Source organism: Megalops cyprinoides, chromosome 2 (genome assembly GCF_013368585.1).
Source record: "Megalops cyprinoides isolate fMegCyp1 chromosome 2, fMegCyp1.pri, whole genome shotgun sequence".
Taxonomy (NCBI): domain Eukaryota; kingdom Metazoa; phylum Chordata; class Actinopteri; order Elopiformes; family Megalopidae; genus Megalops; species Megalops cyprinoides.
Genome location: NC_050584.1, coordinates 1,236,358 through 1,380,536, shown reverse-complemented (window position 1 = coordinate 1,380,536; position 144,179 = coordinate 1,236,358). Strand labels below are relative to the sequence as shown.

The 144,179-nt window shown below is 39.4% G+C and overlaps 4 protein-coding genes and 1 long non-coding RNA gene across 6 annotated transcripts; 3 read left to right on the top strand and 2 right to left on the bottom strand.

Moving 5' to 3' along the window:
* Window positions 1-27,245: 27,245 nt before the first annotated feature.
* On the top strand, window positions 27,246-28,245 carry LOC118768682. The gene is made up of 3 exons (XR_005004454.1): window positions 27,246-27,293; window positions 27,521-27,702; window positions 28,085-28,245. It is a non-coding gene; the product is annotated as an uncharacterized LOC118768682 (long non-coding RNA).
* A 5,612-nt stretch (window positions 28,246-33,857) lies between these two features.
* tnni3k (TNNI3 interacting kinase) lies at window positions 33,858-83,563 on the top strand. Its single transcript, XM_036521324.1, has 24 exons — window positions 33,858-33,949; window positions 52,075-52,183; window positions 53,473-53,558; window positions 57,271-57,368; window positions 62,681-62,890; window positions 62,974-63,112; window positions 63,480-63,624; window positions 64,540-64,644; window positions 64,785-64,879; window positions 64,978-65,127; window positions 65,944-66,030; window positions 66,983-67,039; window positions 67,127-67,219; window positions 67,315-67,372; window positions 73,063-73,257; window positions 74,093-74,197; window positions 74,699-74,751; window positions 75,031-75,083; window positions 75,898-76,030; window positions 76,577-76,686; window positions 80,355-80,414; window positions 81,278-81,447; window positions 83,054-83,133; window positions 83,412-83,563. Exons 1-24 carry the CDS (start codon window positions 33,910-33,912, stop codon window positions 83,486-83,488), a joined length of 2,508 nt encoding a protein of 835 aa, XP_036377217.1. The 5' UTR covers window positions 33,858-33,909; the 3' UTR covers window positions 83,489-83,563.
* A 5,377-nt stretch (window positions 83,564-88,940) lies between these two features.
* On the bottom strand, window positions 88,941-106,987 carry erich3 (glutamate-rich 3). The gene is made up of 15 exons (XM_036522722.1): window positions 106,885-106,987; window positions 105,612-105,705; window positions 105,141-105,266; window positions 104,964-105,035; window positions 102,457-102,585; window positions 100,898-101,059; window positions 100,355-100,555; window positions 100,072-100,252; window positions 99,540-99,726; window positions 99,085-99,338; window positions 98,785-98,997; window positions 94,427-94,837; window positions 93,737-93,750; window positions 92,959-93,151; window positions 88,941-92,652 (listed from the first exon to the last, which is right to left on the bottom strand). Exons 1-15 carry the CDS (start codon window positions 106,902-106,904, stop codon window positions 89,561-89,563), a joined length of 5,349 nt encoding a protein of 1,782 aa, XP_036378615.1. The 5' UTR covers window positions 106,905-106,987; the 3' UTR covers window positions 88,941-89,560.
* LOC118772988 lies at window positions 93,625-98,937 on the bottom strand. Of its 2 annotated transcripts, none has more exons than XM_036521703.1 (2): window positions 98,785-98,937; window positions 93,625-94,882 (listed from the first exon to the last, which is right to left on the bottom strand). In XM_036521703.1, the coding sequence occupies exons 1-2, from the start codon at window positions 98,921-98,923 to the stop codon at window positions 94,197-94,199; spliced, it is 825 nt and encodes a 274-aa protein (XP_036377596.1). In that variant the 5' UTR covers window positions 98,924-98,937; the 3' UTR covers window positions 93,625-94,196. The 2 variants fall into 2 exon arrangements, with proteins under 2 accessions (XP_036377596.1, XP_036377597.1); XM_036521704.1 differs by having other exon boundaries at window positions 93,625-94,837.
* A 7,298-nt stretch (window positions 106,988-114,285) lies between the features above and the next one.
* On the top strand, window positions 114,286-118,300 carry rabggtb (Rab geranylgeranyltransferase subunit beta). Its single transcript, XM_036521778.1, has 9 exons — window positions 114,286-114,335; window positions 115,257-115,364; window positions 115,463-115,660; window positions 116,411-116,516; window positions 116,625-116,677; window positions 116,907-117,017; window positions 117,149-117,274; window positions 117,603-117,752; window positions 118,146-118,300. The coding sequence occupies exons 1-9, from the start codon at window positions 114,333-114,335 to the stop codon at window positions 118,284-118,286; spliced, it is 996 nt and encodes a 331-aa protein (XP_036377671.1). The 5' UTR covers window positions 114,286-114,332; the 3' UTR covers window positions 118,287-118,300.
* The last annotated feature ends 25,879 nt before the right edge of the window (window positions 118,301-144,179 follow it).

The window sequence follows — 144,179 nt, the reverse complement described above, 5'->3', positions numbered from 1 at the left end:
GCACAAAGGAAACCAAAACCTGTTGCAAACAGCAAGACACAATTGATAATTCACACTTACAAACAGTAAGTGCTATGGCATTGTAGACAAAAGTGTGAAACATCAAGGAGACACTCAGAAATCATTAACACGAGTCAAAGTATTTTGTGCTTAAAATATTTGAGTTAAGGTCATTGATTGTGATATGACATTGTAGCTGAAACAGTTAGTAGTTTGCACAGAGGCAGCCATAATTAGTGAGAGTTGTATTTTTACTTAAATAAAGGGTATTCATTTAGATTGTGTACCTTTGAATGTATTTGTTCTTGTTTGAAGAATTTAACAAAGGACATCACTCACTTGCACATGAAAAAAACATAAAATGGTTAATTGTTATTAATTTGTCATTCCACTTTTAGCAAACACCCGTATAAGAGTAAAACTGTCCTGGACTGAAGTGAATCTTACAAATGGAGTGCACTGTGTAAAACAAGTGATTATGACAAATTATGAAAGAAAAAAAAAAAAACAAATCTAGCAGGCCCTTGTACAAGTATATTCATCAGACCAATCAAAGCAATCCTGTTGGCTATTCCGGCACAGACACCGGGGAATGCAGGAACAGTAAGTGTACAGCACAGGGGTGCAGGGCCACCACTCTGGCTCACAGGGGGGGCAGTCTGCATCTGTTCAGAAAAATGAGAGAGTGTGTTACACATTATACTGCATTTGTGTTTGCTGAGGGATTTTTTTCATCAAGGATGGTTTTATACTGCTCTGTTACCTGAATTTTTCCTGAGGCTTCCTTAACAGTCTAGTGCACACTACATTATATTACTAGGCAAGGACATGCAACCACCCAGGCACTCCCAACATTAGCATACAGACACTTAAATTCAGCACTCTAGTACACTGGTGGTTGAACTTTTTTGGGTGGAGGATGACTACCTCCGTTCCTGACCACCACCAACTTGGGTGAATGATTATATAATTAATAAATAAATAAGCAAGCTTGTCCATTTCACAGTACTTGGATGCTTCAATCAAATTAATAATGATATCAAAGGATTTGCTGTGATGAACAGTGCAGAACATAAAGATTGAGTGAGAGGATGTCCTGCTCAAAACTGGAGAGCATTCGCCTCATATTGGATTGCGTGTTGAGCCAGTGTCACTGCCTAATCTGCTTGGCCTGCCTGAGTTATTTTGCATTGCTTGTAAACATGGTATCACCTTCCCTTTTTCCAAATGAGAATGTAGCTACCTTACTACTTAACAACATTAGCTGGGCAACGTTATCTAGCTAGCAGCAAACTTACTTTCTAATATGTGGCTGGCAAGTTATTTTTTTGTTTGCTGGCAAGATGTTGCTTTGGACACATTTTGTGAGATTTTACATGTTTTATTGTAATTATTGCTGCCTCATTGCTGCCTGGTGCTTATCACTCACAGATAAACTAGGCTATTAGTGTTCCAGAGCTCTTCACAAGTATGTGGATGTTCTTAATTGGTTGTTCTTCTCAGGGTATAGTCACAGAACCAATCATTCCCAATTATTTTAGGCAGAATGTAATTAATTCACGTGGAAGACATTAGCCACACCACCAGCTGGGTGTTTGTGCAACACCAGAATACCAATGAATATGTGAATATGTATTAACTAATAAAGAGTTGGGCTGCCCTTTTCCTTCAGAACAGCTTCAACTTCTCTTGGAATGCTGTTATACAAGTTTTGAACTGTTTGTAGTGGGATACGGAACCATTCTTCAGGATGGAAAGTCTCTACTTCTCTGAAAGATGGAGGAGAAGGAAATCTATTCTACCATGCAGGTGACCAAACCATAAAAGATCCACTACCATGTTTAATAGCAATGAAGTAATGTGAGTTGAAGGCTTTCTCTGGCTTTCTTCCAACATAAACCCACCCAGATTTAGGAAAAAGAATATCAGATGACTCATCAAACCATATCACTTTCTTCCACCCCTTAGGAAGTCCAGATTTTGTGCTGATTACACCGTGTTATGCCTTGTTGTTCACTGGCCTTGGTTGCGTGTGGTCTCCAAATGGCAGCCCTACCATAACTATCAGCTGTGTTACACTCATCATGTACAGATTTTGTTTTCATTGATTTTTAGCAACTATCCCGTTTAGTGTCAGTCTATCCCTGTTGGTGAGATTTGACTTGTGACCACTGTTCTCATGCAGTTTTCCCATGCAGTTTTCTCCTTAGCGCATTGAGTAATTTAGCTGTTTTTGTGACTGACGAACCTGCAGTTAGGGCACCAACTATTTGACCTGTTAAAATTTGTTAGATCTCTCATGATTTAGAAACTCGCATATTACAGTTTTGATTTTAAAATGTCCTTTATAGCAGACAGTGTATTTGTAGTTAGTATTGACATTAATATGAAACGCATGTGTAGACTCCTTGCGATGTAGTTACTTCAAAATATTATGTAACTATGTAATTTACCTTACCTCCCTAACCACTGTGACTTAAGTGGAAGTCAGATCCAATCTTCTCCTGTTTGCCCTTTTGTAAAGCACAAAACTTTGCACCTTGTGAATCAAGCAATGGCTATTGGTGTTAAAGGAGGGTCAGTAGTTTATTGGATGTTTATAGGAATTGAGTGCATTTTTTGCTTAATTGCAAGGTCTTTTAACCTTTGTTGCAATGAAACTTTGTATGGTTAGCTGATCTGGTATTTTTGCAGGGAACATGCCCCACTATCTTATATGTCCTTGCTGCTCGGTACTGTACTACTACAAGGTAAAGAAAAACACTGTGCTAAAATACTTTCCATAAACTGAAATAATGGATGCAATTTATATGAATTCTAATGCACTAATGAATGTCTCAGAATAGAACTGAATTTATGCACTTTGTATTTACAAACAGAAGTACACGTACAGGTACCAATTTCATCTGAGCAGTCCCCGCAGTCATTTATGTAGTTGCATTTCTTGTCAATGAAAATCCAGAACTGAGGGTTTCCACATCGGAAAATCAGGTTAATTGGAAGGTTGTTTGGTAGGTCACCTGAGGGAATAAATGGCCACATATTACTTACGAAACAGTAGTGGCTTGTGAGCTACAATTAAGGGATGTATACAGCTCACACTTATTTGATAACACTTTTTTCCCCTTTTTCACTCTGAAGTTGGAATCACTAATTAACCATGCCACAATGGATTCACCACTGCATCCTCCTGACGAAAACTAGTAACCTGTAGGCACCTATAGGAACTAGTAACCTATAGGCTGAAAAGTCCCTGTGGGAGGCATTAATACAGCAGTGACCCAAGGATCCCTGGCTAACTTGTGCCTACTCTGCTGTGGTGAGCACCTGTCATAGTAATATCTCTCAGAGTCAAATGTCTAGGTTATAGGGCTGAGTGTGCACTTGGACTGAACACCCAATGTACTCTGGCCTGCCATGTGTGATCCTCATTTGAACTGGCATACGTTAATTGGGTCAGATAATAAGCATAAAAATTTAATCAAGCAGATGGAAATTTCACTTCATTGCTGTGGTAGCTCTGCCTTGTTTAGGTCAGTTTGAATTATTTTCGATTATTTGTTTAAAGGTGAGCTATCTGCCGCCTCAGCTTCAGATGTCAATATGAGCACCAAGGATGATACTTTGATGCATGTTTGTCACTGTTTAATGTACTTTCTTGTATGGTGTGAGAATCCTTAATTTTTGTGAGAAATTAACGGGAGAAAAATTTGTTCTTCTCTTATGTGAGAAAGTATGACTTGCTCCACACAACTGCACATGTGAGGGTCCTCATCAGCTCCACCGGGACAGTTTTTTATCCCATTACAGAGGGCAGATGGCAAGACACAAGTCACTCTGTCATCACACAGGAATCCCGACTGATTATGGCTGGTTGTGCAGAAGCGGTTAACTGTGGAAAGAAAAATGTAATGTATCATCACAAATATATCTATTCACAATTAAATACAGCAAATTCTGCTAAAGATACACTGTTAGCATTGAAGACCTACGAGAAAATATTTTCCAAACCAACAATTACATTTTAAATCAAAGGTAAAAGCTGGAAAAAGCTCAACAAATAAATACATGAATGAAACAGGGAAAGAACTTCAGCTTATAACTTGACCTGTACACTGACTAGGCTTTCTACCACACAATGTTTTAATATTTGCCACAGTGCTTTGAACCAGACCTATGTTGCTGTACCATACATCAAACTGTCAATTATGCTAAACTATTCCATGCATTAATAACTCTCCTAGTGAAAAAATGCTAGTGTTATTGTGAATTGTAACTGTAACATGTCTTCTTGTTCTGTGTTCTGGTTCATTAATCAGTTTTTCCAACTTCACCACTGTTCGTGGTGTCCGGAACACCAAAACGTGTTTTGTTACAACAAAGAAGCAGATTCGATGTTCGCAGCAAAAGACAGGTAGGTTTATTAGCACAGCCGGCCGTGGGAACATCAGCATTGAGCAGAAGTTCGTCTAGGATAACATTTTGTTCTTTTTTATACAGTTAATACCAGGCACATTTACATATGAGTTATGATGACCAGCGGGGGTGCTGTTTCTGATTGGTTTTGTGGAGCTGTGCATAGCTAAACAGCTCCCTCTCTAATTGGGTATTTCCTGAGCCCTGTAACCTAATCGGCTCAATAGGGTTCACAAGAGGCGCCATTTGGCTCTGGTCAGATGTAGCGACATCGCTTTGTATTCGAATACACATCGTGTGTCTCCGGATCAAACGCCATGCCGTTCCACAAAACTGTCTCCTAACACCCTCATCCCACTTTAATCGGTTCAGTCTTTGCAAAAGGAGACTAAGTGCCTTAAATTTCCTTTCAGATTTTACTTTGAAACAGACCTTTTCTACTTTTGCTTCTCTGACTTTCTTATAGAGGGATGCCCAGAACTGAACTCTAAATGTGGTCTGATGAAGCATTGTATAATATTAAAATAATCTCCTTTTATTTGTACACAACACTTTTTTGCTAATATTTTTCCTCTTTGCCTCTTTTGCTGCATCAGCACAAAGTCAAAATCCAGATAAACTTGGGTTAACTGCAAACAAGTCTTTTCATACCATTTGGTACTGCCCGTGAAATAACCCTGTCTTAAACTGTTAATGCCCACATTTGACATAGTTAAAATATTACATTCTGTTTAAACCACACTGAGTTACTTTAGGAGCTTTGAAACCAATTGCTTCTGGAGGGGGTCATTGACAGATTTAACTGTTTTGCTTCTAATGATCTAAGCAAGGTTATTTATGCACATGAGGAACTGCAGAAGTCCTCAAATTGAATACTGGGTGACTCTTCCATCACAATTTACTTAGATGAGATCCCTCTTCTTGTTACTCTGTGTATACTATGCTGATGATAATTTGTACACATCTGTACACATGTATATATAAGAAAAAAAAGAGGACAGAGCAAAGGAAATTAGAACCTGAGGATATCCCAAGGTTGATGTCCTAGTCTGTTGTGCAGACTTTTGCTGTGCCTGGTGCCTTTTGGAGGTTAGAAATGCCCTTACAGTCTCCCATTGTCTGCCTATACCATTGTCAAAGCAATATATGTACTGCATATTCCATATCAATCAAATCGGTATAGTCTACCAGCCACCAATCAATTGAAAATCAGCGTGGTTGCATTTTAATGATTATGAACTTTTTTTTTTTTTTGTGAAAAGGCAATTTACTTTTTTCTCTGTTTTCTTGACCAAGACCAAGTAGTGGGACATACAGGGAAACCAAAAATGCAAATATCTGACATTATTGAAATTGTTTCTGGCCACAATTGTCTCACCATTGGACAAATTAAGTAAGGAAGCTTTATTACCTCAGTTATGACAGCATAGATCTGAGCACTTTTCATCTGTGTTTGATAGTCTTACTGGGGTGTTATAGGCACTGCAAGGGATTTTTTATTGGATCAATTGTTTTATAACACATTTTGATGATTCTGTGCAAGCTTTCCATATTGTATCCTATTAGGATGTAGGAAGGGAAACATTGAGATCTTGTTTGCTTGCAAGTTGAACAGAGGAATAATCAGGAATAATCATTTTGAGTTGCCAAAGACTACAGTCTATACATACTGGAGACAGTACCTTTACTGTTTACAGCATTCCTGAAATTTTTATCCAGCTCTGAATCAGCTGCAGCATTGGCACCGTCTTCATTTCTTGTTTATGACTGTTGCTAACTGAGCATATGTTAAAATAATATTCCTACTTTTACTTATTTTTGTAATGTTAATAATTAATTATAGTACCAGTTAAAGGTTTGGACACATTTCATTAAGATAATGGAGAACATGCATTCAAAGGCATTTTGATCTAAAGATGTATGCTTAAATGCTTGAAATTTGTTTCTTAGACAAATATAAACCCTGAAGCTGATGGAACCTCTTTCCAAAAATGTATTATTATTATTATTATTATTATTATTATTATTATTTGTCTATTTTGAAGAATCTAAAATATGAGTTTTGATTTGTTTATGACACTGTTTGGTCACTGCATAATGTCATTTGTGTTATTTCATAGTTTTGACGTCTTTACGATTAGTCTAAAATGTTGAAAATAGTAAAAATTAAAAAAGTGTCCAAACTTTTGACTGTTACTGTATATGATCTCTGAATATATGACCAATTGTATTAACACTGTTTTGCTGCCACTGTTTATACCTGAGAGTACTTCTTCCAGCAGACAGAAGGGGATTTTACCAGATAGGGCAAGATTGGAGGAAAAGTCCCTCTATGCCAAATCTCTTCTGTATTCTTTTAATAATTGTAAATGAACACCCAATAATGACTTTATGCAAAGCTGTCAGTGGTTTGGGATAGTACCACAGTGATGTTTGAGATATTTCCCAGTATTTTGTAAGTATAGACTGTCCTGGGTTTCTGCTTCTTCCATAGAAATTGTACAAACAGGGGTTGAATCTCTTTAACTAAGACAGAGGAAACATAAGGGGGATGGCTGCCATAACATAGGTGTATGAAAATTTGTTTTTCCGTATGTTTTTCCTGATAATATCAGACTAAAAAGTACATGAGTGTAGAGGCATCGCCACACTCTTTTCCCAATTAATTTAATACCCAAATGGGTCAATTAAGTTAAGTACTCCTGGTAGTGGAGTAATAGGTCTGCAAAGAGTGCATAATATGTTGTCAGCATACATATTCATAACTTATCCCACACTGTGAATATCTTGTTTTGCCCATAATGCATAAGCCAATAGTTCTAGAGCTGTCACAAACAATGAATGGCTCACAGGGTAGCCCTGCCTGACCCCACATTGGAGAAGAATATTACATTGGTTCCAATATTACACTATTGGTTCTCACTGATGGAACAATTCTGTTGGAGGCTTTTGCAGCATTTAGTGACACTGCTATTGCTGGATCACTGAGAGAGCTGGCTGCTGACATAACATGAAATAGCCTCCTTATGTTGTTAGAAGAGAGGCTTCCAGGTATAAACCCAACCTGATCTAAATGTACAATAGATGGTACTAACCTCATCCACAATCATAGGGCAAGCACCTTAGCAAATATCTTCACAATTAAGGAGGCTTAAAGGGCATGCACTTCCCATCTATAATGGGTCCTTTCCTGGTATCAGTACTAGTTAAATGGTGGCACTGTCAGGGCTCAGGCAGGGACTCAGGTGCAGACAGGGAGGCAGGATGCACAAGGTAGTTTAATCAAGCCAAAAACACAGTCCAGGAATCAGGGTCAAAAACAGGCGAAGTCACAATCCAGAAGAGCACAGCAAACAAAACCAAAAACAGATCCAAAGTCAAGTCAAGAAAACAAGCAGAAATTCAGCAAAACAGGCAGGACAGGACAGGACAGGACAGGACAGGACAGGACAGGACAGGACAGGACAGGACAGACGGCTTGTAGCGCAACAGAAGAACTGAAACGAACTAGCAACGAGGCATGAAACAAACGGGGAATATATAGGGCAAGGCAGATGACAAGATGGGGTTCAGGTGTGCAGATAGGCGGGTGGAGCCAGTCAGGTAACCAGGTGGGCGGAGAGCAGGGCAGGGCTGGAACACAGGGAAAAACAAAAGCACATGGACATGGAAAACAAAAACAAAAACAAACCCGGTTAAGGAGCCGCAGTCCTGACAGGCTCTGCGCATGGGAGGTACAATGGATTCACACTCCAGAATTTCATTAAGCAAATATAATAATAAATGAGATAATTGTTTTCTTAAACCTTTATAAAATTCAGATCCTAGTCCATCATGCACAGGAGTTTTTCCACTTGAGCCATTTTCATTTTTGCATTTCATTACTAACTATCATCATACTGTGACTCTTGATATCACATACATTTATGTGTGTCAGGATTCATTAAATGCTGTACGTCTGTAGCTGTGAGTTTTGTTTGGAGTTCTCCCAATGTTGCGGTGGCTTGTTTATCTGAGCAAAGGGGAAGCACTAGATCTAGCCAATATTGGGTTCCTAACCAAGTTAAATTATGAACAAATACTGATTTTAATTATTTGCTATAGACATTGTTTCAACATCAATGGAGCCATTTGATTGATTTTGCATTGGTCCATGGATGACGACATTACCTGTGATGTTGAATCTACAATGGACCTCAGTGTGTCAATGCCACAACTGACATTGATTCCACGCAGATTTAACATGTCCCTGCTATCTGGGTAATAATGTCCCTGAACCAAAAAGTTTCTTTTAGTTGGGTAGTTAGTTATTTACAGCTGGTGTTTACAGCTTATTATTATTTTTCTTCTAGCCTTAATGCAACCTAAAGTGTCCGCGTTACAGACACCAAACCAACGCCAAATTGACCTGCTCATTCGTCATTGGTATACTTGTACTTTTATAACATCATTGTTTAACAATGTTTAAAAAAACGCACTAATTTTATCCCCATTCAAAAGTATAGGCGTGAACAGTGGGAGGACTTCTGCGTTTGAAAAGAAAATGTTTTTTTTAAACAGTTGTATCGCCAAGAATTCTGGCTCTACAGGCATAAATTATACATCAAAACGGAGGAAAACTTCTGCCACAATGCCTTTGATTCAGTGCTGAGATTAACGGTTTTTGAATTATGAACCTTTGTTTGGTCTTTGGTATCCCCTCACTCTGACCAGTTTAACAGTTCACATTTAAATTGTTGCAACAGAGCCAATCAGGGAGAGCTGGTCTCAAGTTACTGCTCTGGAGCGGGGAGGGAGACAGCAAGCCCAATGCACACAAATCCGCACGTACGATCATAATGGAAACAGGCAAGCACACATTGCATTTTCTTCAGGAAATGCACTCAAATATAGTTACTGTTATTTATTCTTCTTCTATCTCTAACTCCTCCTACACAGTTCGAGCTACAGACACCAAACCAACACCAAATCGACCAGCTCATTCACCATTGGTGTGCTTGTACTTTTACACTTTTATAGTGGCGCCGGCAGCCGTAATCCTGTACGCACCGTGCGTACATTTTTTATGATTTTGTTCATTTTTTAACATTCTATCTTGAAAATAGAATTGTGACAACAACAGACCATGTCTTTGGATTCTTTTTTATTGAATAATGTGCTTGAGAATGAGATGCATTTTGGCTGCGTCCACCTCGTCCACTCACAACGTTATGACGTTGTGATACAAATACATTTGAAGGCCTATGATAAAGCAGTATCACGCGAGAGGGAGTGCTGTTATACTGAATATCAGCACGGCTGTGATTCGGAGATCCGAAGATAATCAGTGTAACAGCACGGCATCGAGTGTGGTATTGCTTTTATACAACAGTTCTACAAACAATGCTGTTTATCAAGTAATGATAATTTGAGACAACAACTTATGTTTTTGTCGTTTATTCGTCTCCGTCAACAAAAAAAGTTCCTTCAGGATTACATTTACGTGTGTTGCAAAGCAACACATAAACAGTTACTTGACTGCAGGTTAGTTAGCTAGCTAGCTAGCTACCTGCTTTTTATGATACACGAAAAGGCTAGCTAGCTACTTTTTTCTTTCATACCTGACTGCAGGCTCGCCAGCTACTGTTTATCATACAGGTAGAGGCTAGCTATACGGTAGGCAAGCAAGCCACTTTTAATCATAGCCCACTACAGGCTAGCAAGCTACGTTTTAGTATACATGGATGGGCTAGATATACGGTAGGCTTGCTAGCTAGCTATTGTTTATCATACTTAACTGCAGGCTAGCTAGGTTCTTTTTTATTATACACGGAAACGTATCCACATTTGCGCTGTCGGTAAAAAGCGGAGCGATACATGTGTTGGTAAAAGTCCTCATGGAACGCCTCTTGTCCAATCAAATTACTTGGACGGAGTCGGTAGGAACCAGAGCCATGTGTTCAGAACTAACTGTTGTAGAATTACTGTTAACGTCACTGGCTATAGGTCATTGCGTGATCTACATTCTGGCGCTTAATACCGATGTTGGCAGTGTTGGATTTAGCCGTATTTAGCTTGTGTTAGCAATCGAGTAAGTAGTGAAAAAACGAGCAAAAGAAAACAATTAAACATTTTCCAGGCATTTGAAAATATAAAACGATCGGTAACGTGCAAAAACCTGAATCATCTCTCTCTCTCTTGCTCGCTGAGTAGTCGTATGTGCGTGCGTTGGAACCTAGAGATAAAGGTATTTTACAACCGGGCGGGCGGTTGTTGTGCGTACTATGAAATATAATCCTGCCGGCGCCCCTGGTTTTAATGACATTTTTAAGAAATCACTCAAAATTTATAAAATATTTCTTTCCATTATAAAATATAGGAGTTTAGAGTGCGGCCAAATGCCTGCACTCGTCTGTTGCAAACTTTTCAAACTGCCATTTCTTCCTCATTTCTACAGTCATAAAGTATAGGTCTACACCAGACGGCAGGAAAAGTTGTGCAGATTCTCACTATGTTTTCATCTAATAGCTGTGATCTATGGTTTTTCAGATATGAGCCTTTGTTCGGTCTTTGGTATCCCCTGACGAAGACATAATTCATTCCGTGAATCAGCAGTTTACCGAATGAAGACACATAATTCGTTCCGTAAACTGCTGACTCACGGAATGTATTGGACCAAAGCCATTTCGTGCTAACCTTCAGTAATATAGCCTATGATGAACATAATTAATTTTGTACTTTAGCAAAACACTTACGTCTACGAAAGTTCAAGCAGCATTTGCTTTCGTGGACGGAATGCCTTCTGTAACTGCGGAGTCACTGAATATATTGTGCTAAATCCTTTTCGTGCACATCATACTTTCAGTAATGTAGCAAAACAGTTAAGTGGACAAAATGAACATTCGATGGCACATTTCGTGCCACAACAGCTAAATGCTGGCCTGGGACATCTATCACGTGGTCAGAATTACTTTTGTCTACAAAATGAGTTTCTTTTGTCCGACTCTACATATTACGAGCCTTTTGTCCACAAAATGAAAAGCACAACGGTCAATTCAGTGCACGACAGGAATCATCCGTTTTGTTTTCTGTGCGCGAAAGTATGTGCTCTCTTCAATAATGCGTGGACACAATGCAAACGCGTTACAGTGTTACATGGTTTCGTAATGAATTTATGGCATTCTGTCTACGAAAACAAGGTCTGTTACGCTTGGCGCCCCATAAAAAAACCGGTGGGTTTAGAATGAATGTTGCTTTGTTGCCCTCACATATAAGTAGCCAATCTAATCTAGTGTTCTAATGACACCAGTCTGACCGTACGCGCGAAAGTATAGCAAATGCGGCGGTGAAAACTATGTGGTTGTAACATAACAGTCTACTGTACATAGCATCTTGGCTCTTGGATTAAGAAACTGTCAATGCACGCATATGCATATTACACGTGAATAGACACTGCTGGAATGTGGCATAGATACTCTGCAGGACACACTAGCTTCTGTGTCACATATTCAGGGGTTTCAGATTTATTCAGATTTATAAGCCTGCAAAACTTCTTCGATTTGATTGACCGTCGGGCAGAGAAACAAATATGCAGGCAATAATGCAAACATGCAACCACACATTGCATTTTCTTCAGCAAACACACACAAATCTAGTTATTATCATTTCTTGTAAAACCAGTTTCATACAGCTAATTAACTTGATTTTTTGCCCAAACTAAAAATATTTTTCTATGCAGTATCCACTCTCAGTTTGTATATCACAGAAAAAACAAGGTCAGAAATTAATCAAATGTGACGTTGTGGTGAATTAATAAAAGAAAAGAAAAAATCTGAATGAGATACATTTAATAAGAAGCCAAGTTCAGGTCTGTAAAATGGCCAAATGAGAAGCTGCGTTATTCTAAAGACATGAGTGTTGCACTGGTGACTAGCTGGTGGTGTAAATTACAGAAGCTACATTGTTTTCTTAATTTATATAAACTAGAGACTGTTTATGTGCATACAATACAGCACTGTGGCTAATGATTAAGATGCAAATTGTTATTTATGTGACCAGAATTTGAAGGGGAGCTGTGGGGCATTATAGGACACCTTTCATGGCCATTTCATTAAAACTAGTTTAAAAGGAATTTCCAGTTGGAATATATTTATGCAATCCACTGATCGTGGTACATTAAAAATGAGGATGCGCTCAGACCATGTCACCAGTCTGGCCTCACTATCCTAGCTGTGGAAAACTTATTTTTGCTCTGTTGAAAGTTAGTCCATGTCACAGTAGTTAGGACTTGAAGTTAGTTGCCTAGCCCTAGCAGACTGCTGGCAAAGAGTGCTAATTTGGTAATTAGAAAGCTAGCTTTGTCACTGAATAGCAAGCTAACTAAAGCCCGGAATACACTTTATGACAAGTAAAATGTTAACATCGCAAACTCCCACACGCTGTGTGATAACACACTCCGGACAAAAGAAGAACACAGGGAAGCATCAATGGAATGCTCTTTATTATAACACTGTCAAACAAATTAATGCTAGACACAGCGCACATGCCTGTTGCCCACAAGTAATTTTCCTCTGTTGAGTAAATTATTTGAACATGTGTCCAAGTTGGAAATAATACGTAGTCAAATTAAAAACTTTTTTTTTTGGCATTATTCTTATAACTCTCTTGGCTCAGTTATCAAATCGCATGGCTTCTCCTATCACTGCTATGCTAACGACATCCAACTCTTTTTCTCTTTCCCTCCCTCTACCCCCCAGGTCAACGAAAGAATCTCTGCATGCCTGGCTGACATCTCCAAATGGATGACATCCCACCACCTGAAGCTGAACCTCAGTAAAACCGAACTCCTCTTCATCCCAGCCGGCCCTTCCCCCCTGCATGACCTTTCCATCACCGTCGATGGCACCACAATACCATCCTCTCAGACAGCAAAGAGCTTGGGCATCACCCTCGACAGCAACCTGGACTTCAAGGAGTACATTGCTCGCACGTCACGGGCCTGCCGATTCCTCCTCCACAACATCAGGAGGATTCATCCGTTCCTAACCACATATGCGACACAGCTCCTTATCCAGGCCACAGTTCTCCCTCGACTGGACTACTGCAACGCTCTCCTTGCAGGCCTCCCAGCATGCACCACCCAGCCTCTCCAGCTCATCCAGAATGCAGCTGCCCGACTAATCTTCAACCTCCCCAAATTCTCCCATGTTGCTCCCCTGCTGAAATCCCTCCACTGGCTTCCTGTCGCTGCCAGGATCAGATTCAAGACCCTGACCCTCGCCTTCTCTGCAGTCAACAGGACAGCCCCTGCCTACCTCCAAGAACTCATCCAGCCCTACACACCAGCCCGACCCCTGCGCTCAGCAGCAACTGGACGCCTTGCTCCCTGCATGGTCAAGGCAGGAGGTGCTCGTTCTGCCAGACATCGGCGTTTCACCTACATCGCTCCCCAGTGGTGGAACGAACTCCCGGTCTCGCTGCGGACAGCTTCTTCACCCCATTCCTTCAGACGGGGCCTGAAGACGCACCTCTTCAGACTCTACCTGGACTGACCCAGCACACAATTGCTGCCCCCCCCCCCACCCATCAGTGCTGTCGTAAATCGCTGTGCTTTTTAAATTGTGCTTTTAAATTTTGTCTCTTGTTGCCGCCTTTACCCTGACGCTCATTGTGCCGTTTGAAGTTGTTGAAGTTTGCCGTTTGAAAGTGTATCGTATTAGTTGCCCTATAGGCTGTAATTGTACAAATCTGATAGTACTGTGTCCTCAAACAGACCTTGCTCTCAGCTGAGAACTGTCTCATTGTGGAACTGTACACATCCTGTCCCCGTACTGTCGCTGTACTTACTGTATGCACTTTTGTAAGTCGCTTTGGATAAAAGCGTCTGCTAAATAAATAAATGTAAATGTAAATGTAAAATAACTGTGATTCATTTTCTTAGAGGGTTTTTTATATAGAGGATGCTCTATATAGTCCAAAAGTGATCTTCTAAAACTGAATTTATAAAAGTGTTTACTGAATGGAACATTTTGTCTTTTGTCTCATGTTTTAAACTTAATGGCAAAGGTAAGTAAATAATTGTTTTATATTCATTCAGGAAAAGCCGGCTGTTTTTAATACATTCCCTTCTCTTTGTCCAGATCTTTGAGCATCTGATGTAGTACCATGCAAATAAGTGTAGGTAAAGGTTGGAAAATGACCAAAAGAAACTGATGTCAAGTGTTTAATGTCAAGAAAAACTATTGGCCAAGACTAGTAATGGGACACCCAGGGTGTCACACCCTGTATAAACAGACAGGTCTCACCTGGAGGATGATGAGGAATGCCAAAAATCAATGCAAGGGAGACTCCTGATGCAATGATGGCCAGGCCTAATAAAATAATGCCTGAGATGCAGACACATCTCTTGGTACAGCTGGCACAATCTCTGCAACAGTCTGTGGGGAAAAAATAGTACTTTCAGGTTACTTCCTCAAGATTTTTTCTGCTCTAAATCTGGATTGTTTATAATTGTACTGGATTTTAGAACTCAAATCTTTTTATGCTTGTATTCACTGTCATGTGGTCATTTATCAACCAGCTCATATACCTATGGGAATAATTTTTCCTTTTGTCTTCATTGTATATTAATTAATTGTATATTAATCTAAAATGTAAAGGTAGGCGTACATGGTACACATGACTCTTCAAAAACCCTTAACCCCTTTTGCGCGTACGGTCACAACGGTGTGATTAGCCGTTTAGCATGTATGCTAAAACCAGTGTGATTAGAACCAACTAGATTGGAAAAATTCTAGCTAATTTTAGCTTTGATGAAACAGTGATTTAACATTAAAAATATAGCAAATGCTGACTGAAAACTATGAGAAGCTTAATAATGCTAATGAAAACATAACGAACCATGTAACGTGGCCTAACACGCGCACTACACAGCATAAAAAATAAGTTCCGTGCGAAAGGGTTAATCTCCACACATCAAACATGTTTTTATACATAGGGCCAGCACATATGTTGTTTGGTATATTTACTTTATTTTTTGGGTTTGGCATACATAGAAACAAATGCTTTCCTTTGAGGTGATTCGTAATATAGCTCTTTCTTTGCATTTATTCTCAAAATCAGAGTCTGGTTTATGGTTTGAATGGATTTCAATGGCATTTGCATGGTAAATGCTAAAGTTCACGTTCCACGTTTTCCCAATAAAAGAGGTTGTGACTCAGTCTACTTCTATTTTAAATAAATTGCGCCTTTTTCATGAGAACTTCATTCTGAAGTTAAGGGTTATGGGTGTGATCAGAGTGCGTAGGGGAGAATACGTGTAACAGAAATGTGTGTAACGCTCATTGACGCTCATTGCGCCGTTTGAAGTTGTTGAAGTTTGCCGTTTGAAAGTGTATTAGTTGCCCTACAGGCTGTAATTGTACAAATCTAATAGTACTGTGTCCTCAAACAGACCTTGCTCTCAGCTGAGAACTGTCTCATTGTGGAACTGTACACATCCTGTCCCCGTACTGTCACTATACTTGCTGTATGCACTTTTGTAAGTCGCTTTGGATAAAAGCGTCTGCTAAATAAATAAATGTAAATGTAAATGTAACTGGAGGCTTGCAAAAAAGGACTCACGTGCAAATGGGAGAATACCCCCCTACTGCCTACAATCACACCTTTTTTTCTTTTTTGTAATAAAATTGTAAGTCATAAATCTAAACCGTGACACACCCCTGTCAATCAGTATGACAAGGACACAAAGGACACAAATATAGATGGCAGCTGTCCATCAACTGACCTGTCAATCAAACCAACCTGTCAATCAAGCTGACAGGGCGGGGGGGGGGGGGGGGGCGGTCATAAATCATAGGGGTCATAAATCATTTTGACAGAAAATGTAGGATATACTACTCCTTTAGCAGCTATTGTGTGTGTTTTTCTCACTTAAATTGGAGACTGGCTTTCACCTGTCATGTTCCATAGTATTCCAGCCATGAACTATGATATCACCACAGTTGTCATGAGAAGACCTTTCAGCGCCATGAACATCAGCTTAGAGAATTCAATGAGAGGCGAGCAAAGTCCTTCATGCAGTGTAAATGGTGCCATGTCTTTGCTTTCTTCCTCCAGAACTACCTACAAACATGCATTGGCCAGGTCAATGGTCAAGAAAACTGTCAATCCGTAACAACCTGGAAAACAATGTAGGGCAAAAGAAGACTCCATTACAGTCACCTGATTAGGCTCATGCAAGTCCAAACTTATACGAATTGCTCCATTTTTATTTTGTGTCATAGGATTCTCCGTAGGAAAAACCCTAGGTGGTGCATCGATTCTCTCTATCATTCATAACTCCAGCAGTCTTTTCCGGGGAGAAAGCTTGTCTGACAGACAGTGGGAGTCTTTGCAGCTTTTCCTGGATAGGCATAACTTCACTTTTAAGCTTATTTCAATGCACAAAACCTTTTGTGCAACCTCACTAATGTGGCTACAGGGGCAGTGTGTGGCAGCACAGTATTGTTAAGTTTCAAAATGGTAAAAAAATCCATGCCTAATGAATGTGTACCTTTACAACATACAACATCACCACAGACAACATAGCTGGTACTGTGATATTGTCACATTGCACTGTAGTAGATAGACATCCTACTACTGGCAAATTGTGCTTGGAGTATGTCATAAATCTGACTAAAGGCCTAGTAAGAACTATGTTTACATTAGTGGCATTTAGCAGATGCTCTTATCCAGAGCGACTTACATCAGTTACAGTTTTTTTTACAATGTCTCCATTTATACAGCTGGATATTTACTGAGGCAGTTGTGGGTTAAGTACCTTGCCCAAGGGTAGAGCAGCAGTGCCCCAGCGGGGAATCGACCTGGAGTCCTACTCCTTAACCACTACGCTTCATTGCTGCCTGTGGCTGAAATATTCAGAGTAAACATATTTGAAGGTGTTTGACATTGACACTTCAATCCTTTCGGTCCCTACCAATAAGACAGTAATGTGGGGAGTGGAAGAGGTGCTCATTGTCACTTTGAAGGACATTCTGTCTCTTCTGTATGCTTATGAGAAAGACCTTGGTGGTCATTTCAGGAACATCCACGTCTCCAGTCTCTGCACATCTGCTTATTTGCAGGACAGTCCTGCATGACGTGAATAGAGGAGCCACATCTGTCGCAACAGCATTATTTCTATTGTGTAGCACTGGACTCAGCAGGTAGGTTGCTCTTGTAAAGGACCTATTGCTTTAATGTTTAGCTTTACCTCTCACAACCGCTGCAGCTCATCCAAAATGCAGCTGCTAGGCTGATCTACAATCTCCCAAAGTTCTCCCGCGTCTCCCCTTTACTGAGATCCCTCCACTGGCTCCCGTTCACAGCCAGGATCCGCTTCAAAACCTTGACTCTCACCTTCTCTGCTGCAAAAAAGACTGCCCCAACCTACCTCCAGGACCTCATCCTACCCTACGCACCACTCGACAGCTTCGCTCTGCCACATCCGGACGCCTTGCTCCTCCCACCATCAGAATGAAACCCACGCTCCTCACAACATCGCTTTTCCGTCATTGCCCCCCAATGGTGGAATGAACTCCCCACCCCCCTTCAATCCAACCCTTCAGACGTGGGCTGAAGACACACCTCTTCAGACTCTACCTGGACTGACACCCTTGCCATTTAATCTTGTAAATCTATGATTCTTGGCTGTACTTGTAGCACTATCTCTGACCTTGTATTTGTAGCATGTTTTTGCCTAGGTAGTATAGGGGCACTTCATTGTATTTGATATATGTAACCTTAGATCAGATTAGTTCTGTCTCGCTACACTAACTTTGTGCTCAGCTTCAGCACTATCTGCATTGTATGACCTGTACACACCCTGCCCTTGTGCCCGTTTGCCTACTATATGCACTTTTGTATGTTGCTTTGGATAAAAGGCCTGAGGTTCTGCAACCAATGTCTGTGCATGCCCATTAGCCGACTCCACTTGGCGAGCTAATGTTATAACTTTAGTATTGTTATATATTATGATTTACTGGTAATTATTGATTTACAAGAGCACATGTTGCTTTATTCTGCTTATACCACGGGTACTTGTAACTGAAATAATTCAGCACTGTTGGTGTTAACTTGTATCTTTTGCCATTATTTTCAGTTAAAAACAGAATGCTCAATTGAAATTCAACGTTGAACAGGCCTGTCTATTAAAAAGGAAGGAGCCTTGATCGCCACTTTAACTGGAACCAAGGGTGGTATAATCCTGTAATTTAATATATCACAGTAGACTGCTGTATTTGTATTTCTAATGTGTTAACTTTAACTTGCATGACATTCAATGAATCGTGCCAACTCCGGCGCGATTCATTGATTCCGGCAGATTCCGGGGCCGCGTGAGTGGCAGCCTGTTACAGCAGCTTCTACCTCTCATCTCAAATATGTCATCACTGACACACCCCCCGGACAGGTTTGTCTGATGAAGGCTGTCCAGCCCAGCAACGTTACAGACAGGTTTAGGCAGGTATAAGTGCCAATGGAAATGCTCATAATTATCAGACATTCCAGAGTCAGTCTGTAACCTCAGCAGGGGAGACAAAGCATACGTCAGCTTTTTCAAGCCAACTTAATTATAAAAACAGTCAATTTTAAAGGCAAGTTATTTTGATATTTTGTTTCTTTATGCACCCTGTGATGTTTTTCGTATGAGAAATACTTGACAGTGACAGTTTTAACATCATTTTATTCAGACGTATTGTAATGGTATTGAATTCTAGAGCTGCTTTATTTTCTCTGAAGAATCTGCTCAGCTTTCATAATAAAAGTGAATGTGTTGCGACTATGCAATGAGGAGTAGTAAAAAGATCTATCAGCCACTAGGCTCCAGGTAGGGAGGTATGGTTTTCCAATTAGCAATTATTCACCAGGCGTAATTTTGAACAGCTTGTTTTAAAATATCGGCAGATGCATAAATTAAATCTTAATTCTAAATACTGATGCACGACTGTGGGCATGACTCACAACGTGGACTGACCTTAGAGCAGGAGGCCGAACCTCTTATCCTGATGTCAGATGTCATTACAACTTATATTAAAATTAAAATTAGTCAACTAACTAGCTTATGTAATACAATTCCAACTCCTTGTTTCTAATCAAAATAACCACAGACTGTTACTGATTCACAGGAATCATGATAACACTACTCCATCTGTCCCACTTTGAACTTTAAAGTGAATGTCTTGGGAGTGAGACTTCAAAGGTAGAACAGATAGACACTCACACATGTCTTTATGGTTAGCAAATTCAGTCAATACTTTAGGGGGAAAAAAACCTAAATATTTAAATCAATTGGAAAGGTTTTTTCGGGATCAAGGCAGGATTTACAATTACCACCTCCTACCTAGGTATGTGTTGTAGAATTCCTTTCATTCCAAAGTTCAAATGCTGCTGACAGTTTTTATGTGCTACTTGTTAATGGAAAGCCATTTTTCAGGCAATGACAAGAATGCTTTTTAAACGAGCATACACTATTAAAACCCCCATCAGGTTAGAGATCAAGCTAGTTTGTATGTTAGCAACCTAGGCAACGACTTCGCAAACTAATGTAAAACTAAAAATAACTAATGGAAATCTGAAAATAAAATTAGGTAGCTAATGAATTAGCTGTAAAGCGAACTGGCAGAAGATAGAATCAGCTAGTTTACTAACTAGCCAGCTGGCTGTCTTGGGACCTTGGTAGATTGCAGCTGTTTGTGAATAGCAAATCTAGATCGGGGATGGGCATACCTTTATACCTGTCAAGAGTTTAGATACAAGGCAATGTTGCTTTTAAATCAGAAATAATTTTGCAGCCTGTGAGGTTGAGGTTATATTGCTATATTAGCATTATTACTAAATATTTTATAATTGTAAAATTTGAGTCTACACAAATGACTTCAATTTTCAAGACAGTTCCTTCCCTCATCATCAAAGTTAAATAATTTACTACTTTTCAGCTTCATATGTCTTAGATTCTTTAAAAATCAGACTGTACCTGCTATTGGAAATAATTACAAGAATGCATACAAAATGCTTGAAACAATGTCACTGGTAATACACATTACAATGCAGATGAATGCAAAGAAATGTGTTGACGTCAAGTTTTTAATTTTAGATTATTTCACAGAAGTTTCACAGAAGTTTAGGTACAACTCTGATGATATATAAAAAATAATGTCCCCACTTCTTCATTTTTCATTTGTTTTCAAGTTTTTTCAAGTGTGGCAAATACATACAGAAAAGTCAGGTATCAGAGCAATTCATAACCCATGTCAGCCTACATTTGGATTAAGTGGTATTGGTGTTAAATCTATTCCCAAATGTGTAGTCATGAAAGTAGTATTTAAGTGAAACTGATAAACTGATTGAAGGGTCTTTTTTTGAGAAGTAGGAATGCTTGTAAATCTTACCTTCTTTGTCCAGAGTTAATTCTGCTGTAGCTAACTGGGTACCAAAAGGTCCCTGGAAAGATATAGCAGTACATCTTTAAATCATGCTGTTCATAAAATACAACATTCACAGTAGTTAATAGAGGACATGCAGAATGAGCAAACATGCTCTATACTATTTCAAAATGTTACCTTGGGATGGGTCTTATTGGATTTCATTTTTTCATTGCTGGGTTGGCAAAGCTGTTCTGGTATTACAATTCCCCCTTTCTATCTACTTGCTTTACACTTTTCCATGTACAGCTAATTAGAATATGCCAGTGGTGTTTGGAAGCTTTGTGTCACTTAGTTACCACATGATAACACTAAAAACAACAGTTTCCTTGTCTTTGCACAGACATGCCTACTAAGAGAAAAATAAACAATGTTTTTTCTAATGTAAGCATAAGACATACATGGATCAAGTCCAAGTCCAGCATACTGTTGCAACACTATGTCAGTTTTCAAAATATAAAATGGGATGAATTCAAAGGGAACAAGCTTGCAAAACAATCAGGTTTGAGGCTAAAGAGGATTGGAATTTCTCTATACTTTTGTCTATTGTTGCAGTGGTGGGGAATGGGATTTGCACATTGAGGTGTAATAGCATTACTTTATTAATTAAAATTTTGTAATGTATACGTTTTTTCACTGTTGAAAACAAATGAGGTTTTAAATTTTGATTTTTAGTAACACCTAAAACTCTTTTACTGAAAATCAACAGACGTTTTTCTTGTACAAAAAAGTATCCAACCCACAACTTGAGTATTATATAAAACTAAGCATTTTAGTGCATAGTGTAGTATGTAATAAAACGTTTTTAATACAATGGACACAGACCATTATGGTCGCTCTGTTGGTAAAAAGGTAAGGCCATGTTTATTGTGGGTGGGTAACTCTGTTATCTTATGGCCTTATGTAAAAATGACATAGTGCTGTTGTTTTATCACCTTGCTATGATCATGAAAGTCCATGTGTAATGGGTGGTATCTTGCTGTGTTGTGTATTCGATGTTACGTGGGGCGGCGAGCGAGCGAGTTTCAAACCGAGGTTCTCACTGCTCACTGCCAACCTCTTACGGCCAGTGTTGTTGCCAGTTGAGCTAAAGGCAAATTGCCGTTAGCCTGTCGGCAACAAGGCTACTTAACCAGGTCTCGGGAGAGTGACGTAGCCGCTGCAACCGCTCGGCCACCTTCTACCCGCTACCTAAGGCTTTACGCAGAACTCACATGAGCTAATCACTTCAGCTCTGCTACACACGTACACCCACAATGATCTGTTTTTTTTCAGTGACATCTAAGCTGTTCACCAGCTCTGTTGGGTCATGAACAGGGGTAATTACATCGGGTTCCATTCCCTGCATAAGAATGGTCTTCAGTCCATCACTGACAGTGGAATCTTGCAACATTGCAACACTGGGGCAACAGTAGGTTCCATGTGAATATGATGCATACCTGGAATAATGTCCCAGACTATTGATGATAGAGGGGCATCTTTCCACTAGCACCTCTACAGCCTGCACTTTAAGAGTCTCAGTTATGTTCACCAGTTCAGGTTCTTCAGGTGATTCTCTGATCTGTTTATTTAAAAAAAAAAGTTGCATTGATTTTTGTGTGCTTGTGATTTATTTTAATTAGGTGGGAAATTAACTGTAACAATTTGAGTATGCTTGAAAATATTAAAGACAACATTGTTTTGTTGAATGTTGAACTAACATTGCCATGAGGAAATCATGTTTACTCCAGAGCTGGAGTCAATTCCATTTAAAATTCAAGTCATTAATTGAAAATCTTCATAGAAAATGACTGGTTTATTTTTTTAGGAATTGAAGTGAAGTTCATTCACTGAATTGAATGAACTGAAATGAAATTCACCCTGACTCTGGTTTACATCAAACCATGTAATGTGCTGGAGTTCCAAGTAGGATCTATACATCTCAGAGGTGGCTGGAAAGAAGGAACAGTTTAGCAACAGTCAACACTAGCATCAACACTTCAGCAGGATGTTACTAACATAAAACCCACATATTCTATGTGCACCATATTAAACAATATTCATCAGCATACTGTATCTATCTACATTTAAAGGAAAATTATATTATGAAAATGTGAGTTACAGTCAGACATGAAACAAGTAAACATCAAAATTAATATTTCCAATACTTTACATGACAGATTTGTTAAAACAACGCTGTTAGGAGAAAATTTATATACCTTGTATACAGCATCACCACCCCTTCAATGGTAGTCGAGAGCTTGAATGTATTGGAAAATGCGAGTTAAGGTTAGTTATGACCTGTAAAAATCTAATTTATTTCAACAATCTACATCACAGTTTTGATGAAACACTGTTTTGGCATAATTTGTGTACCTGTACAGGACCACCATCTCATAAACCCCATGCAAAGGCTTGAAAATGGACATTTTCTTTCATGTCACATAGGGCAGGGATTTAAATTGTTTGTAGCCCTCAAAATTCAAATTTAATTTCACACTACATTATTATTTTAACAAACCAACACTGTTCATAGATGAAAACAGATTGGGAATTTCCAAGAAAAAAATCATGTCCATGAAGTTCATTGCTTTAACACAACATACTCTGAGCTTTGGTTCAAACCAGTTTTTTTGTCTTATTTGTTGAATGTTTGTTCGAATGTTTGTTGAATGATTTGTTGAAAATTGTGGAAAGTGTTATTAACATATCAAATAATCTCAGGGTTATGAGTGAAATTATTTAAAATTTGCATTTATTGGTACACAATAAAAACTGATTTAAATAAAACAACCATTGAAGCACAGTGCCAGGTAGTATCATGAACTGTCAGGACTCAGGCACGGACTCAGATGCGGACCACGAGTGCTCCAATTACAGGCGTTTATAGCAGAATCCTCAAACAAGCAGGCAGTCCAAAAACAGGCAGGGTCAAAATACCAGGTAAGCAGTCCAAGGGCAAAACAGGGATCAAAAACAGAAACAGGCAGGGTCAAACCTTGAAGGCAGGCAGATCAAGCAATCAGGACAGGAGGGCAGGCAAAAACGTAGTCAAGGAACAGGCAAGGCAAAAACCAGCAAAATCCAAACAGGAAAACAGGCGGGAAACAAGACAGGCAGAAAACACTGAAACGATCTGGCAAACAACACAGAGACAAGCAGGGTATATATAGGGCTGGGCTGATTAGGTGATGGGAAGCAGGTGTGCAGGCAGGCGGGTGGAGACAATCAGGTGGGTGGAGACAGGGCGGAGAGCAGGGCAGGGCTAGAACACAAGGAAAACAAAGGCACATGGACAAGGAAAAACAAAAACACAACAGCTAGGGGGCGGGAGCCCTGACAATGAACCATCTTGTTTTTCCCCCAAACAATACTGTACATGCTTGTTACTGATTAGTAAGTAAACTACCTTTACCATCTTCAATGATTCCAAAATTAGCATATGGCATTAGAAGAATTTTTATAAGCAAAAAGCACTCATGCAGTTACTGTTTTCAATGGAACCCTCTCATGTAACTCCAGATAGTGGTGTACGCATTTGACAAAGCTGACAACCTATAGTCTGGAGCCTGGCTATGGAAATAAACAGAACATAAGTTACATTTACACTGCATTTAGGTCATTTGGCAGATGCTTTTATCCAAAGCGACTTACAAGTGAGGAACAGCAAGCAAGCCACGGTAGTGTAGGAGACCTTGGAGTAAGCTTTAAGTGCAACCTAAACAACTAAACTCCGCTAAATAAGTCAAGAAAAGTAGAAAACAGATAAAAAAGGTGAAAACACAAGGATAGACAGGCAGAGGAGATAAACAAGTAGTGACAGGAGAAAGAAGTGCGAGGCAGAACGTGTGCAGAGATGGAATTGTGTTAGAGTTGTTAGAAGTGTTAGGAGAGAGGTGCTCTTGGAAGAGCTGGGTCTTCAGGAGGTTCTTGAAGATAAAGAGGGACACCCCTGCTCTGATAGCGTAAGGTAGCTTGTTCCACCAGCGGGAAACTACATATGAGAATAATCTGGACTGAGATTGCCTTGTGTGTAGAGATGGCAATGCTAGACGACGTTCCTGGAAGGAACGTAACGGCTGAGGAGGAGAGTAAGCCTGTATGATTGAGCTCAGGTATGTTGGAGCAGACCCAGAGGTCACTGTGTAGGCAAGCATGAGAGACTTGAATTTGATACGGGCAGCCACGGGTAGCCAATGGAGCTCAATGAGCAATGGGGTGACATGGGCCCTCTTGGGCTGATTGAAAACCAAATGCGACTTCGCGTTCTGAACTATTTGTAGTGTTTTCACCACACATGCTGGAAGGCCAGCTAGGAGGGCATTGCAATAGTCGAGGCAGGAGATAACCGTGGCCTGTACCAGAAGCTGGGTAGTATATTGAGTCTGGTAGGGCCAGATTTTGTGGATATTGCATAGTGCAAAGCGGCACGATCGAGAGACTGAGGCAACATGGTCCGAGAAGAACAACTGGTCATCAATCATGACATTCAGGTTTCTTGCAACCTTAGAAGGTTTGAGAGTATTTGAGGCAAGATTTAAATTGATGCTGTGATGCATGGATGGCTTGGCTGGGATGACCAAGAGTTCCGTCTTAGAGAAGTTTAGCTGAAGGTGGTGTGCCTTCATCCATAGGGATATGTCTGCAAGATATTCCGTGATCCGCGTCGAGACTGTGGGGTCATCAGGCGGGAACGACAGATATAGCTGGGCATCGTCTACGTAGCAGTGATACAAGAAGCCATGCGAGCAGATAACCGGGCCCAGAGAGGTGGTATAGATTGAAAAGAGGAGGGGCCCCAGCACAGAGCCTTGGGGTACCCCTGTAGAGAGGCTATGGGATGAGGACGTCTGTCCTTGCCATGACACGCTAAACGAGCGCCCAGTGAGGTAGGATTCAAACCAAGACAATGCTTTGTCCGAGATGCCCATTTCTGACAATACTGATAGCAGAATGTTGTGGTTAACCATATCAAAGGCAGCTGATAAGTCAAGTAGGATGAGGACCGAGGACTGAGCCGCAGCTCTAGCTGCTCTTAGAGCTTCTGTCACAGACAACAGAGCTGTTTCAGTGGAATGTCCACTTTTGAAACCGGACTGGTTTGAGTCAAGGAGGTCATTCCTAGAGAGGAATTCTGAGACCTGTTTAAATACCGCCCTTTCAATAACCTTGGATAAGAATGGAAGTAACGAGACCGGCCGATAATTCTCAACATGAGGAGGGTTGAGAGAAGGCTTTCTGAGTAGAGGTGTTACTCTAGCCTGTTTGAAAAGAGTAGGGAACACACTGGATGCAAATGAAGTTGCAATAGAACTCTAGTCTTTCAACCCCCTTTTGGCTCAAAAGTTATGAAACTATCACTATATGCATTCGTAAATGTAGATTAAAGTTCACAAAGACGTACAAAGAAGAGAGGCCAGAGATCAAGACAAATTCATGTGTCAGAAAGTTCATTTAAAAAAAGTTTTTTTAAATTAATAAAACACATTAAAACTAGAAGATAGTGGACAACCATGTATCTAGGGACTACGTTGTATTGTGTGTGGAGGGTTTCTTGGAAGATTTAGGACAGTTGTTGAAAACAATGTGGTTGGGGTAAAATATGCTAACCAGAGAGGGTGCAAAAAAAAAAAAGCAAGCCTTGCACAATAAAATGTTTCAATGACTCAGCTGGACATGACTGAATCATTGAAACATGTTCTGTCAGAGATTTTTTTTTTATCTACAGCCCAACAAATTGCCTATTATCAGACTTAAAATAAGATCTAAACACACACTTTCAACAACAAAATGAATACAACAACAATAGCAGAATAACAATCAATGCTGGCTAAAATCCCTCATTCACTTACACTAGTGAACTGATCACTAACTTGGTGGAAAAACTACATGCATTAGTGAACATTAGCCTCAGTAGTACTGTAACTAGCACATCTAACTAAAGTCAGCTTAGCTAGCTCGCTAACTTGTCCTGATAATGCTGTATGACTGTTAATTACCTGTTATAGTTTACAAAAATGAATATCATTTTGAGTTATGTGGGTGGATCTCAACATTAATGTAGAAGTAGCATAGACATCCTTCATGACTGGTAAAACCATATGTGTGAGCGAGTCAGCCAGCAAACCAAAGAGTTTTTAGCTGGCTTGCTCAGACATAATGACGGATCTGGCCTGGAAGCAAGATATGAATTATTTAATCACAAACATCAAATTCCCTGGTCATCTCAATCTAACCATGACATTCTCTCCCTCTGTCTCTGCCTTCCCCTCTGTTTCTATTCCTTTCTCTGTCTGTCCTCCCATCTGAGCATCAAGTCCTTCAACACCACTGCTACTAGCTATGTTAACTGGCCACGATGAATATGATGCTTGGACCATTGCTGCACCATCCACTCTCAGATGGAGGATCCCCATGCATAACCTGCCAAAGGCCAATATTTGATCTCCTAGTACTGTGGTATATGTGCAGCGCTGAATTGTAAAAATACGCTAAACCAAATGAAATTTGTTCACACAGTGGGATCTTCTCTCAATAGTTCAGTTTTTTTTACTTTATGATGATGATTTAAAATGCTAAATATAGTTTTACCTTAATTAAATTAAGACATGATCAACTGAAAAAAGGCCCTTTCAATACGCCCAAGTCTAGAGAGAACTGAATCCCTGTTTGACTTTCAATTGAAGGTTTCCATCATTTACAAAGACATAGGCCTGGCAAGGCCAAAAGGTCAAGTATGACAAGAAGAGTGTGTTTTAGCATAGCAACCTAGAGTGCACAGACTACAAATGGGAGTGGCACTAGACAAGACTATAACCAACACCAGGGCTACTGCCAAAGTAAGCTCACACAGCACATACATGCACAGGTAAGAGTATGAACAAAACCTTTTCTTGGGTCTTTTGGGCATTTACAGATAAAATGTCTATATAATTTAAGAGGAAAATCTCATGTATTTTGTAGTTGAACACAATCAAATCAAATATATAGCTTTTCATAAAACTACAATGAAATGTTTATCACTGCACATTGTTAACATAGGTTATATTTCATGCTCAGTTGGAGGAGAAGCAATTTTAGATGTCTAATATGCACCAATTGGGCTATACTGTATAATGGGATGTACAGCACCATTATGCTTTGTTTAAAGGTTGTTTAACTGTTGTGAAGTGTTTTCATTATTTTCTGTTTCTTAGAGTATTTTCATCATTACTTTTTCAATCTTTCCATCATAATTTTTACCATTTTAGAGAATCAATTTGTTAGTTTTCAAGAAAAACCTGTGGAGGGAAACCCTGGGTATGAATTTGCTCTTTTCATTCAAGAATGGATAAAGGAAAAGAAAGATACTCCAGGGGAAGTAAGGTTATAATGAACTCTCCTGTAAAAGACACCCAGAAGAAGAGCAGCACTGCAGCAAAGGAGGTACAGCCTGACTTCCATTAAAATGAACTGTACCCAGGTGAAATGCATATAAAAATACTTCTGCAAATGAGATGACTTCTGCTAACACAGCACAAAGTAAATGTTCACATTTGATCTAGAATGCAGATTGCCCTGCCCTGCCCTTTAAATGTTCTGTCATTTTGCACTCAATAAACAGTGTCACTGGGAAAACACCAGGAAGTTGGACCCTGCAATGTTTGATGAGTCAGAAAATATGTTTTGGAGACATTTCATGTAGAGATAAATATATAAGAATATAAGTTATAAGAATAGTAACCATATATTTGATGATTAGTAAGATCCATGTTTATATCCAGGTGCCAGTGGCAGTCCCCCAGTTGGGTTACAAGCTATCCAAGCCTCTCCAGGACCAGACCCGGGAGGGTGGGGCCATCAGTCTGAGGGGGCTGCTAGCCGCTCAAAGGTTTTCCAAAGGCCTTAGGGTAAGACTGGCCAAGGACAGTGTTTCTCACCATTTCACAAAGTTCTAAACATCAACTTCAGTGTAGATCAGTATCAGTATGTGTTATTTTAAAGACCATGAACAAGTGCCATAATGTACTAATCAAGTACCCATCCATTTTTATTCAATTGCATCATAAAAACCTAATCTGACAGAGCTAACATGAAAGGCATATTACATAAAAACTGTTGATTATCATCATTATCATCTAAACCTTCATTGAATACTGACAAACCTCTAGATAACACATCTACTGAATGTGGTGAATTGCATAAACATTTTTAATAAACATGTCAATCAGATGGTTCTTTGTTGATCTTTTAAAGATCCTTTAAATTTTGAATTTTCAATTGTATTTAACCTTTATTGGCTCCTTTTGTTGTGAACTTCCTTCCTTTACTTTGTTAGGAACGTGCAACACTGAGACTTGCTGTAAAGAAAGGTGCAGGGGCAAAGGCATTGAAATCCATCATGATCGTTAATGAAAAGGTAATACAAAAAAACTTCTGCTTCCTCAGATGCACATTCTGCACAACATTCAGGCTAGGCTATAGAGTTGACAGTTAATAGTTAATCTCAGTCCTGAACTGTTCTCAGCCAACTCATCAAATAAAAAGTGGTTAAATATTTACAGTTGAGATTACAGGTCCTACCTATGTGCTTGTCACCACTAATGAAGAAGAAACCTGCTAAAAAAGATGTGCTCAATGTTGTCTCAGAACAAATGTAGAATGGCAAACACATATGTTGTTAACATTTATCATGCCTGTGGTGGATTCATCTTAAAAATATTTTAAATAGTGCATTTATATCAACATACTTTAAAATATTTCAGTGGAAAAAAAGTAATCAAGTTATCTCCTTTTTTCTGGTTAGACGTGTTATGTCATCTTCTTTTTAATTTGTCACACAAGGTATTGTATAATCTTAGGTTATTCATAATTGGTTTCAAGATCTGAATTTCAAATGACAATAAAATGACTCACTAAGGCTGGATTGCAAGTACAGTTTCATTGTATCACTTTTCAACCCAAGCTGTATTTGTGCCACCCCCCAGGTTGCCGCTGGCTCTGCCCAGCCTTTGAAGCATTTTCCCTGTGTCCAGGTGATGCAGCTATTGCAGGGCTTCATGGCATCCCGCTTAGAAGGGGTGAGCTATGAGACCATCCATTCCAGTCAGCTAGTCCAAGACCTAAGTGAGGATCTAAAGGGGCTAGTGAGGGTTGTATGCCCTTGTCGCTACAAACTGGTATGCATACTTACTCTGGGCCAGACAGAATGGGAGAGTATGGTTCTGGCAAGCCGCTGCCTGTGGGACCCCAACTCTGATACAGTTGTCTCCCACACCTACAAGAGCCCCCATGTATTTTGCACAGCAACAGTGTTTGCAATGTACTGTGAGTGAAATAATCTTTCTAAAAAAAAAAATCTATGGAAATATACGCAATGCAAATAAACACAGTGACACCTAAACATCCCACAACTGCAGGCCCAAATACCAGGTTTAAAGATCTCTGTCTAACACTTTTCAAAAGTAAGACCTGAAATTAATCAAGTGGACACCTATAGCTGCAAACCAATTTAAGCTTTTTTTTTGAAAATGATTAAAAGGATTTTATAAAAAGTTATTCTCTTTATAAAAAGTTTTCTAGCAAGTTATTTTTCTCTTTCTCTGAGTTGATGAATTAACCAAGTAAATCACTGCAGCCTTTCAAACAAATTAATTTAACAAGATATTCAAGGGCTTAGATTAAAAAAAAATCCTACAGCTCTCATTCCTCAGACCAGAGTTGAAGGCTGTAACAGTCACTGGATTGCTTACGTGTTTACTTAAGGCATCAGGGATGGGTTGTGCAAATATGCAGACATATTTTTTATTTAACCTATCTGAGACAATTTTTCTAACCAGTAGCAGCTGGTGGGCTATCATTCCAAAGAGGCCAGCCCCTCCCACTTTCAAGGCTTACTGTGAAGGAAAGCCTTCACCACGTCTTCCTTGGAATAATGCTAATTGTAAATTGTCAATTGTGTGTCAATCATTTGTAATTATGTGCACATGCTGGAAATTTTTTGGGGAGCCACCCTATTGAGTAACAAGTCACACCTGACTAGTTGAAAGGTGATTAAATAGAGGTGTGGCTGGGGGAGCAGGGAAAACTCACTTTGTCCCTGCTGTGGGCTTGCATAGGCTGGTTTCTTTGTCTGTTTGGTTTTAAAATAAATTATTGGTTTTTAACCTTTTGTTTTTGGCTCATTTATGAGTGAAGTGGTGGCCAGCTTCTCTATATTTACATTTACATTTATTCATTTAGCAGACACTTTTGTCCAAAGCAACGTACAAAAGTGCATATAGTGGGCAAACAGGCACAAGGGCAAGATGTGTACAGGTCATACAATGCAGATAGTGCTGAAGCTGAGCACAAGGTTGCTGTAGCGAGCCAGAATTAATCTGACCTAAGGTTACATACAGTATATCGAATACAAATTACAGGTACAATAAAGTACTGCTATACTACCTAGGCAAAAACTAGCCCAGTGGACATTTGTTTTTCAAAACTGCGGCAAAATGTACCCGAGAGTACATATTTGTGACTCTGCAAAAACGTGTTCAGAGGTACATATATCCCATGAGACCAGGTAGCACATATCAACAGATTCCCAGTAATAGTAATAGCGAAGAGTTGTGCTGTCAGGTGTAATATTAATAAGAAACAAAATCCCAATGTGCAAGTTTTATGTTTTATCTAAGGCTAGAGACAGTCAATATTTAATTTACCTCGAAACTAGCCAAGACGGTCGGTGACTGTTAAAGTGCTGGCTGACACATGCATTTGGTCAGCTATCTTTATGGGGGAAAACCCGTGTTAAAATAAATCTCTAAAGCTACTCATGTAATCATGTTGGTGGGAATATATTTTGTTGTATGTGCCTGCTACAATGCAAAAAAATTGCAACCCCATTGCACACAAATTTGCGTGTCAACAATGCAAACAGGCAACCACACATTGCATTGTCTTCAGGAAATGCACACAAATCATTGTTATTGTGATTAGTATTGCTACAATTGTATTCTAGATTTTATTTTTTCACGCTTTGGAATGTTTGGCAACTTTTTATTCAACATGTATAGTATAGTTTGTATAGTATATAGTAAGTGTATGGTGTACAGTTTAGTAAAGTATATTAAGGTTTATATAGTACATGTATAGTAAGTACAGTATGGTTTATTCAGCATGTATAATTATTGCTTGATGATGTTTGCTTACTTTGTTGTTCTTTAAGCATTCAATTAAAAAAAGTTTCTCAGGTTTGCTGTTGCTGATTTAACACATCCTAGCACATCCTCAAACAAAATGGGATAGAAGACTGTGTTGTTTGGCTGAACGACTGTGAGAAAAATCAGAGGCACACATATCTCAGCTCTGATCAAAGAGACACTGTCTCTGCGATGAGTGTTGGGACCCATGCCCTTTACCCTACCCACATTATTGACTTTCTTACTATCAATGCTATTGTCATTTTTCTTCTCCCAGTACAGCTAAATATGTTTTATCTGGGTTAAGACATTCAGGATGCACCACCTCCCTTTACAGCTCTAAACGCCCCTTAGCTAACAACTTTTGCTTCAATGCCCCCCTGGAGTTCTCGCCCTGGTCCTTATCACTATGCCACACTGTTGCTCATATGCAATAATACAGATACTACTATACTATGCTATTTTTCAGTCAAGAAGTGATCAGAAATGGAAGGAAGATGGTGGAACATTTTAATTCCCTAAATCTGAATGTCAGTTTGAATAGTCATAAGACCTGAGTTTAAATAAAAACTGCAGTTGCCTATTGTTCTTCCAGTACTGCAGCTGTTCTTCCAATGGGGACACCCACCCCATGGTTAGTGTTACACTAGGTTTTACATCAACTTTTAAATAACAACAGACAAGAATTTAAAAAAATCAAACAGACAATGAACTTGAAAGAGACAGTATGAATGCAGCTTTTGCTGTATTTTATCAATGTGATTGTGTTATGGCCTGTTGCCTGGAATCATTTATCCACATATCAGAACTGTTTGTAAAAAAAGTTCCAGACAGATTGTGGGTTTTGCTATGGTAACAAGTAGCTGTCAGTAAGTAAACTTCGACAGAGTTTATTGTTCCATTGGATGTATTTTGTTTTTAGATCTGGGTATTATCGCTTTGCCTATACTGCAGACCAGAGGAGAGGGACGGAGGAGGGTGGAAGGAGAGGGATATGTAAAAATAAAACTCAACTGGACAGGTCTCTCTCTCTCTCTCTCATTCTGTGTGTGTGTGTGTGTAAGAGAGAGATTATGTTCATGTTACAAGGCACAATATATTCCTTAAGCTTTAAAGTAAGGCTTTCATTGTGGTTTTTCATGTCACAGTGCAGTGTAATGTTTTGAAGTGATCTCATACATTTCATGTCTGTTTATACCTTGATTTAAATGAAATAATGTTTTTATTTAACCAGTGCCTGATATGCTATCTCATTACTCAGTAAGAGATATTGACACACTGCATTCCCTAGAAGTAACCTTGATGAGGGTGCACCAATGCACAGAATACTTGGCCTACTGTGTAGAGACTTGTGTAGAGACACTTGACTCAGACTGGTGACCAAATGCTTGAGACCTGATTTTGAATCTAGCTCTGGTAAATTGGTGGGCATGGGTAGGGAAAGATATTGCAGCCATGGAGCACACACACACACACACACACACATCACCACATAAACAGAACAAACAGAAAGGGCCTTGAAGCTAAGGCCCATTGAGAATTTTACTTTTTCATTTCCTTGTCTGGAATGAAAATAACTATCAGACCATCAGCCATCATATTTCTTTGCTGACAAATGAGGACAAGATATCACCTAATGTGTAAAGAAGTGAATATATTCTTTTCAGTTAACATATCAGGCCCAGTGCCGAAAGAGCAGCAACAGAACAGCTCTCTGTTGTTGTAGCTCACAACCCAGCAAGATCAGCTGTCATGGCTGTCACACATTCCATCTGGAGAGAAGTTATTTTTAGCCCATGACGATAATGCCCAGTTTATTAGCTGCAGGGCTTTTGTGTCAGAGAAAAGTGTAGTGTGTTGTCTATTCTCCTCCACCAAAGCACTGAAAATTAAACTGAAGGACTGCCTCAATGGGTAATTATAAATCAAGGCCAACTCAAACATGTACAGGTAATTACTTGTTTTTATTGTGCTTGAGTCACTTAATTGGAATGTTAGGTAGAAAACATATTTGAAATCATTTTAATATTTTAAATATTTGAAATGAAATTATATTAAAATAATAATCTTTCATATCAAACAGGCTGTTATCTGTGATTATAGCTACTAATGGAAACTTCTGATTTAGACATGCGGAGGTTAGTTAATTAATTGGACAACAAAAGCTTTAGTTTACATTCAGTTTTTTTGTTTGAAATTGTTTGTACATAATCCTTAGATGTATGAATTTTTAAAAACAATGTGGCACTGATCGTCATTTTTTTTGGTTTTGTATGTGCTTCAGAAAAGTTTCTATTCTGAATTTGAAGAATGTTCACCCCTTTGCAATTGTCTATGTCTATGTCTATTTGATTCTCAAAACACAAATGACTTTCCATAACTTTTTCTGTCAATGAGTGTAACTAGCTATATAAATTGACTATGCTCAGGCTTCTGTTGTTTCCCTGTGCTAAATTTCTCAGCCAAGGCAATATTAATAATAATGATACTCATACTCTGATAAAACTAAGACAAAAACCAATTATTGCAAAGGCTAAATATTTTCTGGGAAAATTGACTTTCACCCCAAGTTTCATCCAGGCTAGACATTGCATAACCTGTGGTATAACAGCAGGCTGTCATAAAACATCATGGGTAATAGACACATTTCCAGTTGCTATACAACTGCATAACAGTACAGGTATTTTACCAAGTTAGGTAACAGCTTATAGTAGCCACTGTCAATTGTTACCTAACCATCAGGTTCAATTGGTGTGCTATCTTGTTAATCCAATAGAATTAACTAGCTAATGTTACCTATGATTGCACAGATAAGCTAAGTAGCTAGGTTAATAGGTTGTGAATTTTATTGCCTAATGAATGTAAAAAAAATCCTGCAATGTAATCCAAAGTACTACTGTAGCAGCTAGCTAGATGGCAATACAGCAAGCTAGGCAGACAGAGACACACAAACAAATCCTACCTGTATGCACCCCATTCAACAATGCTTGAAATGTCACCTTATCATAACTGTAATTGTCAACAGTGCACACGCTAAAGACATTAGCCTGTGTATGCCAAATTGCTGGTTCGTTTAAATACACTGCTTAGAGAAGATTGTTAGTTCGGTTAAGTACTTAATTGGACAGGGGAAAGCCCTTAGAGGTTATGAGAATGAAGATATTCACTTATGTCAGCTTCTTAAATGCAAAATGGAAGATGACCCCATCCTTGACAGACAGATGCAGAGGAGCACCAAAGAATACCTCAGCACTGACATATATAATGAAATATTGTTCCTGATGAGCAACAGCAATATTTGTAGACTAGCTCATGCCAATACAGCTCTTCCAACAGTGTAATTTGCAATAGTTATTGACAGAACTCAAGACACCTCAGGATAGCAGCAAGAAACTGCATGTTAGTGCTATTGTGGACCATGATTTGGTGCCACATGAGGTATTTGTAGGCTTATATAATGCATCAGATACAACTGCAAAGGTACCTGTCTACCTATCTACCTCTGTCTGCCTTACTCCTACTAAACCATTATTGAAGAGAAGCAGCCACTTGCCATATATGGTACATCCTGCATTAATCAGATCACACATAAAGCTTATTGCTTCTATTTTAATTAAGGATGCTGGACTGGGTGTGGATGTGGGTGTGGGTGTGGTTGTGATTGCGTTGAAAGTGACCGATCATAAGAGGGCCAGTGCCTCCCCCAAATTGTCAAAAGTCAGGTCGATTCGGTGAGCAGAACTCAACTTCGAGTGAACAAAGTTAACCTGTGAGAGCTTGTATAACCTCCAGTGCTCCCTAAGCAGAAACTCTCTCGCACGTGGTGGATGCTTTGTGCGCTTTGTTGTTGAATTTGTGCATGAGGACTTATATCGTGCGAGTGACAGTTAATGTCTGCGCGTGTGAAACAATATAATTTGCTCATAAGCATGTTTTATCATTTTCACAACATATGACATAAATCTGACGCCAGAGAGAACACCCTTTCTAGACTTGCAGAGCTTTTGGCTTTGCTGAATATCTTGCAGGCTAGCCACACGTGGAAGAGATGTGGAGTTGCTTCTCCAAAATGCAAACACATCCTCATCTGAGTTTCTTCTTATGGATGTAAGATAGCCTTCCACTTCACCTTTAGTGTCTTGAGTGGGCTGCTGTTCTGTGAAATAGGACCCAAACATGCATGTTCTCTTGGCTGTATTATTTCCTGAATGCAGGATTTGGTGCAACAGTGGCTGGTGCATTGATTTCCTTGGGCTCTTGGACAAGAAGTTTGTGGCTATTGCCATGCTTGCTGCACACTAGTTCATCACTGACTACCCACTCGGTCTTAAACTGGTGTTTGTTATCATAGTACCGTCTGTAGTAAATCCATGTATTCTCATTTGTATTCACTGAGAAAGCAGAAATACCTATGGAGAATGAAACATTAGTCTGTTTCTGTTTTCAGTGCTTTTATTTCTCTTACAGCCAGTAGAATCATCCCTAGCTTCTTTTGCATATTATCAGTTAGGTCAGCTATCATTGCATTATTTTTTTTGGTGTTATCAGCATTTAGCAGATGCTCTTATCCAGAGCAACTTACATAAGCTGCAATTTTTGCATGTTATCCATTTATACATCTGGATATTTACTGAGGCAGCTCTAGGTTATGTACCTTGCCTAAGTGTACAGCAGTGGGGAATCGAACCAGCAACCTTTTGGTTCCAAGCCCTGCTCCTTACCACTATGCTACACTGCCGCCCTCCCTACATTGTTCATACCTCGATGAGACACTTCAGCGGACGCACTTCATTCAGGGTGAGCTTGGCATCATTTAAGATAATCTTTAGTTTGTTTTGCCATAACATGCTTTTTTCAATCATCTTCAACACAGACTCAATCATGCATAGTTGGCTGTTTCACCTTGTCATGCAGGCAGTTGTGGGACACACTCCCCATTTTGCACTTTTTTGAGATGTAGAGTTTGAGTTTTGACTTTGCTTCTAAACAACAATGCACATGCAATTATGAGCATAAACATGACACAAGATGTGTCTTGTTCCATTTTGGAAGAAGAGACAATTGGTCGTCTTCAAAAACAAGTAAGTGTAATATGTCGAGTTTTGTTTATATTTGTTAATTGTCATACTGGTGTAACATGTTTTGGAGACTTTTCTTCACTTCTCGTTATCATTAGCTCTTCAGAGTATCTGTTTGACTAATTTTTGTGTCTGCTAGTAAGACAACCACCTAGTTTAATGATAAAGTTAATTAAACTTAGGCTTGATTGCATCAATGTGGATTAAATTAAGTTTGAGTAGTAAGTATTGAGTTAAGAGCTGATCTAAGATTTGTTGATCTAATTTTATTTTTATCTGAACTGAACTTAATTTTAAACTCATATCAGCAAATCTAACATTAGGACTTTAATCTATGATTAATTATTTATTTGGCTAACATGAAATTTACGCAGTTATACGACATGTAAACGAACATACGAGGAAAACTGGTTACAAAGAACGTCTTTCATTTTTCCACTACCCTTACACGTTATAAAAGACATGTAACATAAATCACATACAAAATACGAGTAGCCTACATTGTGACTCACGCAAAGTTTGAATTATTAAAAAGTCCATTAGTATGTTGTGAACCAACGTACACACCACTTATATGCTGACAGAGCAAAAACCATGTCTATTAGGAAATGGCCTTAGGTGTTCTCCAGCGGGGTTTGATATTTGGATATGGGGCCAGTCCATTGCCCCAAGCACACCATAAGTCATGAGGAATGTAGTAGTCATCTCCTCTGTAGGTTGAAATATGATGCATTGGTCCTTCTGAAACTCTACAGATGATTCTGCTCACAGTCTGCTTCTGCCCCCCAAAAGGTCACCTTTCCCCATCTGGAAGCACCCTGCAGCTTAAAATCTCAGCCTACAAGTAGCTATAGCATTGGTGGAGCAGCAGAGTTCCTCTCACTTGTGTGTTTGATCTTAGCTTTAATTTTTCCCATTTATAATAGTGACTGATTTTTTAGTAAAGTGGTAGCATTGGAAAACCTCATTTTTCATATTACTGAAGTGGGTTGAGTTTATCCCTGATTTTCCTGTGAGGAATTCACCTCTACTGCTCTACCTACTGCAGGTGTACTACCATTGTAACAACTTAAATCACCTCAAGTGACAATCATGATTTAAAACTGTTTTCAAATCTGTGTTCTGGGGCATCCTGATTAAATTTAATCTCAGTTATAAGCAAATTAAATATAGATTAAATCAGGGTTTAAATTAAATTTAAGTTAGATTTAATCAAGGTCTTGTGCAATATGATCCTTGTTGCAGCCTAGTACTAGGTAGGTAAAGGTTACAGAATGAATATGAAATTGTTAAATTGGTGTAATAAACATTTTATATTATTACTATAGAAACAGTTATCCATGCACAATTATTCTAACTAAACAATGTGCAAGTTCACTAATCAGTGTTGCCTAGTTAGCTTGCATGTTGCAGACTTAGGTATGACCTGTGTGCATTAATGTGCAAGTTAGATAATTGAATGATATAACTAGGCAGTCAGAGAGACAGAATTTTTTCATTGTTTTTTATTCCTTGCTTTTATTAGCTAACATGGTAACTAAAGAAGTAATATATAGTGAACAAATGGTCTGAATAGAGAGATTTAAACCAAATAGCATGCTAAATTTGGCTAAGGCTAGCGAAGGTTTAAGAATTGCGAACATGTTGTATCACCTAGCTAGCAACTTGTCAGCTAGTGATCATGTTGATATTACTGTATCACATAGGTAACTAGTTACGTGTAACGCTGTGCAATGAAAAAAATTATACAAGTTTATTTGTCCCCTTAGTGCAATTATAACTCAGAAGAACTCATTGAGATATTACTGTATAGTCTTTGACTGATCCCTTCTAAAAATGACCTTGTAAAAAATGTGTGAAATACCTTCATGGATCATACTTTCAACCAGCTGCTGTTCAACATTTCTAGATGCAATAATCAAAAAAATCCAGTCCAAATATTCCAAACAGATCAAAAAGTAACTGGAACAACATACCGTATGTTCCCTTTTTGCTGTAGGTATCCTGCTTCAGTAAAGATCCTGAGGTCTTTGGTAATTTTGGATACCTATGGATACATTACATTACATTACATGCATTTAGCAGATGCTCTTATCCAGAGCAACTTTCATCACAATAGAACATACAGTAAGTGTATCCATTCATTTTAAACAAGCAACAGTGTCAGACCAGGCTCATAATACTCCCAGACCAATGGGGGGGGTAGAAGTGGAACCGAGATGCAGTCTGAAGAGGTGGGTCTTAAGCCTGCGTCAGAAGAAGCCCAGGGATTCCACTGTCCTAATCCCCGTGGGGAGTTGATTTCACCTCTGAGGGACCAGTACAGACAGGGATTGTGTCTGAGGAGAGCAACCCATTGGGTCAGGACAGTGAGTTGCCCTGTAGATGTACAGTGCAGTGATCTTGAGGGTTTGAAGAGGGGTCATAGGTATGAGGGGGCTGTCCCATTCACTGTCCCGTATGCCAGCACCAAGGATTTGAACTTGATGCAAGCAATAACAGGAAGCCAGTGAAGTGAGGTGAGTAACTTGACTATGTTTAGGGAGATTGTAGACAAGTTCTGCAGCTGCATTCTGGATTAGTTGTAGAGGTTTCATTGCACAGGCAGGAAGGCTAGCAAAGAGGGAGTTGCAGTATTCCAGGCATGAGAGGACCAGGGCCTGAACTAGGAGCTGTGTTCTGAATATGTCGTGAGATAGGGCCATATCCTTCGGATGTTGTAGAAGAAGAATCTACAAGCCCAACTCACCACTGTCATCTGAAAGGAGAAGGACAGTTGGCTATCAAACATTACACCAAGACTATTGACAGTGCTATTGGTTGTAAGGCTTGTAGAGGCTGAGGGAGAGTTTTTGAAACGGGGAGGACTTGGATGGGATGAAAAGCATCTTAGTTTTTGCCAGGTTCAGCTTCAGGTGGTGGTCCACCATCCACTGTGAAATGTCTTTCAGGCAAGGTGAGATGCTTGCAGAAACCTGTGGGTCAGACGGCGGAAATGACTGGAAGACTTGCATGTCATTGGCATAGAAGAAATGAAATGAAAAACCGTGGGAGGATATGACGAAGCTGAAAGATTGCATGTAAAAAGAGAAGAGGAAGGGGCCGAGTACAGAGCTTTGAGGGACACCTGTAGACAGGCTGTGGATTCTGGACAACCCACCATTCCAGGACACCCTAAATGAGTGACCAGAGAGGTAGGATTTAACCCAGAGGAGAGTGGTGTCAGTAATCCCCAACATAGCCAGGGTAGATAGAAGTAGAGCATAGTCCACTGTGACAAAGGCTGCAGAAAGGTCTAGAAGAATCAAGACCGAGGGGTGGAAGGAACCACTTGCTGTTTGAAGAGCCAATGGAGAATAGGGCAATCTCTGTGGAATGACCAGCCCTGAAACCAGACTGAAAACAATGAAGAAATAAAGGAAGATAGCTGGTTAGCTACAGCTTGTTCAAGCATTTTAGACAGAAAGGGAAGGAGAGAGACTGGGCGATAGTTCTGGACAGCAGACGGGTCCAGAGTCGTTTTCTTTAGCAGAGGTGTGACTCATGCCTCCCTGAAGCCTGCTGGCACACTGCCTGTGGAGAGTGACTGATTCATCAGACTTGTGATGAATGTAAGAAGACTGGGAGTGACACTCTGCAGGAGATGTGAAGGAATGGGATCCAGAGCGCAGGTACATTTACATTACATTTGCATTTATTCATTTAGCAGACGCTTTTATCCAAAGTGACATACAAAAGTGCATATAGTGGGCAAACAGGTAGTTGGTCGATGTGATGTAACAAGTTTTTTAAGTGTTAGATGGGCAGAAGTAAAGACAGCATCAATGAAAGATGAAATAACAACTCCCCAAGGAGTTCTATTGAGCTAGAGAAATTAGTGATTAGTTAACAATGGGTTAATATCTGCTAGACTAGCTAGCTATCAGCCCTGGTAGAACATCAGTAACTTCATCAGTAAGTAATTCCATGAATATTTGCTAGCTGGTGAGCATAAATTGTGAGGCATGTCTTAATCCTGTGGCTTGGCTTCTTTATACCATGAGCAATGCAACTAGCTAACTACATACTGCAAGCCATTTTCAATCTGACAGTAAGCAAGCTACTTATTAATGGGACATGTACACTTGCTGTGTTTGCTAGCTCACTAGCCAGAGAGTCATTTAATATCAACTTGTCACCTAGCTGTCTTCTCTAAAGTCTAGATGTCCTGTGAATATTTACTGTAAATTAGCATCATAAATTGGGAAACATCTTGATATAGTCTATGCAGCCACACTAATTTCCTCCACTAATGTGCAACACTGTTACAGGTAGCTAAAATTACCTATACCTAAAACTAGTCAGAATCCCATTCAACATAGTATCTAACTAGTGTCTAATTAGTATGCTTGCTAGCTAACTTCCATTAGGTCTGAGTTCAATTAATGTCAGCCTGTTAGCTTTTTACTGAGTGCTCTGTTCCCATGCACTAAATTGATGTCTAGCTGCATTGATCACTGAGACTAATCCATTCTTTATCATTCAATCCATTGTTTAATTTTTAGCCATAGCAGCATTAACCATTGCTAATGTTCCAAACAGAAAGTTACTATAGCTAGAAAAAACTGATCAGTTTAAGTTATCAGTTATTATCAATTATTATTAAACTTATAAGTATAATTTGTCTGTACATATAGTATAGAGTATAATCTATTTAATTCTAGCCATGGCAGCATTAACCATCACTAATGCTCCAGCCAAAAAGCTGAAAAATTGAGTAATCCTGTGAGTAAAATAATCATCACAAAGAAGAAATAAAGAAGTTGTTTTTAAAGCTAGCTTGAGAACTAGCGCAAACTCATCCTTAAATGAAATATCAAAAGGGATAGAAGGCTATGCTGATTGGTGCTTTTTTGGGAGTGTTTGGACTCGTGTCTGTCACCTTACTACATTACTGATTTTCTTAAAATGACAGAGTCATTGATCTTTTCTTCTTCTGGTACAGCTAAACATGTTTTGTCTGCATTAGATTTTCAGAAAGTGACACCCCCTTTCTAGCTCAAATGTTCCTCTCCAAACAGTTTTTGCCTTAGTGTCCGCCTGAAGAGGCGCAGAAATTGTGTGCTGGGTCAGTCCAGGTAGAGTCTGAAGAGGTGCGTCTTCAGGCCCCGTCTGAAGGAATGGGGTGAAGGAGCTGTCCGTAGCGTGATCATTGGCTAAATTAGTGTTAATTAGTTAATTAATTAGTTATGTTATAATTTTTATTCATACTTTCAAATGTTAATTCAAACTGTCAAACTGTTAATAATCTGTTAATCAAAACTGTCATGAAAGAGTGTTTTTGTTGAATAAAATGTTTCTTGGTTTGTTGTAAACTTTTTTGTTAATCATTGCACGCAAAAATCTTTTGTTTCAATTTACTGCTCTGTCTTAGCAGTTTGGTTAAAATATAATATAATATAATTTTTTTTTCTTTCTTTAAAGTTCTATGAACTGATATGACAAATTTATGTCAAATATTGAAATGTCGGATTAAATTTGTTGTACAACAAATATGTTTAGAGTGTTTTGTTCATCTGTAAACATGCATTTATTTTCAGGTTTGAACTATGCAGATCTTTTCAAATATTTTTAACCGCTTTCAACATGGAAGCTAAGCTATTTTCACATTCACAGAGCCTTATATATCTGGATTTCCATGTGAAATAGAAGTCAGTCTCCATGATATGAGTGTATATGAGTAAACTAACAGAATATTCCTTATGAATTATATTTGAGCTAATCGTAAATACTGTAATTTCACAGATTTTTCATGTCATTTAATTGACAGAAATATATTGCAAATTTTATGGTATTTCACCAGTCTTTAACATTTTAACACAGTTTTTACGGTGTATATTTTTAAGAAACAAGGTCTTGCTAAACAAGACAACCTTTGTGAAGTTTTTTTTCCTTCCATAAGATATTTGACATCAGTAATTTGCTAACATAAGAGTGCTCTCTGATCACTTTGTAACTATCCTTTTCCAGATGGGAAGAAAACATTTATTTAAAAAGTGAGATGCAAAACTATAGTTACGTTATCATAAACTTTCTCATACTAAATGCCATATACAATGGGTTCTCTGTTCTTTGCAATAATTTTTTTAAAATATATTTTTGATGTCTTCCATATAAAGCATATGAAAATAGTAGAAAATAGTACTACTGTCCTTTTAAATCCTCAGCTGTGTCTGCCTGTCAGGCCACAATAATGCAGCACCTGTAGTCCCCTGTAGTCCCCCCTCCCCACCCCATTAACTTATGTGGCTTGTTTGGTAAGATAAAGTTCGCTGTAGTTCGCTAAACTCGCTCTACAGTGTTCGCATTTCTCACTTACATGACAGAATATAGCCACTGTTGCTGTTGCTGAGCTGGGTAACGTTTATGCTTATCCACAGAGTTATTTTTAGGTATAGATGAGAGATAGAACAGAGCGATCACACTAGTCAAACGAACTGGACTTTGGGGGTCAAACGTGCTCGGGCACAGTAGGGATCGTCTAGTGTGAGTACACCCTGAGTTGCTCTGGATAACAGCGCTAAATGCCTATAATGTAATGTAATGACTATAATAACAAAAGTGTCTTTGCATGTGCGATCAATGCTTAAGGAACACAACAGAGAAGTAGAGGCAGATGGGGATTAACAGCTGGTCTGTAGCTTACTCATCCATCTTGATTTCTAACACCGTGACAATCTTGGCAACCAGGTTACGGGTTACCCTGTAACCGATGGAGACGCTTCAGTGGCAACATTGCCAGTTGCCAAAGATGCACAAGATCTATCTCATCCAGCCTGGAAAGCTGAAGCACTGTCCCCCAGCTCCACATCCTCCCTGACGTACAGAGAGAGGGTGTCACTGAGAGCTGCATTATCCTCCTCATCCTCAATACCACAGAGTGCGTTCACCTCATGGTACAAACTTTTCAACTGATGCTGAAGACACAGCAGTTCATCTACTTTGCTGCATTTGGGAGGAGCAACTGCAGAGGGGGGATTCTCAGAATCAGAATCCGAATCAGAATTTCTTTATTGTCATTGTAACATGTACAATGAAATTTGAGTGCAATCCTCAACAGTGCAAAGATCAATAAAAAAAAGCTAGTAAAATAATTAAATTATTATTTATTTATTACTAATTAAAAATAATTTAAAAGTAAGACTATAAAAAAAGTAAAAATGGTAGAACACAAGTAAAAACACCCAGAGATATCTGCATTGAAAAATTGCACAGAATTCTTGCATGTGAACAAGTCAAGAGCCGAGAGATTTTATTGTCAGCCCATCCATATACAAGTATACAGTAGGGATGAAATAACATTTCCCTGGGACCCATGGTGCTACATTCAGTCAATTGAATAAATACACAAAACAATAAATAGACAAAATAACATTCAAAAGACAAAACACATTCAACTGTAAAAGTGGTAGACAGAAGAGTGCAAGTCAATTTGTAAACAGGATTTCACCTTTTAAAGTGGCTATGTGCATTTTTAAATTTTAAAAAATTTTTAAAATTTTGGGGTGCTTAGTCCAGGGGTGTGGGCAGGGGTATGCTGTGCTCCGGGGGTGTGGGTCAGTTCTTGTACAGACGCAAGAGGGGAGGAGGGGGCAGCAAGGAGATGGGAAGCCTGACTGCCTGAGGGAAAAAGCTGTTGCAGTGTCTGGCAGTGACCGTACGGATGCTCCGGTACCTTCTGCCAGGCAGCAGGGGGGTGAACACTCCATGGGAGGGGTGGGAGGGGTCTGTGGCGATGCAGGTTGCACAGTGGATGCAGTGGTTCTGGAGGAGCTCTTCCATGGTTGGAAGAGGGACCCCGATGATCCACTCAGCTGTCCTCACTATCCGCTGTAGGGACTTGCAGTCAGCGATGTTGCAATTCCCAAACCAGACGGTGATGCAGCTGCAGAGGATGCTCTCTACGGTCCCTTGGTAGAAGGTGGTGAGGATGGGAGGAGGGAGGCTGCCAGTCACTGCGGAATGATTGTGTTGAATGCTGAACTAAAGTCTATGAACAGCATTCTGGCATAATTCTCCTTTCTGTCTAGGTGGGAGAGGGTGAGGTGGAGGGCAGTAGTGATAGCATCTTTAGTTGTCCGGTTGGAGCCTTAGGCAAACTGCAATGGGTCCAGATGGTCTGAGAGATGGGCCTTCATGTGCCTTCAGTACCAGCCTCTCAAAGCACTGCTTGACGATGGGTGTGAGTGCTACAGGCCAGTAGTCATTGAGGCAGGACACGGTTGACTTCTTGGGCACTGGTATGATCCTGGTTGTTTTGAGGCAAGTAGGTACTGTCACTGTGCTCAGGGAGATGTTGAAGACGTCCATGAGAATGCCTGCCAGCTGCCCAGTGCATTCTCTGAGCACCTGACCAGGTATATTGTCTGGTCCAGCAGCTTTACGTGGGTTGACTCTGCGTAGAGTATTCCTTACGTCAGCTGTGGATCGGCAGAGGACCTGGTCGTTGGGGGAAGGGGCGATCTCCCTTGCAAGTTCCTTGTTTTGTGCCTCAAAATGTGCGTAGAAGTCATTCAGTGTATCTGGCAAGGAGGCTTCACTGCTATAAGCCTGAGGTGTTGGTTTGTAGTCAGTGACGGTTTGTATTCCATGCCACATGCGCCGTGTCCTTGGAAGTTGCTGTGGATTTTCTTTGCATAGGCACGCTTTGCCTCCCTGATGGCCCGGGACAGTTTGGCTCTGGCTGTGATGAGATCCTTCCTGTCTCCAGACTTAAAGGCTGCATCCCTGGCTTTCACCAGAGCGCACATCTCTGCAGAGAACCAGGGTTTTTGATTTGCTGGGTGGTGACAGTTTTGGAGACCGTAACATCCTCAATGCACTTGCTAATGTAGCCAGTCACTGAGGCTGTGTACTCCTCCAAGTCCACAGAGCTGCTATAGGTGGCAGCTTCTCTGATGATTTCCCAGTCTGTGTTCTCAAAACAGTCCTGGAGTGCTGATGTGCAGTCAGACCAATGTCGACATGCATTGTGCTTTGTGGTACTAGTTAGGGAAGTTACACAAAAGTTACTGTTTTGTTTCATTCCATTAAATTCAAATACCTCTAATATCTGTGTTAGTGAACACAAATCACTTCAGACTTGGGGGTGATTAAAAGTGTGAAGAATGATGGTGATTATTTAGTGATCATGTACCTTAGTTAGTAAACAGTATAACGGTGATGTGATACACATTCCAATGTGATGCTGCTATTGATAACGAATCACGCGCACATGTAGGCTGTGATCGTGTGCATGTGCTGCAGGCCTACCAACTGAGAGGCCCCTGATTCCCACGTAGTTGTTCTTAGTACAATATGTCTGACCACTGACGGGGCCTGCTCTGTTATATTAGTTCTGTACCTCATATCCCAGGCTTGGGCCCACTCTTTGTGTGTGACTATGGTCCTCTACCTCATAGTTGAGGCTTTTAGCAGATTCTTTGTGCATAACTATGGTCTGCCGTGGGTGATATGGAGGCATACTGCTTAGTGGTACCACTCAGTTGTACCCCTTGACCTACTCTCCCACTCTGCCTCCCCTGGCGGGGTTTGTGACAGAGAGGAGCTGGGTCAGTGTGTGCTTACTATCAATCCAAGGATACCTTCAGAAGCAATGTTTTTCCAAGTAGGTGCCAGTGCCCAGGCTATGGCAAGGTCGAGTAAACCTAAACATCCTACCAGGCTTGTGTAAGCACTTCTACCTATTTAAGGTTGCTGTAGAGTTACCCCCAGGAGCAGAGGGAAATGGGACCACGAGAGGGTTGAGGAGTGAGTAAGGTGTGAGACTGTAAGTGCAAGACTTTGTGAGTGTAACATCTGAAACTCTGTTGAGCTGGCCATCTCCTTGCTATGAAGATCATCAATAAACAGTCTTTTCTCTCTCCTTCAACTGGGGTCCAGACTGAAGTTCTTTGTGTTAACAGTTTTATTAGTTATCTTGCAAGTATATTAATTTTTGAAGCAATTTCACTGAATTCCAACAAGTGTCTGCTAAGCAACAAAATGTAAATGGAAAATGCTGTCTGTGTAGGCTGAGAGGAGTCTCCGGAGCAGAGAAAAAGTGCAGTCTCCTCATGCAATATTTACTGTAGATATGTTTTTTAATTAATATGTTTTTTATTTATTGTAGATATGTTTTTTAATTAATATGTTTTTAATTTATAGAAATATGAGGGGATAGAAAATAGTGGTTGCGGGAAGGCATACCACTACAGGGCAGAGGGAAATACCAGCAAGTTACAGTTTTCTAACTAGATAGGTCAGTTTAATCAAGTTTGCTTTGAAGAAATGGCATAAACCTTTTCACAGAGCACTGATTTAGCATCATATTCAGTAAGACTTGGGAGCCAGCCAACTTGATTATCTAAGTAGCTAATCAAATTATGTAGCAAAGGCTGTTTCATTTTGGGAATGGAACAGAATTCAGTTTGGTTAATTAAATAGTTAATGTCCCATCTGACAATTTCACTTGTGTTATAATTCAACTGTCAGATTTGTTAATATTTTACAGGCAGCCAATGTGTAACTGAAACGATATTTCTGTTGACCTGTTAAGCTAGCTTGTATAAATAATATGCTTGTCAGGAACTTCAGCCAACATCAGGGTGGGAACAGTAGAAACTTATTAATTTGCAGCTGCGTGAGCTTGTCAGTGCTCCCGCCCCCTAGCTGTTGTGTTTTTGTTTTCCTTGTGTTCTAGCCCTGCCCCGCTCTCCGCCCTGTCTCCGCCCACCCGATCATCTCCACCTGCCTGCCTGCACACCTGCTTCCCATCATCTCATCAGCCCAGCCCTATATCTACCCTGCTTGTCTCTGTCTTGTTGCAGTGTTTATTGCCTGTTTTGTTCCTGCTGTGTTTTCGCCTGTAAGTCTTGCTGTTGTTGATCCTACCTGCACCTTGACCTTGATTCTGCTCGCTGTCTTGCTCTGTTTGCCTGTTTTTCTGCTTGCCTGGTTACCGACCCTGCCTGTACCTGTTTTGACTTTGCTTTACCCACGGACTGCCTGCCTGTTATGAACACTGCCTATTCCGGTTTTGCTACTTCACCTGACGTGTTTATTAAAGCTCTTGGAACCTGAAGCTCTTGTGTCCGTGCTTGAGTCCTTGCCTGAGCCCTGACAGAGCTTGACTCATACACTGCTTTAAATCCCCCCCTCTTGTTCAGTGAGGCTGAATAACTGATATGATAACTGATAACTGCTGATTATGAATGAATGAAAATGACCAAATAAGTGGTCTAGTGACACTTAGGCCAGGTTCACACTAAATGACTTTCAAAATTGTTCACACTACGCAATTTGCTGTCTTGTTATCGGGAATCGGGAAATTGTAATATAAGATTCACAGTCTTAAGTTGTGAATTCATATTCACAGTACTGCAGAAATTTATCATTTTTTGGAAACATCAAAAAGGCATTGGTGCTCCTGTCAAAGTTCAACCAAAATTTCCTCCATTTCTTGGGTCCAGGCAGACCGCAGAATGTTTGTTGAAGCCATGCTTGTTGATGTTGTGCAACTCCTCCCCCGGGTTTCCCCTCACCCCATATCTTGTGCTCTCATTGGCTGTAGCTTGTCACCGCACTCACTGCCAGTGACAACACCTTTCACACTACAGGATGTGGACTCCCCGACAGGTCCAGATATTTAGCATGCTAGATATTTTTCGGCTGTCTGCAAGGCATCGGCAAGTCTCTCGGATGGCGTCTTTGAACAATTCACCCCGAGCAAACACCTCTGATCTTTGCCTCTGATCTGGGGCTTTTCTCGGCGATCTCCAAAAACTGTCGGCGAGTGGAAAATCAGGGCTAAAATCGTGTGGTGTGAACCTGGCCTTAGTGTCATATGTTTGGGGTAAATTTAGTCTCTGCTTAAACTCTGCAGCAAGGATAAAAACTTTACAGATAAAGTTAGATTCTGTTTTCCATGCACCCATTTTCTGAGAGAAAACTTGGAATCTTGTATCCTTCTATGAAAACTCCCTGGACGCCTTCAAGAAAAAACTTAAAACTCATCTGTTCAAGCTGTATCTGTAGCCTACCTTCCTCCCTATCTACGTCTATCTATCCTATCGATTGGTATTTTCATTATAAAAAAGACACTGTACACTAGCCTAGCACTTAACTTTGTATCTTACTGACCTCTTGTAATATTTTGCGATAACTTAGCATTGTGACGCACTTATTTGTAAGTTGCTCCGGGTAAGAGCGTCTGCTAAATGAAGTAATATAATGTAAAAAAATAAATACTCCAGCGCTTCCAATAACCCACATCTGTAACAAAGTACGTGCAGTTGATTATTTTGTAGTGACATCAAGTCCAGATGAGGTCAATAAAACCTAATCAAGTAACTGTGTCATTAACTTTATTGCTCAATGCAAAGTATTCTATGGCAAAGAAAAATATATAACTTGCTGTCATGCCAGGTGAAGTCAGCCTCACTAGAGAACCTTTGCTGAATAATAATGTCCTTGAAGTTCCATTTCATATGTGTATTTAATATGCGCATTTGACTGACAGGACCAAATGTTACTACTTTTATGCAAAGCTATTTTCATTAGCCTGTAGTGTAAATAGTTTGCAGGATCATTTATGTTGAGAGCTTCCTTTTATAAAGGCTCATAGCAAGCTGCTTGAAAATGAACAGGAACTACCACTGTCTTTACACATATGTGTAGCAGAACTAAAAATAGTAGCCTGTGAGTCCTGCCTAAAGCCAGTAGGATAGCAGGTAGCAGAGCAATTTCAGTGGTGACATCACTCCTTGAGAATTGGTTAACTAGCATTGTTGCATAATGGGGAAAATTGCCTTTAGCTCAGCTGGCAATGATGCTGGTGATTAGAGTGAGTTGTGGAAAGAGAACAGATGTTCGGGTCTCACTCAGAGAGTGCAGACTTCTTTAGCTTTTAATTACATTGGCAAACAACGTTCACACCCCTGTGCTCATGTTTCTCCTTGAAAGTCATAAGGAAAGTGTTGAAGGCCAAAGGGGTTGTAATGCACATTGTAAAAGATGTCTGCTTTGAAAAAACACATATGGGTGGTAATCTGTCAGAGCTGCAGTATGAAACAAATGTAGCTGTAATGTATACTGATCTTTGATAGAGACAAATAGCATCATGTTGGGATGGCAGTTGTGCCATCCACCAAGTTAAGGGGGTGTATCAAATACCCACTACCTACATAGCTATGAGAATTAGGCCTTCTTGGTGTTTCCTACAGACGTAACCACACTGACGTTGAAAGCTGGGTCATTAAAACATTACCTTCTGTGCCATCTAAATTAATAAAAAAAAAATGCATACACACTCTCATAGGGACTTGCAATAAAAGCCATAAAAACCCAAACTTGGACTTTTTTCACTTTCTTCATTATCATGGGCTAATTCAGACTTAAAGGTGCCAAGCATTTTTGAGCACCTTATTTGCATATTTTTCAGTTTTTGGGATTCAGACTTAACCCATGTATCTCTTAAAATGGGTGATACAAAGTTGCGTGATGAGCGTAAATGTAAATATCTCAGAAAACCACATCTACCTGCTTGGAGCCTGGTATAGATTTTCTCACTGAATTATTAATCCACATTGTACAATACATGCACAAGACACTTGCTTTAATTATGAAAGCTGATAAATACTTCAGAGAAAATAAAGAAGCTGAGGACCTGAAATGAGCCTTTTCAGCACATCTGCATTAAATGGTACAAGTAAAAAAGTCAGGTGTCTATCAGATATTTTTATTTTTTTAAAAGAAAAAAAAACACCACCATAGACTTAGTCCAAAGTTTTTTCTCACACGGTTCATCAGGTAGATAACACAGCAGCAGCAATAGATAATATGGAAGCTTGTATACCAGCCATTTTTGAATTGCAATATTTGAACTGTCAGTTTTAAAGTTGGGTGTAGGGAAATTTGATCTTGGTATAGACCTAGAAAATGTTCAATGTAACCAACCTAGCTAGCCAACTATCTGCTGTTTCAATTATAATGATGTGACTGAACTGCCATGTTACTGGCCCCTTTCAAATACAACTGTATTAAAGTGAAATGTATTAAAATCAAATGAATGCCTTTTGTATTAACTACCTAGTGAGTTGCTGCAGTTTTAGATGAATATCCTTTGTTCACAGGTATGGCCTTATAGAACCACATCGTACAGATGGAAAAAATGTTTAAAGGTTTAGGTAATTCCTGAACATGGTGTAGGTCATATCTACAGCATGTAACAAGAAATGTAAATTACATTGAAGAATTCAAATACATAGGAAAATGTGGCTGAACCACTGGATAATGTGCCAGCTACATAAAATGTTGATACTGTTTTTGGAGAATAGGACTCACAGTTGTGAGATTCCACATCCCTCAGCTGTAGCTGGAACAACCGTGTGGTAGAGCCACTGGTTATTTCCGTCATAACTGGGATTGCAGTGCAGATTTATGCAGCTTCCAACATCAGAAATCGCCATTTTGTCCAGCACCTGGGGATTTGATCATACCACACCCTCACCCTCTACAAACTGTGTCAGGTCTCTGATATCTTTGACACTGCCACAGAGTGTCAGTCATACCATTTCACACTCTGGACCTCTAAGTAGCTCCTTACCTAACTCGCATAGTGGCCAGAGACACTGTCCAACAAATTCTGTGTCAGCTACTTCAGACTACTGTGCACTGTCTGCAGCTAGATACAGTTTAAAGACATTGGAAACGCAGTTGTAAAATAGACATTTGAATTGTCATGCTGATCTCCAAATCAAATAAAATATATGAACAAATACAAACAAATCAGATCAATCTATTGAGGAAATGAGTAATAGTAAAATTTTTGGATCAACTGATATCCCTAATTTTACCACTGGTGATGTATTCATCCATATACACAATTGTACACATTGTTTTAACAGACAACAGAAGAGTTTAGTGAATTTCTTAAACAGTTGCATCAAATAACCCTTACTTCACATTTTGTATTTAAAGATGAATGGAAGAAGAAAGTCAGTGAGTCATACTCTGTGATAATAGAGAGGTTGATGGATGATCTACGAATCAAAGACAGCGAATTCACCGAACTAAAACACGTTTTCAGGTAAGTGGCAACTAATCTAATCAATTTAATTTAAATTTTTTATTTATAGTGCATTCCATATTTATTCATTTCTCCAATTAAATAGAAGAAAGGTATAACACAAGAAAAAAGTAAGTATTGTATGTCATTCTTCTTCAAGCTTGAACAAATCATATGTTCTAATGATAATAACATTAATAACACAATGCAAATTCAGAATTCTAATGAATAATGACTTTTACTCTAGAAAAACAAATGTCACGTTTATTTACACCCTTAAGAAATTATTTAAATAAAAATCAAGCCAAATCTACAGTGGAAACATATTAAACCAGATATAGGCTTCTGACAGCTTCTTGTTTCCCTGGGGTGTAAAAGGAGATTAGTTGTGCAGATCAACATGGTTAAGGTTAGAGAGCTCTACACAGACTGCAGGCAAATCTATTGATCTCCACAAGATGATTGTAAAAGAACAGAAGGCAGAATTTTCCATTTTCCACTGCTGTGTCCATTAGCTACAGGTATAATGGCAACCCTGCCGAGTGTATCTCGCCAGCACAAGTTGTGAAGCAAGTGGTTTGTGAACCATCCATAAATTCAAAGGCAACTGTTGCAAATTGGCTGAACAAAATGGCATCTTTAGGAAACAAAGTCTAAAATTTAACATTCATGTCTCGATTGCAACACACCTCTTCTGAAGGCAAAAGACAGAACTTCATCTTGATAAAAAAAATCAAATAATGGTGAGAATAATTAAAAATAATTGAATGCCCACTGTAAAACATGGCAGTGAATTTATCATGGTTTGGGTTCCCCCGAAGACAAGATTCAGAAATTCCAACCTGTGCTATACCAGCACAATTTGGCCAAAAACTTGATTCCCTCTGTCAAGAAGCTCAAACATCAAGGAATTCTGCCTGGAGGAAAGGTCAAAAATCCCCCTCAGAAGTTGTAGAGCATCATGAAACACTACAGGAGGGGTCTTCGTTAATGCCAGGGGGACAAAATAATAAACGTGAATAAACATGACTCTTGCGTTAAAATCCATTCTTTATGGACAAATGACGTAATGATCTAAATAGCATAGCCCAGGCAAATATAGAACATTAAAAAATAGTAGAAAAAAAATGAAATATTAATATTTTCTCTGTTATATAATGTTTTTGTCCTTATATAATCAAGGGTACAAATAAATATGAAGGGCACTGCATATACAGTGTGTAAATTAAAGGAATATTCATTCTTTTAAAAATATTTTTCTAGACTGTGTCCTCTTTTGTATTGAGATCACAATGTTTTTAATTGTGTAGCTCGGATGAAGCATTTGATAAAGTCAACCTGAATTATCGCACTGAAAGTGGGCTGTCTCTGCTGCATCTCTGCTGCATATGTGGAGGTATGTGTGTGCTGAGTTATATTATATTTTCTAATTTTGAGATTTTTTTAGGAATATCAGTGAGAATTTTATGTGCATTGAATGAAGTGCTTGTATTACAATTTAAATTTTCTACAGATTCTCATTAGGTATTCTTTAAAACATGTATTTCTTGGCATGTATGAAATAAAGTGCCTTACAAAAGTATTCAGACCCTTGAGCAATTCTCACATTTTACTCAATTACAAATGACACATTGAAATTTTGTTCTGTGTGATATTTTATTTATAAAACACTTAAAATGAATTATTTAAGATGGCATTGGTTTTATGTTACAAAACAGTTTCATGAAAAATTAAAAACTGAAATATGCTGTTTGCATAACTGTTCAAGCCTGTGCTCTGTGCTCTGGAAGCTCAAAATTTACACAGATGAAAAAAATTCCCTAATGAGGACAGTTGTCTTAGAATTGGCCTCTGCCTGTGAACATTAAAGAAGCTCATGTTTTTTTGGATAAAAACACCACTCTGTTTAAAGATCATTAGTCAGGCTGTGAATCTGAAGGAAAGGTATGAAAATGAAGACTAAAGAGCATTCTATGGAAGTTACAGATGAAATAATACAAATGCATGAATTAAGAAAAGGGTGCAAAATCATATCCAAGTGTTTGGATATCCTAATGACCACTGTTGGAACAGTAATCAGGAAGTGAGAGCTGCATCACACCACCCAGGCACTGCCTAGAAAAGGCTGTCCATCAAACTCAGCGTCCAAGCAAGACTGAGACTTGTGAGAGATGTCTTGGAGGCCATCAATCACTTTGAAGGAGCTAGAGAGTTCAGTCACTGAGTGTGGAGTAAAGATGCGCTAGTCAACAGTATCAAACTTTGCATAAAACTATACTGTATGGGAGGGTGGCAAGAAAGAAGCCATTATTCAAAAAGAACTCAAAAGAAGAACCCAAAATCTCAAAGCATGTCTGGAGTTTGCCAAGAAGCATTGCAGTGACCTAGCTAAGATGAGGGAAATGTTATGCTGTCAGATGAGAAAAAGACAGAGCTTTTTTGACCAAAACTTCAAAGCACTATGTATAAAACCTAATACTGCCTATGCATCAGGAAATTCCATCCCTACAGTGAACAGTGAAGTATGCTGTGGACATGCTTTTTATCAGCAGGGACTGGGCATTATGTGTGTGTGTGTGTGTATATATATATATATATATATATATATATATATATATATATATATATATACACACACACACACATGTATATATATATATATATATATATATATATATATATATATATATATATATATATATATTCATATTCAGCCCCCAATACTGTTTTCACAATTGAGTAGTGTCTCAGATTCCAAATTTAAAATATATTAAAGTAAGATTTTTTCCAGCTGGGCTACAAAGTACGTCACAACAAATCAAAAGAAACATCCAAACCCTTTCAAAAATTTAGAAAAAAAAAACAATACTTTGAGATTTAAAAAGTATTCACACCCTTCATAATTATAAGGCTAACCTTGCTCAGGCGCAAACTATTGTCTTATAAACTCATCTCCACCTGTGTAGGAAATTAGTGGATCACCTGTTTTGAATTACTTCATGAGCGTAAATACCTTCCCTTTCTATAAGGTCAAATAATGTGGTTGGATTTTCCATTGAACAAACCAAAATGAAGAGAAAAGAGCATTCAAAACAAATGAGGGATGTAACTGTGGAGAAGCACAAATCTGGGGAAGGATACAAGAACATTTCAAAGGCACTGAACATACCTTGGAGCTCAGTGCAGTCCATCATACAGAAGTGGAAGAAATATGGAACTACAGATGCACTGCCTGGGGTAGGCCGCCACCCATAAACTGAGTTGCTGAACAAGAATGGCTCTTGTCAGAGAGGCTAATGTGATACCAACTGTCACTCTAACTGAGCTATAGAAGTCAGTGGCTGCAAATGAAAATTATGTCCATGGGTCAACAATCTCCAAGCTATTGTACAAAAAGGGCCTTTATGGAAGAGCAGCAAGGAAGAAGTTCTTGGTGAAAAAAGCACATGCTTGCCCGTAAAGACTTTGCAAAGTGTCACTTGGAAGATACCATTACATTATTGGCATTTAGCAGACACTTTTATTCAGAGCGACTTACATAGGTTACAGTTTTTCAGAATTATCCTTTTATACATCTGGATATTTACTGAGGTAACTGTGGGTTAAGTACCTTGCCCAAGGCTACAGCAACAAAATATCACTTGGAAGATTATACAGAGATATGGCAGAAGGTCTTGTGGTCTGATGAGACTAAAGTGGAACGTTTTGGCTAAAACACTAAGCAGTATGTGTGGCATATAGCTAACACTTCACATCAGCCAGGAAAGTGCTTTTTCCAGTGGGAGTGCCTTTCAGCAGCAGGGACTGGCAATCTGGTGAAGATTGATGGGAAGATGAATGCTGCACAATACATGGAGATTCTGGATAAAAACCTACTCCCCTCTGCCAGGGGGAGGGAGGAAATGAAGAAAATTGACGTCCTTGAGTGGCCCAGTCAGAGTCCTGACCTTAACCCCATCGAACATCTGTGCGAAGGCCTCAAAACTGCTGTCCACCGCTGCTCCCCTACTAACTTGGTACATCTTCAGCAATTTTGCAAGGAGGAATGTGCTAATATTGTGCCATCGCGTTGTGCAAAATTAATAGATATTTATCCAAAAAGACTGATGGTTGTAAGGTGGTTCAACCAAGTACTAAAGAAGGAGAATGAGTACTTATCAATTGTTGACATTTCAGTTCTTGTTTTTTTGTTTATTCTTTTATGCTTTATAATTTTATTATAATTTTTGGGCTGCTCTGTTGCAGAGTTGAGTGGTTGACAAAAAAAAAAAATCTCAGTCTAATTAGTCAAAATCTCAGGTTGTGGAAATCATTTGTGTGAAAAAAAGGGTTAGGGGCTGAATACTTTTTCAAGGCATTGTATATATATATATATCTATATCGAAACAGTGCAGATTGTCTGAAGTTTGTGTGCTTGCGAAAGCTACAACATGAGATTGTTTAATTAACAAGGATGGCATTTATCAATTTAAATTACATTAAATGCTCATGACACATAACAGCTTTTGTGAGGTCTGTGTTCTAAGCATTATTGTTCATTGCACTCAACCTAACCTAAAAGTTTATTTTCAGTAATTTAATTCGATATAACTAAATTTAGCTCTGTTTTGTAATTTGAATTTTGTAACACAAGAAAGCTATAATCTGAAACATTTAAGAGACATTTTTGGGATCACTTGCCACTTAATTGTTCAAATTGCCATCCTTTTTAATTAAACAATCTCATGCTGTAGCTTTCGCAATAGTGCACAAACTGCAGACAATCTGTGCTGTTTCGCGAGCGTAATCATTTACTCTATTTTCGCATTGGTGTCAATTATTCTGTGAATTATTATTCAATAATTATTATTTAATTATTTAACTATTTATGTTTTATTGTGACTCAAGGAGGATAAAGGGGAACAGGTTGAAAGTAATGATAGATTTAAGGGTAATGTTAAAGCCTCCCCTGTCTCCAGCTCACCAGCCGCCACTGATATATATATATATATATATATAATATTTATTTAGTGCATGTGGCATTATAGAATTCGATGCTATGCAATGCAAGTATATTATGAGTGCTGTGTGCAAGGAGGGCATCTGAAAATCTTACTGCACTCAAATAGGGAACAAAGGTCACATCAGGAGCCTGATGCTGAAAGGCTTGCGTCCCTCTAGGCTAACACGGAATGGATTTACTGCTCTACACCTGGCTGCATATAAGGTAGGTGAACTCTCAATTACAGGGAACAGGTACTACGGCCCATCTTACTTTCAAAATACACTTCAGACCATGTAATTAATTCCTTGGGCCCTGTTTAGAGGGCCCAAAATTGCAGCATAATTAACTTGCACAAGACACTATGCACAGTTTTGGTATTTTGGGAAATCCCAAACAGGAAAAATGACATTTTACACCTTGTTGTTCCCAGTACTTGTCTTGAGAGAATATAACAGAAGTGTGTCCATTAGTTTTGGGGTGTGGATCGGCCCAATACCAAGTATCATTTTAACGGTCCAAAACCTTCCATATAAAGTTATTTTAAAGCAAAATGAAAATATTGTTGTTGTCATGTCAGATATTTATTTGTGTCATCAATTTCAGATATAATTGTAGTTGGATTGGAAAAACTGGAAGTACACAAAAATGCATTGATTTCTTTCTGCATTTGTCACATTTTTTTTTATGTTGTTTTTCATTTGGCTCCTGAGAATTGACCTGTTATGTGATGGTTTACTTAACTGTAAATTGCTGACAAGAGATCATTTGCCTGAATTTGTTCTGGCTAGACAGTAAAGTGAAACTAACATTTTTTTGTCCCTTTTAAAAATATGAGTGTATCTTTGGGTTATTGACTCTAGACGTTGTAAAATAATATCCACTTGTCTGGAGACTGGAGACTGTTTTATGAGAAACCAGAAGCAACTGTAGATTTCCCACCTGAAGATGAAATCTCTTCTTTACAATACAAATCAAAGTCACCAAGGTTGACATCAACAGGCAGTTGACATCAACGCCAACTGCCTGTAAATGCAATATAATCAGAAAATATAATATAATAATAAAGAAAATATAATCAGAAATAAAACCAGGTTAGGTAGATAAATGGAATAAACTCACTTGCTGCCTCTGTTGTGGAGACAACAAGCTGGATACACTTGCTACCAATGCCACCAATGCAAAGCATCCTGCATGTTATTTCTTTATGAAAAGACTGACTGTGCTGACTGACTGTGCTCGGAGGTTGCCATTTTTTAAATCTCGCACCGCTGTAAGGCGTATCGTAGCAACACTGACAGCGCTTCTCATTGGTCGTGACTCACGCTGTGTTGTTTCAACACTCTCAGGAAATCCAAGTCAGCTTTCTCTGCCTTCCACAGCTTTGTATTTGTCCTGTTCACCTGATAATTCAGTATGTTCATGATTGAACGCTTGATGTTCAGTATGGATTTCCTCCATTGAGGAAAAATGTCTCATTTGGTTGTTCACCATGTCGGCACCATAACCATGCTGTAAGGGGCAGATCGGGCACGACTTATTCTATGGAGTGTGCAATATGTGCATTATTTAGCGCAAGGGATTACTGCTCTTGATTTGACCCATTATTATCAAGTGCTCTACATGTCTCTTTACTTGCTTGGGCAATTCAACGAATGTGATCTAGTCTAGTTTATTTACGTAGCTATGTATTAATCATAGTACTGTAATTTGTGAACCTTATTTACAGGGATGTGTATATGAATCAAGAATATATACTCTGCTGGCTAGCTAGATAGCTTGCATTCCTATCGGAGATACATTTGATTATTAGAACAGCTGTACAGTAAGCAAACTACATAATGTTTTTAATACGTCTCCTGTAGCTAGCTAGATGGCATATGTTGTGAGCTATATATGTAATGTGAGCTACCTAGTGAGCAACTGGTATGGCACAATCAAGAACCAAGTAAACCTATTGCTGGCTAGTCAGCTGCCAAAGAACTTTCTAATGGAACACCAATAACCAGTCATCTTAAGTAAAATTCCATGTCATGAACTTTTCCTACACCCTGTCTTCTTACAATCCACCCCCTGGCTGGCTAGCTAGCAAATGAGGTATTATGTAACCTGTCTGTCCTTAATATCATTATGCCTGCATTAAGAAAGGTGTGTGTGTGTGTGTGTGTGTGTGTGTGTGTACTTGTTAACTGATAAATGGAAAATGCTCCTTATCATTTATTGCAATAGATTGACAGCAACATTAATATTATACATTAATTTGTAATAACAATGATCATCACAATCATCATAAAATGCACTAAAACAGATGGAGTTTATAACCGTCTCTACTATACAGTGTTTTAAAAACTCACCATCTGAAAATGGGTTGCTGTGTTTTGCAATTTTGTGTAACGGCATGTAGCTAATTTTTGTTGCCGATTCTTGGACTGTAGACTGCTTTGTAAAAATATTCTGCCTAGCAATTAAGTTGGAAGACAGTTTCTGGGCTTTTTTTTTCTCTTTCCCGCGAAGACAAGTTTGTGGCAGGCTTAGTACTGATATGTCTATTAATGTTGTATTGTTTGAATAATGCAACATTTTCGCGATACAAAACGGCGAGAAGGAGACAATTGGCTCTCGTTTAGGGTCAGTTAAAAACATGGTAATTACGTGAGGCTTTGGTACATTTTTCTGTGGCGAGTAGATAACGTACATTGTTAGCGATCTAGCTGGCTATTCATTGTTGCAGAGCTAACGTTAGCTAGCAGGCTAGTTTTGCTAATGACAAGCAGTAAACACAAATACCAGAAACTCCTAGGATCCGTCCAATTTGACTGCAAACGGCCTCTTTATGATGAATGTTATGATACAGTTTAACTGTAATGTTGTACAGTTCACTGTGCTCAGAAACTAGCACAATTAACTTCACCACTACTTTCTCGATTTTTGGTGGTTGTTATGGGAAACAACAGGTCTCACCACTCCGCTTGTGATTGGTCAGCTGTCAAAAAGCGCTTGACATAGGGCATTTTTTTCTGAGAAGTTGAACCTTTTTTCAATTAATAAAAAAAAATAAACGCCAGCGACACCGTTAAAAAAAAAAAAAAAAAAAACGCTCAGGACGTTTTTGAAAACACGGTCTAGTCCATAGGATTATTATGTAAAACAGACGCTGACAGCTTCAAAAAAGACGCTACGTGTGAGCACAGCCTAACGCAGAATTTTTTCCGTAGTTTTTCCCTCAAAGGGGTTGCGGGCCGGATTAAAATAGTATGCGGGCCGTATGTTGCCCATGTGTGGTCTAGGGCAGCGTTTCCCAACCCTGCTCCTGAAGGCACACCGTCCTGCATATCTTCTATCTATCCCTGCTCTACCTACCTGACTGAACTCATCAGTGGCACTTTTGATTAGCTGAGCACACCTGATTTAGTCAAGCAGGAAGGATACATAGAAGATATGCAGGACAGTGTGCCTCCAGGAGCAGGGTTGGGAAACACGGGTCTAGGGGATCCAATCTACTAGGGCTGTCCGTAACTTACCCTGTGGTGTGCAAAGAACGTGAACTTGACTTGAGCGGGACAAGTCATCTGCCACCCCCAGAACTCTTCCTCTTTTATCTCTCTCCTCGTCCAGGTAACTTCCCATCAATTTAAAAAACCCTGGCCACGCCTCTCAATCAGCTGGCCCCCTGCCGCCTTCAATGTCAGTGTGTAATAGGCTGTCCATAACCAGCTACCTAACAGATACCTTTTTAGTGTAATGTTGTGAAGTATTTTGGATTCTGTGTTCTACGGACTGTTGTATCGTAGTATACCTGGCTTCTGTCAGAAAGTTAACTTTAGGTTGGGATCGTATAGTGTTATACACTCGCTGGTCTGGGAGTGTTGTTAGCCTGGTCTGACACTGTTGCTCGTTTAAATTGAACGGTCACTCAACGGTTATGTTCTATTGCGCTGGAAGTTGCTCTGGATAAGAGCGTCTATTCAATGCATATGATATAATGTAACATTTTTTGCTATCACACAAATAGTAAAATTAAACATAATTTTTGCAAGAATGTAGATGTAAAGTTATCTTGGCCTGCTACATTATTGCATTATTGTTACATTATGATCCTCAGTTTCCATGATTTTAATTTTAGCTGGGTTTGCAAATTGGTCAGCTAAGAAAGTGCTAATTGCTGAAGTGTTGACACACTAATTGGCACATCATTATGTGTAATTGTTCACTACAGTGTGTTTTCTGGCTATCTTTTTAGAAGTAAACTGAATTCACATGTGATTCATAAATATTTACTGCCACCATTTGCAAAATTGTGACCAAATGAGAAGTTTTACACAAAGTAAAACCTAAACTTTCATTGCACATACCGTTCAGTGAAAGGAACTGCTGTATGCTCTGATAAACATGGTTTACCATTAGCATTTCTGTGCAATAGGTGAACATATGATTTCCTCAATAGGTGACATGTTATAGTTTTTATGTAGATATTTGAATTTTATAAAGGTATTATTACAAATGTAAACAATACTTCATTTGGCACTGGAATTTGGCTGTTTTGCAAAATTTTTTCGACAGCAGTTTTAACTGATTTGAGAACATGGACCTTAGTGTGGATGAATGTATCAAATAAAATGAGAAAAATCATCAGTCAGCAAAGTTAATAGCGAGAAAGGGGAATGTCATGTAGAAACAGGAGTACATTTTAGACTTCAAATTGTTACTGAAACCACTTGGGATTGACAAGTCAGCCCAGGGGATCAAATTACTTGATTCTAATGGATATTGAAATCCTTTGGATAAATGTCTGTCAAATTCACATAGAACAGTATGCAGTTGTGCTCTCTAGCACTGTAGATTTTTGGTGCCATGGCACAGGTGCATGTCTAAGCAGAACACTTCACTTGCACTTGTCCAGTTTAACCCAGCTGTGTAAATGAGTCACAGAATGTACACTGCAAAAAATCCAAATATCACCAAGCATATTTGTCTCTTTTCAAGTCAAAATATCTCTTTACACTTAATATAAGACACAGTCACCAAACAAGCAAAATTTCCTTGAGCTACAAGGACTTGTTTTTAGACGGTGCATCTTGAATATCTTGTTTGGTGAAACTGTCTTGAAAACATCTTACTTTGAGTGGTGTATCAAATAAAGCAAGCCTTTTTGACAAGTCAGAAGGTTTTTAAACTGCATGACACAAAAACACTTCCTAATACCAGTTAAAAATGGATCAAAATTAGTTTTTTTCCACCTAATTTTAAGATCCCTTTCAAGAAATCTTAACAAGTGTATTTCCACTAGTTCCATTGGCAGATTTTTACTTATTACTAGCAAAAAACACCTTGTTTAAAATTTTTTTTTCTTATTTTTGAAGGGCTGTTTTTTGCAGTGTATAAAATGATCAAATTAAAACGTAATGTAAATGTTAAAATGTAAATCATCCTAGACACAGAAGAAAAACAAATGTAGATATAATAGACACATAGTTAACAGTGACTTCTTGTGAGGTAAAGCTGTCCCATCAGCAGTGACTGGTACTTATGTATTTCAGGACAATGCAGAGCTGGTGACAGGACTTTTACACGGAGGTGCAGACATCCAGCAGGTGGGGTACGGCGCACTCACTGCCCTGCACATTGCCACTGTTGCTGGCCACCATGAGGTTGTGGATATTCTTCTTCAACATGGCGCGTATGTCAATGTCCAGGATGCTGTGTTCTTCACCCCACTGCATATCTCAGCTTACTATGGCCACGAGCAGGTGATTGTTAAAAAATGACATTCAAGAGAGTACCTTCATCTACACTGTGAAATTTATAAAGGTCCTGCTTACCCTTCTCCCAGGTGACCAAGCTGCTGCTTAAATTTGGAGCAGATGTGAATGTAAGTGGAGAGGTGGGTGACCGGCCTCTACACCTGGCAGCCGCCAAGGGCTACCTCAGTATAGTTAAACTACTGATTGAAGAGGGAAGCAAGACAGATGGTGAGATTTTGCCCACAGGGCCTTCATGTACAGGTGCATGCACCTTTTTAGTACTGATGGAGGTTAATTAGCAGGGCTGTGTCCTGATAACCCTAACCCTGCCTAACAATCATGAAGATGTGGCATCTGAAAATTGAATTACACATCCATGTGTCTGAAGAGAATGTGAAACAGTCTAGTGCATATCAGTATTCAGGTGTGGTGCGTTATTAGTGTTTCCACCAGTGATAATAGGCAATCAAAAGCTCCTTTAATGCTCCTCACACTGAATACAGCTGTGACTTTAAGAACCATGAAGTATACTCTCTGATTTCCTGTGACCTGGCTGTATTCATAAGAGCACCACTTCTTCTTCTTCCATCTACAGTCAATGCTCAGGACAATGAGGACCATGTCCCCCTTCATTTCTGTGCACGTTTTGGTCATCATGAGGTGGTGCACTTCTTGCTCCAAGGTAATTTGGAGGTACAGCCACACTCTGTGAACATCTACGGGGATACACCCCTGCATCTGTAAGTACACCTTTGGACCTGAGTAATACAGAAAGAATCTCTGAGCCAGATTCAGGCTTACTGCAATGAACATTGTTATTAACTGTGAGGAACACATTTGAAGTGCATACCAGATACATTTGCTTTTGAGCATGGAGAAATTCCTAATTCCCTTTGGTAAATTTGTTAATTTTTTTATAGGACTACAGGTATTCTAGTTAATTTGAATCTGGACCTCAGCTTTTAGGATATATTATTTTACTGTGTATCTTATTCTATTTTTTATTTTGTTCCTCCATTATTATTAATTATTATTATTATTATTATTATTATTATTATTGTGACTGCACATTAAAAAGTGCACAGTAATGTTCTACCACTGTTACTGTATTTGTTAGGGCACAGGCACGGGCTCAAACACAGACCAGGCATATTCAGGTTCCAAGTGGCTTTATTTGAATCGCAGGGCAAGCTTGTGGTGGCAGAACAGGCATTGTCAAAAGCCAGGCAGGCAGGCAGATCAGGCAACCAAGGCAGGACGGCAGGCAGGGACAAGATCAGAAGGCAGGCAGAAGTCAGCACGGGATCAACAACACGAGTAGACAGGCAGGTACGCAACAGAGGGGAAAAACTGAGACGAACTGGCAACAAGACAGAGACAAGCAGTATATAAAGGGTCTCGGTATATATCTCGGTATATAAAGGGCTTGGCTGACGAGGAGATGGGATGCAGGTGGGCATGCAGGCAGGTGGAGGCGATCAGGAGATCAGGTGGGTGGGGACAGGGAGGAGAGCACGGCAGGGCCGGAAAACATGGGAACTGCAAACAAAAGCACATGGACAACACTGACAGACAGGGAGAAACACAAAAACAACAGCTAGGGGGCCGCAGTACTGACAGTATTATATAATACTTTATGCTGATGTTTTTCCAAGGGCCTGCTACAATGGAAAGTTTGATGTGGTGAAGGAGATTGTTCAGTTATCTGGTGCTGAGAGCCTGTCTAAGGAGAACATATTCAGTGAAACAGCCTTTCACAGGTACAACAAATAATATAATTGCCTGGGTTATAGCTGTTGATGGCATCTTTACTTTATTTGAAACAAAACCAGTTATATCCTGTACCGTTCAGAAGATTTGCCTTGTTGCGTGCTGTCTCACCAATCACTGCCTCTCACAGTGCTTGTACTTATGGGAAAAGCTTGGAGATGGTCAAATTTCTTCTCGGCCAGAATGCAATGAGCATAAACCACCAGGGGAGAGATGGGCATACAGGTAACAAAGTTCCCTTGTCTTAACAACATAATTACAATTTTGAGAGCATACTTTTCAGGACATGACCACATGGTTTTCCCTGCATAACCGTACTGCAGGTCTGCATAGTGCCTGTTTCCATGGACATATCCGACTTGTACAGTTCCTACTGGACAGTGGAGCCGACATGAACCTGGTAGCCTGCGATCCAAGCAGATCCAGTGGAGAGAAGGATGAGCAGACCTGTCTTATGTGGGCCTACGAGAAAGGTGAGTCACAGAACCACATGTCATGCTTTTGTATTTAAGTCCATAACTGTGTAGAATACAGTTATGTCCCTTCATGTTGTAACTCAATACATTGCACTATAGACCTACAAAATACGATTTCATTTAGCAACATTGTAAAGTGGTGTTGTAGTGATAAAAAATAACAGCCATAAACATGTATTTCCCTTTGTCAGAATTATTTCTTTTGATTTGAATCTTTCTTTTATACAATGGTTAAAATTATTGGAAAAATAGATGAGATTGCTAATTTTCCCACTAGAGCGCCATACCTTGAAATTTTAAAAGCCTCAGTTTGCATGTGTCGTTTTTGTTGGGCAGTCCTGCGGGAATGTACCAAGGCATTTCTGGTCACACAACTTATCTAGTACTATTTCATAGAGAGCAACCATAGGAAGAGATGGAGAAGAGCACACTCCACAGAAAGCATAGCTTAATGACATCACAATCACAAGTTGCACTTTCTAGTCATTGTACATTTCTCCTGATAATAAACAGAAATTACTATACAAAAAAGAAACAGATCTGGCTTTCATTCTGCTTTCATCTTCTTTATAATGATATAAGTAGGCACAGTCCTCAGTATACTAACATTGATTAAAATATTGGCAGAAATAGGAACAGCAAAAGTGAAATGTGTTCACTTTGGCATTACTCAGGAATTGAAAGAGGTCTGCTTCACTTTTCAGTGTGAGGCCTTCTCATCCTTCCTATCACTACATTATATTTCTCACAAATTGGTGTAAGGGGTCTTAAGGTGGAAGGTATGAGTAATCTGTACCTGTGTCCCTGCTGTAGGTCATGATGCCATTGTCACTCTGCTCAAGCACTACAAGCGCCCTCAGGATGAGTCTCCTTGCAACGAGTACTCCCATCCGGGGGGAGGTCAGTAACCAGCAGTATATCATGGCACATGTAGGAAGTGTCCACAGATTTATTTTCTTCTTTAGTATTTAGTGTTCTCCTGGAAAATATAGAGAGGACAAGCCAAATGAAGGCCGTAAGCACCATGAGGGGTTCCATGTCATTTGCCAACATGAGCAGACCACTATGACGGAACAGATTGGACTCATAGGGAGGGGTGGACAGGTTGGCCAGGGACATTACACCATCCATAGCACCCTGTGAGTTATTAAGTTACCTATGAGCTGCTCAGATAATGTCAGGGAGATACATGCTTATCCTTCAAGCAGCATCTACTTAGTAGTATGCTGTGGGACTTGTGTGTATAAGAGGGTTGAGCTCACCTTGCCCTGCACTGCAATGGCAGAGGTTGTTGTGGTGAGGTAAGTACAGCTGGTGATCAGAAGATGGTGGGTGAAAAGAAAAATGCAAAAAGCTTAACAATGTAGTTAATTGAGATCATTCATAACCCTACTAAGATTTTGTTTATGTACTGACTGCACTGGTGGTTTTTGAGATTATAAAATTTAAGACGCCGGCCAATGTTTCTTACAAACAGAAGGGACAAATCTCACAAAAAAAACAAGAATGTATTGTAAAAACAAAGAACAGAACCAGCTGCAATACATAACCAAACTGCTGAAAATAGGGAGCACTCTTGTTCTCTACCTACACACCTGTATTTAATATGCCTTCAATTAAGTAAGTGTGGCTCATTAACAAATGGCTGTCTTACACAGACAATTATAAATGGACAACTATAAAGCAATTAACTGGTTGGATACAGCTGATGAGAAGGAGCTCAGAAATGGTAAAATTAAATGGAAAGACAAGGATCCTTATACACACACACACACACACACACACACACACACACACACACACACTATAATATGTAATACTGTATGTGTAGTGGTTTTGGTTTTGCCCACAGATGGATCCTATGTCTCAGTCCCATCACCGCTTGGGAAGATAAAGAGCATGACAAAAGGTAACCATGAGAACAATTGCAAAAAATTTACACTGTATCATTCTAGTATGAATATAAGTCCAAAATTCACTACCCCTCTGTTCTCAGAAAAGGCTGATGTCCTCTTGCTCCGAGCCAGCCTGCCTTCACACTTTCACCTGCAGCTGTCTGAACTGGAATTCAATGAGATTATTGGATCAGGTATATTAGGAAGAAAACATGTCTATTATGTCATTTTTATGAAATTATTAAAGGAGAATCCTAGAGTGACAGTAAAAGTGTGTATGTCTTCTCAGGTTCCTTTGGAAAGGTCTACAAAGGCAGATGTCGTAACAAAATTGTTGCCATCAAGCGGTAAGTTTTACAGGTCTGTAATACCCACAAATTATTAAACCATCAGTCACATTTTATTTTAGGTAGCTGCTGTTGTACACACACTCACAATGGAATAGTCATGAAGTGTGATGTAAAATGTAATTGAGAAAAGCTATTACATCAATGTTAATGTTTGCATTGTATTAATTATCATTAATATAATTGGTAGCTAGATATTATAAAACATATACATTTAATACAGCAAAGTAAAATTGTATTATGTCACAAAAACTGTCTGAAACAATACAATGGGCTGGAGGTCAAGGCTACATTAGAAGTGATAAATGTAATGAGTTATGCATCCCTGAAGCATGTCAGTGAGAACATAAAAAAACTGATTTAAAAAAATATCACAAGTGCAAGACCTTGAAAGGGACCTGAACCCCCTCAAAATTGGAAAGGAGGGTATAACAACCACAGACCAGTAAGACTGAACAGTTGCATCCCCTTTGAAGGCTATGCCTTGCCCCTATGAAGTTAGCTATGTGTATTGAGTTAGCTAGGGTGTACTACTTTTCTCTTCACATTTGTGTGCATTGGCCTCTATTTGGAGAAACAACACATCCACTGAGGTAAGATGTCCCACTGTGCAAATACCTGTTTCCATAAGCAAATACCTCTTATTTTTCTCTATTTTAGAGTGATTATCATTGCATTGGAGTGATATATGCAACAGATATTTATTAGACTTATCTCTTATCTCTAATTTGTCCAGAATGTTACATCAATAAAAAAGATGTCAGTCAGATTCTTCACAATCACAAAGCCAACAGCAAGCAAAGTTATCTATTTCTATTACTGTCGACAGATAAAATTTATATGTGCTGGCACTCTAACCAGACATTCTGATATTCAAAGCATTGCATTTAACTGCTTTTGCATTTAACTTTTGCTTCTTGCTTAAAAATGAGCCACAGCCACATGAGCTGTCTGTTTTCCCGTTTAAAATGAAAAAAATATTGCATACTGATTTTCAACTTGATTTTTCTCCGAAATGTTGAAAAAGCTCTTCTCGGTTCCAAAAACTTTTCTCAGAAAATCTGCTCACCTTTCATGAAAGAATGTCTTTTCCATCCAACAGCCACTAGGCTGTGGACGGGGAGATGTGATTTTCCAGGGCAATTTACACTTATTCACAGTGCACAAATTTGTGTCACCCATTTTAAAAGATATACAGGTGTGTAAGTGAAGTCTGACCACCAAAAACTGCAAAAAAGTGTAAGTGATGTGTGCAATAAAATGCTCAGCACCCTTCAGTCACTTACATGTTGTATTGCATACTGTATGGCAGGTTTTATGGTCAAATTCTTTTCAATTCTTTCCATAGTGATGACCACATCCATGTAAAGTGCACAGTCAGGCTTTGCAAAGCTTTCAAATACTTTCCTCAAGGCCTCATCTTTGGCCCACCAGCGGGTTTCACCAATTACACCAAGCTGTCAGCGTCTCCTGTCCTCACTGGTTTCCTCCCGTAGCTTCACGCGCTTGTAGGAATCTGGAACGAACACTGCAATGTCATTCAGCAGTGAGAAAAGGGATTCACTTGCCACAGTAACCCCAGTGGTGTCAGTTTACACAAGGTTGAGGACATGTAACACCATATGTGTACTTGGTTAGGAGACGCTCCTGTGAGCAATGCAGAGAAGCCCCTGTATTGTCCCTGCATACTAGCTGCTGCGTCTGTTACATTACCAACACACTGTTTGATGTCTATGTCCATCTTCTCAAGGGCCTGTTTCACAAGGTCCACAAAGCACTGTCCAGTCGATGACTCACAGTCAATGACCGCAATGAGTATCTCGTGGACAACATCAGTGACGAATCGCAGAACTACTGCACACTGGTCTTTGGATGTTAAATCCTGTGTTGTGTGCATCTGTATTGAGAACATCCCTGCATTTCTCACTTCAACAGCAATTGTCTGCTGAATCAACATTCTGATGACTTCAGTTACTTTATTTGCTGATGTTTTGGACATCATAATTACCTTCCCATCTGCTTCTTGCTATTCTCAATACAATCACTAACATGTTCTTATAGGCAGACATCATATTTGCTTAGCAACAATATAAGCTCAAGAAAGTTGCCATGATTGACGGCCATGTTTTCCATGCAGCTTCATGTTTGTGTCCTCTGTAGCTAACTTTAACTACATCAATCACACGTTCCATGACCTGCCTCCTCTTTCTGACCTGGTCTCATTGAACTGACATTTGCTTATCACTCAGAAGGGTACGGATGTCTGCTTTGCTGGCTCTGAGGAAAAAGGCTTCTGCACTTTCTCTGTGGGTCTTGCTTCTCTCATGTTCCTGTACTCTCTGATGGACATGTTTCCAGGCTTGCATGCCTCCTTTGACAAATGCACTGTCACTGGCTGAAGGTTTTGCGAATGCAAGACATACTGAGCAGAACAAGGAGTGAGTTACTTCATTGTATGTCAGCCATTTCCTGTTTGTGCCATCTTTGGAGTGGGCTACATTGGAAATGCCTCTTTGAGGGGTTTGTTTTGGGTGGTACTGAAAAAATAAGTCGAAATCCTTGGACCGAAGACGGGCAAAATAATCGAATGGATTTTCAGTGCTTTCGCTGTCCCTTTCATTTTCCCTGCACTGGGCTCTGAGCCTCCCTCTCTATCTCTCTGCATGTCTGGTTGCTCTGCAGAATGAGATTAATATATTATTGTAGTAACTTTGTATTATAGTGTACCTGCAGATGGCACTAATGTTCTTTGTCATTGCCTGTGTCACACAGGCTACTGTGTTACTTTCATGGATGTATTATGGTTACGTTACTATAGCCCGTTTCGCTGTACAGTGTGTGCACTTTCCCTAGCTTATTTGGCATGACCGAGTGCTGGCAAGTCCATAGTCTAGGTTTACTATTTTTCACTAGTTGAAACATATTACCTTCAATGTCATATGATCGCTATGTTGCACTCATTGCTATGACATAATTCCTCCACAGAGATGTAAGACGTGCAAACTGCGTAGCCTACGGGCCGTTGTGTTGGACTGTTATTAGCTACTTAGCAAGCCGTGCTGGGTATGTCGTGTGTGTGTGTTACTGGCGAACATGTCGCTTATTTTGTAGCATTTAGCTGCGTGTGTGGCAAGGGCCTTTCTCTTTTTTATTCTCTCCCTCTCTGCTCTACCTTTCCTTTTCTTCTGACCATGACGACTGTCCATTTCGCCGGGTGACTTGTCTAAAATGTTATTGGTGGAGAAGCAGTTGCTATGTGCATCACCGAGAGATGTGATGACGTCATTCTTGATACTGCGGCGAGAGTGAGAGTCGTGCCTGATGCCTGATGAGAGGTCCGCCAACTCCTGCTTGCTATATTATTGCTGGTAAAGTTGACTGTTCACGGCAAGCCACCGGGAAATGTTCCGGTGCTCCTGATGGGCTGTCCATGTGTGGTGGAGTTTAAAATTTCCCTCCAGCGGTTTTGTGTCAGTTATGTATACACATCTGAAGTCACTAGGACAAAATAATCTTCTTTTATTCTTCTTCTAGCTCTAACCAGTGGCGTCGTTAGGTCCGATCATTCAGGGATATAGCCCCGAATATTTTAAGCCTAGCCCCGAATATTTTCACCCTGAAGAAGGAGATGTTTATAGCAAAACAACAGACAGACCTTGACAGAACTTGACTTGCAGCATCCAAAGGTGATGATGCCGATCTCCCTTCAAAAAAAAAAAAAAGACAAGCCCCAGTCACACTTGACTTAGCCCTGGATCTTTTCAATAGCTAGAAACATCCCTGGCTCTAACTCCTACAAACGTTCAAGCTACAGGCACCAAACCAACACCAAATCGACCGGCTCGTTCACCATTGGTGTGCTTGTACTTTTATATTTTTTTACTTTTATAGTTTTAAAGATTTTAAAAATCACTCAAAATTTACCCCCATTATACTAGATAGGATTTTAAGTGCCAGTGACCTGAAGGCTCACACTCCTCTGTCACAAACTTTTCAAACTGCCATTTCTCCCTCATTTCTGGGACTGTAGGCATAACCTATACATCAATACATAGGACAATTTGTGCAGATTCTCACAATGACTTCATCTAAGAAATGAGATGTATGGCTTTTAAGATATGAGCCTTTGTTTGGTCTTTGGTATCCTCTCACTCTGACCAAATTTGAAAGCTGACATTTAAATTGCTTTTTTTTTTTTTTACAGAGCCATATCTACTTGAATTCGTGATGAATGTTTTTTGAGTTATATAGTTAGATAGCAGAGTTTAGCTGCCGCTCTAAGCCACATGTCCACACTGCTTTCTCTCAGGCTGTGGAGGGGGGATGGCCCATAAGACAAACAGATACAAAAGCTTTAGACACGTGCTCACGGACATACATGTGAATACGCGCACATATGCACTGTTAGAGAGATATGAAGGCAGACAGCAGCTCCAATAGTGATATTAACCCTTTTGCATGTAAGTTACAAAATATTTCCAACTGCCCCCCAGCGTGACTTACTTCAGCTTGTGCGCACCTGCTGTTCTAGAATTTGTTCGTGAAATCTTAATAAATTATTCTGGTGTTATAATTACAAGAATTCTGCTAGAAGCTCAATTAGTTATACTGGCTATTTATGATGCATAACTGCAGATATCTTAAGTATGGTATCTCTTGGCCTCGGGGCATTGCACAGACCCAAGAGTTTCCAGTTTCGGTCTTATCAGAAACAAAGAAAGTAAACAGGGTTGGTGGAACATGAGGTTAATGATAATTAAATTAAATGAGGAGAGTAAAAGGCACACTGGTACATATTACTTTGTCACAGTGGACATAGGAGGTAACGGTGTTAACTATCTACACAATAGAAAGTTTTTGAAATTTTTAATGGGAGTAAGAAAGTGGACTACAGAGGCTATTTCAAGCTGTGTCCTGTCCACAGAACAAGCGGACATAGATGGAAATTTAGCTCAAATTTCACATTGATACTAGGAAGCGTTTTTGCGCTAATAGAGAGTAATGCATGGAGTAGGATTCATTGTGAAAACAAATATCCATAGAGTGTTCAATACCAGGCTTGACACAGTCAAAAATGCTGTCAAGGCTGTAGGCTAAGAGTTTATTTGGACTGAATGGTGCATTCTCATGTTTAATATTTAAATGTATATTCTTATGATTAATGCTTTCTTAGAGTTCTTCTGAGTTAGGAAGTGTTCATTTACAATAGTTTCTTACAGCTAGGGGAACGATGAAGGGAAAGAATTTTACAGTAACTCATTCATTTCTGGGTATATGGAGTGATTGTGTCTGCATACTATGTTCCAGCTGACAAGCCATGCATGCTTGATATAGGGTATTATATTTATCGATGTCACATAAACGTCCAGCATAAATGTCTCATGATGTGCTGTAATTGGTCTAAACTCCTCATTTGGGCTGAACATAGACAAGTGAGGTTTGTAAATGAATGCAAACATTTCATTTTTTTTTGACAACCCTTGCAACTTTTCACCACAGAAATACTTTGAAATGAGACATTAAAAACGGCAATTTTGCTCTTACTTAAAGGTTAGATGCTAGTCCCAATTTTGTGCTAAAAATAGTAAAAATCCTTTTCCTCACTTGTTACCATGTTACATTATGTTGAAGTCTGGGCCCAGTGACGCTTGTGCATAGCACAATTTCACAAGCTTGATTTGTTTTTCCAGGTACCGCGCCAACACATATTGCTCCAAGTCAGATGTGGACATGTTCTGCCGGGAGGTTTCAATCCTTTGCCGACTCAACCACCCCTGTGTAATCCAGTTTGTAGGGGCATGCCTGGATGACCCCAGCCAGTTTGCTATTGTTACTCAATACGTCTCTGGCGGGTCACTGTTCTCCCTTCTGCATGAGCAGAAGCGGTGAGGATGATCTTCCACTCCTGCAGGGTTTTTAATAGAAATTATTTGGATTTGAATGTCTGCTAAGCCATATGCATTGAACATATGCATAGTGTCACCTTAGTAACAAGTGATACTGTTAACAATTCCTAGGTAACATTGGCATGGTAAAATGGTATAGTAAAAGGGATTTGAAGGATTTGGGTCTTTGGGTATGAAGAGCTGAAGATGCTCCAACAACTTCTCCATGCCCATTACCTTGAGAATGAACAACAATATGACTAATGAAAATCTTTAATAGTTTTTGTGAAGAAATTACTTCAAACAACCAATTTTTGATCATCTTTAAAATAAGTGCATGTGTATTTAGCTTTGAGAAGCATTAGGATAACCATTCATTGCAAGCACCCTCCAACTGTTGAAGGCCAAACATCACCAGGTTTTAGATTTATAATAGTAGTACTATGACCATGTCCTTTGGCACATTACCATAATTATATGCAGCCACAAATTGGGGAGTGAATTTTGTGTTGTTCTTACTATTTTTGACAGTAATACTAAAAATTCCTGGAAAAAACACTTTCCATTAGGTTCATAGTAGTATCATGATAAATCTTTATGTATAGACTAATACACTATATTATGTGATATAATTTGTAAAAGACGATATGTATATAATATGTAATATACATAACTTATACATTATGTAATATACACTTGTATTGTCTTTCACAGGCCCACTATGTCCACAACATTTCTCAGAAGTTATTACAAGCATGCTTTTATGTACCACGGCAGTCTAATGTGTTTTAATGACCTGTGTAAATTTTAACTCTAAAAACATTTAAATATACAGGATCATTGATCTGCAGTCTAAACTGATCATTGCCATCGATGTTGCCAAGGGCATGGAGTACCTCCATAACCTCACTCAGCCAATAATCCACCGGGACCTCAACAGGTGGGAGCAGACATTATCATTATCATTATCATCATTCCCACATATAGGTGTAGAAGTACTTTTGAATAGAATCTTGTTTCCATATGAAGTCTTGTGATGAAGTTATTATCTGCATGGACCTGTACCATATCCTCCCATTGCCCAGGGCTGAACAGGAAAATAATACAATTTACCATGTGACCCCACTGATTGAAGCTCAAAAGTCCATTGCTTGTGATATAATCACATCTTTCGCACATTTTCTTCTTGTCTCAGTGTTTCAGTTGCATGTTAAACCTTCTCACTCTTTAAAATCTGTGCCAACCCATTCAGAGGGAAAGACCAGGCTTAATATCTGGAAATTATCTGGTATTTTAATTTTTCATTATTTGGTTTATATTGAAGCCATGGTGTTATTTATTATGAGCCAGGAGTACTTTGCTTATCATTTGTGAAAATTTCAATGGCTTTGTTATACTGTTCTTGTACAAGACTGACAGACCATGAAACTGTCTCTGGCAGTCATAACATCCTGCTTTATGAGGATGGCCATGCGGTGGTTGCTGATTTTGGAGGTAAGACACCAGCTTTAAATGAGTTGGATTAGGTTTACTTTTTATAATGAACCTGAAACTATAATTCCATGTAGCACAACTGATGTAATGAAACTACATAGCAGTGGATATGTTTAAATACTAAATAAAACTGTGTAAAATATAATATTGGTATGAACAGTATGACAAAAGTTGATTTTTGTAAAATCAATAGCCAATTAGAATAACAATCGTTGAGTGAACCATTTCAATGAATTACTTTGAATCATTACGCTTCCAAATTCTTCATTTGTTCCTTAGAATCCAGATTTCTTTTGTCCATGGATGAGGACAATATGACCAAGCAGCCTGGGGTTTGTTCATCATTTTAATTATTTCTTGGATAAATATAAAGTCAACCTTTGATTTTACCACTCAGTGTGTTCATGACAACCCATCTCAAAAATGGATTTTTGGGAAGTGAACCTTATTTTTCCTTGAATACACTGTTATCAGCAGAAGATACATTTCAGAAAAGAATAGAAAATAGATTTTTACCAGAACGGCTAGAAAAATGAGAGATTACATGACACATTCATAAGATTAATGTATAAGAAAGTATCAATATTTGTATATTTTTGTACAATGTACAAATACATGTACATATAAGTATGTGTACTTACATATGCATAAATATTCAGTATTATGCCATGCACAGATTGGTAGGTCAGGACTGTCAGGACAAGTAGAAGAGCAAGACACAAATCATGGTAGTATTTATTAATTTAGCTATGGGGTGATCAATATGACACAAACTTAAAACACTAAATAAATATACTTTCAGCTCCTTGTCACAAATTCAGCAAATGAAAACAAACTACATAAGACACAATGTACCTGACATCAAAGACCCACTAGAGGAAAAACAAATCTTCACGGTTCTCTTTGTCATTCTCAGTCCCTATTCTCTCACTTTGTATGTCTTAAACATGGATCATAATAAACTGGATTGTCAAAAAAAGACCCAGGTTATTGAAACCATTAAAGGTGGATGGTGTGCAGATCCTGGTATATTTGCATATTTAAGCAAGCAGGGTTTTGTTGAACCTGCCATGGTCACATCCTTGAGTCACAGAACATACCCTGTGTTTTTGCGTTGGTGATTGTTCCCATGTTGTTGCTGTGCAGAATCTGCGCTGGATGGCCCCTGAGGTGTTCACCCAGTGCACACGCTATACTGTCAAGGCTGACATGTTCAGCTATGCCTTATGTCTGTGGGAGCTACTGACAGGAGAGATCCCTTTTGCCCATCTCAAACCTGGTACTACCCCTAACCTACCCGATTATCTCACACACCCTTGCGGTAGAGGGTACACTACTTACGTTTACTTTTCTGATTTTAATGTTTATTCTGGATAGTATGCCTTGTTCCATACTGTATTTTCCTACATTAATTAAAACTTACCTGCAGAGACATTATACAAGAAAGTTTAACATGCCAATAATTGGATATATATGCGTTAGAAATGCTTTGTTTCCCCCTAGCAGAATACAAAGATTCTTATTTTTACCGTTAAGTTCCTAGTTCTGTGTTAAACAGGATGATGGACTTTGAGCCTTGGTGACTTTATATTTTCTGACTAGTATGATTCTGGAGTGGCTCAACTCTGATAATACATTTCTTTAAACTAAAAAAATAGCAGAGATGTGTGTTTGTGCAATTCACTGCAGAGGAGTGCATAGGACTTCTAATTTAACTGTGTAGTAGAGTAGAACTGAGTGAACTGATATGAATTCAGATGTACACTGAGCATTTATGGAAATTAATTGTGAAAAAAAGGAAGTGACATCTCTCAACCCTCTGTAGCTGCAGCAGCAGCGGACATGGCCTACCACCATATCCGTCCTCCGATTGGCTACTCCATCCCCAAGCCCATCTCCTCCCTGCTAATGAGAGGCTGGAATGTCTGCCCAGAGGTGGGTGCTTCCCAGATATGAAAGTGAGCTGATACTTGCCAGTACAGGGTATTGGTAAAAAGAAAATCATCAGGTACATTGTACTGGTAAGACATTTTTTGACAGGGCACAGGCAAGGACTCAGGCGCGGACCACAAGAACTCCAGAGTCCAGGCGTTTATTAACGAAATCGCAGAACACGCAGGCAGTCCAAAACAGGCAGGGTCAAAATACCAGGAAGGCAGTCCAAACACAGACAGGAATCAAAGCCGGGGACAGGCAGGGTCAAACCAGGTAGTCAGCAAGATCAGGCAGGACAGCAGGCAGGAGCAAGGTCAAAGAGCAGGCAGGGTCGATTCGGGGAATAGCAATCAGGCAGAAAACACGGCGGGAACGAGACAGGTAAAGGCACACTGCAACGAACTGGCAACAAGACAGAGACAAGCAGGGTAGATATAGGGCTGGGCTGATGAGGAGATGGGAAGCAGGTGTGTAAGCAGGCAGGAGGGGATGATCGGGTGGGCGGAGACAGGGCGGAGAGTGGGGCAGGGCTAGAACACAAGGAAAACAAAAGCACATGGACAGGGAAAAACAAAACACAATAGCTAGGGGGCGGGAGCACTGACATTTTTATTCCTGCATTGAAGGATTATTTATTAAAAAATACCGTTAAAATAGTGCCTCCTGGCACACTGATGAAAGTCCCGTATTGATTCAGCATCATAGTGATTCAACATTACATTTTCACATTGAACATCAAGAAATCAATTTTCAATTCAAGATACTGCTGATGCTGGCACTAAAATGAATGTTTATTCAACCATTGAAAATTGATTTATGACCAATACTGACACAGTTAACCAAAATTAAATTTTGATTTGACGTGTCTTTCATCTGCAAAGGTATGGAATTTATATTGATAAGTAGTTAATGTTAGTTAGGCGAATTAATATAAGTGAACCTCAGATAATATGGCTACGCAATGTATTACCATTGAATTGACACCTTTTTGAAGTTGTTAAACCATAACATTTATCTAGCAAGCCAAACCAAGCAAAACATTGGCTATGTTTTGACAGTTATTATAAATGGGTATGATAAATTGAGTATCACTTCGAAAGGGAGTCATTGGAATTACAGCGTGTGGAAGCAAATCTTACATCTGTGAGAACAATCAGACTGGTTTTTGTTGTCTTGCAAATAATGATTTCTATGCTGTTTTAAAGAAATCCTTATCCATCAATAAGATGCAGGTTCCTTCCTCCAATTTGTTTTCTCTTTAAAAATGGGTTAAATTAATATACTGTGGCAGTGAATTCGTTAAAACCGGATTCAGTCTTTGGAATTACATTACAATAAAATATTCACTGGAGATCTGTTTGTTAGGTAGACGGATGCTGGGATTGCATCAGGGAGTTTGGTTTGCAACAATGCTTCTTTCCAATCATAGCAAAGTTCAGCTGTTCAAGCATCTCTGCAGCATGGGGGACTGGTTTCCTGCTGAAGAAAAGGACTCTTTTCTGCTGTCCACAACTATCGACTGATGTCTCTCCTTACCTTTCTGTCAAAAACATTTGAAACAGCTGTGGCTAACCAGCTATGCTCCTTTGTCTCCTGGAACAACCTTCTTGACCCTCTTTAGTCTGGCTTGAGGGCTTGTCATTCCACAGAGACTGCCCTATTCTCCACTACTGAGGCTCTTCAATCAGCAAGGGCTTCCTCACACTCCTCAGTCTTGATTCTTCTAGATCTTTCTGCAGCATTTGACTCAGTGGACCACACTCCACTTCTTTCTACGTCTGGCTACATCGCTGACACCACTGTTCTCCGGGTTGAATCCTACCTCCCTGGATGTTCTTTCAGGGTGTCCTGGACCGGTGGGTTGTCTAGACCCCACAGCCTGTCTGCGGCTGTCCCTCTGTACTCAGCCCCCTCCTTTTCTCTCTTTACATGTAATCTCTCGGCTCTGTCATCTCCTCCCATGGTTTTTTGTACCACTTCTATACTGATGACACACAACCCTTCCTGTCTTTCCTGTCCTCATATAAGAATTTCTGCAAGCAGCTCAGCTTGCCCGAAAGACATTTCACAGTAGATGGTGGACCACCACCTAAAGCTAAACCTGGCTAAGACTGAGATGCATTTCATCCCATCCAAGTCCTCCCTGTATCAAGACTTCTCCCTCAGATTAGACTCTTTCACTAATGCCACTGTCAAAAGCCTTAGTGTAACACTTAGTGTAACTGTCGTTCTCTTGTCAGGTAGCAGTGGTGAGTCAGGTGTGCAGATTCTTTTTTGTACAATATCTGAAAGATCTTCTATGCAGCTCCTAGCTCAGGCCCTGGTCCTCTCACACCTGGACTACTGTAGCTCCCTCTTTGCTTGCCTTCCTGCCTGTGCAATCAAACCTCTACAACTAATTCGGAATGTAGCTGCACAACCTGTCTGCAATCTCCCTAAACATAGTAACTCCCCTCCTCACTTCACTTCGTTGTCTTCCTGTTATCACTCACATCAAGTTCAAAACCTTTGTTCTGGCATACAGGACAGTGAATGGGACAGCCCCCTCATACATACGACCCCTCTTCAAATCCTATGTTCCATCAAGATCGCTGCTCTCTGCAGCTATGGGGCAATGGACTGTCCTGTCCCGACAGGGTCGTTCCTCTAAGACACCATCCCTGTCTGTACTTGTCCCTCAGTGGTGAAATAAACTCCCCACAGAGGTTAGGACAGCGGAACAGTTGGCCATCTTCTGTCACAGACTGAAGACCCACCTCTTCAGACTGCACCTCAGTTCCATCTCAATCCAATGGTGTTTTGTTTGTCTGCCAGTACACTTTTATGCAATATTTTTCTAATGCATTTGCCTTGTGTTCATTTATTTGTTACTGATACAGATGTAGGAATTAAGACTGTCACAATTTTAATTTCAACAGATTGTATTGAATTCTTTGAATGTTAAAATTTACAAAATTTTGTCACTTGAGAGGTTACATAAGGGCAATAGCCATGCTATGGCTTTATAACTTCACAAATAATGATGGAGAGATTATGGCAGACAGTGCAATCTGCTTAACACACCGCTTAGGAGGTAGAACAGGAAGCGGTCCACTGGTTCAGTGGAACTGACATCAGCAAAACAAGGAGAATACCGGAAATTTGTACAGGAAGAGCGGAGACTTGATTCAGTGACAGCCATGTGCAGTCACTCACATGTGTGTCAAGATGTATGGAAAAAAAGACTGCATTTCAAAAAATGTTACCTTGCAATTTTAATATGAGAGCTTCCCCATCTTGGCTTTAATCTGAATTATAATGATGGTTTGTATTACAACTGAAATAAGAACTATCAAGAGGATGTAAAGTTACATTATTTTACTTTACATTATTCTTTTCTGGATATGCACAGTGACTGAATCGGGAATGTACTTCCTTCATGATTTGTTATTGAAAAAGTGGCAGGTGCTATATTTGTTCACAAACATCAAGGTTGGAAACCTTTTGCTTTTGAAGCTGAGGTAATCAATACTCCCTGTGTGGGTGCTGTCTAAAGTACACTCACACTGAAAAAGAACATGTTTATCAGGTCCACATACAGAGAAGTAGATAGGTTACGTGATGCTTTTTGTTGTTTTGAGATAGTATTGACAGGCAAGTAAATATTTAATTCCATGTCTGTGTAACAGGAGAGGCCTGAGTTCTCTGAAGTTGTTGCAAAATTGGAGGAATGCCTATGCAATGTGGAGGTAAGGAAAAACATGTCATGCCTTAACAAGTAAAGAAAACTCATGAAATGGTAGTCTATTGTAAAATACCATAAAGATATACAGTAACTCCTAAACTGTTTATTGTTGCAATATGGCTGCACTTTTAAAGTTTTGCCATTATATAGTGCCTAAAAAGTTTCCCATATACATTTTCCCATATATTTTGAGAGTGCAACAACATTTACACTAGTGGAGAAGCACTAAAGCAAGACTGATGCAATACTGTAGTCCGCCTAATGAATCACATGGTCCTTTAGAGCAGCAAGACAAGTAACCCCTGCCAGCATACTGATGGCACCCATTTCCTTGGCGGAATGAAACCAATTTGTTCTGCCGCTGTGCACTCCTGGCCACCATTGGCTGCTGACATGTGAAGGATCAAACCTGGGCTGCAGAGTTCACCAGGCCCTCAATGCAAGCACCTTAACCACTGAGCTACTCAGGAGCCCCAACATTTATGAAAAATCTTTGTATTATTTCCCTTGAACCGAGTGGAGAGTAGAGTATGACTGTCACTGACTGGGATCAGTTGGATCTTCAAAGTTTTAAGCTATGCTATTGTGTTAAGCAGTTTTACTCTCCTCAGATTGATTAGGGGAAACAGCATTAAATGAGTGAGGTAAGAAGGTCCCTCTACATGTCATGTCTTTGTGTGCACTACATATTTTACATTGCAGGTGTCAACACCTTCTGTGTTTGAATGTGTGTGGGTTTTCAGCGGTAGTGACATTCCGTCTATGCGTATGCCATGCGTATCTAACTTGTTTGGTTTGTGCGTTCTCTCTGTTCTCTCTCTCTGGAAATATGACTGCCTGTGCGTTTGTCTGCTCACTGTGCCTCAGCTGATGTCGCCAGCCTCCAGCAACAGCAGCGGTTCCTTGTCGCCCTCCTCATCCTCTGACTGCCTGGCAGCTCGCGGTGGGCCAGGTCGCAGCCATGTTGCAGCCCTACGCTCGCGTTTTGAGCTGGAGTATGCCCTCAATGCTCGTGCTTATGCTGTCTGGTCTCAGAGGTAGGACACTGCTCAGCTGGGGCTCATGGCTCAGGGAGTGCAGAGTGCAGAGTACAAAACAGCCTATAAATCTACCGTAAGGGCTTCAGTTGACAAATCAAGAGAAATGTCCAAAACCCTTCAAAAATTTAGAAAAAAAAATTAATGAAACTAAAACTTTGTGATTTAAAAAGTATTCATACCTTTCATAATTATAAGGCTAACCTTGCTCAAGTGCAAGATATTGTCTTATAAACTCATCCAATTTTTTTATGGTCTCCAAGTATGCAGGAAATTAGTGGATCACCTGCTTTGAATTACTTCATGAGCGTAAATACCTTCCCTCTCTATAAGGTCAAATAATATGGTTTCCACTGAACAAACCAAAATGAAGAGGAAAGCATTCAAAACAAGTGAGGGATATAACTGTGGAGAAGCACAAATCTGGGGAAGGATACAAGAACATTTCGAAGGCACTGAACATACCTTGGAGCTCAGTGCAGTCCATCACAAAGAAGTGGAAGAAATATGGAACTACAGATGCACTGCGTAGGGCAGGCCGCCCCCCATAAACTTAGTTGCTGAACAAGAATGGCTCTTGTCAGAGAGGCTATTGTGATACCAACTGTCATTAACTGAGCTATAGAAGTCAGTGGCTGCAACTGAAAATTATGTCCATGGGTCAACAATTTCCAAGCTATTGCACAAAAAGGGCCTTTATGGAACAGTGGCAAGGAAGAAGCTCTTGGTGAAAAAAGCACATGCTTGCCCGTAAAGACTTTGCAAAGTGTCACTTGGAAGATACCATTACATTATTGGCATTTAGCAGACACTTTTATTCAGAGCGACTTACATAGGTTACAGTTTTTCAGAATTATCCTTTTATACATCTGGATATTTACTGAGGTAACTGTGGGTTAAGTACCTTGTCCAAGGCTACAGCAACAGTGCCCCCGCGGGGAATTGAACCGGCAACTGTTCAGTTACAAGTCCTGCTCCTTAACCACTTCACTACACTGCTGCCACAAAGATATGGCAGAAGGTTTTGGTATGGTGGTACATCAGAAGTGTCTTAAAGCTTCAGGGTGGTCCTTTGTAAATTTGCCTGAAAGGAAATGTCTGTGTGACTTGGAGTTGACAAGGTAAGGTTATTGTCAGGCTGGACAGTCAAGGGCTGTTACCTGAGATCATGAATCCAGGAAGTCCTGTTGTCTTATGTTGTGCCAGGCTAACAGCAAGGCTGATACACATTTACCCTACACGCAGGCTAATCTCTTTATGATAACCATTAAGGACATTAGTGTCAGAAAAGTTGTAATGGTAATGAGGTTAGAAATATTTTTTCTCTTCTGATGCTTTTTCTTTAAATTTAACCTGTATTCAATTGCCAAGAAGGCAGCAGTGCATGGAGTTACAGGCAAAAAACAAAAGGGACTAAATATAAAACATTAAAAGGTTATCACAATATAACCAATAAAAACCTTTATTAAAAGCCTGCCAGTACAACTTTCTTGATACTCATGTCCTCTGGTACGAGCTGGGGCAAAATAATGGCATGATATAGCCATGGAATTGTAAGGTAATTATTTTAAGGTAATTATGGCCTTTGTTGTATGTATTTCTTCAGCACTGGTCGGCGTTCTTCCCAAGGCCTATCTCTGGATGAACTGAGGAAGAATTTGCAATATCCACCCATTGACAGAAATGGTTAGTATTTCATATTATGACTTCGTAAAGTGTCTGTTACTATAGTTATTTCCTATGCTATGGTATAGAAGGTTTCTGTTATTTAGTCAAGATACTTCATGAAAGTAACTTCCATATTTTTAACAATGGATTTTTGGTAATGATGGAGGTTTGTGTTTTGGAGATTGAGCAGACTCACCCACTTCTGTATGTGGCTCCAAATGAGCCCTATGAGTCAAACAAGTGTGCTCTCTCTGACACACTAAGTTAAGGGGCTTCCTGTTGTTTTTCACCCACAGGGTATGTTTCTGATCCAATGAGTACGATGCGTTTCCACTCTTGTAGCAGCAATGGCAGCTTCGAAGATAGCAACTGAGTCACCACTGTTTCTACGGTTCAGTTCTCATTATATGTGTAATTACCCTGCATAAGGTGTGACCTTCATTTTAAGGACAACATTAACTCATTTTAAATGCACTTAATGCACGTTATTCATTGTTCATAATGTCTTTGACTTTAGTTCCGAGGCATATTATGCTTACGTGTTTGATCTGTAGCTTGAAGGTATCCAAAGTACTGCAAAAGTTGGTACTGTATAATTTTCCTAGTGCTTTAGATATCTTGAAAATACAATTTGGTTGAGAATTTAGGTTATTCTTGCTCAATACACTTTTTTCAAATTGATGTCTTTCTGTCAATACTCAATACAATTTATGTAAATTAGAAAGTAAACCACATTGCTGTGCTTTCTTGTTTTATTTTCTTGCTTGTTATTGCTGCAGTAGGTAGAAGATAGGTGAGAGTTCATGCTTAGCGTGATAAAGAACAAACATAATGTATATTAATTATTTATTTATTGAACTGAAATGTTAACTAGAACAACACAAGCACATATCCAAATAAAGTTTTTTTTGAAGGGATGAAAAACCCACAAGTGAAATGTAATATTCCGCAATTAAGCGATGCAGATTTTTTGCCACAAAGTATTATCCAAAAATCAAACAATTACTGAGTAAAATGAATCAGAAAAGAGAAAACAAATCAGGAAAAAAAAACATAAAAAAAAAACCATGTGCAGGAGTTTTTCGACACGCATCACTAGTATAAACAGAGATGTCTTCAGCTGTGGTCTACATTTGATTCCTAGCTTACTTGTTCTCAAAAGGCTAAAGCAAGAACAGCATATTCAAAAGCAACATTATACAGTATATTCAAAAACAACAAATACAGTCTTTCACACCAGTGAGCCTAGGGCTTGTGTTTTGTATCATTAAAAAAAATCTGTTGACAAAATGTACAGCTAACATTAGGTGGTATAATAAGCGGTAACAGAGAAAAAAATCATCTGCAGCTTGAATTGGATAAATTATTCATGATGGTTGATCAACATTTGTAGCAGCATTCAAAGTGAAATATGATAAGGGTATTTCAAGGATTTATATGAAGTAAATCTTCAGTGTAAATGTTTAAATGAATGTCACATCAACCCCTACCAACAGTGCCAAACAACATTTTGACAGTTGGATGGGACATTTATTTTCACATTACGTAATATGACAGATCATGTTCAACATACTATTATCAATATTTTTTGCAACATAATATTATGCTTATGTAGGGTTTTTTGCAGTTACATAATATACCCTGAGACCGACTGCTTTGAAGACTTAATGCTCTTTTTAAAAATATTTTTGAAATACTTTTTCCCTTTCATGCACCTCTCTTTTTTTGAACCTCCAATCGGACACTGTTATATGTCACTGTGACGAGCACTGTGCTGTAGTGAATTCATTCACATAGGCTACCAATGCGACAATTAAAAAATATATATTTTTGACAACTTGATATAATACGCATATATAATATCATTCTAATCTGTCCTTTAACTATATTCAACTGTCATTTAACTCATCACCTTTTTTGGTAAAGCAATAACATTGTGATTGATCAAATACAACAATTTGTGAGATTAAGTATGCCTTACAATTCTACCCTCAAATCAGAAAGAAGGACATAGAAATAGACCTCAATTATCTCATCATCAGTATCAAATATACGAAATTAAATGGACCAAACGACCTTGTGGATGTAATGTCTTGACACAGAGAAAGTGTGCCTGCTGCAGAATGGATGTGTGCTGCAGTATATCAACTTTAAGGGGCCCAGTGACAATGTCTTTCACTGTTCCTTAAGGCCCGCAGGCCTACCTTTTGGTCACACTCACAGTGGAGGATACTGGAATAGTTAGAAGGGGTCGGCAACCGGCGGCTCTTTAGCCCCTCTCTAGTGGCTCTGTAGCTTTGTCAAAAAATATGGAAGTGAATAACATTTTTTTACATTTTGCTATCATTGTTGTAGGCCTAAAGTCAATTATTGGACATTATCCAATGTTCAAAATTTATTGCGTGATATTCGTTTCGAGAACGCATGAACACACGAATACACACTGCGGTAAACAAAGAACAACAACCGTATGCTTTTGGTGTTTCCTGAAGTCTGGCACAATAGACCAATACCTCCGTGTCGCCACACAAGGGGCTGGTGGCAGAAAGTGGCTTTGGCTCTCGTGGACTTACATGCAAAATTCACGACTTTCTCAATGTTATTAAATAACTTGTTTATATAATTTACCATGTTTATATAATGTTGGTATATTTTTTTTGCATTGTAGCAAATTACATACATACTACAAAATATATTCTTACCAACATGATCACATGAGTAACTTTAGAGATTTATTTTAACGCGGGTTTTCCCCCATAAAGATCGAATGCATGTGTCAGCCAGCACTTAACAGTCACCGACCGTCTTGGCTAGTTTCGAGGTAAATTAACTTATTGATTATCTAAGTGCCTTAGATAAAACATAAAACTTCACATTGGGATTTCGTTTTTTATTAATATTACACCTGACAGCACAACTCTTTGCCATTACTATTAGACTACTGGGGATCCGTTGATATGTGACTAAACTGCTACCTAGCTGCTAACTCTAGGTAACATTACTAGCCTGCAGATTCCCCATACAATCATATGGTCTTCCCCGAATCAGACATGTTACCTTTACATTTTTTTTTAATTGTAGGCGCACAGAATCGTTACTGTACACAGGCATTATTTAATATACATCTGATAGATCATGTAAAAATTATTAAATGTAAGATTACATGATGATAACACAATAAAACACACTGTCTAGAATGGTCAATTTTCTGTTGGTACTGGTTAGGCTACTGCCTGGTGGCTTTCTGCCACCAGCTAATGCTCACGCACCACAATGTTTGTAAATATAGGAAATGCAAAGTTAAAGTACCAAAGAATCATAAATAGCCTACCGCAGCCACCTTGTGGTAAAACATATGAATGAATGCTCATTTAACCCTATTAGCAATGTTGATAGGCTAATTTAGACTGATACGCTTTGGTAGGCTACCTGCATTTAAAGGGCTCAAATAGGCTATTTTTTGCAGCTCCAGACAGATTTTTTTTTTCTTACTGGCCAAAAATGGCTCTTTAGATAGTAAAGGTTGCCGAACCCTGAGTTAGATGAAAGCAGGTACATTGTATATAGAAAACGTTGCTAAAATTCAAGGCCATGTGTTTGTCTTGTGTTACTACAGCAAACTTGAGAGACAGCAGAAGAATAATTTCAGAAATTTGGAAATGATTTGAAAGTGGGTATGAGACAGTGGGAAAGCTATGCTATAATAAGTCATACCATTTTTTCTATGTAATCAATTCATTTTAAAAATTGTATCAATATTGTTTCATTTACAACAAACATTCTGTAATATGAGAACGGGGTTGGTTGTCACATGGGTTGGTTGTCACAGTCATTAGATCTCGGTCTGTAGAGGGCGCTGTTTAAAAATTTTGAAATTAAAATTTTCAGAATTTGGGTCAAAGGTTACCTACAAGACATCTAAGCAGGAAGACATTTGACATTGAGGTGAGAGGACTTTTAGTGTTTTTCATATCAAAATGTATATATCCAGGTCTTCAGTATATGTCTTCTAATTTCTTAAACATCGGGTTTAGTGTGAAGGCAGAGCTACAATTCAGATATTTTTTTTCTTAGCTACGCTACAAAATGTGGTTGTTAGCTTTGCTGTTAGCCAAAAACTCCAGTTGGGGTTGCTTGTCACATTTATTTTTGGGGTTGGTTGTCACATGTGACAACCAACCCCTTTGTTTGCGTGTTCTTGCATGGTATGATATATGTAGTCTTTTCTTTCTTTTTAGATAGAAAAATGGGACGCGTGTGTGTACCACGAAATGTTTTACATGGAGAGGAGCTGCGGCCATTTCCAAAGGCTGGACCCTGGAGGAAGACCCAAAAAAGAAAAAAAACTGATGAGTTCCATCCTCACCGACACCCCAGTGAAGGAGAGAATTGAAAAAGAAAAGGCAGCCACTCAGCAGAGGATGAAAAAATCACTGTTCTCTGATGAAAAGAAAAAGTCAAAGGCTTCAACAAAAACGACCAAGAGAAGGAAGCGCTGGGAGTCATCCTCAGATGATGAATGTTTCTGCTTGGTGTGTGTGGAGCCCTTCTCAAATAGCCGCCCTAAGGAGACATGGCTGCAATGCATCCTGGGCAAGCAGTGGGCACACAAGGACTGCACACCTGGACAGCCAGTGTATATTTGTCAGAACTGTGAATCTGAATGTGAGAGTGACTGACTGACACAGGGACATAGGTAGTGGATGTTAATGATTAGTTAATGATTAGGAGTTTTACATCAAATATTAAATATAATTAAATGACATATTATTGTTCTTATTATTGTTCTATAATTAAATGAAATATTATTGTTCTTTGTATTGTTCTTGTTCGTTATGTTGCATATAAGGATAAAATGCATTCATCAGAATGATTTATGCTGTTTAAGTTCCCCTGATACAGGAGATGTGTTACATTGTTGGATTTCAATGAAATTAAACTTTTAAAATTAATTTTTAAGATTGACTCCATTTTTATTTTTCCCCATTAAAATAACATTGGGACAACCAACCCCATAGGTTGTGACTACCAACCCCATGATGGGGATGGTTGTCACAAGTGCACAAGATGTATTTAACGATCCACACCTTTTGGACAGAATAAGACTAAGGACAGTAAGGTCACTCCTTGCTTACCTGAGACTTTAGGCTTCCGTTATACATTGAAAGGGAATCTCTTAAGGGTACAGTTTTTGAGGGATTCAAATGTAAGTAAAAAATGTGACAACCAACCCTGTTCTCCCCTAGCTGTGTACCCCTCAAATCCAGGAGAATCGTATGGATATTTGCTTTTTGTTAGAATTGAGCTAATTTAATGTGTTAAATCAGTTGTCACTTGAAATATCCTACTCCTTTAATGCAAAATTGTCATGGTTTTATTTTCATATGGAAGATATAAGGATGCTTATAAAAGAGGGCAAGTAATGTATTATTTCCCTTTGCACAGAACATGGAGTGAAGCTCACTGGCTACAAAGGTTATACCCAGTGAAAAAAAGATTTTCTCACATTATCTCCTGTCTTATAAATAAAAATAAGATCAATTCAAAATATGTCACTTCTTTCATTTCATATCCTACTGATTAAAAAGCCGGCACTGTAATTTCATTATTTGATTTTTTAAAGCAAACCTACACATAGTATCTTGGCATCCCCGCTCATCCTAGTAACAGTGTGACGTTTCCATAGCCTGTGTTTAGTGTTTGGAACAATGTTGCTGTATTGCTGCCATTATCTGCTTTACAATTCAACTAAACCCTCAGTATCTTCACTACCTTTGTACTCAGTACACAGTGGTAATGAAATTTATAATTGTTTTTTTTTTTTTAATCTGATTTATGTTACTCTTATCAGGTTTGGAATAGCGTCCTGAGTGTTTTGCTGAGTGAATTCCTGCTACTATCCCTTTAATTAGAATGTGACTGTGGAATTTCAGTGTATTTTCAGTTTTTTTTCCTCAGCTTTGGTTATGTTGGTCAAAACTTGCATGTCTTCAAAAGCCACGATTTGTTCTTCATTAACTTTTATGTCATCTTTGAAATCCTCAGATCCTTTTGAATTTCTGCTACTTTCCACTATATTCCACTATATAGGGCACTGGACTTTTCTAATCCTCCTTGTTTTTGTCCTTAGTCTATGTAATGGATGTCAGATGTGCTATTTCTTCAACTACAGTGCCTTGTTCCTCATTCACCCCTGACATTTCTTTGATTTTTCCAGCTTCTGTTAAATTTCTGTCACTGCCCACTGGTTTGGAGTGGGACAGGGACCATTCTGTACCTTCTTTCTCTCTGTCCTTGGTACTTGTAATGGTTGGTAAATCCGGTATTTCTTCAGTTGTGATTTGTTCCTTCGCATTCACTTCTGACTCTTTGTTGGCAATCCTAAGAGTTTCCTTGATTTTTGTCACTATCCTCAGGTTTGCAAAGGGACATTAAATGTTCTAAACTAAATTTTTTCCTCTGTTTTTATTATTGGAAATTGTGCTTGCTTTTCTTGTGATAATTTTTCAAAGGGCTCATATCCTGTGAGTACATTATCTTTGGAGATGTTGCTCTTTGTAAGCATCTCTTCTATATTTTCTTGTCCTGAAACAGACCTCCAGTGATCCCCTTCCATATTTATATTTTCCAACTTGCTGTCAGACTCAAATGCGGCCCTTGCTTCAAGGTCAACTTTTGAATTTCCTGTATGACAGTCAGCTTTGCCTTGGAAATGTACATCCTGAACCAGGACAGTGGTGTTGGCATCAGTGTTTTTTTCAGTTGCCTCTGAAATCTTCTCTGGATCAGAATCAGACAATTTTGTTACATACATTGTTCCTCTTACATCATCACTAGGCTGTCGTCTTTCATACACAGACAAGTTATTAAGGTCTAATGTCTCTGTGAATGTTTGAAAGCATCTTAAGGCTTGATGTTTACTGATCCAGGTACTCACAAGATCTCTACTGTCCACTTTCATCATAGCTTCTGGAGTAACTACATCTTCCTCAGCTTCAGACTTCATCTTTGGCTCAGAGGTTCCTGCTTCCCCCAGAGACACATCTCTCTCGTGCTCGAGATCCACCACTTGCTCTGCTAGCTGAAGTTCTGGTGACTTAGAAGTTGTAATAGCATCTGCCACCCCTCCAGGATCATCAAGTTTTATTTTTTTTTGAGACGACTTTCCATTCTCTTTAACAACATGTTCAACACCATTATCACCTCCTTCAATAGATATGTGTACAACCTTATCACTGTCAACCTTGCTGGTATTAGCTATTTCCTTTGTGCAGTCAAAGGGACATTCTGATGACTGTTCCGTTTTTACTTCATCATTCTGAGAGTCCTCAACCATGGTTACATTTTCATCTACTCTGTCTATTTCTGTGCTGGGTGCTATGTTAAGACTAGAATTACTTGCTGTTGAGTTTTGATCCCGGGACTGTCCTTTTGGTAAAAGATTTGACATTTTCTCTGCATCTTCTACAACCACAACATCTGTAGCTCCAGGGTCTTTTCTATAATCCACACAAAGTATTAAAGGCAATTTAGCCTCTGCAACAATATCAATTTCTCCCTTGTTAGCTTTTCCCCCTGCATCATCCTTGTCCTCTATACTGCTCCTTGACTTTTGCATTTTAATTTCAGTAACTTTTTCTTCATTCATTGATAGTGTATTATCCTCTTCCTGTTTTTGCTCTTTGAGAACCTCACTTTTCTGTATCTTACATTCCTTTCCTGCTCTTGTAGGATTCACTACATTGTCTTTATGATCAAAATAATCTCTTTTGCCATCCCTCTCCACAGGAATGCTTTGCTCAGTCTCAACCCTCAATTCCTCTGCCAAAGTCTTGGTTTCCAGGGCTGTAGTTGAAATTACATCTAACTCCAGCTCTAATGGGTTAGATTTACTCCCTTCTCCTTCAGTCACAGCTTGCTCTTCATTTTTGTCTTCTTTGGAACATATCTCAAAAATACATGCTTCTTTCTCTCCTTTCTCAAGCTCAACTCTAGCTTGTCTGTTGGCCTCTTCAAATGTGGATTCTCCCACTCCTGTAATGAATGCAGTCTGTTGATTTTCTTCCATCACTTCACACTTTGCCTCTGTTTCCTCAACAACTCTGTTGACATGCTTGTCTTCATCACTAACACTGGATTCCCCATCAACCCCAGATTCCCCATATACCATTATATTTTCTTTTGTACCATTTTCCTCTTTTACCCCAACAATATTGTCAAGCTTGACTTCCTGTTTTTCGGAGTTAAGCTCTACTTCTTGAACCTTGGAATCTACATCTCCCGCTGGTCGCACAGTTTCAACCTTATTCTCGTCTTTTTCTTCACTCTTCATTTCAGTTATTTCTTCCCATTCATTAAGGCCATTCTCAGCATCTTTGTCTGTTTCATCATTCTCCTCTAATTTTATTTCAGTTTTGTGGCATATTTCTATGTCCTCTTGCTTTATTTCCACTCTACTCTTGCTCTCTGTTTCATTTTCTACATCTTTTGACACCACTTGGCTTTTTGCCTTGGTTTTATCCTTAGCCCCTGTGAATTCATTCATTTCTTCTGCTTGTGCTTCACAATTCTTTCTTTCCATTTTATTTTTCTGAAATGCATTGATGGCTATATCATTGTTTTCATCTGTGTTCTTTTTCATCTTGACATTAGCTATTTCTCCTTGAGCCTTTCCTTTTTCTTCTTCAGCATGTGCTTCTTTGCCCTCAGTCTCCAATTCTTTCTCTCCATTTCCCTTATCTTTTGTACCCTCTGCTGTGGTTAAAGTGTTATTGTCTGCTGCTTTTTCATTTGTGTCAATGGTTTTGTCATTCTGTCCTTCGAGTTCATCCTCTGACTTTTCAGTCAGACCTTCCCGTGTCTTAAGTTGTTCCTCCCCTGTATCCTGTCTCTCTGCAATATTTTTAGTGATATTAGCAGTAATTTTCTCTGCCTGTCTTTTAGTCACTTTGACCTTCCTTTCAGTCTCTTCCTCCTTGCCCTCAGCATCCTGCTTCTTAATTTCAGCCACAGCTGACTCCTCAGTGGTAAATGTTTCCTTCGCTACAGTACTGCTATGTGCTTTAACCACTCTTATGCTCTGATCTGCTTTAGAATCAGTCTCCTCAGCCTCAGGTTCACTTCTGTCAGCATTGTTTTCCTCTGCTTTCACCTGTTTGTCTACCCGGGCATCCGTCACTGATTTTTGTGACTGTGCCTCCCCAGCTTCCAACTTTTCCCCTGTTTTCATGTCCTTCTCTTGACTATCTATTTCATTTGCGTCAGCTTTCACTCCAACTTCAACTATATACATTTTCTGGTTTGTCTGAGGCTCACTCATTTTGACACTATCTTCAGTGGGTAGACCAGGATCCAGGCCTGATTCTGGTTTACCTCCCACCTCCTGCTCTTTCTCACTCGCACAGACTTCTCCCTTGTTCGTGGCTGGGTGCTCTCCTGCTGCCTTGTCCACAGAAATGATTTTGGTTTCAACACTACATTCCTCTGTGTTAGCTGGCGGCTGCAATGAAGAGATATCGGCATCCTCTCTTTCAACACCTGTAATACACAATCAACAGTTTAGAAAGAGCAGCAGAATACAGAAACAGTATATTCTGTTTTGTTTATTTTATGTTCTGGTGATTACCTGTTTATTCCTAACCACAAGATACACAAAAAGTACTAATCAAATTTCTTTAATCATAGGCTGCACAATTCCAGAACAATGACTGGATGTTGCTCTTTTTAAACATGGCATTTTCCTTAAATAATACCTTGGTTAAAAATACAATGTTCCACAAAAATAATGGTTTTCAGGTCTTGACAGAAGAAAAGGTAAAACTGCGGATATAATCATGGTAGTACCGGTTTTATTCTCCTCCATGGTTTTGGTTTCTTTGGAGAACTCTTCTACTTCTTCAGTGCTGGTATCACTGAATTCTGGCTCTGAACTGCACTGGCACCCTTTCAAAATGGCCTCAACTAGCTTCTCCTGCATAGACTTGGCTTTGGTTAGACATAGAGAGAACACAGAGATGTGAAGCAAATGGAAAATTAACTATAAATGTGAAGCCTCTCAACAATACGACAATGATAAATTGCAAAGCCATCACTGATTAAGATATCATAGGGAACACACAAAACATACTATACATCTTTCCCTTAAACTGATATTTCTACATAAGAAGATGTAAAAAAAAACATAAACATTACATGTGGCACATTTATTACACAATTTCAGGATTTCACACAAGTTTAGCTAATAATAACAAATGAAGTTAAATGTAAGACAGACTCAGAATTGAGAATTGAGAACAGAGAATTGTATAGGAATTCAGATTCTGGGTATTGCATGCAAAATGAATGTATTATTTTTCCAAATTAATTATTACAGATAATCCAAGCTATACTCCATGAAAAATAATTTAAATGTTTTGAACAGAAACACTATTAACTCAATTTAAAATAAAGAAGCTTCAGTCCAGGGAAACATTTTATTATTAAATAACAAAACATAATAGGGCAGAGGTTTTGAACATTATTAACAACAGGACAAAATTTTGATGCAATATAGGCTTATACTGGCAATTCAAAATTGTATCATTGCATTATTTTCCCATGAGCTACATATTGTCAGACCCACCTCCAGCCAACTCCCTGTTCAACCACACCCACGCTCTGAGTTGCCTGAGTTTTAACCACACCTGCAGCAAATTCAGTTAATCACCACTGGGGATTTAAGGACTGCAGTTCAGGCACCTCTTTGTGAGGTATTGCACTCGTATACTGAACCGGTTTCTTGGTGTTTGTGCTTTGCTCTGTTCCTGTTTGCCTGTCTTTTGACCCTGCTTTTTGTCTGGCGATTTGGATTGTTTGTTTGGGACTACTGTTTGCCCTCCAAGTTCTTTGACCCTGCCTTGTGTTTGGACCATTCTAGAAGATTCTGTTTTGGATTTGTGGACTCTGTATTAAAAGTACTGGAGCTCTGCACTTGGGTCTTCTGACTCTGTTGTTACACATATCATGCATTGTAATGTGCTGCAGATCACACAAAATGAAAATATTTGTAACATGCAGGTCAGTATTCTTACAGTAACTCATATTCATATATGTATATCTATATTCATATATGTACATATTCTGAGGTGGTCAATATGACATGAAAACCAAAAAGTCATTCTGAAAATACTGGAATCATAAACATTAGTTAAAAATATAGTAATACGCAAATGCCCACAGATTTCAAGCAACTGTACAGGAGAGCCCACGACCAGCACACAGAGCTGAGTGACAGGCACAGCAGCACACAGCTCTGAAGGGTCTGAATACTTACCCCTCTCAGGCTTTGTGACGCTGGAAAGCTCCTCCTCTGTCTTAGCTGCGTTGCCACATTTATCTACTGCGGCACAAATAGTACGCTTGTCTGTCCTCTTCTCAGGTTGCTTACTGCTGTCCAACAGTTCAAGTTCAGTCTTCTCTGTGCTACCGCCAGGGCTTTCATGTGTCTCGGCGCCACCCTCTGCTGTCATTATTGTCTGAGGGGGTGCTGGGGAACTGGTCTCTATATTACTATCATCCCCTGCTTCACTTTGCTCTTCAAAACTCTGTTGGTCTTTTTCAGTTAGAGGCAGTGAGGTGCCTTCCACCCCTTCTGTCTGCCCTGTCGTATCCTCTGCTGCCTTTTCTTCTTTCATGTTTTCTTTCACTTCTTCTGCGTCACCCTCAGAATCCTCCTTGCTGCTGTCTGAGGAGAAACTTCCAGATGAGCATAATGATGATTTCTTATTTTCTGTAAGGAATGTTATGTAGGAAACAAACACTGAACCAATTTTAAAATTAACCTAAGGAAAAAATGAAAACGTGTTGCCATCACCTTCCTAATTATGGTTCCTACACTTATATTTTTTGCATTGTTCCTGTTCTTGCAAATAAGTTGTTGGTCCAGTCATAGGGAATGGTGTAGTGCATACGTTTTCTAATTACAGGAAAGGTACAACCTTTTTGTACCATTCCCTAACAACAACAGCTCTGACTTACAAAAACCTGACATAACTGTAAGAAGATGTACAAGGAAGCTTGTACCTTGTCTGGCAAACCATTGAAACCTCATCATGCAGAGCTTCTAATACTGTTGACTCCTTATGGTTTTTTGCTTGTGTTGTACCCTGCCTCACATGTAAGCGTCTGCCGAATAAATAAATGTAAATGTAGGATCAAAAAATTGCAAAATGCCCCCCTTTGAGCTACATTATGCTTAATGTTGTGTTTACCTAGGGAGTTCGTTGCCACGGTCATCAAATTCCCTTTGTAAAAAGTGCTATATAAATAAAATTTAATTGACCTTACACTCCTTGTACCATGCAAGCAAGTGTAGCATCAAGACTCAGAAAGAAACTGGATACATTACCATGATTAACAGATGCAACTGATTATCTAATATCTTAATATGCTCTTCTCTAAGATGCAATCTGCAACTAAAGTAGATTTATTTGCTGCCGTGTTAACAGTTTAGGAAAGGTACAGGAATAACAGAACGAGGTTCTTACTCCAGCCTCTTTCTTGTTGTAAATCAGGATTTACTTTATTGGAAACATAATGTGGATTTTTTATTGTTGGAAATGCAGACAGAAATGTGAATGTAAACTGCCATAGAGTCTGATGGACTTGTTTTGCAACTTGTACTGTGTTACTACCACACCTCATAATTGGTGTGTATACAACTTCCAGTACAATTCCTGCCCTGTCCTATGGCCCTTATTTATTGAATATTTTTTTGGTGCCATTATTATAAATAAACACATTTAAACTAGACATTAAATGTTGACCCATTTACTTCTGTCAATGCACTTAGGCATAATTATCTCATCGGATACATATCATCTCTGTGTATTACAAAACCAGATAATGGCTGTGAAAATGCCGAAAGGAAAGTTTATTAATTAAAAATTGCTACCTAGCGTACTTATATTTTAGCAGACAACATTTAACATTTAACATTGTGTTACCACCAAAAATAAAGCACTTATCAATTGCCAGCGTCCACCACTGCTTTGGTATGTTTGCTCATTGTTCTGCTAGTTGACAAGCTTACAATGGTCTCCCTGAAGCATCCAATACATAAATTACAATATAACATATTGGATTACCTCCTAATGTTAATTATGAATGAGCCATAACCAGGTAAGAGAAAATGCAAGTGAATAACCACTTCCTCTGCAGTATGTAAAGCAAACCTCACCCATTTCAGATATACTTCAATTTACAATGGAAATAGTTACCTCACCTGTCTGGCCAAATGCATCTCTCCAGTCTGACTAGGACAGACCACAGACAGTCCATTTGAGACAAGGCATAGGCTTAACCTAGCTGCAGTTTGAGCAGATGAGTTTTATAGTCTACAGTGGAAGATGGGCAGTCATTTTGCAATTACAGTGTTGCATCATTGTTATTTAGTCAAAGCTCTTATCCAGAATGACTTACACAATGCATTTAATAAAGCGGCATAAAAAGTTGCTCAAACAGGACACAACTAACAACACCTGAACAAGTGCCAAGTGCTGAAATCACAAATGTGTGCCTTTACTCAGAAGTATAAGGCAATATATATGACTTCAGGACTACACAGTTCCAAAAAATAACATTAACACATATCACACGCAAGTAAGCATGGAGAAAAGAGGGGGGGCTGAGGACTGAAGCCCGTACAGGGGATCAAGGGGTTGATACGGCTCGTCTCCAGGACACCTGATAGGTGTGCCCTGAGAGGTAAAATGAAATCCAGCTGATAACAGTGCCCAAGTGTCCAATATTACCGCCAAGGAAAACAGAAGGATGTGATGATTTACTGAGTCAAAGGTCACAGAAAGGTCTAAGGGTATGAGGACAGCAGATTGGGAGGCAGGCCTTGCAAAATGAAGGGTATTTGTAAATAGAAAGAAGAGCCATTTCAGCGGAGCACCCAGCCTTGAAGCCAGATTGTGGTCATGCAGATTATTCTGTGTAAGAAACTGTGAAAGTTGATTGAAGGTAGCACATTCAAGGGGTTTGGAGAGGAATGGGAAAAGGGAGACAGAGTGGTAGTTTTTGGCAGCAGAAGGGTCCTTCAGCAGAGGTATGACACAAGCCTCCTTAAAGACAGAGGGGACACAGCCAGAGGTCAGGCCATTGTTGATGATTGATGTAATGAATGGAAGAACATCAAGTGAAATCTTCTGGAAAAGAGGAGAGGGAAGCAGATCTAAGGAACAAGTTCTTAAATGATGATACATCACTAGTTGTGAGGTCACTGTGTTTGTAAGCCGGATGAACGTGGAATAGGGAAAGATAAGTAATGGAGGAATAGTGGCAGTGTGTCTGGGTCATGGGTTGACTGAAAGATGTGCCGATTTTTGCAACTTTCTCCTTAAAATAATGCAAAGTCATCAGCAGTAAGAGAAGAGGGAGGAGGGGGAGAGGGTGATGAGAGCGGGGACGAAAAGGTGGAGAACAGTTTGCGGGGGTTAGTGGATGACTCCTGGATAACAGTAACCTTCCTTTGGAGATGACAGCATGAGGGAGAGGGTAGAGAACAGACTAGCAGGCAGAAAGATCAGCTGAGTTGTGAGTTTTTTTTTTTTCATTTCCCCTCTACAGCCTATAGTTTGGCTCTATTATCATGGAGTATCTCCAACAGTCACAGACTGTGGGGAAATTGTTGCATAGGCCTGGAGACAAGGGGGCAAAGTATGTTGACAGCAAATGAGAGAAAGGACAAGCTTTTGCAGAATTCAGCGCTTCTGCTACACCGAAGAGAGCTGTCTCAGTTGAGCGGCAAGTCTAACTGATTGGAGTAACCTAGGTTATTCTAAGTCATGTAGTGTCTCAGCTTATTGGAGACAATCCATTCAACGGTTTTAGACAGCAGTGGGAGAGATACTGGTCAGTAGTTCTGGACTGTGGAGGGGTATGGAGTTAGCTTTTTAAGAGGGGTGAGACCCAGGCCTGCTTAAATTCACTGAGAACACAGCAAGCAATCAGGGAGGAATTCACAAGCGAGAAGATGTATGGCAGAAAAGCAGGGGCAGACGACTCAAGTACGAAAGAGGGGATAGACTGTAAATAACATCGTAAATGTACACTAGATTCACACAAATTAATAATGCCTGAATCAAGCCAGGTTAGCCAGCTAAATAACTACTCCCATCATAGTGTTCATGTATTGACCGGCAGTTTTACTACCAATTGCAAATTTGCCAGATTTTATGAATGAATGAATGTATGAAGCTGGTATCTTATGAATACCACAGTTGTTTTCAGATGAACTTACATATTGTTAGTTTTTAAGGAGGACCGGATGAGATAATATTTAAGTATTGGTTTTCTGCAATGGAAAAAGATGATATTATAAAGGTGAGATGCCATTGCAAGACAGTGAGAGGGAAAACAGGTTCATTTATTTATTTACATACTTCTGGTTGGACAACCAGGAAACACGGAATGGTTGCCAGAATTTCTTGATCGGTGAAATTTGTTTGCCCTGGACAACTGGGCAATTGTTGATGTTGAGCCCTGTGGTTATAGTCGGAAAACTGTCCAAAATTGTACCGATATTTGTCATTTCTGACTACTCAGCACACCTCTCAAAACATCATGAAAATGCTGTTTAAACACAAACAGAAACATTACAATACAGATGAAATTGAATTTACTAACCAGTCTTGTCATCCTCTTCAAAATCGATGTCAGAATATGTGCCTTTTCCATCAACCTCACTCTCACGTATGTCTCTCTCCCCATCCTCTTTATTTTTGGTTTGGGAATACCTCCCATTATTGGATGAGGAACGAACCATCCCATTCACTACTTTGGCTTCTTCCATGGTTTCATCCATTGTCTTGTAATCAGCTTCAAAGTCTTCCTCATAGTCTGTCACACAAGAAACTGTCCTTTACATCTGAATATTGCATACTGACTGTGGAGACCAGAAGAAAATGATCAAGTTGTGTTGTTTACCATATTTGGCTTTGTCCTCCTCCACCTTGGCTATGTTGTTCTTAGCCTCTCTTTCCACAGTGTGATCCTCAGCCTGCTTATTTACAGGCTCTGGCTCTATATGGGAGTGACTGTCTGGTTTATTGTCTTCTCCCTCCACCTGTTTGGCCTCACTGGCCATTTGTTGGGTCCAAGAAGTATAGGTACCTATGTCCTCCTTTATTCTTTTTGGAGGTGGGGTGGGCTTCTTATCCAATCCCATGGCTATAATACATCTTCAGAGAATCACAGAAAGATATAACAGCTGTAATTCAACCAAAAGTTCTTCCCAAACCCAAACCACTGTTTGTGCTAAATTCTCTTCAACTTCACAGTCACTAAAGGCAAATTACAGTATGAGGAGCTAAGCAACAATAGGCCATGCTAAGATGCACTGACAGTCATCATGGCTGGCTCTGATGGTAAAGGTCCCTTACTTGTAGCAGGGTGAAGCTCCGCCCATACTGGAGAAGCCAAAGTGACCATGTTTTCCACCTAGTCGAGACCCCTTGCGGTGCTTGAACTCACAGCAGGAGCTCATCCGGTCCACCTGCAAGTCGTTCAGGAAGAAGTTGAGGCTGAAAGGGAAACCATGGTGCCGCCTGGAGACAAACTGGAAGGCCTCTGCAGAAGAAGAAAAACTCATTTCATCATCTTTCATGAAGAATTCTTCAACACACATTCATGTTTTTCTTTTATTTGTTCTGTAAGACTTATATATTTCAAGATTGACGGCTGAGTATTTCTATGTAATTTAAGTTTCACATTTATTTTAAGAAAAAGTCCACATTTTCAGAAATGAAAGGTAGAAATTTGGTTTGGTTTGGTAAATACAACCAAGAATTTAACTAAATTTAAAACTGCTATCACCAAGCTTATGATTAGTTAATTATATTACAGTATCTATACATCTAGAAACAGCTCATGATCAAATTTTTGGTTTTGAACATGTAAATGTGCAAACCAAACCTCCTGCCATCAGCTTCCCTTTGTAAACACAGAGGTTCTCCCCTCCACAGTGCTGCTGGAAGACTTTCACCTCATGCCTCATATCCATATCATCATGAGACAGGTGGATTGTCCTCCCATAGAATACCATGGTAACTAACACATTGCTGCGCAATAATGTCTTCTGGAATTTAAAGTCCTGCTGGTAAAAAAAAAACATGTGAACTTGTATTCTTAAATGAGTTTTGGTGTTGTACAACTGAAATCACTGGTTGGTCTTCAGTAAGAGAAAAAGGACCATAACCTGTACTAGGGCAGGAACACTGGGAGCTGTAGTGGGCCGCAACCTTCTGCCCCTTATCACTCTATTTGTAGTGCCTTTAAAACTCCTCTTTACTGTAGGGGGAGCTGGGGTAACGTAGTTGTTGATGACTGGGAGGCGGTAGGGGTATATTCCACTGGAGAACTCAGTAATTGTCAAAGTCCTCATGGTGTCTTTGTCCAGCTGAAAAAGGAAAAACACCACAAATATGATATTAATTGTTATTGGCAGATTGCTTATGGAGGGTGACTTACGAGATCATCAGATATACAGTATACATCATAAAAGCAGTAAAAACAAAATTGCATGTGCCAAATTAGCGATAAAGCATCAGGGTGAGAAAGCTAATTTACAGGCATACTCCCAAATCTGTTATAAGTATATCAATAATGCTTTGAACTGTCATATAATAGAACATTATGTTCACATAGCATAGATATAATGCCGAACAATAATTCATAAATTTACCATAATTGTACACCACAACTACATAAAAAATCATCAATGAGTGAAGACAGGTCTCACAGTGCAAGTGAATTGCTGTTCTGTGTCATCTGAGGAGTCTCTGTGCCTGTGTCTGGGGAATGCCCTCTGGATAGAAGCAGTGGTACTGTTGCTGTGGATGGGCTGGAGCCGAAGGGGTCTCTGCATCTTCCCTGGCGCTGTGTTAGGCCGCGAAGCAGTTGGCTGCAAAAGACCAGACAGAGCTAAGGAGATACCACAGTGTGTTCCTACATGTGTTCTACTAATTGCAATCTTTGGTGTTTCTAGCCACAAAATAACTTATCGAATTGGACATTCAAACATATGCAAAAAATGCATCCATATCCAGCCAAATTACAATTTGTTATTTTATACCGATTTTGTCAAAGTCCATAATATGATTTTTTTTCACACGCATGTTTCTAAAATCATGGTTTGGTTTTAGTATTTTTTTACTGCCAGCATTTTTTACACATTTAAGTGTTGACACAGAATACAGCTGAAATTTAATCAAAACTTGGACACAAATGTCTGTTGCTCTGTTGAAATGTAACTATATATAGTTCATTTATAAATAATGACGGATCAATTTTTATTTAAGCTATACTCCCTAAATGTACTGGCACATAGCAGACAAAACCATTTATACACTGCATTATGGGGAGAGGCTTGAGTGGAATGCTGCTTTATGGATAATTTTTCAAATAGCAAAAACACCAAACAAACACTAAATCCAACAACAATTAAGGAATTGCCGGGGGGGGGGGGGGGGCATATATACAATGCTTTCTAAAACATCAAAATGCCTCCTGATAACCTGGCATTTTTAACTGCCCTACCAGGTACTGCAGTGGGGTATTTAGCTTTATTTAGTTCATTAAATGTCAGCTTGCATAAATGAATATTGCATAATGTACACTATGGATGTTTTCCTAGATAAGGAAGTTGACAAGGCAAAGACGAATTGTCAGGGCTCAGGCACGGACTCAGACGCAGACCACACGTACTCAGGTTCTAAGCAGTTTATTGAAATCATAGGACAAGAGTAGATGGCAGAACAGGCAGGGTCAAAACCAGGCAGGCAGTCCAAAGGCGGAGCAGGGATCAACAAACAGGAATAGGCTGGGTAAACTGGGTAGGCAAGGCCAATCGAGGCAGGGCGGCAGGCAGGGACAAGGTCAGAAGTCAGGCAGGATTCCATACCGAAAGTAACAACAGCAAATAGTCAGGCACGGCCTAAAACTGAGACAAACTGAAAACAAGACAGAGACAAGCAGAGAATATAAGGGGCTGGGGCTGACGAGGACATAGGCTACAGGTGGGCAGGCAGGCAGGTGGAGGCGATCAGGAAATCAGGTGGGCGGGGACAGGGCGGAGAGCGGGGCAGAGCCGGAACACATGGGCACTGTAAACAAAAGCACATGGACGACACTGACAGACAGGGAGAGCACAAAAACAACAGCTAGGGGGCCGAAGTACTGACACAAATGGACATATCAAAACTCCTTCTGTTCCATAAAGTTCCCCATAATTTTAAGAAGTGAAGGATTATTGTTGTGCTATTTCTAAGCCTAGAATGATCTTTGAAAGGAATTACTCACAGATTCAGAGTACTCAGATGGCTCTGGCCCTGGTCCAGAATGCTGTTTGTAGCCATTCCTAGGGCCTGTGGGTGGCCTTTGAGACAGTGATGGGACAATATCTTCATTGTATCGTTTGGTTTGTTCTACCTTTAAACACAAAAAAGACATCTGTGATCATTCCTCTTTTGGTATAATCATGTTTATAGCCATTTGTGTTAGGTACCATTCAGGGCATACACAATAATCTGGCTACCCTGCTAGCCATGGCAGCAAACTCTGAAGGTAGACACCTAGCAAAGTCTCATAATAATGTGTGGATGCACTCTGGATATGAGATTCCAAATGATATTCCATATTCCAAATGATATCCAAACGATGATATTCCAGAGGATAAACATCTCCAGTGTTGCCATTGCAAGTCACTCAAAAGTCAATGAGAACACATCAAACCTCTCATCTCTCATGGACAAACATGCAGCCATGTGAGAAGCATTCAACTCTCCTAATGCATCTGCTGATACCAGTTACTTGTGACCAAACTCAGGTTCCCTAATGTCAAGAGCTAAGATCTAAGATTGGACACAGCTGATTTGGTCACCTGATGGAAGTAGCCTGCCCTGAATGTAAAGTTCCCAGTCTTGGGACAATAACACAGAGTGGAAAAGGAATGACAAAGGAGCAATGGGCTAAAGTTCTGATTGAGGGACAAACTTTACCATACGTTTGACTGTGCACTTTTGGATATCAGTTACTAGGGACAGTTACAGGGATTTTTTTTTGGGGGGGGGGGGGGGGGGGCCTTGGTATGCAAGAATGGGGGCTTAAATTAAGAGATTTCCCAGGATCGCACACTCCTCAAAACACAGATTTGCTTTCAATCATCAAACTGTGAAATACAAGGCAAAATGGTATGTTATGTGACTGACAATACACCTAATATTGTGAAGTCTGCGAAGAAAATTCTAATTGTGAAGTCAATGAGATGCGCTGCCCTCTCCCTTCAGCTGTGTGTAAACATGGAACTCCCGCTGCCATTTATGCAGAAGATAGCAGATTAAGTTACATATCAAATATATAAATAACATTGCCTCACATTACCAGCTAATTCATACAACTTTTGCAGCTAACATTACCTTAGTGCTATGCTGTGTTAACCAGTAGTAATGTTAATGTTTGTTTGCATACTTTGTTATGATCAGCCTGTTAGCTGGTGAAGCTAACTTAGCTACAGGTATTCTCCTCATGCAGCTAACATTGCTAGTGTCAAGACAGTAAGGTTACTAGTAACTAGTTAGCTAGCTCAGATCAGCCCTTTTAAGCCATCACTGTGTTTAGTAGATGCAAGGACATGTCATAACGCAGGCACGGACTCAGACACAGACCAGGCGAGTACGGGTTTCAAGGGCTTTATTGGGAATTACTGGGCAAGTTTGTGGTGGTAGTACAGGCAGAGTCAAAAAACCGGGAAGGCAGTCTGAGGCAGACACGAACCAGGAGCAGGGATCAGAGACAGGAACAGGCTGGGTCAAAACCGGGTAGGCAGGCAGGCAGGCAGGCAGGAGGTACAAAGTCAGGCAGGAATTAGCACAGGAACAACACAAGTAACAAGACAGGAACATAACAGAGCAAGCACTGAGACAAACTAGCAAAAAGACAGAGACAAGCAGGGTAGATATAGGGCTGGGCTGACGAGGAGATGGGATGCAGGTGGGCAGGCAGGCAGGTGGAGGCGATCGGGAAATCAGGTGGGCGGGGACAGGGCGGAGAGCGGGGCAGGGCCGAAACACATGGCAACTGTAAACAAAAGCACATGGACGACACTGACAGACAGGGAGAAACACCAAAACAACAGCTAGGGGGAAGGAGTACTGACAGGAAAAAGTGGTGAAGCAACGTTCATGGATATTTAGATAGCACTATGTTGTTTTTTTTTATGGATAACTGCTTTCATTAAAAAAGTGAATGGAAAGTGGACATTCACTTTGTTGTTGGAGTCTTTGAAATTCCATCATTTGTCATCTTTGTTAGCTACCTAACTATGTTAGCTGCAGCTTGGTTGATGGGGCTGAAAGGAAGCTTGGCAGTCAACTAACTAGTAAAACATATGTCAAATAAGTTAAAATTTGTTGCTGACCTATTCTGTAGTATTTGTTATCATCACCAAAAGGTATTTGTTTTTGTGAGACATTCTTCCATCATCTTAAGGGTGTGCCATATACTTTCCAGTTGAACTCACTCAAATGAACATTCTCACAGTTGTGTTTTTTAAAATTCTATTCATGGATATTGTGTCAGAAAAATGCAACTGATTTGGATATTGATTTTCCATATTGGTGCCCATCACTACTGGCCAGTTGTGGTATTTGAATAGTAACTATTAAAGGAATGTAATATAAACAAAAATGTAACCTTCAAATGGTCTTGATATTTCATTTTTTCCTCATATCACTACATGTTGTGCAATGTGTTTAATAAAATACAATTAATATTACTTTTGAGGTACTCTTTGAAACCAAAAAAATTACCTTGATTTTATGTAACCGTTCCCTCTGTGCAAAATCCTCCAGTTTTCTTTTGATTTCTACCTGGTGGTGGCGCTAAATTGCACATAATAAAAAGAGGTTGCGCTCATGATGTACTGATATGTATCAAAGCTTCACACATCAAAATGAAGTACTATTTCTCAGATAGCACATTCTCACCTCCATGTCAATGACCTTTTGGAAGACTGCATGGGCTAGACATTCTCTCATGTGTCTCTGATGATCCTGGTGAATCATCTTGAGCCTGTACTCTTTGTCAGGAACAATCCTCCCACTTCTTGTTATCTAGCACCATGCAATTGTCACAAAAAGACCTTTTAACCCCAAGGTCTTCAAATATAAACAAAATATCACCACATCATGACACTGAAACATACCTTTTATGAGGAACATTATTAGAAAATGTCATCATGTTAAATCTAGAAATAGTGGTTAATCATACCAAGCATTTTCTAAAGAGCATGGCACATCAATCTTATACCATATTCTGACCAGATGATTTCAAAGGATTAAAAAAAAATAAGAAAGATATCGTGCAAAAGAATAAGGTAACATTTACCACTATAGCTATTTACATGCATATTCTGCAGTGAATTTTATTCAAATGTTGACTAAGTGCTAGTGACATACCAATCCAGCCCTCTGGAGATGTCTTCTTATTCTTGTGTTATTAAAGTATCCAGCTAAATGTTTGTCTGTTAGACTGTTGTATGTTGAAAGTAGACTATAGAGAAGAAGAGAAAGAAATTCATGTTATCTATGTTTCTAGTTACCAACCTGCATTTTTTATTTCTCAAAGTCCTTCTGCTTCTTGGCTTTAATCATGGTCAGAAACAAGTAAAAGACTCTCCTTTGTCAATAGTGATTACAGAAAGGGTATACTTAAAAAATATTAAATATTAAATTCATATTAAATTTCACATTTGTAATAATATCTTTTAACACAGCATGATACTAAAAAAATAATGGACATGGTTTACCACATGGTTGACTACAATATTATTTACCATCCATTTCTACCTAATTCAGTTTGTTTTTATTGTTGTTTGTGCCAGTTTACTTAGTGCTTCAAGTGTTATTTATACTATTATCAACAGTACGTGCATCTTGAGAAAAAATATTTGATATGCTTCCAAATATAGCACGACCTGATCTGTGATACACTGTGGCAGGCAGTGTATTCAGTTGTATTGTTGCTTGGTTTATTATCATTGCAACCGATCAACTGAGAGACTGCACCATGCTCGCAGATCTAGCTGTCCACTACTTTTCCTCTGCTAATTCTCCTTCCGCAAGGCAGCGTCTGTTGTTTAGACAACAGAACCCCGCAAGGAATTATGTCAAGTATACAATTACTGGATCTTATTACTTGTTTGGTATTAGTGGAGACGGATGGCATACTTAACCCAATGTCCCTTTGTGATAATGTTTTTGTTTCCTGCAGCAATCAAAGGATTTTTGTTATAAAAATAGTGGAGACAGGGTGGCATATTAGACGGCAGAAGTAAAATGAACACTTCTCATTTCAAGTAGGCTCAAAGTTTCAAAGCTATCAAAGTTGCGTACACAGCTAAATTCTGACGAGACGAGCTAAACTGTTTCCCCTCGTAGTGGATAAACTTTTTCTAAAATCATAATTTCAACGCTTTGATCAATGATCACTCTGCTTATACTATTAAAGAGCTATAAATATATTGGGATGTTGCTATCCAGCGTCTACAGACCAAAAAGTCGGGAAATGATTGACGAGCATCGTCAAAGTAAGCGTCATAGCCTACTTCCTATGTACAATCTCTTGACATTTTTATTCGCAACCAAATAAAAGGACATAACGTTACGATACCAGACCTATACTACAGCTAGTTTGCAGTTTTATCAGATGTTAATCAAATGTTTCACTTACCCAGAATTTAGATGATTCATGATTTCGGCAAGTTTTACCTGTTATTCCTTGTGCTCGTATAATCGTATAAACGACTTTTCGTTTTGATTTAAATGACGGGATGAACAAGAAGTCTGGGTCTTACACGAGCAGTCTGAATTAACCCGCAGTAAACCCACTTTAGCTGAGCTAAAGCGACGACACCCTCAGTTGACGGGGGAAGTCACATGACGATGCAGTAGAAGAGGTGGGGGCGTGCGGTTAAATAGGCCGTCAGCCTACAAAAGCATGGAATAGGGATACTTCTTCGGACCTCAGGAGCGACACTTGCGAAAATAGGCCGTCCATTAACATCATTAATTATAATGGAAATCAAATGGCAGAATGATAGCAAAATTAACCCCAAGTTATTCTAATATGGGCGACATTACCCCAGACAACCTGCAAAAGCACTGTTTCAAAGCATTATTTTGTGTAACCTGAACTGGTGAGAAAAGTAATCTTTTGCACATTCAAGAATAAATGCACCAAAATACTAACTATTAGTATTAGTGGAATGGGCATGATTTATTGAAATGAGTGCTGTCAGTACAAGTAATGATAAGCAGTGTCGGAAGAAAAATGTGGAAACGAAACAGCAGCATATTACATTAATATAGATCTCTGACATCCTTACACTTCTGAGACTTGGATGCGACAAATAAAGACCATATTATGATCAGATGGTGAAATGAAAAACATAGGACCAAGTTGCATGATAGCATTTAGGTATCATACAGTATCGAGTGTAATTAATTTTCAACCTAACAAGCCATCTAAACTTGTTAATTTTAAGAGAACAAAGCTAACAAGTCAGTCAATTTCAGTGTTTTTATGTAGCCAGCTATGTGTGACCTTCTTCATTTTTAGCTCTGTTGGCTCTTTTGTTTATTACATAAATTAACTTAAATTGTAACTTCTATTCACAAACATGACACCATTTTGAATAGATAGGTATTACTTACAACACACACTTATTGTACAGTTGGAAATCTGTTATCCTGATGTTATCCAAACATAAAATATTTGAGAGCCAAGAAAATAAAACAATTATAATATAAAACAAAAGAGCACCTTACCACTCATTTGGTGGCATAAGCTCCTTTTCCAGGCCATTCTTTTTTTGCTTTTACTATAACTCCTGGGCAATGAAAGTAAAGTGGCAAATTATTTTATAGCTGGAAGGCATAGCTAGGGATATGAGCTACAGCATTCTCCTGCTAAAAAGGTACAGAGTTTTATGTCCTACTATGGCTGACACAAGTAAACCACTGCAATGGCGAGACTTTGCTGGGAGCCACAGTACTGGTATGCAGGTAGAAACATATGCGCTTTATCCAGCATTTCCTTATACTCTGTCATCTTGTCTGGTTCACCTAAACAGTAATACATCATTATGCTGCTTCAAGATGCCAAGAGCCTACAGGTGCCAGAGATCATACATTTTAGTGTAGACACCATAGCAAACAAACAAAACCTACATTCACATTAATGCAGCTACATAATACAAACAAACCACGGGAATGGACCCAGAAAATTGCAAGGACCCAACAAGATAATTGTTTTACTTTATGCCTACCCCAATTTATGCATATATAGGGACGAGGAAGAAGCGGGGAATGCCAGGTAATCATATTTAACACCAACACCTCAATACCAGGGAAACAAGTGGTTGGACGGTTGCCATCCTTGTCCAAAAAAATCCCACAAATTCAACCTGACACACTGCAAAAATTCATTTCTCTGCAAAAATTCATTGTAGGTTCAATCCAGCATCTTCTCCCCTGTAATACCAATTTTTATTTATTACTATCAAGTCAATTCATGTCACAGTATATTTTTCCATACAGTAATTTTACAGTCATTTTCCTTGCTGTCACATTTGCTTTATGGTTGCTATTATTTGTTTTTTTAAGAGTTTAAGTGTGAAGATAGATAGAGCTGGGTTTATCAACAGGGGCATGCAGTTCGAAACATTTCCATACGTATAGAGTTTTATGTATTCATTGCCATTGTGTCTGTGTATGTATTGGGGAGGGGGGTCATTGATTAAACCTCTGCCTGTGTATAACTTAACTGCAGTTTTGTAGACAGCACTAGGAGGGAATGATACGCTGTTGTTTTGCTGTGTTTTTTTTTTTTGGTGCACCTCTCCTGATGTGAGGCATACACTGTACATATTGACCACCTGATAACTGTTGTATGTTTGTAAATAAACCACTTCATCAATATTGGAAACATACGTGTGACTGCCTGTTCCTCCTTCCACATTTCCTTTTTTACAGGCGACATTCTCTCACTCGCCTGCCCTCAGCACCTATCATTGACTGGACCATAGCCTGTCTGCAGAGGGTCCTCAGGGTGTAAGAAGATTCTTTTTGTCATACCACCTGTAAACCTGAACTATTTTGTTTGTATATTTCCACTCTGGAGAGCCTGGCCATGAACCTGATGACATCATCAACATACTCACTGACCACCTGAGAAAGACCCTCTCTAGGCTAGTAACCCAGCCGGCTGTCCAGGATACGGCAGACCGTTTCTCTTCAGAACCCCCTGCAGCCTGCATGACTCTCCACTACATGTGGTTCCCTGGTTCCACGGCGACCCTGTCCTCACACCTGCCGGCCTTGCTGCATTCCATGCCCTGGCTACAGAAGTGAGAAAGTCCTCTTTCCTTGTCCCCGGTACACTGGCACTTTGCAGGCCTCAGCATCTCTGTCCACCACTGCGCCTATTGAAAAAAACCCTCCCTGTGCCTGTCTATGCCCTGTCCTCTGCACGCCTTTTCCAGCATGCCCCCCCCAATATACAGTATTGTATTTCATATTGAGAGAGGTATAAAAACACCTTCACTCACTTGAATTGGCAGGCTGCCTTGTTGCATATTTCCTCCCTCTGAGTGCATCTCCTGTGACCTGTGACCTCTGACCATGACTTCTAGCCCTGTGCTGAGTTGGCACTTCCTGCCACCAGACAGCATCTTTGCCTGTCTGTTGAGCACTTAGTTTTGTCTCTTTGGTTTCATGAGGTCTAGGTGTGCGTGGAGGGGACATCCAAACATGAGTGTGGCATAGATTTCATTTGTACTGGTATGTGGGTGGTTTGTGTAAGATGCCAAGAGTTTTGCGAGTCTTGTACAGTTTCTAAACATCCATTACAGTTCTTTATGTTCTGTATTTATTCATCCAGCCCCGGCCACCAGAAGTGGCTTCGGGCAAGTAGCTTCATCTTGACAATTCCTACATGTCCCTTGTGAAGTTGCTCTAAGACCTGGGTCTGACATTCCTAGGGTATAATCACTCCCATGCCTCACATCAAACAATCCTTGATGAGTGGTTCTCATTTCAGGTATGGGCCAAGGTCCTTGCTGTTGGTGGTGGTAGGCCTGCTAGACATTGTGTGGTTGAATTCCTCTTACAAGATCACATTTCGCCTGGATTCTCCTTTGATCACTGAGGTGGTGACCAGTAAATCTTGCAGTTGAGAGGCATGAATAACCTCTACTGCATCTATCCCTTTTTTCTTCTCTGCTGCACGTGGCAAGTTTGACAGTCCATCAACATTCATGTGAAGGGACATCATCTCAATGCTGTAATCATGGTCAGAAAGAAATAATGCATAGTGCTGCAGCCTGGCAGAAGTTATTACAAGGATGCCTTTCTGTGTGCTTAGGATGGGCAACAATGGCTGGTGATCATTGACTAACATAAAACACCTACTGTGCAAGTAAATGTGGAATTTCATGACACCCACCTCCCCCAATGCAAGTGCTTCTTTGTCTATATGTGAAGTTATTTTCTGCATCGTTCATTGTTTGTAACACAAAGACCATGAGCTTCTTAGATCCATTTTAGCACATATGACAGGACCAGTCCCAAACCAAAGGGGGAGGCATTGCAGGACAGTTTAACTCTGAGTTCTGGATGATGGTGTGTTAGTACCTGTTCCGATGTGATGAGGCATTTTGGTTCCAGGAAGGCTTGCTCACATTGCTGAGTCTATTGGCACTTCCCATTCAGTCCCAGGGCTGATTGAGGGATTGCAGCACTGTTGACAGATTGGAGAGGAAGCAGCTGTGGCAGTTAATCAGTCAAATGAAAGATGTCATTTGTACCACAGTTTGTGGACATAGATGCAGTAGTTAAGGCACTCTTATCTTGGGTTTTGTGTAGCCCACTGCTGTGAATGTCCTATCCGCACAAGACAACACTATTTGGAAAATTCACATTTCTGCAAGTTCGCCTGTAGTCCACATTCCCACAGCAATTACAAGGCCATTCCCAAGCTGAACAGATGCTTATGATCTGTGCACACAGTTATGACCATATCATCCAGAATGCACTGTGTTCTTTCTAAATAGCAGGGGCTGTTACAGTGCCAAAACCTAGGCTGCTACACCTATGTGTCAGGACTCAGGCACAGACTCAGACGCAGACCACGAGTGCTCCAATTCCAGGCGTTTAACAGAATCGTCAAACAAGCAGGCAGTCTAAAACAGGCAGGGTCAAAATACCAGGTAGGCAGTCCAAGGGCAAAACAGGAATCAAAACAGAAACAGGCAGGGTCAAACCTTGAAGGCAGGCAGATCAGGCAATCAGGACAGAAGGGCAGGCAAAAATGATGTCAAGGAACAGGCGAGGCAAAAACCAGCAAAATCCAAACAGGGAAACAGGCAGGAACCAAGACAGGCAGAAACAATCTGACAAACAACACAGAGACAAGCAGGGTAGATATAGGGCTGGGCTGATAAGGTGATGGGAAGCAGGTGTGCAGACAGGCAGGTGGAGACAATCAGGTGGGCGGAGACAGGGCGGAGAGCAGGGCAGGGCTAGAACACAAGGAAAAACAAAAACAACAGCTAGGGGGCGGGGGCCCTGACACTATGTAAGCCCTTGTGTGTGTTTATGGTCAAGTATGCCTTGGTGTTTTCTTCCACCTTTAGCTGTACGCAGAACTGTTTCAGATCTATTTTGCTGAAATGTTTGCCTTCAGCCAACACATGTCATCCAGGTGGGGCAGTGGAGATTGATCAAACTTCAGCTGTTGATTCACTGTGATTTTGAAATCCCCACATATTCTTACTGATCCACATCTCTTCACTACAGTTAGGATAGGCTAGGCCTATTCACTTCTGTCTACCTTTGATAAGATCCCTGCATCTAGCAGCCAATCTATTTTAGCTAATACTTTTCAACGCAAGAAATATGAGAACAGTCTGGCTTTACAGTCTGATTTTGGGTAGGCTACCATCTTTCATTACTAATTTGGCTTTAAAACCCTTTACAGACCCCATCTGATCACTGAGAATTGTCTTGTTTTTCTTTTAGTAAATGTCCAGATCTTTTTTTCTGTTACTTTGTCTTTAGGCATGGAGTGTTTCAGTATTTTCAAGTCACAGCAGTTAAGTTTAATGTGGGACAGCCAGTCTGTACCAAATAACTAGGGACCTGTTCCAGGCACTAAATGCAGTTGTAGTTGTTGCATTTGCTTACCATACTTAACTTGTACCTCCAACATCCGCTTTGGACTTAGTTTCTGTCCAGAATATATTTTGAGCATCACATTACACAGACACACATGTCTGTTTTAGATTACTGAAATGGTTATTGTAAATGGTGTACATAATCAGTGCTGCTTATCCAGTATCTAGCTCCATTCTCAAGGGTGTCTTCTCTGTCTCTGGAGTGTCACCCATATAATGTCAGCACTTGCTGTATACACTGTATTTATTTCCATTGTTCCCATTGTATTGACGGCTCCACTAGTTCTCTCTGTTTTCTTAAATAATTTACTTTTACATGCTCTTTACATGACCTCCTCGACTGCATTTTTGGCATATTTCATCTTTGAAACGGCATTTATCTGCTTGTCTGTTATTGTCTGTCACACTCATTACAGTCTTCTGCCACATGGGGACGCTGCTGACTGCAAAAAAAGCTTGTGCTATAGGTTGGTGGTGGAGTTCCAGTACTACTCATGCTACTCTGCATTTCCTGTGTATTTCCACTGCTGGTAATTTCCATTGTCTCTACAGTGCTACCAAATGTCAAATTCAGTAAGTGTTTCTGAATGCGGTCATGTCTCTGTCCACAAATGAGTCTATATTCCTCAGAGAATCATTCAGTTTATTTCCAAAGTGACAATGTTCAGACGGTATCTTTAGTGCTGCTATATAAGCTCCTACAATTCCCCCCTCCTTCTGGTATGTACTCACCACCGGGCAGATTAATGAAAACTCAAACTTCATCTCAAACAGCAAATATATAATCCTCCATTGAGTAAAGGAAATAACTAATGTAAATATGTGGGCTCTATATGTACTTTAACATTAGTTGCTGCATAAAAATTTCTAATTGTTAGACAGAGGAAGAGGACTTGCAGTGCTTTATACAACAATAAAACACTACAACGTTTTAATGGGAGAGGTGTCACTAATTACACTCAAGCTTTTTTTCTGAGTGATCACTGTGTATATATCATCAAGGTTCTCTTACCAATCAATAATCTTGCTTTCCATGTTCAGTATTGCTTAATTTGCTTCTGGCTTTTGCATTCAAATTTACATACAGACATACAGTCATTTTACAGGTTCCAAAGTTCTGCTCTGCTGTTTTCACAGGGGAAGGACCTGGGCTGAGTGGTGCAGAAAGGGGGACAACTGAGTTGACAAAGATGTGGATACTGTTTTGAGTCTTCTGCAAGAGATTGCAAGATCTTCCTCTGTGGAGGACTTTGAGAAGAATATGGCTCAGTTTCAAAACAGCAGACCCTAGATGGAAAATGAGAAGCTCAGACCGTGGTGGCTGCCACCAGCCCAGATCAGACTGCAGCCACACTTGTTTAGGTCTTTGTTATTGACTAGCTTTCAACATGGATGACACTGTTGGATAAGCCTAGGATTATTTTTTCAATAACCAGAAATTGTTTGCAATTTCTTTTTGAGCAGGAAAGACTTTGCCAAAAGTTACAGTTTCAGACATTGCAATAAAAGCATTAACTTCTGGTTATTTACCAAAGCAGATATACAGCATCATATTTATACACAATATTATTAGAAACTAACAGTTATTGAACATATTCCTAATGTAACAAGTTATTTCATACTAGGGGAGACACGACAATCGGTGCTTTGCGTACCACACAAGAAACTGAAAAAAACTTAGCAACAAAGAAATAACTGCGACTTGATCTGACAGGCTAAGTGTTTAGTTAAGTAGCAACCCAACGTAGCTAGTTGTCATACGTCTTTTAAAATAGAACGTGTATGATGTTACGTTCATTGGATATATGGGCGGGGTTGGGCGCATGTAACTTCCCATTTTCCACCAATGCTGTAGGTGGCAGCAATACACGTCGGGGTGTATTACTAACAGTCAATGACGAATTCAAAGAAAAAGACTAGGAAGGACCTGGGACATCATCCAAAGATGGCGAGTATACACTGAAATATATTTGTATTTTTATTAATAAACATGGTGCTTGAGAAGCTTCAAGTGAAGATATACATTTTAGAAGGAAAACTATAGCATTTGCCTCTACATATTTTTTTCTACTAAGTCCTGGAGTGCTTATTAATCAAGCTAATCTGCTAGCAAGCTAGGCTGGCTTGTTGTCTAACATCAGAGTGTTGAAAGGATGGCATAGTAGTTTAAAAGATCGTTTGTAACTTGTGGCAGGTCAAGCAACAGTAAAAAGCAATACAGCAAGCTAACTAGCTAGCCTGCAGAGTCCCTAACAACATCTAGCCATAAATTCTTCCGAAAGGTGTTTCCTTTAACAGTCTGCTAACCCGTTGAGTTAGCAACCTAGCCAGCTACGTTAGCTAGCTTGCTGCTTCTCGTGTGTTTTATTTGCAGTATACACATTTCCTATGAGTAATTCATTCGCATCTGCTTGCAGCAGCTTGACTTTTAGCTTGAATTTGATATTTTAAACCATGTTGGTTGGCTATTTCTACTTTGCTTGCTAGCTTCATCACCTAGCTAGCCTGATCGCTTGGTAGCGTGACTACTGCAGCGAAGATGGGACTACTCTGTCGAACAAACACGATTGATTATGACCTAATTTTGTTGTGTTACATTGATAATTATTTGTATGTATCGTGTTATATATATAATAATAATATAATTATATTTTATTTGTATCCAGAGCTTATTGATTACTAGTAATACATGCATTTGGTAGACATTTTTGTCCTCACCGTCTTACATGAAAAGATGAGCAACAAGGACGGGCTGTGTGTACGCTTTAATTGCTTATATTGGCCAACGGACAGTTTTCGTGCCGTGTGCTGCAATACCAGTGAAAATACAAGGCGTATTAATTTGTGCTCCTCACTGGTTTTTCTCCAGGGGACCCAAGTGAAAGATGTGGTTTTGAAGCCTGATGCACCAAGTACACTTCTGTTGGAGAAACATGCAGACTATATTGCTGCTTATGGCTCCAAGAAGGATGACTATGTAAGCCTGGGTTTTAGTGACTGCCAGTGTTTTCAGAGTGTATATGTTAAATGTACTCCATTTGTTTGTATTTTCTCTGAGTGTGTCTCATCTTCCAGGAATACACATTGTCAGAATATCTGCGGATGAGTGGCATATACTGGGGCTTGACTGTCATGGACTTGATGGGGCAGCTGCCCCGCATGAACAGAGAAGAGATCACTGCGTTTATCACGGCATGCCAACATGATTGTGGCGGCATCAGTGCCAGCATCGGCCATGACCCGCACCTGCTTTACACATTGAGCGCTGTTCAGGTGAGGGGCAGAGAAGGCTTTTAACCTTGAGGCTATCCACCTAAGGATACCTAAAACGGATCAGATTGTCTTGTCTTGCTTTGCCCTGTTTATTTGTATTTTATAATTGATTTGACCATAATGTTATGACAGTGATTGCAGTTATTTATGACGCAAGAGAAAACGGTGTAGTGTTTCTTGCTTTGATAATAATTAGGGCTGCACGATATAGCCGTCACGATATATCGAATAGCTATTTTTAGCGCAATATCGGCTATCCCCGGTGTGTGGCGTTAGGTTTAATCCAGTATTTTTTTCCCTCTAGTCATACCTGATGCAGGAGCACACCTTCAAAGTTCAGTCAAATGCTTCTGGGGCAGAAAAAAATATCACTTCTGTCTACATGTTAGTTAACTTGCCTATTTGCTTTGAAAAACACATAGCATATGTTTTATCTTTGTGGCCATGTGTTTCTGTCTACCACATGGAAGCAGCATAATGCTGTTGCTGTGATATCAGCATTGAATAGATGCGAGTGGCGTTTTTGTCTCCCGGAAGCATTTCACATGGTCACAGAAAGCTGGAGGTGTGCTCCTGCATCAGGTGTGACTAAGGGAAAAAAATATGGGAAGAAACCTAACGCCACATACCGCTGTCATTGCGCTAAAAATAGCTATTCGATACATAGCGACGGCTATCTCGTGCAGCCCTACTATGATTGTGTTGATCTGGATCAGTGTCCTTCTAACATCCCAACATATTTTTTCTCAGATTCTCTCCCTGTATGATGACCTTAGTGTAATAGATGTGCAGAAGGTTGTGGAGTATGTGAAAGGACTGCAGCAGGAGGATGGATCTTTTGCTGGGGATAAATGGGGTGAGAGTAATGGAAAGCTTAAAATGATGAACTCATGAATGTGTGGTAGCTTTGTTCTTGGCTGCCTTGTATTGTTTTTGACAATGAAACTTAACCCCATTTCTGCAGGTGAAATAGACACAAGGTTTTCCTTCTGTGCAGTAGCGACTCTGGCATTGCTGGTATGAACATTGTTCCATTCATGTATAAAAACATGTTTGTCTTGTCTTCCTGTGAGCCACAAAGGGGATGTGGCCAATACAACAACTGTTTTTAATGATACATTGCTGATTTTGAAGGGGATGTGACTTCCATAGATGTGTACCGTGTTCTATGGTACTGTGTTTAAAGTATATATTACATGATTTAGATCATGCAAACAGTGCTCACTGGAAAAGCTTTGTGTTTCAGGGAAAGCTGGATGCAATTAACCTTGACAAAGCAGTAGAGTTTGTTTTGTCCTGCATGAACTTTGATGGCGGATTTGGTTGCCGGCCGGGCTCAGAGTCTCACGCCGGTCAGGTACAGTACTTTTCCTGTGCACCTCTGAAACATGAAAGCTTGATGAATGTCTGTGCTTGAATACATTCACACGGTCTGTGGTCTTCCTTGCTTGCCTGTGCTGGTTGTGTTCATTGGCTGGTCTTTCTCAGATCTACTGCTGTACAGGATTTCTCTCCATCACGGGGCAGCTTCACCAGGTCAGTGCAGACCTGCTGGGCTGGTGGCTGTGTGAAAGGCAGTTGCCATCGGGAGGACTCAATGGACGGCCTGAAAAGGTAAAGCAAATACAAACACAACTTCCAAAATCAAAATTGTAAAGAAGGAAAAGTGCAGGAGTAGGGTGAATACTCATCCTGATAGGGTCTTAGGACAATTCATGTCCAGTTAGTTAATCTGTCAGGAAATGTTGTTCAGTTTAGTGGCACAGAAAGGTAGATGGTTCTATGTCCAGGCTAATCATTGAGCCCCCCCCCCCAAACTCATAAAAAAAATTGATGTCATTTTAGAACAATACATTAAGATGTTCTGATGCAAGGTGAAGTACTAATTATGGTCAGTCACAGTGTTTTTTAAGTGAGCAGAGTTAATTTTTTGTTCCTACAGCTGCCAGATGTTTGTTATTCCTGGTGGGTGCTGGCATCCTTGAAAATCATTGGAAGAATCCACTGGATTGACAAAAATAAACTGCGGTCTTTTATCTTGGCTTGCCAAGATGAGGAGACTGGAGGCTTTGCCGACAGGCCTGGAGATATGGCAAGTGACTCCACCACTCAGCTTGAACAGCATCAGCATCAGTTAGCTCCTTTCTCACACAGCTTTTTTTCTCCTGTGAAAGAAAAATATGACATACTCTAGGTAGTTACACTGGTTAAAAATGTTATCAGAAGAATTCAGAATCATTATCGTTGAGTGGCCACAAAGTCCTTAAAAAGATAAAGCCTTTGTGTCCTTTTGTAGATGATCTTTCTCCATAGTGAAACCTTGTTTTTGTGCTGTTTTGGGCACAAATTAAACTAAACATATCTTGTATAACATGTGTCTCATTTAGTTCTGCATCACAGTTAACCCTGTAACTTCAAACGTATCTGTCTTATGTTTTTTTAAGTTACTAAAGCACATCCCCTCTGTATTTCCCACAAACCTCAGGTGGACCCATTTCACACCTTGTTCGGCATTGCAGGCCTGTCGCTGCTGGGAGATGAGGAAATCAAGGCTGTAAACCCTGTGTTTTGTATGCCGGAGGGTGTTCTTCAGAGGCTTGGCCTGCATCCAGAGCTCCTCAGCTAGCTCTGCTACCTTTAGAGAGCCCTGATGCCCAAGTGTAGTCAGGCCTTGGGCATCAGGGCAGGGGTTTGGAGAGTGTTATACCACAAACAACAGATCGCTACCTTGTAGTTGGGAGTGGGGGGTCTTGAGGCCCTTTGTCTCACAGTGGATTGAGTTGACTGTAGTAGCTGGTTTACAGATGTAAAAAGCTTGTCAGGTTCTGAAGTTTACAAAGAAAAAGCTTCATAATTAACCGCATAATTAAAACAGCACTGTTCTTAAAACAAGGGGAGGAAATATGAGACAAGCATGCGCAAAAACTATGGGATGTAGCAGTCTTAACCAGTTCATTTTAATCGCAATACAATTAAGTATTTTAGTGAATAGAATATGCAAACAGTCTGTTCAAGTTTAATGATTTATTGCTTTCTATGGATATGCATATATACATTCACCGTAGGATTTTAGAATGTATAATTGTTATTTTTGATCACTTTGACCACATACATTTGTAAAGAATATTACTTGAAATGGTTTTATCTCAGAAGAAGTCTGTTCTGTAGATTCACTCCAGCATCAGATAACCTTCTACTGTAGCCTGTTTTCTTGGTGGGGTTAGAAAGCAGTTTTGCTATTCTTGTGTAACAACTTTGTACTTTCCTGCAAGCATAATCCCTGTGAATGCAAACCTGTTTCCTTACAACTGAATTGTCTTTACCATTGTATGTTGTTTTTTCATTAAATCTTAATCTTAAATATCTCTTATACTGTGGATCATGACAACACTATGGACCTATGAGGCACTATTGTCATGTCTTGAATTGGCAGTCAATAAATGCATTGATTTCTCACTGTGGCTTCATCATTACACTATTCTTTTAACTGAAATGCATTCATCTCCTAGTGTATTTTCTTCACTCATTAATACCAATAATATAAGAAAACTATTAACAAACACTATACAAGCAAGGAAATTGTACAATTTCCCTAAATTTTATCTGAATAGAAAATTGCCACTGAAACGTATTTATCCTGCCCTTAGTAATCATGCAGAGAACATGCATAACATCACAACAAATCTGGAATAATTTCATTTCTATTTCATACAAAAATCATGCAAAAACATTCTACAGTGTTAAAATGAGGACTTTTTTTGGAAGGGGGGGGGGGGGGTGTTGTATGATGGCATATATATCATTTCAGTACCAGTTAGCTGGTTTATTTGTCAGAAGGGATAGGAACTGTAATACTGTAAAGTTATTGCACAAATGTACATAACCATATTGCACAGTTTCTTTAATTGTATTATTATATTTATTGTATAATTCTGTGTACATTTATGTTTTCAATGTCGACACCTGCACCAAGAGAAATTCCTAGTACATCTGTACATGACGAATAAAAAAATTCTGATTCTGATTCTGTTTCTGATTCTGAAGGTGTATTAACAGAATAGTCCATTATTTCATCTGGGCAGACAGGACTGACCTTATTTGACAGAGCAAATGGGTGGGCTCACTAAGATAGTACTTTATTGTCTATGCATTTTCATCCACAAACTCAAATTAGTTTGAAGAGTCAATTTTGCAGTAGATCATAGCATTCGTAATCAATCACAGGGCAGCTGTATAGCATAGTGGTAAGGGGCAGGGCCTGTAACTGAAAGGTTGCTGATTCAATTCCCCGCTGGGGTGCTGCAAGGTGCTTAACCATGAATTGCCTCAGTAAATATCAGTAAATACCCAGCTGTATAAATGGAGAGCATGTAAAAATTGTAACCTATGTGAGTCACCATGCTTAAGAGCATCTGCTAAATGAGAATAATGCAATGTAACTGAGTTGCACAATTCTTGAAGTTCCCAGAATATGAAGGCCTCTGTGTGATCATCTACAGTACATCCACCACTTCTGTCAAGCCACTGGAACTCTTCTTTACATGTCCAATGTGTGAATGAACTCTTTCTATATAAAGAAGCAAGAAACTAATGGCATTAAAGAAATAGTTCACCTTTGACCACATAACACCTTAGCTAGATTCAAGATAGGCTTAGTACATATCCGATAATTCCATATTCACCCTTGCCGCATTGGATGAATTTCTTGGCTTGTTTCTTATCTTATTTGTTTTTTCAATCCAGCTTCTAGTGTGCATCCTCACAGGTGATCACACTATTCCGGTCTAACCACTCCCTTCTCCCACTCCCTGCCTCCATCGCTCTTCGAAATGTTGTTTTTTGCAGTGGATTGTTAGCATAGTGGTTAAATCACAGACATAAAATGAAGTGTGACACTGCAGGGTTTTTTTTTGCTGCCCTGTAGCTAGTCTTTGCCTATAAAGACCAATGTAGCTGTTACACAATAGGGAGAACTAGGTTTAATAATTGGCTATTCACAATTGAGAGAATGGAGGATACAAAAAATATTGCTGTCTATGCAGGGAACCTTTTTTGGCTCATAAGCCCTCTGCCTCTATGAACTAAAATTACAATGGTAAAAATAAATACGTAAACTAGGGGTTCTGTGTGGCTCAGCTGGTAAGTACATAGTGGTAGCACTCCTAAGGTTGGGGGTTGAATACCCCCAGAGATGAAATAAAATATATGACTGCATTGTATATATATGACATTCTCAGTCACTCAGGATAAAAGTACCAGCTAATTGTAATATATTACTTAGTATAAAATATAAAAATAGAGCGACAGCATACAAATACTCCTTACTAAGCCCTTGCTTCTCCATTATCACCACTGTCCCACACCTGAAAACACCTATGACGAATCCAGTTCAGCTGAAGGGAGGGACCAATTGACGACTGAAATGATGGTAAAGATATAAACTCTGGCAGAAAATAAGTAAAATAAATGAATAAAGGGAATCCAAGACACATGTACCAACTGTCAGGGCTCTGCCCCCTTAAGCCGCGGTGTTTTTGTTTTTCCTTGTCCATGTGCTCTTGTTTTCCTTGTGTTCCAGCCCCGCCCCGCTCCCAGCCTGGTCCCCATCCACCTGATTTCCTCATTACCGTCACCTGCCTGCCTGCTCACCTGCATCCCATCTCCTCGTTACCCCAGCCATATATCTCCCTGCATGTCTCTGTCTCGTTGCTAGTTTGTTTCAGTGTTTTTATTTTTTTATTTATTTATTTTTAAAAAAACCTGTCTCGTCCCCGCTTTAGTTTTCCTGATTGTTTGCTGCTTTGCCGATCCTGCCAGTTTCCTGACTACGATTTCTGCCTGCCGTTCGGACTCGATCGCTCACCACTCACCTGCCTGGTTCCTGACCCTGTCTGCCCCGACTCCCGATTCTGGATTTGCCCCCGGACTGCTTCCCGGTGTTTCGAATCCTGCCTGTCTCTGGTATTACGAACTGCCTGCCGATTTCAATAAAACGCCTGGAACCGGAATACCCTGTGGTCCGCGTGTGTGTCCCAATCACCGGCTTAACATTCAGAAAGACAGTTTGAGCCTTTGAGGGTGAGGATCTCATCCTAACACATATTTTAAACTCACTCTCAAATTTAATGATGTTGAAGTCTAAATACTATTTTAAGTAGGGCTTTGTTTTAAAGTCAACAATTTAGAATCAGAAAGACTTATCAGGATGAAAAGGGTTGTGTGTGTGTGTGTGTGTGTGTGTGTGTGTGTAGAACTCTTTTGCCATCTATGTACAATCCTTTTACCCTGGTACTTATCTCACTAAGAATTCTTGAGGCACCCTGGGCTGGCCACCCTGAGACACCAAAAAGCATTCTTCTTAGACTTTTAACAACAACCCCCTTTGGAACCCTTTTTTAAGAATGTGTCAGAATGTGGGGCAATTGTTCACATACTGGAAGGATGTTAACTTCACACAGTGACTCCAAACCCATTTTACTTGAATTCACTCATACTGCAATTCCAATTCACTCTTTTGCAAAACATTTCTCAGTTATAGCAGTTTTCATAATGAAATTTCCTGTTTTCATGTGAAAACCATAGCACTACAAATACCAAGCTCTGTCAAATGGCATCATTAACACTTCACCTGTACAAGCTCACATTGCTTCAGTGTTCTATTATCTGTTGAAACTTCAGCATAAATAAGAGATCACAGGTGAACTCTTCATTGTTCTTGAAGAGGAAGAATTCAACCAAGATTTCAAAACATTTCCAATGATATTGTTGCAATGCTGGTTGAACATGTCAACAATCAAGCATGAGGGAGGCTGGCCAGATGGTACAACTCCATCTGAGTCATTTCACCATGACCTGAATAATTTAGAAAAAAATATCATGGTGACATTTAGAAATGAGAACTGGTATGAGAACATTATTTAGTACTCCAGCTATACTATCTATTTTACTCTTAGTTTACTCTTGCAGTGTCATACCATGTGCAAAATAGTATGAAAGTGAATACAGAGGAGTGAAGTACTGAGATGAAGCAAAGATATATTTTACATGTATGTAAAACTGGAAATTGTAGACCTCTATGTCAACATATGGAACTGTATATTTGTTTACAGAACTGAAAGAAGACTCTGTGCTGGTGGTGGACAGTATCTCTCCAATATACAGCAAGAGACTGCAACAGTGGATATCATGTTGGCAAACAATTACACTATTTGCAATTGAAATCATGAAGATCATCCGTAATAAGGTCTGATCAGGCCAAAAACATACAAGTTGCATTCGGATCAGGTTTCTATGTATCTTAGCTGTGTGAAATTGGTGTTCAGTGATAGGCATTCATACGGTGATGTGTGAGTTACCTTAATGCAAAGATTTGATTTGAGAGAAGTTAACATGGTTTTGATTGTCTACTGACAAATTAAACAATTAATCCGTTCCAAAAGGCAAAACAAGTGGTGATTAATAATCCTCTAACCAATTAGTTTATTAACAGACTGAAGCACATGGAAGTGCATTCAACAGAACAGCTACATAAAAATTCAACCCAGTTGTCGATGCTGATACACACACACACACACACACACACACACACTCTCACACACACACACTCTCACACACACACACACTTATAGTATTTAAAAAAAAACTAAATTGCAGTTAAGAAGCTGTCTACACACATGTTTAACATTGTTAAAACTAATTACCAATATGTTTCTGCTGGAAAAGGCATTTTGAATTTAACACTTTAACATGTGAGTTTCTAACGCAACATGAGAGAAATATAAGAAATTTTGAAAAAAGTCAAATAGTTGGTGCCAGAATTGCAAGTGCATCAGTCACACAAATGGCTAAATTATTTACAGTGTCAAGCATAAGAGTATTTAAAATCATGGCAGCACACCAAACAAGGAAAAACTGGAATAAGGAAAGAGGAACAGTGGTTGCAATTCAAAGCTCACTGACATGGATTCATATTCAGTAGCCATGCTGGATTGGTTGTTTTCTCCTTTCCTTTATCATAAAATCTTGGATTTTTCTGAAATATTGACCTACCTTTTTCATGTCATCTGCTGTCTAAGACACAGAGTATATTACAAGGAGAGAACCAAAATCTCATTCTTTATATGTTCAAACTAAGGCTGGATTTTTGCTATTGTTTCAACATTGCTAGGCAGCAAAATCATGGTATCATTTTCAAGGACAATGCCTAAGGCCAAACAGGTAGGACTCACCAGATCAACACTATTACCACAGCACATTCTCTGTACTGCATGACAGTTAATCACATCACCTCTGATAAATTCATTAATATAATTTAATGTAAGGCAGTACTTCATTTAAGCGGGGCGGCAGTGTAGCATAGTGGTTAAGGAGCAGGACTCGTAGCCGAAAGGTTGCCGGTTCAATCCCCGCTGGGACACTGCTGCTGTACCCTTGGGCAAGGTACTTAACCCCCAATTGCCTCAGTAAATATCCAGCTGTATAAATGGATAACATTGTAAAGAACTGTAACCTATGTAAGTCGCTTTGGATAAAAGCATCTGCCAAATGAATAAATGTAAATGTAAGTCACTTTCCTTCCCAAAATCCTAAAGTTGAAAATGGTGTGATCATCCTCATTAAAACAATGGACTTGATTCAATAGAACAGGATTCATTCCCATAATTCTGTTTTGCAAACATACAGTATGGTGCATTTATCAGGCAACCACTGTTTCAAGATCATGTTTGAACCACAGGGACCAGTGGACCATCATTCTCTGTATAGTTGAATAAAAATGTATTTTTAATTAATTTATGCTGAAAACTGTGGAAAGCACTATGTTAGGGAAATTAGTTGTATAATCAGCAAATATGTTATGGCAGATACGAGCACTCTGCTATCCCTCAGCTCTGAATGTTCAGAAATAACAGGCAAGATAGAGTAAAAGGGCAGCTCATTGATGTCACAGGGCTGGTTGTTCCTGTGCACCAAAGCACCCAGGAAGGCTTACTTGCTTTACTAGAAACATTAGAATACTGGTTACATAAGAGCTCCTTCTCAATGTAATGTTCTAAATATTTAGTGAGCTGTTGATTTTATGCTTTCAACTGTCAATGAGCTGTATATTATCATACAATGACCATAAATGAGTCAAATTCAATTTTTACACTACCATACACATCATCATTAACACTGCTTTATGTAATAGTAAACTGTTCTTATTCAAATTTTTACTAAAACTTTTTAAAATGAATTTATTCAAAACCTCAAACATCACGTGAGCATTGAGTTAAGTGCGAATAGAGGTAAGGTTACATAATTGTTACCATAATGCTTCAAAAAAAAAAGAACAAATGGGACCACATGGCTAATTCAAGTTGCAGTCATTGGTCAGGTTGAAAAAGGTTACTCTAGGAGTTTAAATTAAAATGTACTGTTTTAAGAAAAATGTGAGTCATAGACACTAAAGGGGTGATTTATCATAGTGTGACGAAAGGGGGAAAATACATTTTTGGCAAACCACCACTTTGAAAAAGGTTACAATTTGGAATTTGTATGAACATTGAGCTAGTATCCTATTTGTGACATACAGAGACAGAAATCACAAAACTCAGAACTTCAGGGTACATAGCACTACAGTTGCATGAAATCTTATTAATTAATCAATGTTCAGACATTAATAGACAGTCCGCTCTGTGTAGCCTCAGAATTCATGCCATGGGCTTACCGTTCTACACACACAAATCTGATAGAGGTTTACTGAATTAACTGAGGGGGAAGTATTATCCACTGAAAGCTTCCATTTTATTAAAATGAAATTACCTCCATACTGCCATTACCTTTTGGCAAGGAAAGATGAAATAAAAAGCTCTCTCGCTCAGAATAATCTTAATTTTCTTCACCTTATTGAGGTTATCTAAGACAATCTCAAACTTCTCTTTAACACCGTTTTCCATTTTATGAAACACTGGATCCATCGTGGATGATATATTCCTGCAAGCAATAATTTTATTCAGTGCTTTAATAAAAGTGGATCAGTGGTTCTGAGGTAGTCTGAACTCATATGAAAATTGATGTAATATTTTGTGTTGTATGTTATGTTTATCTATCAATAAAAAAAAAAGATTCCTGTGCACGACTCTTGTGTGTCCCGCTGCATCGAGTATCTTATACAGATGAAGGCTAGGATTTGCTCCAATATATACTCCATCCTCCCACTTGTCAGCCAATTTCCTTTTCCCTCTCTCTCCCTTATTTGCCATGAGAACATGATCTCCCAAGCACAGGCGCACAGGTAAGTGCCTTTGACATGCTTGTTGTATTGCTGAGCCTGATGTTGCTGCTCAGCAGAGGAATGCTTCTGAGCAATCTCCATCGCACTTCTCAGGCCAGAGAGCAGGGACTTTGCATAGGAATCATAGTCAGCAACTCCAGGATCATTTAAGACCTGTCTGAACGTGATGTCTACTGGCAATCTAGGGACACGCCCAAGCATAAGGAAGAAGGGTGCATAGCCTGTAGTTTCATGGACAGGGGCGTTGTAAGCAAATGTGAGGGTCTGAATTTGCTGTGGGCATTGATGTTTCGCATTGAGAGGGAGGGTATGGAGCATGTTACCCAGGGTGCCATTAAATTGCTCAGTGGCACCATTTCCCATTGGGTGGTAGGCTGTTGCGGGGGACTTTGAGACCCCAGCCAAGTGGAGGAGCTCTGCTGTCAAGTTGCTCTCAAAATTTGTGCCCTGATCAAAATGTATCCTTTCTGGGAAACCATAAACACAAAACACGTGGTCCCCGAGCTTCTTGGCAACCTGTTTTGCTGTCTGGTTAGCACAGGGAAGAGCATAAGCAAGCTTAGTGAAGTGGTCCGTGACTATAAGGACGTCCACAGAACACTGCTTACTATCCTCGGCTGACCAGAAGTCCATACATACTAACTCCATTGAGAATAAACTCTTGATACTTTCCAAGGGCGTGCGGGCAGCAGGGTCTGGTGACTTCGCAAAGATACATCTCTGACAGCATCTGACATGTTCCCTAATATTGCTGTCCATATTAAGCCAATAAAACCGCTGCCTTGTGAGCGACAGAGTACGGTCCTGTCCCCGGTGACCTCTAAGATCATGGAGGCCTGTTAACACCCTATCCTTAAGACTCTCAAGTAACACATATTGGAATCTTTTCTGCTTGGACACAGGATCTCTTGATACCCTGTATAAAACACCACAATAAAACAGACTTCCAGCTTGTTCCACTGCTTGGACAACCTGAGGGCTTTTGCATGAGCACCATGCTTTTCTCATCTACATGGGTGCCTCCTAGCAGTAACATAGGGCAACACTTTAGAGATGCTGGGGTCTTGCTCCTGGCTTAGTCGGAGCTCCTGAGCAAAGAACATGGAGAATGCATCCTGACTGCTTGAAAGCTGTAGGATGTATTGGGTTTAGCGCATTACTTGAGCCTCTGCTGCGTCAATCCAGTCACAGTGGACCTGAAAGAGCTCTGATTTCGGATGCATCACACACAACTTTGGACGGGGGATGGTTAAGTGATCCCAACTAACACCCAATGGAGCTCACATGCATCCAGCCTTGGCTTTGTCAGAAGGTAAGTGAGCAGATTATTATCCGTCCAGACAGTAAAGCTATGGCCCCTCAGCCAATGGCTAAACTTTTCACATACACTCCATTTCAGAGCCATGAACTCCAGCCTATCAGCTGGATATTTCCGCTGTGATGCACTGAGGGTCTTGCTTGCAAAAGCAATTGGTCTGGCCTTGGATTCTCTCTGGGGCACTCGGGAAAGGACAGCACCAAGTCCATCCAATGAGGCGTCAGTTGACAGGATAAATGGCAGCTTGAAGTCTGGATTGGCAAGAATGACACATTCGGGCAACATCACCCTCAGCTGGTCAAAAGCATTGCCACATTCTTCTGTCCAGTCTGCAGGGGTAAATTGGGATTTTCTGTCCTTAGCTAACCTGCCTCTTCTCTTTTCCCAGCGGTAAGTGCAAACAAGGGCTTCACTATGGACGAACAGTTGGGGATGAAATGTTGATAATAAAATACCATGCCTAGGAAGGACTTAATTTTCCAGACAGAGGGTGTACACTCATCATCTTCCATAAGATGCTGCACCTTCATGTTGGTGATGACTTCCACCTTTGCCGGATCTACAGACACACCCCCACCATTAATGACATGGCCAAGGAACCTAACTTCCTTTTGTAGCAAATGCCACTTCTTGGGGGCCAGTTTCAAATTGTTTTTCCTCAACCCCTGAAATACTGTACACAGAAAAGGTGAGGGCCAAGGTTTTGAAGCAGATCCTGGCTGCGACTGGGAGCTGGTGGAGGGATCTCAGTAAAGGGGTGACGCGGGAGAACTTTGGGAGGTTGTAGATCAGCCTAGCTGCGTTTTGGATGAGCTGCAGTGGCTGAATGGTGCAGGCTGGGAGGCCTGCACGGAGGGCATTGCAGTAGTCCAGGCGGGAGAGCATGGTGGCCTGGACAAGCAGCTGGGTGGAGTAGGTGGTCAGAAAAGGGCAAATCCTCCTGATGTTGCAGAAAAGGAATCGACAGGATGTAGTCGTTGAAGTCCAGCCTGTTGTCGAGGGTGACACCCAGGCTCTTCACAGATGTAGAGTAGGTTACTGTGGTGCTGTTGACAGTAGATGAACAGTAGATCGGTCTTGTTCAGGTTAAGCTTTAGGTGGTTGAAGGCCATCTATTTGGAGATGTCAGGCACGCATGCAGAGATCTTTTGGAGGGAGGAAAAAAGAAGATTAATTGAGTGTCATCAGCATAGCAGTGGTAGGAGAAACCATGTGAGTTAATAACCGATGCTGATGAAAACCCATGTTTTTATGTGCTTGTAATGCTTAGCTCAAGTTAACCTGTCAGGTAGCAGGTTAGCTTCGGAGCATGAGATGTCATTGTCATTGATATGGGAGTACTTTAATCTTGGTTTGTGAAATGAAAAATTCAGATTTCTGTCTTCAGATCTCAGTTACTTCCTAATTCTGCTTTCTGGAAAACCCCCTGATGCAGAGCAGAGCCAATGTGCACAGTTTGTATAGCATCTCACAGACTAATGATGTGGGGGTAGGACAAGTCCTGGCAGTATGAAGTGGCAAAAACAAAATTTTCCAATTTTGGCGAGCAACAACAGATCTAAAAAGAGGCTAGGAAGACTAATGGTCTGCACATGTTACTACAAAGCAGACCATCAGTCAGAGCAATTTGAATGTGTTCACACAAAAATCATCACACTTTAATTCTAAGAGGAAACCTACCCACAAATCCAAGAGATTAAAGAGGACGACATAGCCAGGTCTGTGAATAAAATATAAAACCAAGAGTGATGCAATTACACATAACTCTGCATATAGGAATCATATCACAAATCTTTTACTTCAAGAATTTAAACTTCATTACTTCATTACAAGTTTAAAGTTAGTTTTTCAGAATCATAATCAAGGGATGATTTATAGAGGCTGCATTACTGAGAAGCTCAAAATGCTTTATAAATTACAAATGCTGAGACTGAAAACACCGTCACTTCCCATTTCACTAATACAATGCGACAGAGGACTGTATTGTACTGAAAAACACTGTAAGCAGAGTGGCACATGCTCTGCAGCAGAGTACAGTGCAGAAAACGAGTTCAGAAAAAGGTCAGCAACCCAACCTTTATGACAATTCCAGTCCAGAAGTACATTTATATTTAGTTACTTAGCAGATTACATTACATTATTGGCATTCATCAGACGCTCTTATCCAGAGCGACTTACATCAATTACAGGTTTTCACAATGTTATCCATGTATACAGCTAGATATTTACTGAGGCAATTGCGGGTAAAGTACCTTGCCCAAGGGTGCAGCAGCAAATAGTATACTGGCCATACACTACCCAAGTGCTAAGTTGACTCCCACCACAGTCAAAGTCAGTGTTTTTTTTTCTTGGTGTAGCAGCTTACATATATTAAACAGTACACAGACAGACAGCAATACAGTGAAGAGAAGACAATGGGACATAATTACAAAATGACCAGTTGAGTGCAAAGTGCTAGTGAGACTCCATCGGAGTTCACAGTGGTTTAAAGCAGTGGTTCTCAACCCTGCTCCTGTAAGCACACTGTCCTGCATATTTTCTATCTATCCTTGCTGCTTGATTAAATCAGGTGTGCTCAGCCAATTCCAAAGTGCCACTGTTGACTTCAGTCAGGCAGGTAGTGCAAGGATATATAGAAGATACGCAGGACAGTGTGCCTCCAGGAGCAGGGTTGAGAGCCACTGGTTTAAAGTCTTCATTGTAATAGGGAAATAACTGTTGAGATGGCAAGTCAAGTTTGAGGTGATAGATCTACAGTATATTGCCTACCAGAGGGAAGGCACTCAAGTATTTAAGTACTCAAGTAAAAAGCTGGATGAGTATTGTCTTTGACAATGTTCTGAGCCCACTTGAGAACCTGACTGTTGAAGACAGTGTAGTGACGGATGGAAGGTTGCGGTTAATGATTTTCCATGCTGTTTTGACCACTCTTCCACGCCACTCTTTCCGTCCTCTTCTGAAAGCACTATTACCATACCAGACTGTGACAGAGGAAGTAAGAATATTTTTCTATCATGGCCCTATAAAACTTCACCAGTAGGCATCTGGAGATATTAAGGCTGAGGACACATTCAACAGACTTAGCCAACTCACACTGCACTCTGTTAAATCTTTCTCCTTTTGCTTCCCCTGAGACCTCCGCCCCTGTGACAGACAGTGACACCTGCCCCCCATCTAGTTTGATCATTTTAAAAAATCTAGTGTGTTGCTTCTTTGATTTAAAGATATAGCAATATTCTGCTTGCATTGCTTTCTACATCTACATCCCTACTATGGGAACTATTTAACTCACTGCACAAAGTATTTTTTTGTACTGTCAGGAAAAACATTTCTAAGTGCATTTTCTGTATTGATTTCGGTATTTATATTGTAAACCTGCTATGCTACTTTGGAACTAAACTTTGAAGAACTTTCAAGAACTTTAGAACTAAATTTGCATACAGAGTGTGTACCTCATGGTGGCTTGTAGTTTTTTTTTTTTTAATATACATATAAAGTCTGTCCCCACAGGCTGTCTCCCTAAAAAAAACTTCACAGTCAAAAGAGAATCATAGGTTTAAAAAATCACCGGAAGATGCTTGGCTTTTTCTTAATATAAATATGATTTGTGTCATTACATGTGCAAGATCCTGTACAATTTTCCTTCCCTCCCTGAGCTTTAGTGGTCAAGATTTAAATGTGAAAATATGTGTGTGTAGAGTGAGCTCTTACATCAGGGAAGTTTTAATCATGCAAAATCAGAATGTTTCATGCTTTGCTTTAAGACTTCCTTTAAACTGGTGGTAAGAGAGATTGGGTATCTCCAGAAGAGAAGGCAAAACAAAGGAGTCAGACTAAAGCATAATTTTGATAAAACAAACGTTAACTTGTTTGTGAAGCCATTTGAGTAATTCTAAGACTTTTCTGGTCATAATAAAACTGTATTATTCTGGACATAATAAAATGTTTATATCTTGGATCAGAGGGATGAGATAAGCAGAAAAATGAAAATGCATACCAATGTTTGCTTGCATGTCTTTCTTGGTGGGTTTTGCCATGTGGATATATTTTTGTTAATTTGTTTATCTTTGCACCAGACCATTATTTGTGCATTTTAACTAAAAGGTACTTTTCTATTACATATTATGCTGTATCCCATAGCTTTGAACATTTGCATGTCTTAGCCCTACATCCCTCTCTACACAAGAGGGCAGCACTGTGGTCCAGTATCTTTTACCAGTTAATTTCCTCTTCTTACACACACACACACACACACACACACACACAGTGTCAGCCTCCTCTGGAGACCTGGACAGGCTAAATTTAGCTCTTGGTCACTTGCTAACATTCCCCTCACTGTCTCCTACTTCAGCAGAAAACAGCAGGGCCCTTGCAGTGCGCATATACTAGAGAGTAAAGAAACAGACAAAGTCCCTGATCATTCATCAAGGGTGAGAGACCTCCCTCTGTATTTAACCACCAAGCTATCTTTATAATTATATCTTCTACTTTGAGCCGCCAGGTATTATTGTTCCATTAGTCATGTCATTGAATGTTGGCTTTGAAAATTCACCTTCATGAGGCCTGTGAGAACAGCATGAACATTTGGAATTTCTAATTTGGTTGAAAAGCTTAATAAGTTGCGACCCTGCTATAGTCCCATAGTGTCCCGTTACATGTTTATTGCGTCCATAAATACATTTTGGTAGAGGAGTGAAAGGTTTTATATGCACCTGAAATCTGTAAGACCTTATAATCAGAATCAGAATCAGATGGTGGAGGGGGCGATTAACAGAAATAAGATGCAACAATGACACATGAAAAACAGCTTTACAGTAATTTACAGTAATTCATACCGCTGTTCTGGGACATCTTATAAACTTGATTCATACATTTGATAATTATATTACATTCATTTAGCAGATGTTCTTATCCAGAATGACTTCCAGCACAAAAGAAAAGAAGCCTATCCATTCAGGTTGAATGAGCAACAGTGTCAGACTAGAATAACAACACTCCCAGACTGTGAGCATAACACTTTTCAAGCCCTACTGAGAGTTAATTTGAGTAACCTGATGAGACAAGCCAAGTATCCTAACATACATCACAGTCACTAAATCACAGAAGCCAATTATTTATGTCTCATTCTCTGTTTAGGCAAAAACAGGTTTCAAATCCTCTCTGGTTTTTCATTGCATTTTTTGATAAACGGTTTTGAAACCAACCACTACTTTTTGCATTGGGAGGTTTAATATTCTTCACAATTATTGATGTTGAGATGTATAACTGTGATAGACTGGCCCTGTTATGCCTGACTGAGTTGTCTCACTATTCACATGTACTGTAACTGGCAGAGATATCTACAGACAACTGAACCACACCTTTTTTGACCTTTACACCTTTTTTGACCTTTACACCAGAAAGACATTGAGAAATATTTTCTGAAAATGATGACAGCCAGAAAGTTTGGTAGACTACCAAATTTAAAATGGTAGTATATTACAGTCTTCCAAGCTCACCCTCTGTTACATGAATTACAGCAGCATACCAGATTGATGCATAGATCTTTTTCATGAATGAAATGGTTGTTTTCATTGTATTTATTCAAATCTTTCATAATGAAACCACATAATATTTGAGTGTTGGAAACACTGAGATTCTTCAGAACCACTTCCCTGTTGATCATCATTGTATCAGGAAATTGTGCTTTTTTGATATCAATTGAAAGGCGTGTACTGTACTACACGTGGGTCTCCTTGATGTAGAAGGCAGTTACCTGATATTATATCACAGTACCCAAAAATTACAGTGATACAAGTCACTTTTTAAATATACAATAACTTTGAGACAGTTTATCTTAAGAACATCTTAAAAATGAAATGTAAAATGCATAATTCCATAATAAAATTATCAGATTGAAAGACACAAATGCCTACCTGACATATGAAATACAGTGTAGAAGTTCATAGGCTATTGATTTAATTTGTAGAAAATGTGCACATTTACAACCAATCTATATTTGGTCATTATGATCAAAGCAAAGGTATTAGCATTTGATGAGTAAGCTACTCCATAGAGCACCTTGGCATTGGGCCAGTTTTCATTTGTCAAAGGTCTTAATATAGCCTGGCTTTCGCAACCGATAGCTGTGACATTAGGTAGCTGTAAGCCAATATGGAGAGGAAAAAGCATCTCTGTTAGATGTTGGGTAAGATCAAGGATGACATGTAGTCCCAGTGCCTTGTTGAAAGCCCAGCAGATCTCTGTAGTGGCAGACAAATGGTAGACCTTCACACTACTTTCAGTTTGATCTTTTTTGTCCAGTCCAGTCACCATGGTAATGCAAGTAATTAGAAGGCTGGCCTAGACCATTTTAAAATAAAATGGTCATTTTTACTTGGTAGTTACAAGTATTACTTAAACACCTTTGTGTGCGTTTTTCTGTATTTCAGAGAGTGATGTTTAAAAGGAATTGGACCTGGCCATATATGCGGACTTGATTTTTGTGGTTCTGATAAAAGTCTTGAAGTCTTAAAAGGCTTCTGTAAAGTCTTGATATTATTTTCCTTACAAATCAAGATGAAAGAGACATTTGATATGAGGTCATGGTGAGGAATGAATGGAAGTAAGGTAAAGGGAGATGATGCAGCTATTTTCAACTGTCTCTAACTCATCTATGGAAGGATATCTAAAGAAAAGAAAAAGGATGAAAGGAGCAAAGTCCTCATATCTGTTGTGTGTGCATATGTGTGTGTGTGTGTGTGTGTGTGTGTGCTTTTAGCTCTCACCCTCCCTCACATAAAACAACACACATGCTGGTGAGGAAGGATACAGACAACTTCTACTCAAAGATCACTTCCATTATATCCTCCATCTCTCCATCTCTGGGGCAGGCAGAGATAATAAAAAAACAAAGACCTTTAACTCAGAATATGAGAAATCTATATCAGCCAGATCTTAGTAGTTATGATGAGGAGGCCACAAAGCTTTACCTGCAAAGTCTGAACTTACCTAAAGTATCAACAGAACAGAATAATAGCTTGACAAAACCAATTAGTGAGGAGGAAATTAAGATACATATTCAAAAACTTAAAATAGGTAAAGCACCTGGGAGTGATGGGTACCCAAATAAATTTTATAAAGAGTTTAAGGATGAATTTGCACTTCTTTTAAACAGAGCTTTTAATTGGGCCCTGGATCATGGAATATGGGCCTCATCATGGAATACCTCAATAATAACAGTGCTACACAAAGAGAATAAGGGCCCAATTATGTGTTGCTCTTTCTGACCTATTAGCCTCTCAAATAGTGATCAGAAGCTTTTTTCAGCTATTATTACCAGCCAATTAGCTAAAATTATGCCATATTTAATTAATAATGATCAAACTGGATTTATCCATGGCAGGCAGTTGAAAGATAATATATGAAGAACTTTAAATATCATGGAATTGTCACAAAAAAAAAATCCATTAGCTATGATGACTTTGGATGCTGAAAAAGCTTTTGATAAGGCTTTATGGCCAAAATCCAAAAGCATCAGTTAGAGCAAATGGTACAATATCAGATACATTTATGATCTCAAGGGGGACGAGACAAGGGGACCCTTTATTGCCACTTATCTTTGCTGTGTACTGTAAAGTGTAGAACCTTTAGCAGAAAGCATAAGACAGGCACAAACAATTCAAGGGTTTGAGATACCAGAAACTGCTCATAAGTGTTCACTATATGCAGATGATATCATTGTATATATGACAAATCCACAGAATTCAATCCCTACCCTAATGAAGGTCATAGATTAATATAGTGCAGTATCCGGATATTCACTTAATATGAGTAAATCAGAGGTGATGATGGGCAGTAGCAGTGGAATTTTAGGTATTTAGGAAAACATATTCCAAATAAATTAGATAACTTATTTGCATACAATTATGAGGCTTTGATAAAACAAATAAAACAAGATTTGAACAGATGGAGATTAACCCCATTTTCCTTATTTGAATGACTGTAGATCCAAAATTTTTTTATTCCTTTTTAAAGCATTACCTATAGAAATTCCATTAAAGGTTTTTAAACAATGGGATAAAATATTAGCAGACCTTGTATGGAATAGAGAAAAACCAAGACTCCAGTTGAATTACATTAAATTAGGAAAAGAAAAGTGGGGTTTAGGTTTTCCAGATTTAAAGAAGTATTATAGAGCAGCCCAAATTAGCTCTTTAACAGTATGGATGGATGAGAGGACTCCAAATAAATGGAAGGATATGGAAAACTTTGGGTTAGTTATCTCATTGAAAAATCGACCTTTTTGTGGAAAAATAAAATCTCAAATTAAAGAGTGTAACAACCGATGGGTTGTAAAAACATAAAAAATCTGGACTTATGTATGTAGAGCACAAGGAATAAAAAAGATCAATTATTACTTAGAGAAATTGCTACAGATCCAGACTTCTTACCAAACAGAGGTGATAGCACATTTCAGAAATGGGCTACAAGATGCCTCTGTACATCTGGTCAATTATTTAATGATGATGGAATTAAATCATTTGAAAAACTTATGTCATTGTATGGCTTAGTCAAACTCTCATTTATTATTCTAATATCTACAGGTCAGGAGTTATGTGAGTAATGTAAAAATAAAAAATGGCAGAATGTTAATCCATTGGTTCAATGCATGATCAAGGTATATGAAACAACAGAAAAAAGAAAGACTGTCTCCAAAATTATTAAAGCATTACAAGCAGGTGAGATGGATGTATATCCAAAGACAACGGGTAAAAGGGAAAAGGAATTACAAGTACATATTTAAAAGACAGAATTGGAAAAATGTGCCAGAATATTGATGATTCCAAATTCAAGACATTGGAAGAAATTTGCATGGAAGACACGTGATATTTTATGACACCTCAATCACACAATCTAAATATAAAATAAATATTCATTCGGAATGTTGGAGAAAATGTGGAGAATGGCAAACTATACACATACATTTTGGTCATGCCCCTCACTTAATAGATACTGGGATAACACTATTAAAGAAGTCTCTCACATCTTTAAGAAAAATGTAAGTAAAGGCGCTTGTGTTTTTTTGATGGGTAAAATACTGGTATGTCTTGATAAACAAGATATTCATTTGTTTAGAATAATTAGAATAGTAGTTTTGAAGCAAATACCTAGAAAGTGGCTATACCTACAATAAAACAATGGAAGGATGGATATTCGTATTACAGAACAAATTAATTTAAGAATAGGTGGGTTTTTGTGTGGTATGGATGATAGATGGATAAAGTGGAAAGAGTACAGAGAAATATGTGAGAATATGACCAGTGAGAATAGGGTGGACAATGCTTCCTGATGAGAAGATTTACACAGAGTTATGAAGTAAGAATCTTAATGATTTGAGTTATCGTAGTATTAATGAAGCTTATAATTGTAATAAGAATATTCAATTCAATTTCAATTCAATTTTATCTGTATAGCACTTTTTACAACACAAGTTGTCACAAAGCAGCTTTACATTGTTTCAAGGCCTGAGACCCCCTGAGAGCAAGCCTAAGGCAAAAGAACCCAGCTCAGAGGGGGAGCCCATCTGTTTCTGGCCGGCACTGGGCAGATAGAATTACAGAGAGCACTTAAAGTTGTACAATGTACTTTAAGACATTTGAGTTTGATAGACAGTAGTAATTAACAACAGAATATGTACATTGTATATGTACTGTATATGTGTATATGTCTTTGTGTGTGTATATATATATATCGCGTTTGTGTATAGGATGTGTACATGTGTGTATGGTTATCCTTCACTATGCCCTTTAAAGTATCATGTATGATGTTGTCAATCTCTTTGGATCTTTTTTTTTGATTCTCGTTTTCTGTGCTCTTTATTGTTCTATATATTGTTCTGTATTACTGGTATTGTCTTATGATTTCATTGTGAAAATAAACAGTATAAAAAATAATATGAGAAATTTCACATTTATAAATCCATTTATGAAATGGGCACGTCAGCAATGTTTTCGCTGCAATTTGTCCTGGAAAAGGTGTGTCTGTTATGTCATAAGTTACTGTAACAGAAAATTGTCAAAGCATAGATCTATCCATGTGTCACAAACCCAGTAGAGATCAAGGTTTCAGTTTCAGGAGGCCTTTCTCTAAAAGAGAGAAACAAAGGCTGATATCTCATATGTAATGTTAATGTAAATGCACTGCTGCAGTGGTGTAGTCCACAGCGGGGGCGGACTGGCAAGGAAAAGCAGCCCAGCAATTTGCTGTCGAGCAGCCCCAATTTGATACACGAAATTCGAACTGACACATGTTTGCCGATCAACGAATCATTAATTTAAAAAAAAAAAATGTACACACACAATCTGTTAATTTGTATTGTTTGTGTTAGGCAATACTTTCCCTGTCTGACTCTGGCATGAGCATCAAATATTGTTGTATTCATTAAATTCATGTCCAACCTTGACATAGGGAAATACATATATGGATTATCCAACATACTTGCCATTCATTCTATTTCTTGTAATGCAGCAATAAATAACTTCAATGAAGTAGTCCAACCTGATCATTTGAATGATGTATTGTGCTCTAATTTACTTCACAGTCACACAATAACATTCAATAGTGCACCTCTAATTGGATCTATGCAGGTTCCTGCTCCCTCCTCCTCCATCCTTTCCCTTTCTTGTTCAGAGCCATGTTTACCTGTTTGTTTAGACTGTAGAGTAAGTATTTAACAAATCATTTTCATCATTTTTATTGCTGGGCTGGCTATCAAATATTATATGCCTTATAGGCTATAATGCAAAAGTAATTGATGAGTAGTCTAGAAGAAAATTATCAAATTTATATGTTTATTTTGCCCATTTACAGTCAAAGCTGATGACTTTTTTTAAAACACTTTAGAGAAATTTAGCGTAAACTTTTCTAAACGTTTGTGTACTGAGTCTGAGTCCTACTGGGTCGACCTTGGAAATGGTAAAACCTGCAGCAGGACTTTAGCATTGAAACCCCAAGGTTAAGAAAAACATTTTGTTCCTTAGTTCATTTAGTTAGTTCACAGCACATAGCATGTAAGCATGACAAAGCACCTGCTCCCTGCTCTCTCCTCTTTGAAGTTTCTGCCCCTTTGCCACTGTCCTCATCATCACCTGCAGACTGCTTAAATAAGTCCGTTATCTTAGCACACTTTGCGGCGTCAGCCAACAAAGCCTTTTTCTTTTTTTGGCACACCTTCTCTGCACCGCTGGCCACGGGTTTTCTCTTTCCATCCACGTTTCTGCAACGAGTGCTAGATAGGCTACTTTTAACGAGTGCTAGATACTAACTGCTCCAGTGCTAGACACTTTCAGTTATGATGGCAACTGCTACCTGCTATTATGGATTGCACCAGGTGTGTCGCTGCAGCTAAGATGACCTATCTGTATATAGGCTATATAATGCCGGGGTTGGGGGAAAAAACGCCCGGCCCATGGGGAAATTCCCGAACTTCCCGATGGCCAGTCTGTGCCTGGTCCACAGTAAATGGAATGCATGAAATGAAGGAGCTAACACAGTAATAAGCTATGAAACCCCGAGGCTGAGGGGGGGAAAGGAGGACTATACTGTACAGCTGAGAATCCCACTCAGCCCCTCACTTCTGCTGTCTCTGTGGCCATGATTAGTGCTCACAGCTGGGGGTTATTTTGGGTCTCCCAGCGCCTGCACAGGAGAGCTTGTGTCAGCCTCAGGATTTATGGAATCATTCCCACCTTCCCAACCCAGGAGAGGAAGTGTACTAGTTCTCAGTTGAGAGTTGCACAAACACATTCTCAATTGTTCTAGCACTCAGGGGATATAATGGATGTACCGTATCAATGAGATTGCATTTGAACCATGCCTAGGACCTGCATATGTAGGACTAGGTTTCATCATGACAAGTCCTCTTAATTTTGTCATGAGCAAAATAAATCTATTTAGGTGGCTTACATTCAGGCTGAAGAACAATAGTGTCATTTAATCCTCTTTAATCCATATTATTTCTGCCCACTTTTCCACCCCTTGGATTCAAGGAAAAATAGTGCATTTTGAGCTTCCAATGGTCCATGACTGAACATTTAAAGACACGTTTAGAACTAGAACTACAAAAAAGTAAGTTCTAGTAAGACTGTTTGTCAGGGCCCAGGCACGGACTCAAACACAGACCACAAGTGCTCAGGTTCCAGGCAGTTTTATGGGAATCGTAGGACAAGAGTGTAATGGCAGAACAGGCAGGGTCAAAACCAGGCAGGCAGTCCGAAGGCAAAGCAGGGATCAAAAACATGAACAAGCAGGGTCAAACCGGGCAGACAGGCAGATCAGGCAATCAGGGCAAAACGGCAAGCAGAGACGAAGGAACAGGCCAGGTCAACACAGGAAACTCAAAACAGAATAACAGGCAGGAACAAGACAGGCAAAAAAAAAAAACAAAAAAACAAAACACTGCTACAAACTGGCAACAAGACAGAGACAAGCAGGGTAGATATAGGGCTGGGCTGACGAGGTGATGGGAAGCAGGTGGGCAGGCTGGCAGGTGGAGGTGATGAGGTAATCAGGTCGGCGGGGACAGGGCGGAGAGCAGGGCAGGGCTAGAACACAAGGAAAACAGTAAAAAAGCACATGGCCCACAAAGACAGACAGGGAGAACACCAAAACAACAGCTAGGGGGCCGAAGTATTGACACTGTTGTTGGGGTCACTGATCTGTTGGGACAAACAGTTAGACTATCCCCGTTAATAGCACTTGTTAAAACAGCTGCTGTGATAACTGATTTGCATGCATACAATGACACTCTGCTAAAACAAAAGAAACAGGATCAACAGTAAAAGTTGGTTTACTTAAATTTGAGATATACCTATAATAACCCACTTGACTGTACATCCAAGCTGTCTCAGTATTAACATTCAACTAGTAAATTTCACAATCCCAATTCCATTGAGGTACTGACAGGCATCAAGTCCAACAACCTATTTTGTGTAGTGGGGTTGCACAGCGCGTGCCAGACTGGCCAGGTACAGTCACAAACTTAGCTTTGTTTCAAGCCTGTGATACTTAAAACTTACACCTGACCTATACAGTTTTTCTGTCTGAAGAAGAAACTCAAGTATTTTCACCAGGCACATGAAAGAATATTTTTCATAAGGGAATGCAGAGTTAGCATATCCTGCTGTGTTTGTTCAAAAAAAAAAACCTTTTATGTTCTCCCATGACAGGTGAAGGAATTATTTACAACATCGTTCTGGACTGTATCCTAGTTGAAGTCAACAAAGAGCAATGAGAGAATAGGTAGCAGCAGTGTGTCTGTGTGAAGACTGATTGGAAACATAATGGACACAAGTTTTTCTACTGGCATGACACTCTGCTAAAACAAAAGAAACAGTAAAGGTGGATAACTACCCAATATGCAGAAATATTAAATTTCATTTGTCCATATCAAAATATCAACTTCACAGCTGTCTGTCTTATTTCTATTGAATTCTGTTTTGCAAACACAAGACCATTTGCTTTTGCAGACACCAAGGCAGTCTCTGTTAACACGAGTCAGTCAACTTCAGATCAGTCACAGCTGTTTTTAGATTTTGGTTAATCTTATCTTCCATCAAAATAGTCCATAAAAAAGTCCATGTCCATGTTTTACCATAAGGAGACAGAGTAGTAGTTTGTGTTGTATTTCATTATCCAACAATGTATGTATGCATGTATCAATGCAATAGAGGCAAGGTGATTTTTTTAATTCAGCAATCTTGTCAAGGGCTCAGGCAAGGACTCAATCGCAGACCACAAGTGCGTCGGTTTCCGGGCAGATTTAATGAAATCGCAAAGCAGATCGTAAAACAGTTCACAGGCAGGGTCTAAACCAGAAGGGCAGGCCAAGGGAAAATCCAGGTACGGGAAAGTCGGAACAGGCAGGGTCAAACAACAGGCAGGCAGAGAGAGATCGGGTGAACAACACAGAGCGGCAGGCAATAAACAGATCAAAAAACAGGCAGGTCAAAAACAGGAAACAGACAGAAAAAAACCGGCGGTGACGAAACAGTCAGAAAACACTGCTACGAACTAGCAACAGGACAGGGACACGCAGGGCAGATATAGGGCAGGGCTGACAAGGGGATGGGAAGCAGGTGTGCAGGTGGGCAGGTGAAGGCGATGAGCAATCAGGCTGGTGGAGAACCGGGCGGGGAGCAGGGCAGGGCTAGAGCACAAGGAAAACAAAAGCACATGGACAGGGTAAAAAAAACAAAAACACTACAGCTAGGGGGCGGGAGCCCTGACAAATCTGGATGCCAATCTCAAGGCTTCACATTGTGTTAGTAGGCAATGCTGGGCTTTGATTATTCTCGGCCTTATTTGGAAAACTGAGATGAACCACTGATCACAACTGAAAGTTTGCATATCCAAGATATGGTTCCTTTTTCTGTAAACAAAAATGTGAAATATTTCTAGTTAGCAGTTTGGAATGAATTTCTTGCAGGAATCAACTTTGTGCTACTCTAGGCTTAAAATATGTTATCGCTTTGCAGACTGCAGCAACAAATTGGCATTAAAGAACATATAAAGATAGTTTATATGTGTGCAATTGGCAGTTAAACCATTTTTGTATTAAAGGTTGGCTTGAAGTAGAGCACTTCTTATTCCATCTGATTTTTTGTATGCAGCTCCTCCTACAGCATTTCAGCTACACTTCCAGGACTTGGCCTACACTGTCTGCTGATATGGGATTGCATCACTACTACGATTACCTGCATGGAGCTACTGTGTAACTGATACCGTTATTTTCTTTTCATGCCAGCTTGGGAGTTAGCTACATTGTCAACCCTGGATTTTTTAACGCTCCACACTCTTGGAGCTGTACTTCCTTTGTTAGGTGCATCAATAAAGATGCTGACAGTGATCTAAATTACCTGGGCTGTTCTTACAACACAATGGAAATTCAGCCTGTTACAGAGTTTAAATAAGTATCAACTACTATAAACTGATTCAAAAAATTCTCACATGATATGGTCATTACCTTTTAGCTGTCAAATGCCCTGTTTATAATGAATGTTTTATTTTTATCAGGGGGCAAAGATGGTGTTCACACAGGAGTTTGTTAGGCTCCATACATTTCCCCCCATGTGCAAAATTAAATGGCAGTTCCTCTACTACTTTTTATTTGTATGGTAGCTGCTGCACACACACACACACACACACACACACACACACACACACACACACACACACACAAATCAACTAGGATACAGTCTAGGTGTGTGTCTGTGTATACAAGCACTGACCTGATACTCTTCAATGGAATATTTTCTGCAATGCCATCAATAAAATCAGTGCATTTGTCTGCAATATTTATATAAAAAATGTTAAGAGAGGAAATTTTGTCTGATGCAATGCAATAAATTGACATTTTTGTGTTAAATTATTGTGATTACTTTATGGACTATAAAAGATTAATCAAATCTTGCCAAAAACCCAGACCTTATATATTTCTTGTACTTTCTGCATGCTCTCAAAGAGACAACATAAATAGATATGGGAAATATGTGGCCGTTTTGTGAATTTTTACTTTGATGTCTGCATGTATAAAATCAAAGGTCATTCTTGAAACAAAACAATTGTGTTCAATTTACCACCCATTTACAGTTTTGATTATAAATTATTATTTAAGAAAGCACACAACTCTACATCTCTAGGATATTGTATGGGAAGGTAGCACACAGCAAGGGTGCAGTGGTAAGGAACCTGCATTTGTGAACAGAAAATTGCAGGTTGAAATCTGAGGCCTGACATTACATTTGTGCTGGAGCTATATTTGTGACAGTATCAATATGTGTAGTGGCAGAACTGGCAATCCCCAAAGATTGCCAGTTCTGTTGCCAAGGGGCACTTCTGTGGTACAGTCCACAAGGCAATTATTAAAGATTGCCTCTGTAAATATCGATTTGAATGAATATATAGCATGTAAATATTGTACACTGTGTTTATGGCTCTGGCAAGAGGATCTTTTAAGGAAATGTAATAATAATGGTATAGTGATACTGTAAGTAATGATATAAATATGATGTATAGCCTACAACCTAAATTATCAGCCATGGTTTGGTGATGAACAAATGAGTATTACATTGAGTGTATTTATTAACAATACAAAATGCAAATATCCTACCTAATAAATATTTAATGTCTAACACTAGTATGCACTCCTAGGTTAAACATAAAGTAGGCCTATTTGAAAACAAAACAAGCCAGCGGTAAAAGCAATGACTACACTGGTTAGCAAAATTGCACAGATGCAACACGATACATTGGAAAGATACAACTGCGTGTTATTGTTATCATAATAGCGATACAATAGAAAACTTTATTGGTAAAAGCAACAAAAGATGACATGGTAAGTTAAAATGGTTAAAGAGCTAAGCAGAACACAAAGGCGAATCAAAGTTTTGAAACTTCCATTATGAACATATTGCGCTAATAGTGCGGCAACCTACGAGACCGTGAAAGTGATCAGCTTATCAGCTAAATATTGTCCTGGGCATCAGAATTAATTTAGTAATATATACTAACAATGTTGCAAAATATTAATATGTAACATTGAATCACATGCTTTAAATGATCTTGTTTTTTTACATTTATTTTTCTTTGTAGTGGTGGTTCAGTTTTAGTCAGACTATTCATAAAAGTAAATTCCTTATTTTAATGTAGGCTACTGTGTGGTGTGTATCCAGAAGAGAACAGTATTATTGAACGAAATATAATAATATCTGATTTATGTAACGTTGAAGGTTCAGTGTGCAGCTCTGTTTGCGTTTACTTGAAGTACTTAATAATGGCAAGCAATGGGCAGAGGGATCGTACAGACAGGAAAAGCCTTGCATGTTTGTTGGAACAGCTGAGGCGGGCGCTGGAGCGCCTGGAATGCGGTAGATGGCGAGAGAAACGAG

Excerpts from the sequence above, each read along its gene's own strand:
- tnni3k (XM_036521324.1), top strand. The coding sequence starts at position 33,910 with ATGGGTAATTATAAATCAAGGCCAACTCAAACATGTACAG. Across the intron at positions 63,625-64,539 it reads GGGGATACACCCCTGCATCT|GGCCTGCTACAATGGAAAGT; the intron begins GTAAGTACACCT and ends TGTTTTTCCAAG. Across the intron at positions 73,258-74,092 it reads CTTCTGCATGAGCAGAAGCG|GATCATTGATCTGCAGTCTA; the intron begins GTGAGGATGATC and ends TTAAATATACAG.
- rabggtb (XM_036521778.1), top strand. Across the intron at positions 115,365-115,462 it reads GCTCCAAGAAGGATGACTAT|GAATACACATTGTCAGAATA; the intron begins GTAAGCCTGGGT and ends CTCATCTTCCAG. Across the intron at positions 117,753-118,145 it reads CCGACAGGCCTGGAGATATG|GTGGACCCATTTCACACCTT; the intron begins GCAAGTGACTCC and ends CACAAACCTCAG.
- LOC118772988 (XM_036521703.1), bottom strand. The coding sequence starts at position 98,923 with ATGGTTCGTTCCTCATCCAATAATGGGAGGTATTCCCAAACCAAAAAT. Across the intron at positions 94,883-98,784 it reads TGAAGAGGATGACAAGACTG|AAAATAAGAAATCATCATTA; the intron begins GTTAGTAAATTC and ends CATTCCTTACAG.
- erich3 (XM_036522722.1), bottom strand. The coding sequence starts at position 106,904 with ATGAATCATCTAAATTCTGG. Across the intron at positions 99,727-100,071 it reads AGGGAAGCTGATGGCAGGAG|AGGCCTTCCAGTTTGTCTCC; the intron begins GTTTGGTTTGCA and ends CTTCTTCTGCAG. Across the intron at positions 94,838-98,784 it reads TGAAGAGGATGACAAGACTG|ACAGCAGCAAGGAGGATTCT; the intron begins GTTAGTAAATTC and ends GTTTCTCCTCAG.